Raw genomic sequence first — 144,179 nt, 5'->3', positions numbered from 1 at the left:
GTAAAGATATGTGTAAAGATAATGCAACTAAGATTTAACTAAACAATGTTATGTCAAATTTGTTGCACATTTGTTAAAGAAATTTGCTGATTTATATATGAAAAGGAAGCTTCACTGTAAGATATATATCACATAATGGCCTCTTTTTCTTTTTTTTCTTTTAAGCAAGAGAATGAAAATATTTTGACCAGATTATATTTTTCTTAACCACCAAATTTAACAAAATCTTTACAAAATAGCTTGGAAGAAAACTGGTTAAAATACTATGTCATTAGAGTTGACCTTTCATTTGCCCTGCCAAACAGCATGAAAAGTAGAATTTCATGAAATGATATTCCATAAAAATAGGTTGTCTTGTTTAATAAATCCATACTGACTAAAAATGTTTTGGATTATCCCATGGCCACTTAAGATTCTATTCTCTAACTCAGAAATGTTTTTATCTTCTGCATGTCATAAGCCTTAAATAAAATTTCCACTCCTAGATGTATTAATATTTCATGATGTCAAAAATACATGTAGGATCAAGAAGACAAAACAATAAAAATCCTACAACTCAAGCACTTTCAAAAGGTGGACCTTTTTTCTTTAATAGCATTCCGAGTTTGTTCCTGAAGAAGAAAGGCCCACCTTTACTAAACTACAGTTTAACTACAATCTTTACTAAAGGAGAGCAACACATCCTCTGTGCACAGAAAACATGATGAGTACAAGCATTTTATCAAAGGCTTATTCTTAATAAGGCAAAAGGTTCTGTGAAGAAGTTCTATTTGATATATGATTTTTGGAAAGGAAGATGTTAACTTTATAATTGCTACTCTCCTCTCCACAGAATAAACAGAAAGAATCCCACATTGATGAGGTGATGGAGGAGCCAGTGTTGATGAAGAAATGAAAAGGATGAGCTTCTTTTTGAAATTATATCATCAAAAAGAGAAAATACCCATAGAACATAATACTAATTTCTTCTCATGCATGAAACACTTTTTTGACCAATAAAGGTCACAGAGCAAGATATAATGTCTAAAAGAAATTCTGAGTGATGCTACAATATTTCATATGTGAACAGAATGGAAGTCTGCTCAACCAAGCCATCTTATCATAATGGTAGCTTAGCACAGGTGTGTTGAATGGCTAAAGCAATACTGTATTGGTGATGTACTTACATAAAATACTTACCAGAATAAGCAATTCAAGAAGGAATCACCTCAGATCTGTGTCCCAAAGAAAATGCAAGACCTATTTGGTTGGTACTGAGTCTTATTGTAGGGATGTCTTACACTACTCTTCCAGATAAAATGCCCCTACTCTACTTTCCATTGAAGAATGTACCCACTCAGTAGGGATGATAAAGCATCCTAGCTTTACTTTTCATAGAAGGATGCACCCATTCAGTCTCATACCAGTGAAACAGTATTGATCTGAAGGGAGAACTCTTGATACTGACCTTCCCAGCAACTAGGGACTTGGTAGAAAGGATTCTGCCATTTCTCAAACAAATTAAAAGACAAAGTGGATGAAACAAGCATATGCAGAAGTGTACAGACCAAACAAGGACTTTATATCATCTGTATAAGGTCTCACACTCATAGACTGGGAATGGGTTACTGCAAACAGGAACAGTAGGTGCCAGTCAGATGTGATGTCAAATGCGTTTTGTTTTTCCCGTAGTATATGGCCAAAAACAGTCTTGCAGAAAACCCTTTCTCAACAGCAAGCAATGAACAGATGCAGATTTACTTAATACTTTGTTATTTTCCACTAAATGCAGATTTCAGGTGAGAGAAGTATCATCTGTGAAACATGATTGGCCTCATGGTGGGTTATATCTTCTCCAGCATAACGACAAAGAGATACAAAGATGATGGAGCTGTAAAAAAGAAGAAAATAACTAACAACACACCAGTCTTTGGGAAAATTGGAGAATAATGATATGTGCAGAGGAATATTAAACTGAAATGTAATGTGAGTTATCGACACAAACCTGTCTGTGACCATCCACATTATTGCTTACAAGGTCTCATCCAAGGGATGTCAATGGCAAAAGGAAAGAGAAGTTGTAAGGTGATGAACTTGATGAGAGGTGAGATTAAAATTGTTGAAAATCATTTTCTTCTCTAAGAGAATACACAACCTTAGTGTTTATTTTCAATCCACGGAGATAAGTCATAAGGAAAAAGAAAGCAAACAGAAAGAAAAGACAATTGTCAGAATTGTAGCTATACAATATATACAGCACTTTACTGACTAAACAGGGCAAAGGAGACACTTAGGATTAGAATGATAAAACTATGTAACAAAATTTTTACTTTTTCTTGTTCCTGGGCAGAAAATGTTATTTTCCAATTGCTTATGTCTAAAGTAAATGGAAAACATCTATTTTTTACTTCAAACTTTGCTTTTCTGACCTGAGAGTATGTAACAATAACATGATGGGAGACTATATTTGGGGGCTGATAAAGTCACATATCTCAAAAAACTACTCACTTCCAAACATTTATGTTCATTTTTGTATAACTTTAGTATAAATAAATGTAAATCTTGATTCATATGTTGCTTTATTCAGACCTCAAGTAAATTTGCCTATTTTTACACAGTAAATAGGTTAATTTCTAAATTTCATTATCCAGGTCACAAAAGAAAGTTTGAAGGGAATAATGGCCATTTTCTGTACTTTTACAACATAAACAAATAAAGAAATAACACATACTATCCAGGAACAAAATTTGTGTTGCAGAGTGTAATGAGAAGATACAGCAGAGAAGGTGCATGAGAAAACATCTGATTACCTTTCTGAACAGTACAAGTATTGGTGAGAAAACAGCCATCTGGGAATAAAATTAACATATCCCTATGATAAAGTGTGGGGGAAACATCTAAGACAATAATGTTAAAGAGACATCTTCTGCAAGCAAAAAGAAAGTTGTCTTTAAAGAAAGATAGTACAGGGAATAGTTGTCTAAAAGTTCAAACAAGAGCCCAAGGAACTAAATAGAGATTCCAGTCCAGAAGATGAACTTGACAAGAATGACAACAGGCCTGGAGAAGATCTAAAAGAATTGGAGAAAGAAAAAGTGAATAGCTAGGGAAGAAATGAAAAGCCACACACACACACACACATTACTTTGTAATCCATAACTGAGAAAAGTCTGCCCATCTTACAAGGGATTGGACAAAGTCCATGAATAAAGATGAAGGCATGATAGACTATGGTAAAAAATGAATGATCCAGGCTAAATAAAGAGGACCTCCAAGCTGGAAGAAGTAACTGAGGCATTAAGAGGTGCAAGAGTCGAAATCAAGACTGACTGAGAAGACCAAAGAAAAGGGATCTGGCAAGGGATGTCATAAATAAGAGTGCCCTTGAAGGAAGAAGAAGACAAGAATTCCAAATCACAGAATTATCAGAGCTGAAGAGTTGAGTATTGGTGACCATACAAGTGGAAGACTGGTGTTCAAAAAAGTGGCTAAGGTATGGATAAGAGGATTTCAAAAGTGGTAACAATCTACTAAAAAGTCCAGGGACTGAAAAAGCTATTCTATGAGAAGATACAGGTCTAAGAGAGATTGAATATCTCCATCAAGTTCGAAAGCTCCCAACATATGACAGAATACAACTGAATGTGGTGGTGGTTATGGCCCCAGAGACAGAAAATCTAAAGTCAGAAAGCTAAGGTCCTGAATGTCTTTTTTGTAGACATGTAGATTGATATAAGAAATTGTCATAGAATTATTCAAATGAATCATAACAAGACAAACCAAACAGATGAGTAAAAAAATAATTGTAAACGTATCAAGCAACAAATTTCAAAAATATTCCCAATAACATGCAAGACTGATAAAATTATGTTGGTAGCAAGAGTTGAAGAAATACAAGAGAATACAGTGAACCTACGGAAATATTTCACTGACTGGCCAGGGTCGACTGAAGGAGATTCATATGGATAAATCCAAGAACATAAAAATTGTGAGAAGTCAAATTCCCCCAAATGAGACAGAACCTTTCTTGTAAGAAGAAAAAGGAAGTATGAGACCTCTGGGAATCAGAAGTTCAGTGTATTGAAGACACAATGGAAAATGTTGAACCTGTGCTGCAAATGAATTGAAGAAGGCTCTCAAATGAATCAAATACTTGGCAAGGGGTAAATGCAAACTTGTAGAAGTTGACAAGCAAACTGAAGTAAGAGTTCTCCTGAAAAGGAAGTGAGGTTATAGCTGAAGATGTTTATGAAGCAAGAAGGAGTTGAGCCAGTTGTCAAATATAGAAGTAGAACAAATACATCCTCTGTGCAAATACTCTCAGAAACTGAAAGAAAATTTCAGAGACCATAGTAAACCAGAAGGGAAGACCTCAAAACTGTAAAATTTAACTGTCTTGAATGAACTCGAAAAGCAAGAAGCAGATAGACGAATTGGAATAAAGAAAAGAATTTCCAAAACCTAAACTTGATAAACATTGTCCAGGAGAGAACATCAACTTCATGAGAAATAATTTCTAATTCTATGAACTGAGTCAAATAATCTGTTACAAAAATAATTGGACAATTACCAGTCATCAATCTCCTATCTCTTTGGGAATGACGAAAAAGAGCATAAACAAAAACCCCAGAAAGGGGTTGAGGATTTGTTCGATTCCATTTATAACCTGTAAATAAAACATTGCCTTCTTCAGGTGCCATAGATACAAAGAATCTAATGATGTAGAAGGACAATCAGAGGAAGAAAGAGATGACTGAATACAAACAGACATAGAAAGTCCATGAGAAAACAGTTACGTGACACAAATGTTTCCTTTTACAAAGACAGTCCATAGATGTGCAGAAAGATATGGCTGAACTACCAGAGAGGCCCGGTATGGCCAGGTGGTTAAAGCACTCAACTCGTTATTCAAGGGTTGTGGGTTTGAATCCCCGTCACACCAAATATGCTAGCCCTATCGGCCGTGGGGTCATTATAATGTGATGATCAATCCCACTATTCGTTGGTAAAAGAGTAGCCCAAGAGTTGTCTGTGGGTGGTGATGACTAGCTGCTTTCCCTCTGGTTTTACACTGCATAAGTAGGGACGGCTAGCGCAGATAGACATCGTGTAGCTTTGCGTGAAATTCAAAACAAACAAAACCAAAACTCAAATTTTCAATACAAAAAAAACAGTTAGTAAACCAATGCCACCCTTTCTCAGATCTTCACCGACGTCGGACATAAGACCAGCCTATGCATGACAGACTTCACCTGAGAGTGACGCACAGAACACAACTCAGTTACACAATAGTTCCACTAGTATGAACGCTCCCTCACCGGAGGAATGTTATGCATGAGCGCCAGTTGAAAGCCTGTAGATGATTATCAACATGACGCAGCGCGACACGGCCCCAAATAATGCCCCACGGCAGAGCAGGGTGGTTTTGCTTAATCCTGTGTGTACATTTAAGAACCAACAGGCAGTAGAGGGGACGGGAGTCCTTCGGAACGTCGGCTGACACGGCATGACATCGCTGTAACGCAGCAGCAGCGTCTGTATACCAGAAAGGAGGGTCAAAACACATTAGTGTCTGCAGGCTCAATAGAACAGCAAAGAGCCTGCGCCCCGTGCCAACCTAGAATCTAATGAAGTGACAACTTGAATGATACCCCAAGGACAGACAACAAAAGGTAGTGGACAGTAAGAGAGAAAGACACTGGGTTCGGACACATAGTATGCCGAGACCTCCCCTGCGAGGTGGCAGGGTAAAAAATAGCTGAGATACAACTTCAGGCTTGCCACCCCACAAGAAGGTGACGACATGGTGCTCGATAGCCCATGCAATACAGTTATCCAGATGAAGGACAGCACCAAGGTACCAGAACAAAGGAAGTATCCTTCTCTGCACCAACCCTGCCCTGCCAAACAAGTCAGCAGGGCAGCAGCAGTAATAGTGCACTTCCGAACCGACACGTTGCACCACCTCTTCAGGCAACCTCGGGGCACGCGAGAAAATGAACCCCAAAGCAAGTGACTGGGGAAGAGGTTCAGTCCAGTCCAAATGGGGAGTCGGCAGACGAGGCCAATTTGCCCAACCCCCGTGTCCGAGACTTGGCATAGTTGAGCTGGGCAGCACTGACCTGAGAGTAATGGTGAACAATGGCTAGTATCGAACCTAACGATGTTGAGTTCTAAAAAAACAGATTCACGTCGTCTGCATGAGAAACATATTAGACATTCGGCAACTGGAGGCCACGTATCGAGACCGAGTGATACAGATAAGAGAGCAAGCACTCGATCACCAATGCATAGAGCGAAGGGTACAACAGGCAACCATTACGGACTCCCTGCAAGATGGGAAAGGAAGACATCAGGTATCTATTAGTCAAGAGCGTGATGAAAGTGGTTGCATATAAGGGTTGCACTTACTGGACAAAAAGAGGAGGAAGGCCACACCTCTCCAGAACGAACCAAAAACATTTGTGGTGAACTCGATCAAAAGCTTTGCTCTGGTCAAAGGACACAAAGATTGCAGGGATATCCCTGTCTGTGATGTAATGGAACAGGTCCCTTGAAGCACCAGATTTTGTTCTATGCTTCTGCCCCACGTGTGAGTACAGCAAACCAAAGAAGGCATAACCATACACAAATGGGCACACAGGACTTTAGAAATAATCTTTCCATCCACGTTCAAGAGGGATGTGAGACGTCACGAGGAAAGATCTTCAGACTGTCTAGGATCCTTACCAATAAGAGTAATGAGCCCATCCAGCGTTCCCGGTGGCATAGACCCCGTGGCCAGACCAACATTCACCCAGGCTAATGGGTTTCACTGGCTGTTCGTGAAAGGAAGAGTCGAGGGGGCCAAAAACTGAGTAATGTCGTCCCACAACCCATCGTCCACGGGTAAGGCCGAATAGAAATGGCGGTAATAGCCGAGGCACGTGTCTAGAATGTCAGAGATGTCAGATGATAACTGACCATTCTCCAACACTAGACTGGAGATGTGTTTGGTCTTGGTCATTTTCCGTGCCTTGCACAGTGGAACTCTCGTAACATTTCTAGGATCAAGAGATTCCATCAGACTTGAAATGCTCGCCGAATGGAATAGTTTGGAATAATCCAAATCTATTTCCCCGTGAAGGTTGTTATTGTTCGAGAGGACCAAGTGATCCATTGGCCTGCCACAGAGCAAGGCAGCTAAGATGTCTGCTTGCCTAGCAAGGCCAGGCGGCAGGCTCGCGAATGCCACATGCCACCTCAACAAGGAGCCACAGGTTTCCTTGAGAGCCACCCACCAGGACACATCGACAGACTCGACAAAAAAGCCCCCAAACAAAGGCAGTCAATTCATCCCCAGTCTCGCCCTCGGCAAGGAGGGAGACGTTGAACCTCCACACACCAGCGTTCTGAAAAACGAGGACAAAATCCCGGAATGTGGTGAGAAGCACCCAATGGTAGGACACGTAAAACGAGACATCCCCAACCCAGTAAACTGCAGCCTTGCTAAGGCTCTGCTGAAGGCCAGGTGTTACATAGAACCTGTCAAGGCAACAAGAAATACCATGACCAGTCCAAGTGGCCACAAAAGCAAATCCATGCAGTACACGCCAGGCATTGGAAGATTCGAAATCTGACAGCACCACGTGCAAAGACTTTATACACTGATCGCCAGAAAGAGGATTGCCTACAATCTTGTAGAGGTGAGGATCCAGAGTGCAGTTGAAATCACCAACGAGGACGATATCTGTCTGTGTTATCAAGAACCTGTCTAAGCCCAAGAAGGAGGTTCCAACTCCCCAGGCCAAACAGGTGCATAGACATTAATAAGCCGAATCCTACGACCACCAGGGACAATATCAACACTCACAACCCGCTCATCAGCATCACTATGTGACGTGAGGATCATGCCAGTGAAATGCAGGTGAGAAAAGATTCCCACACCACGCACGGATTGGACAGCATGAAGAGAATGAAAAGTGGTTCTTCTGAGAGGCAAAATTGATTGCTTGCAGGAATATAGCTTCAACTGAAAAGCAGTTGAAGAGAAAAAATGTATAGAATTGCTTATAAATGATATACATCTCCTGGATGTTCAACGTGATGCAGGAATAACCCATCTACCAATCCTGAGGGGAGAATCAGTGACACTGCTACTTCAACTGTATAGAGTGGGATGTGGTGTGTGTAGCTTCTTGAGGCTACTTGCCCCCAACCCCGCTTTGCAGCTGTGGCCGCTGAAATCCGACCACCACTGCTGTACAACAGATAAGTCCAGACCAAAGTCTGGTAACATCGCAAGTCTGCAGGGCCACGTTCCTCCTCCTCCATCAGCTCTGAAAGATCTGGAATGCTGTGGAAGTCGACTAGACAGTCGAACAAGCCAGGTGACAGTAGCTCGTCCAACGTCGGGGTGGGGTCTGCAATGGCTGTGAGGGAGGAGCTCAAAAGACTCCAACACCCGAGGCGTGGGCAAGGAGTTCTTCAGAACCCTCAGCCACATCTCCTCAAGCAGGGAAAGCCTGAGCCACCTTGGAAGCACTATCTCATCAGCTGACCCACCGTGTATGGAGGAATCTGGACCCTCCTCAGAGGATCCCATCCTAACACTTACTGGGGTGGCAAGTGTGGGTGCCAAAGCAGCCCCAACCCCGTCACCACCAGACTGAGGCCTGAGCTTCCACAGAGACAGGGACACCCCAGACTCTCCCAGGCTGGCTAGAGTCCTCTCAGGGTCCAAACCAAACTAAGCGAGAAAGGTGGGCCTGAGCCTCCTCAGAGGCCTCTTTCACCCAGACAACGTCCACAGTGTCCCCCATCTCTGCAGGGCCCAAAGCCCGCTCATCTGGGACTAAAGAGGCCTGGCCCTTCAGAGGGGACTGGGATTCTCCTTCCCGATTCTCGGGGTCTGTAGGGGCAGGCGCCCCCTCAGAGGCCCCACCCTCAGCAGCTGTTAGCTTTGGGGTGGGTCGGTGGAAACCCCCACCTCTTTTCCATTCCTTGGCTCTACAAAAGTAGTTCGTTTGTTTGTTTTTGAATTTCACTCAAAGTGACCATAGTCTATGGTCTCTGAAAATTTCTTTCAGTTTCTGAGAGTATTTGCACAGAGGATGCATTTGTTCTACTTCTATATTTGATAACTGGCTCAACTCCTTCTTGCTTCATAAACATCTTCAGCTATAACCTCACTTCTTTTTCAGGAGAACTCTTACTTCAGTTTGCTAGTCAACTTCTACAAGTTTGCATTTACCCCTTGCCAAGTATTTGATTCATTTCGAATCGAGCGCCTTAACAACGTGGCTATGCCAGACCATGAAAATTTGTATTCTATTCGTTTGAATTTTTTTTTTAAATTATACTTAATATGAACCTAATATCCAACTATCTATCTGTCTAACAACAAAAAGTAAAAGATTTTAATGTGTAGAGAATGTATACAGAAAGATGAAATAAATAACATTTGCAAAGAGTAAGTACACAATTTAAGTAAAATGTGGTTTTCATGGGAAGTGATGAAAGAGAACGAGGTTATTTATTTAGGTTGAATTGTTCATTTGCAATACATGTATCCTTTATTCAACCAGAAATTTGTAGTTTAATGATCCAATATTAGAATTTTGAAATTATCACAAGATAAAAAGTTGTTTCGATTTGTTAAGAATATTGGTATAAGTGCTGCCACCTGTAGTTAGGATTTTTTTGTGTACATGTGTACTCAATGAATAAACACATATCAACAGGTGTTGGGCCCAGGAATGCTCTTATAGTGCTTAAACAGATGAAATTGTATTACTGAGTATAACTGTAGAACTGTTTTGGATGACAATTTTTGTTGGATGACACAGGATTTACATGGATACTTTATCACAGTGCTGGGTGATTCGTTTCCTTTGTCTGGAAGCCATTGTGAAATACAAAGATAAACTGTAAGTAAAATATTGATTGGCACTATTTTCTCAAGTCATATAAAGGGAGAAATAGATCTAAATCAAAGAAAGGAATATTACAGTTGTGGTTGAAATAGTTTGACAAGGGAAGATAAAATATCAGTTGATAAGTTGGGAGAAAATAATTGGGCCACATGGAAATTTCAAATGGAACATTTATTGAGATGAAAAGGCGTATGGGGCCATGCGACTGAAACAGAAGTATTGGCAGAGACAGCCAATGATCAAACAAGGGCAGATTTCAACAGGAAAAGGGAAAGAACATTTTCAACAATTGTTCTGAATATTCAAGGTGCACAACTCTATCTTGTCACCTCATGCACAACTCCTAAGGAAGCATGGAATATACTGCGTGCTCACTTTGATAGGAACACACAAGCCAATAAACTATTCCTGAAGAAGAAGTATTTTCGATGTGAGATGAAAGAAAGCATGACGGTCCAGGAACATTTGAAACAAATGAAGGAATTAACGGATCAGCTTGCTGCTGTTGGGGCGGAAATAGCAGAAGAAGATCAGATTGTTACCTTACTTGGTAGTCTGCCAGCTAGCTATGATACAATTTTAAGAGCTCTGGAAACCAAAATTGATGATATCTCATTAGAATTTGTGTAACAGGCACTGATTAATGAAGAACAAAAGAAGATAAAAACCACATCGAATGAAACATCATCAACTGCATTAGCCACTCGCAGCAACTTCAAACCACATGGAATACTAGAAACAAAGAAAAGGGATAACAGCTTCAAGTGTTACAAGTGTAGCAGAGAGGGACATATAAAACGCAATTGTCCAACACTGAAAGAAATGGTCCACAAAGCTAAGAATGTGGATATTAATGTGGCAGAAGATTATGCTGATGGAAACAATGGTATTGCTTTTGTAACAAACCAGGATAAAGGAATAAGAAATGGGGAATGATTGGTAGATTCTGGTCCGTCTAGACATATGGCACAGCATAGGAACATGTTATCAAATTATCACAAGTTTAGCGAACCTCAGCAAGTTAGGATTGGTGATGGAAGAACTGTTGAAGCTCTTAGAGTTGATAACTCTAAACTAGAAATGACATTTAAAGTCAGTAATTCAAAGCATGTCACAATGCAGAGTGTCCTTCATATACTAAAATTAGCTAACAATCTATTTTCAGTAGGAGTTGTGACTGAAAAAGGAAATATTGTGCAGTTTGGAGTTAATCGCTGTTACATCCGAGGTAAATCAGGACAACTTCATGGTATGGGTACAAGAAAGAATAATGGTCTATACCAACTGGACTGTAAGTCCAGTGTTATTGAGAATGCCTCAGTAGCCTCAAACAGCAGCATGAATGGCTTGAATATATGGCATCAACGACTAGGGCATGTCAGTGTTTCACAGTTACAGAAGCTTGTCAGGAGTGGAAATGTAAGTGGAATCAAATTCCAGAAGTCTGATGAAGCCAGTTTCTGTGAGGGATGCACTGAAGGTAAAATGCACAGGAAGCCATTTAAGTCAGTGGGAGAAATGAGATCAAAGGGAAGACTGCAACTGGTACACAGTGATGTCTGTGGTCCTATGCAAACTCCATCTATTGGAGCTTACAAGTACTTTGTTACATTTATTGATGATCACTAAAGATGCTGCAGAGTGTATTTTCTTGAAACAGAAATCAGAAGCCTTTGACAAATTCTAGGAATTTGAGAAGTTGTACTCAAATGAATCTGGAGAGTGCATAAAAACCCAGCGCACAGATGATGGCGGAGAATATACGTCAAATGAGTTCCAACAATATTTGAAGTCAAGAGGCATTCATTATGAGATGTGAGTAGCATATTGTCCAGAAAAAAAATTGTGTTGCTGAGAGAAGGAACAGAACTCTTGTGGAATCAGCAAGAGGCATGCAGTCACATGCTAAGTTACCAATAATGTACTGGGCAGAAGCTGTAGCTACCGCAGGGTATTTGTGTAACAGAGTATCCACATCGGCAATAAAAGATGGTAGTACGACAATTGAGAGATGGTATGGGAAGAAACCAGATGTAGAACACACAGAAGTGTTTGGACGTCTTGCACATGCACATGTGCCAGATGCGTCAAGACAGAAATTATACATGAAGTCTATGAGGGTACGTTTCTTGCTGGTCGTTCAGCTTTATCTTTAGCTTTAACTTCTGTTTTTTTTTTCCATTATCTGTTCACTTGATGAGATATACTGACTTGTCACAGGCTCTTGACCAAATCTGTTTCATTAAAGATAACATCTGACCGTATGAAAATCTTCCTGGATTTTTCATCATACAGTCGATATCCCTTGTTGCAGGTATCATATCCATCCGCTATGGATATGATGAGTATGCTGATATGGCAGCAGCAAATGAATCAATTTGTCACACTGCAAACTTATGCAGTATGTTAAAGCCAAGCACATTAAGTGAAGCAATGTCAGGTGACAATGCAAAGGAGTGGAAGTCAGCCACAGATCTGGAATTTGAGTCTTTACAAGAAAATGACACCTGGGATCTGGTGGAATTACCAGTTGGAAGAAACCTTATAGGTTGTAAGTGGGTATCCAAAGTTAAGTATAGAAATGCTGGAAATGTAGAGAGGTTCAAGAGTAGGCTCGTGGCCAAAGGAAAATCATGTGTGTAAACTGAAAAAATCCCTGTATGGATTAAAACATTCACCACGCTGTTGGAACAAATCATTTCATGAAGAGACGGTGGAAGTGGAATTTGTTCAGAGTTCAACAAATCCATGTGTTTACATACGGAAGGGTGAAAATCTAACAATACTTGCAATATATGTGGCTCACATCATTTTGGTTGCTGATAGTGATGATAAATAATCAATATCAAGGAAGCACCGAAGGAAAAATTCCGCATGAAAGACCTTGGAAAGCTCCATTACATCCTTGGACTCAGTGTTGTTCACGATGAAAAGAATGGCTGTGTATGGTTAAATCAAAGACAGTAATTGTAAGTTTGTGTAAAACTTAAAATTAAGTGCGAGTGTTAAGAATATTGAGATAAGTGCTGCCACCTTTAATCATAAATAACTCACAAAATATGTTGTGTAAGTTTTAATAACCCAATATTTATATATTTAAAACATGGTACACATTGTGAAATAGGGTGGCTTTGTAGGAAGAGATAATAGTTAAACAGTAAGAGTAAGGGTGCTTTGTGATACCCGCTTTCAACATTCAGCTACTGATATCCTTCCACAATGTTCCACATGATTAATTAATTAAAAATCATTTGCCACAGAAATGTCAAACAGGCTGACGTAGAAAGGCCACGTGCCAAAGTAAGTAGTGGATATAATTGAAAAACAACGGCTCTTTATATGATGGCTGTTGTAATAGAAATATCAATCCTTACATTCCTCCAAAGAAAGATTTTTAACTCTTCATTAACACGGCCCTTATTTCAAACTATCTTCCAATAAAGTTTGGTTGAGGTAGGTCCAGCAACTTGGTAGTAGTTATATAACGGACAGACAAACAGCCATACATATTGTTGTTTCATATATTTATGCATACATACACACAAATAATATCAAAAGGTGTAAATTTAAAATTGTAATTCAATTAAACCATGTTAAATTCTACTTTAAGATTTCATCTAAATATTAAAGGTCATTACATTTTCACGTCTAACTGCAGACAGCAAAACGTAGTAGAAGTTAAGATATTGTGAGTTCAAGCACTCAACACCCAACTAATAACTGATTCTCCTTAGTTGGGAGCTAGTTTGTTATTAACGTCAGGATCTTGTCTGATGGATGGAATATTCCCAACGTGTTTGGGTGCTGTGGCTTCAGACATTATCTGTCATGACTAAAAGACGACAGCGAGGGCTAACGATGGAAGAATAGGTTTGGTTTTGTATACATATACACACACTAAAGAAGGTATAATCACAAGTTAGTTACGAAAGGATAAAAACTGACATACTTGTAACAATAAATGTTTTGCCCCTATGGAGTTTTTGTGGAGAAACCAGGACCTAATGTCAGGAGTTTATATTACCTAAGCATACAAGGAAAATGTGTATCTTCTTCTCACGTAGGTTTGGTTTGAATTTAGCGCAAAACTACTTAAGGGCTATTTGTGCTAGCTTTCCCAAATTTAGCAGTGAAAGGCTAAAAGGAAGGCAGCTAGGCATCACTGCCCACTTTTTTACTAACATACTCAAAGGTCAATATTGTTTCTTGGAGATAGTATAAGACATGTGTTAAAAGCGCGAATATTTTGTGCACAAGTTGAATGTTCGAATTTATTATCTGTTAAATATATTTTCCTCTAGTAAATTGATAAAACGTAAAACTTATTGATTATACCAAATATTGTTTTTCCATTTGATTTTTGGGAATTTATTACATTTTATCTCAGTATTTCAACAAAGAGGTGAAAACCTAGAGGGTCGCAGGTTCGAATCCCAGTCACTCTAAACATGCTCGCCCTTTCAACCATGAGGGCGTTATAATGTGACGGTGAATCTCACTATTCGTTGTTAAAAGAGTAGCCCAAGAATCGGCGGTGGGTGGTGATGACTAGCTGCCCTCCCTCTAGTCTTACACTGCTAAATTAGGGACGGCAAGCAAACCAAATCATACGAACTTTAGAAACGTAACACTTTTGTCCTAAAATAATACAAAACACCTATTAATATTACTCACATTTTTTCGAAAAAACTAAAACTTAATTCAAACTAATTTTTGTTTCTTATTTCTGTTTGGACTCTTATTTTCGTTCATTGAGACACATACACAGACATATATATATCAGTATTATCGTTTTGTATAAAAGATTGTTTCTCCAGTATTTCACTTGTATGCTATATTCGATCTGTTGTTTGGTGTTAATTTCGAACGGTTTGTGTTTGTTGCTTCTTGTGATGTCGAACATTATATTCCATCAAAGTTCAAAATCACCAATTAATTTTTAATATTAGGCATTACGAAGAAATGTCAAGTTTGTACTGGTTTAAAATTAGGTATACAGCTACACAATGGATTACCTGTGCTCTGTCCATCACGAGTATCGAAATCCGGTTTGGAGCGATTATGTATTTCACATTAGCTATTTTTCATGCTATAAGTTTCCTTCTATTTTTTTGTTTTAGATTACTCAAGCATTGGTTTTTCGCATGTTCCAAGTTTTATGATTAGCTTTAATTGGTTTCAATTTGAACTTATCTTTGGAAATTAGTTTTGGGCACTTTTCCTATTAGACCATTGCTCTTTGTTTTACAGAATTTTATTTTATATTTAGTTCAAATCTTTTACAAACTATGCTTTCTGGCTTTCGTTCTTTCGACATCAAGAATTACAAAAGATTTTATAACAAAAATAAACTATATCGTCATTAAGAGACCTTACCAAATCACCTCATGTAATTAAATCAAATGTTCAACAAACTGCTTGACTTTACAGATTTTTATTCTTTTATCATGGAATATATATTTCGAGATATGAGAAAAATGTTAATATGCAACTGTTCACAGTATAGCAGTGTACCAACAAACACTTACCCATTTCAAGTACTGATCTTATGCGTATAAATTCACTAATGGATTTTGAACATTTGAAGATAAAGTTATGATGATTAAACATTTTATTTTAGAAAATGAGTTGACATTATTTTAACTTTTATGTCGTTTGAGGTTTTTATATTATTATTTATACAACGTCTGTCGCCACCAACTAGTACAGTGGTATGTCTACAGATTTACAACGCTAAAATCAGACGTTCGAATCCCTTCGTCGGGCTCAGCAGATAGCCCGATGTGGCTTTGCTATAAGAAAACACACGCAAAGTCTGTCACTGTTCTTTTAAGTATTTGTATTTCTATAATAGAGAGCGCAGTAAATTTTACGTTTTCCTATTCATTTGTTAGTTAAACGTTTTAACCAAAAACTATACCTTTGTCTGTCTGTTCATCGCGAAGAAATAGCTTCTTATAAATTAGCGCACACTGGTTTATGTTTGTAAAGATTAAACTAATTACGGTTTTATAAAAAGCGTTTTTCTTTATACTTTTAATTTTAGTGATTATACGTAAGAGAATAAAAAATAAATAGCTTTATTAAAATCTTAATATGTTCATATGAGTTAACTCACATTAAAACTAATTTAGAAAAAAACATCAAATGTATATAATGCGCTCGTCACAAACGTAGAGTTAGTGGTTTTAGTTTGGTTTGGAATTTCGCTCAAAGCTACACGAGGACTACTTGCGTTAGTCGTCCCTAATTTAAGAGTGTAAGACTAGAGGGAAGATAGCTAGTCTTCACCAACCACCCACTGCCAACTCTTTGGCTACTCTTTTACCAACCAATACTGGTATTGGCCGTAACATTATAAAGCCTCCACGGCTGAAAATGCGAGATTGTTTGGTGTGATGGGAATTCAAACCCGAGACCCTCGGATTACGAGTCGAGTGCCTTAACTATCTGGCCATACTGGACCTTTAACAAGGATGGAAAACATTTCAAAGCTCCTTGTCATATATTTGAACACATGATTAAACAGAATCACTCCTTTAATTTTTCACATGTTGAAATAATTGACAAAAAGCAATATTAAACGTAGAAAAATTGACGTTCTCTTTATTTTAACTACATTGAATATACAAGTATTAATTTATATTTATTCTTATTTTTCTTCTTTTTACTCAGTTGTTGTTTTGTATTAAATAGTTGAAGAAATTATTTACGGTTTTCTTATTCTGTCTGAAGAAAGTAAATAAGAGAAAGTTTGAAACATATGTTATTGGTTATCCGATAATAAATAAATAAAAATTATTTAGCTTTTTTAAAAGTCATTGATCAAATTATGTTTCAATAATTATACTGAAAAATATCTCAAAAGTAACAAAGTTACAGCATTGTCATGACAACAGAATTCTAATTTAACCGACAAGATTCTTTCGTGAAATACGTTTACCATAAAGCTGTTGAGAATTTAATTAAAATATGGGAAGAAGAGGAAGGTATATCAAAAAAAAGATACAAAAATGGGTCTGCTGTTTAATTCCATCTTGGTATGTAGTAATTATTTATCGATTTATTCGTTAAACTTGCGAGAATTTTTTTTTTTTATGGCCTATGGCCTAAACTGTAAATGTTCTGACTGAGCTTAGATATACTTGTATACGCCTTGGAACTATGGGCTGTGCTGAAGTTATATTCTTTACAACATAGCTCAATTATATTTTTCTTCTTAGTCTCACGCATATTATTATATGTTATTATTTATTTTGACAATTCACAGATGATTGCATAGTTTAATAATTACATGCGATACATTGCTAGAAAAAGTACTTTGATCTTTCAACGAAGTTTAAAACGATTTTATGTTGTTTTTTCAATTGACTCAACAGGTGGAAAACGAAGTTTTATAATAAATATTAAATACATATTTATTCCAAAACAAAAAAAAAGATCTTTAATACGGAGTTTCGAAATTTCCTTAAATTCTTTCATCAGCCTTAATATGTCAAAAAGAAATTAGTTCGTAATATTCGAATTATATAAAACAATATTAGCATATAGCGAGATTTCAAATTCAATCGGCAGTTTAGAAAGAACAGTTTTAAACGGTAACAATATAACGGAAAGAACGACAAAACGTGCGGCTTATACGTGTTTATTAAATAACATTGTTAATAGCAATTATCATAGAGAAAGGTTTGAATATAAGCATAAACTGTCCTCTAAAAATAATAGTGAATATTAAATAAAAATAATGAGAATCAGAAACTTAGAATTTGATGTAATTCTTTAGTGTTATGTGATCATTGGAAATGAGAGGTTTTCTTTAATAACTAGTTCATAATCTATGGTTTCGTAGTCGAGAATTATGAAACTTTAATAAAAAAAATGATGTGGTTGTTATTCTTACCACGAAATCTGGTATTAGAGTCTGGTGAATTGCTTCACTTACAACCGCTTCTTGCTTAAATTATCATATGTATGCATTTGTAAGTGACGTATAGTTTTATCAATATAGGTTGCTTTATAGCTACCACAAGCGTATTTATATACGATCTGTGCGCGTACAGGAATGTGTAAAGTGTTTTGATTTTAAACATACTTTAAATTCTTAATGTGGGCAATATGTTTTAATCATTTTTAAATTTCATATTTGAGTTTAAAACTTTGTCAATGAAAGATATGATAAGAATCAGTAGTGAAGTATAAGAAATAAAACGATAAACCATTATTTTGTCATAACTCATGAATTTTTGAAATTTCTAAGTGAAAATTGCTTTGGTTTGTTTTCAATTTCGCGCAAAGCTACAAAAGGACTATCTGCGCTCGCCGTTCTTATTTAGCAGTGTTAGACTAGAGGGAAGGCAGCTTGTCATCACCACCCACCGCCAACTCTTGGGCTACTCTTTTACAAACGAATAGTGGTACTGAACGTCAAATTATAAAGCCCACACGGCTGAAAGGGTGAGTAAGTTTGGTGTGAGGGTTATCGAACCTGCGACCCTCGGATTACGCGTCGAGTGCCTCAACCACCTGGCATGCCGGGCCTAAGCGAAGACAAAAAGTAGCCAAAACAAATATTATACAATTTGTTTAAAATATTTAGAGCAATGTTATGTTTGAAGAAGTCTGATATGATTTGTTTATAATTTCGCGCAAAGTTACATGAAGATTATCTACGCCAGCCATCACCACCCATCGCCAACTCTTGGGCTATTCTTTTACCAACGAATGGTGGGATTGATTATCATTTTATAACGCCCCCACGGCTGAAAGAAATAGCATGTTTGATGTGACGGGATTCGAACCTGCGAATTCTCAGATTGCAATTTGAGCGCCTTAACCACCTGGCCATGTCGGGCCTGTCTGATATGAAACAAATGTACTAGCCATTAACTATATTCTTAGAGTAAATAAATAGATGTTGAAAAGAGATTGTTTATTTGACCGTTTGAAAACTCTAAGTTACTGTTTTCTTCTATCTCACATGTAAAGTTTATAAATGGGTGTGGTGAATTTAGGTATTTTAAGAAAAAATCTTCTTTGTATGAAAGGGTAGAAAAGTATCATCGTCGTACCTTCTATATAATACAGGTTTTTTTTAATAAAGGGAGTAATTATCTAGCTGTTCACGTTCGTATTAAAACAGAAAAATATTTGCAATGGTCCGACCTGGAGGTGATCCCCTCGCCACTCCATCTATCTGGTCATAAATATGACCATTTGAAATGATCAGAAATCATTAGAATGAGGGTGAATTTAAAAAGGTTTTTCGAATTCTTTTAATTAAAGTTAGTTCATGCGGTTTCGAATCAAAACAAAAATAGCATTTACAGACTCAATGTTCACCCATACAAAACTATTACTACTTAATGTAAAAGTTATTTTATTGTATGTGTGTGCGATTAGCGGCTGTTCTTTACTCTAAATCGTTTTATTATCTTGGTGTAGCTTTATATTATTTTTGGTTACTTCAATTTAAAATCAGTTTTGCACACGTTGTCAGGATTACTATTTCGGTCGCAATCGACGAACTAGAAGGGTCAGGTACAACGAAGACCTGGTTCTCAAGACGGCTAGTATTGGTATTAAAACTTTTATTAAAATAAAGAGTAGAGAAAAACGTTTCGACCTTCTTAGGTCACCTTCAATGAATTACAACGTTAGAAGCCGGGTTTCGATACCCGTGATGGGAATAGAATAAACAACCCATTGTGCAGCTTTATGCTTGACTAAAAACAAACATGCAAATACCTTTGAAAAGATCATAAGACGAAACATTGAATCAAATTGCAAATATGTATTTTTAATCTATTAACAAGTTATTAAAAATGTAAACAAAGAACATTAGAAATAGTGTCTATATTATTTTTTCAAGCTAAAAATCTCTTTTTTTGGCTCCACTAAAAGTTATATTTTCTGTAGATATGGAGCTAAAATATGGATTTGTAGCTTGAGAAAATAATATAAATACTATTTCTAATGTTGTTTGTTTTACTTCGTTTAGAGTTCTTGTTTGTGGGGTTTTTAATTTATTACATGTTGTTTCATCTTATTTCTGTACTTTTTTGATTATCGCTATTTCCCCTTTTTAAATTTATACTCAGCTTTTTCTTTAATATTTTTATGTACATTTATGGAGAATGCATTTTAAGCCACGAACGTGCATATGCGTTCCGTTAAATGTTACACGTGCAGTGATACCTCGGTTCTCGAATGACTTCCTACTCGAACAATTCGGTTTTAGAACATATTGTTTGAGAAAAAAATGTCTCGGTTGTGGAGCATATACTTGGTTACTGAACCAAGATCTCGGGCCCGAACCCCTGAAATAACCCGATTGATGACCCGAACGACTCTTCGACCATTTTTGGCCCACGCCATAAGGCTAGTAGGGGTGGTTTGAAAAATTTAGGAAGAGAAGTGACATACATAGTGTGGTGAGACATGGATAGGGACTATGTAGAAGCTGAGGGTTTTATTCCCCAACAAATGTTCAACTGTGATGAGACAGGCCTCGTTTGGAAGAAAATGCCAAGGAGGACCTACATCACCAAGAAGGAGAAGTCACTGCTAGGACACAAGCCAATGAAGGACAGGCTAACTCTATTGTTATGTAGTAATGAAAGTGGGGACTTAAAACTTAAGCCTTTGCTTGTGTATCATTCTGAGAACCCGAGGGGATTTAAGAAAAATAATGTCCTGAAAAGTAAACTAAATGTCATGTGGAGGGCTAATCGTAAAGCATGGGTAACCAGGCAATTTTTTATGGAGTGGGTTCATGAAGTGTTTGCCCCAAGTGTAAAGAATTACCTCACGGAAAAACAGTTGCCATTCAAGGCTCTTCTTGAGATGGACAATGCACCTGCTCACCCACCAGGCTTTGAGGAGGGGTTGCTGGAGGAGTACAGTTTCATTACGGTGAAGCTCTTGCCCCCAAACACGACTCCTCTCATTCAGCCCGTGGACCAGCAGGTCATATCGAACTTTAAGAAACTCTACACCAAAGCACTGTTTTAGAGGTGCTTTGAAGTGACCTCTGACACAGAGTTAACCCTCAGAGAGTTTTGGAAAAATCACTTTAATATCCTCCATTGCTTGAGGATCATAGACAAAGCCCAGAGGGAAGTGTCTTTGAGGACCATGAACTCAGCCTGGAAGAAATTGTGGCCAGGCTCAGTAGCAGATAGAGACTTTGAAGGCTTTGACGCTGAGCCTGTTGTCGAGGATATTGTCTCACTAGGCAAGTATATGGGCTTGAATGTGAGTGGTGATGATGTGGAGGAGTTGGTGGAAGACCACAACACTGAGCTCATCACGGAAGAACTCCAGGACCTTCAGAAGGAGCAGTAACAGAATGCAACTGATGAAGAGTCTTCAAATGAGAAGGAGGGAAGGGAGGATGTTTCTAGTTCACTAATCAAGGAAATGTGTAGAAAATGGGGAGAGTTACAAAGTTTTGTGGAAAAATTTCACCCTGACAAAGCTGTAGCAAACCGCAGCATAAACCTTTTCAATGACAATGTCATGTCTTACTTCAGAAACATTTTAAAATGCAGGCAGAAACAAGCTTCATTAGACAAGTTTTTAGTGAGAAATAGGTCCAGTGAGTCTCAAGCAGATTGCAGCGGTGCAAAGAGACAGAAAAGAGAAAGAACCCCAGAAGGAGAGTTACCTTACGTTTTTATGGAAGGTGACTCCCCTTCCAAACAACAATAACCCTCCTACTCTCCACGTTCCTCACCACATTTTACTTACGCCATCAGCTCTCCTCAGTACAGGCAGAGTGCAGTTTAATTTTCATTTATTGTTTTCTTATTGTGTTTATAGTTAATCCGTTCCAGAAGGCTGTTCGAAAACCGAGGTACCACTGTATTTAAATAATTTACTGTTGCATTGCCTTTTTTTTACACCCAACCACACAATAAAAGTAACAAATGTACAATAAATAACAAACATTGTGATGGTCATTACATCTGTGTGTTAGAACTGAAAAGTCTTCTAAAAAAATATGGTGCGATGATGTTTCGTTGTGACAATATTTTGAAGAGTTAGGCGGAGTTTGGAGTGTAAGTCCAGTTCTGTTAGAACATGTATTGTTAGCTAACTACAGGAAACAAAATGTAAAGTTGTTACCAAAGGACCGTCGTTAAGGCAAGGATTGTATCGTCATAGATTTAATGACCGTCTTCCAGTAATATCACAGAGTTATGTAATAAAGAAAAGCATCAAATATCAAGCTTATCATAAAGGAATAATATTACTTTTAAGATAATACAATACAGATTAACAATGTAAACAGATGCAGTAACATGTTTATCTTGTTAGGTCTTTATAACACATGTGTATGTTTTCAACAGCCTGTTGTCCACAAATGTTTGCTAGAAAAATGATGCATGCAAGATAGACAAGAGCGAAACACTTAGCTTAAGTCGCCACTTTTCGACATTTAGGAGCGCCACTTAAACACAAACTATTAAAAATAGCAATGTAATAATATGGAATAATGCTATATGCAGCGGTAATAAATACGTAATACACACTCATGAAGTCATATAATTATGAAAATAAAAAGGACAAAGGATCACTTCCGTCATCTGAGTGGGAAATCTACTATGGTAACTTTCCAATTTCAAACCTAGCTGAAATATTATTGTGAAAGTCCACATAAGGACAACAAACTCGAGAAACGATGTGAAGCAGCAAAATATGGGATGTTTCATGTGGCAGTTTCCAACTAATGTGCTAGAAAATGCACGTGTTTTAGCCTCCAACTAGCGTATACAGTAGGAAAACACTCGATTTTTTAGTGGTAGAAAGAGAAGAACTTAGAAGTTTTTACAACACAATAAAATTAAAAATAATATTTTAAATTTTAAAAAATTCTATTGTTTTTGATAAATTCCTGTGAGACCTCACAGCACAGTATATGTTACTTGCAGTGGAATCTTAACGGGGATTTGTATCTTGAGAAAACAACCAACAGTAGATATCTAGCCTTGTTTACTTCCTTTTTTGCGATCACTATTTCTTTTTCTAAATTATCAACTTTTAATTATATATTGCCTTTCTGAATCCACACCAGAGGGTAAGTATACGCCTAAAGTAAGATATAACCTCATTAAGCATGCATAAAAACAGAAAACTAGTAGGAAAATAACTTTTTCAAGTAAAACAAATAAGTCTAAAACAATGCTTTAAATTATGTATTTTCAAAAAAATATTTACTGAGCCAGGTGACTTTGTATCTGAGATTTTGTGTAAACGCATTTAACACGCATTGATTACAAAGGAAGTCGCTCATAAGAACGTCTCAACTATTGTGTATTTATTATCACGTAAATCAACTTTTAAGTTAATCGTGGACATTCGCAGCGTTTCATATAGGATATCTGTCTAGGTTACGGTGAAAAAATTTGTTGTAAGTTTGTGAAAATTTGGTTGTGCTTACAATGATGAAATCATTTATTTCCCTTATTATCAACAATTTGGGTTGTCTTAATTAATGTAAAAAGAAGGTTTTAAATGTTGATTCGACAACAAATCTCATTTCATGGTAACGATAATAAGAAAAATTATCAGACGTTTCCATTCTTCAGTCATCACTGAAAATTTTAAAAATTAATAAAATTTATAATCTTATAAAATACAAGCTTCGTAGACATTTGTTAAAAGTTAATTTTACTTATAAGTTGATTTCTTATTATTGGATTGTTGTTCGAATGATAACAACGTTAATATTTTCATAGTTACTTTAATTCCGAAAAAATAAGTAACATCTTATTCAATTACTTTATAGTTGCTGCAGAGGTGAAGAAATAAAACAGAGCAACGGCATAGAGTTAAAAGAAGGTGAAATTGAGGAAGAAGAACTAGAGGAAATAATAAAATTCAAAAATTCCAAAGAAGAGTTGATGATAGTCTCTTTTCCAGTCGAGAGAACTTTGATTTGTGACTTACAGAAAGAAAATCTACTTAGGTCCTCCAACAGAAACTTGTGGTGTAAAAGTAATTCGTCACTGGATGAAACACCATTAGAATTTGAGAAAATTTCTCAAGTTCATCAAGTTCAAGGACCGCAGGATTACATAAGTCCAAATTTTTCGAATTCATCTCTGAATTATTTGTTGTCAGTCCAAGAAAAACAGGACAGTTATTTCTTCCAAAACGGTTTGTTTACAGTATCACCAACTGACGGAAACTTGAAGGACAGCGACCTAACAAACATAATGGGTAATATGATTTTAAACAGTCTTATAGTTTTTATAATACACTGTGAGCTGGACGTGACCTAAACGTTTGTGTAAGTAGATGTGGAATCGAAGGATTCAAGATTCTGCTGAACACGGTCTACACTTCCAGCTGTGGATACATTATAAAGTGGGAGAATCATTCCTTATTCGTTTCAAACACACAAACAACATGTCAGTGGCAGATGTTACTGACTACCATGTAGTGTCTTTTTATTAATTTGTTAAGTATATTCAAGGATTAATTTCAATAACTTTAGAACTTGTAAATCTCACTTTAAAAGATACGTTGTGTTTCAGTTGAGTGAATTATTTTGATGGCTTCAAGTAATGAGAGGTATTTATTTTTATATTTTCAAACCATGGAAGCTGCAAATTTATATAATCGAAGAAAACTGTATATGTATATAGTTGTTTATTTATATTTATAAAACCCAATTTACTGCACTTATTGGGGACGTTCCGCTATACGTTGTGATTAGCCTCTGTGTTTGCTAATTTTTTGATAGTTTCTTTCCAATAACATTATTAATTATAAGAATTTAACCCTAACCTGTTTCTATAGGTTTTCTGGACTGTCATCCAAATACGTATAATTCGGCATAATATCATTACTATTTCTCAATTGATTATGACTAATTCAGATTTGTAAAACACATAATATATAAAAATAAATGTAAGTAAAATAATCTAAGGAAGATATTATAGACCAGTGTTATGACTATAGTCTCTACTTTATAAATTAATTAAAACAAGTCACACGCTCATATTTCCATAAAGAGAGTAACGATAGGTAACTGAAAGCACGGTATAAACTTGTGCTTAACGTATGGAACTGTCGATATGTCGTCCAGCTACCGTTAACAAATATATATATAAAAAAAAAAAAACACTACACTTTGGGGCCTTGAGTTTATAATGAATATCACAAGCAAATCTTACTGTTCTATTACAGTAGTCTTGGAGTTAGCGTTGTCTGCTGTTGATTAGCTAGCTGGCTTCCCTAACCTTTAAATTTGAGATGATTAGCACAGAGAACTCCGGTTTGTGTAGGTTAGCACAAATGTACAAAACAAATTGACCTTGAACTTACAACCACTGGACGTAGAGACATGGAGCTGATTTGTCTGTCTCGGATATACATCACTGAACACGATGTCGGTTCAGTTTGTAAAACTCCTGTGGAGTAATAAACACTATGTGACTTAAATAACCTCTCACGAATAACAATACCAGCTGTGTTAGAAACATACATAAAGAAAGAATGAAATCATGAACAAAATAATCTGATTTCTGGTATTTTGGTATAAACGACTCTTTGCAGCCTTAATCTGTCTATTAACAGTCATTATTTAATGATTGAATGTTTCATACAACACTTGACATTTCACTTGGTTTAGTTCTTTAAAATGCATAAGACTTTCCTATTTTTAAATTCCAAAATAACTTAAAACAAATTTCAAACATTTCGGATTTTATGTGTTTTGTTTTCAGGCGGTCAAAAAGATAGATATTTCACTGTTTATTTCATCATTTGATTTCAGAAAATAATCATATAGCATTTTTTCATTGAAATGTCGTTCTTTACCTAAGTTGGAAATACAAAACTATATTCACGTAGTTGTAACAGTATATGAAGGGTGTTGTTGTTCACCCGTTGCACTTGCTTATAAAAGATTTAATTGAGGGTGTAGTGATATGTTAAGTCATTACACAAGTATCACTTGTTTTTCATTGTTCTAGCAAGTGGGTTATTCTTTGTTTTAGGATGATTACATTGTCCCTCAGATTTCTCTACATAACGAAGAAAATTAAAGCTCAATAATATTAGTGTTGTCTGCCTCTTTTTGGTATTAGGCCTAGAACACTCGAGTTGTGAGTGATACTGATACTGACGTAATCGTTTAATGGCTAGAGTATATGAACTAGTGCAACAAATGTATCTTAAATATAAATTATAATCTTCAAATCCGCTGATTACTATCTCGACTGGAAAATATTTTACAACGGTTTGTTTCTTTAGAATTAACCACAAAACTACACAATGGGCTGTCTGTGCTCTGAACAGTATAGGTATCGAAACCCGATTTCTAGTGGTGTGAGTCCGCCCATGTGCCACTGGGGGACATTTTGCAACGGACTATCCCTTATCGGTTATCCAAAAGTTAACTCTCACTTAGTTGTGAATCCAGTTGTTACAACCTGATACTATTATTATTTGTTGTTCACAAAAACATATGCTAAAGCGGATATCTGTAATTCACCTTCGCATGTGACGTCTGTGTTCTCTGTGTCTTATTTCTCATATGTATTATATATCTTGTTTTTGTTCCTTTAGTACGGATTCTGTCGAGTTAGGTAGTAAGATGCTGATCCTCGTTTGTGCCAAAAATTGTAAATGAAATCACTAGCCTATTTAATATCAGGTCATCCCTAAATTAATGTCTGATTTTATGTTGAAAAAAAGAGAAAGGATATCAAACGCTTTTAATGTTATTCAATCAATAATGTGTGTTTCATTATTATTAATTACTTCCTGCCCAGCTCTTCAATTTTGCTGATGTGATCCTTGCTGTATGGGGCTGTGCATTGTCGAAAAACAGAAATAGTGATGCACTTTTTTTATTAAATTTTCGGACATTACTTATGTGATGAATTGTGAATTACAAATGAATTACAAATATCATCTTTAACGTTTATCAATACGGAACAAGTCATAAATTACTTTGAGATGAAATTGTTTTGTTACACCTACAAGAAACTAAAAAAGAAAGAGACTGTTTAAAAACTACAGAAATCATCAAACTAAACGATCTGATTAAATCGTTATAATGACAATAAGAACATCAGCCGTATTTGATCAGGCCCATTAATTGTTCATACACTTGATATTCATTTATTCAATCCATGGCAGGAACTTCATTATGAGATTTTCCGCCATTTTCGTCCCTCTCAAAATAGTGGTGTGTGCTGTAGCTAAAGTTTTATTATTTTAACATACTAAATGATGATTGTACTAACATGGCAGATTTGAAGAGTCCTCAAGAAGTAAGAAGGCGTCAAGAAAGCTTGAATGAATAAGGGAGAACTAGAGACCCTTGTTTAACAGATCATACGGTCCCTGTGGGGCATAGACTCCTTCAGGAAGGCAGGGATCTATAAATCTAAGTAATTTTTGCTGTTGGGGAAGCGGAAACAGAAGGCGAAGGTGAGAAACATAACATTAGTTTCTAAGGAGATCAAGATACAGAGTAATGTGTCGTGCGACAAAACAATCTGCTGTTAGACAACTGTGTGTTGTTCACGGGAGAGAGTTTAGCGATATTCTACCTTCTTTACCTCTGAATATGGTGATCTAAACTGATGCATACTTCCAGTGGAAGTGTTTCATTGGACTCTCATGTCACATACCAAATTTCTATAATATCCATAAAGAAATACCCGAGATATAATATCTTCAATTTTGATTGAATTTATTCCCTTTTTTATCCGCCCACCAAAAATACTAAAACTTTATTCGATAGAGAAAGATACTTATCTTTATGTTTGTTTTTCACATATGATAGACTGAAAGATTTTTTCAAACTACAATTAAGAGTTCTTTTGACATAAGTATAAACCACTTGTACAAATTATCCAACAAAAACCGCTGAAACTGAACAAAACCTTTGCGCACAACTACACAAAAAGTCACGTGGGCTATCGTCTAACATTGTGAATACACCTTCAATTAAATGTAAAAGTGAACTGTTTTTAATTTGCTGTCATTTAGGTTAAATATGGCTCATTTAGAACAGCAAAACTATAAGATGAAAGGGCCATCTGATACATAAGGTTTCTTAAGCCAATCAAATTAAATTAACAGTTTCTAACTCACGTTTTCAATGGAATTATACGGGTGGATGGCTATTATTGATTATTTCTTACCAATTTTACGAAATTATCCAGCATAAAGAGGGTTTATTGTCACGTGAGATTCATTTAAGCAGTTAGCATAAATAATGATGCTTGAAATGGCTTTGTGGATTACATGTGTAGATGACAAGAAACTGTTAATCTAAGTTTCATAGCTTTACTATGAAGGAAGGTATTAACACTATCTTAGAGAGGAACATTAACACCACATGTTTTAACGACTCTGGTTGGTGTGGTATAATAAATGTATGTGTGTATATGTGTTTTTCTTATAGCAAAGCCACATACTGAGCCCACCGAGAGGGATCGAACCCCTGATTTTAGCGTTGTAAATCCGTAGACATACCGCTGTACTGGCAGGGGGCTATAATAAAGGTCATCTGAACCTAAACACAATATGGATTAATATCCAGTGTCATTTTCTTACATGCTCTGGTGTGTTGACGTGTATTGTTAATTACTCATGGTATTCAATTAAAAGCATCGTAGATGTGAAAAAAAAACAAATTGAGTGTACGACTTAAAGGAATGATTTAAAAACAAAAGTGGTAGTGCCCTATTGATATAGTTGAATCTTTAGTTTCTTGACGGTCGATCTTGGTGGAATTTTTCTGCTTGTTTGGGGAAACTGGTTGGTAGTGGACGAAGTGGGAAAAGATGGCAGCTGGGTGGGAGCTCTGCACGCATTTGACCAGACTTGACCTATACCTATATCCTGCCGCCTGATGACACCATTTTCTTTATATTTAATTTGTTTGTCCTTTTTCTTTGTAACGGATCTTTCGTTTCTCAACTACTGTAGAATGAAGACATGTTAGAACTGAGTTCTGTAATTTGAAATAATTTTATTATTCGAATTTTCAGTAGGATTTATCCTCAGTGCTTGCCTTGTTAAAGCGATGACGAGCCTTACACCGACAGAGGGACAGCCAATGACTCCTGATCACCTGATAACAGGATTAGAATCCATTGTTCAGAACATTACTTCGAACTGTACTTCACAAAATACACACAGTCGCCACCAGAAAACAACAAAGACGATGGTTTTTAAACAGTCGTGAAGAAAGAAGACTGCACTAGAAAATAATGTTTCTTATATTAATAATAATAATAGTAATAAGACAACACCAAACACACAAGACACAATATTTATTTCCATCACGGACAAACAACACAACATTCTTGCTTTAATCATTGAGGAAATTCTACTCTCATTCAGAATAACACAGATTGTCACTGAAACAAGAAATTGACCGTCACATTATAACGCTCCCACGGCTGAAAAGGCGAGCATGTTTGGTGCGACGAGGATGCGAACCCGCGACCCTCAGATTACGAGTCGCACGCCTTATCCCAACTAGCGATACCGCGCCACGAAATAAGGGATTCTGCTTAATTGTGTTCCACTTAGGACTATGCACACAATTTAGCCCACTGGCCAAACACTGTCTTCTATGGCAAAACCATAACACACAATCCCAAGAACATCACAAACAGTCATCGTTATCAAAAATGTCGAATTCAACATCGAAGATAACGAAATCACCGACGAGCTTAAAACAATTTGTTACAGTACCACAAAGTAAAGTAGAGTGAATCACTTCTTTTAAAACAAAAGACACTACTTGTTAAAGTAACCATTCAGAACCAAGTGGAACACGACAAATCACTAAAGACGATTTCAAACTGTTTGTAAAAAAACATTACTTCATGTAACCTGCAAAATCACAAGAAAGATAAATTGTCAAATGTTACAGCTGCCATAAATTTGGACACATCAAACCATACTCTATTGCTTCCCCTACATGTGTTAAATGTGCTGCCCAACACGAAGTAGTCTAGTCCCAAATGAATGAGACAAGGTTATTTGTGCTAATTGTACGGGTCAAAACGCCGTTAATTTTAGAGGTTTCCCCATCTTTGAATATATATAAGGGATGGAGGTTTGTATAAAACCCCTTCCATTCATGACATAATTTCAAATTATTCAAACAATAACTCTAACCTCTTCTAGAAACATCAACCATGGTCACGCCAATACTACCACAACAGAGAAACATGCAACAATGTCCCAACCCTGCTTCCTTAACGAAAACTACAGCAATAACAAAGAGAAATACGAACAAAGCCACTCACATCAACATCACCAACAAACAACAAAACAACTACACAAACACACCCATCACTACAAACAGGCCCGGTATGGCCAGGTGGTTAATGAACTCGACTTGTAATCCGAGGGTCACGGGTTCGAATACCCGTCGCACCAAACATGCTCGTTCTTTCAACCATGGGAACGTTAAAATGTGACGGTCAATCCCACTAGTCGTTGGTGAAAGATTAGCTCAAAAGTTAGCGGTTGGTGGTGATGATTAGCTGTCTTTCCTCTGGTCTTACACTACTGAATTAGGGACGGATAGCGCAGATAGCCTTCTTGTAGCTTTGCGCGAAATTCAAAACAAACACTACAAACATCAGTGATAACACATTTAAGAAACTTGCACCGTTAGTAGAGCTCTGTAGCTTTCCTTGATTTTCATAACAAACTGAACTTTTACCAAACATTTGTTAAACAGTCACTTCTACATACAAAACTCAAACCACACCACATATCATTTAGAATTAAAACACAAGAAAAAAATCCTGCAACAAGCTATTATAACATCAGAACTAGAAAATTATCAGTAGAGGAACTAAATACTGATATAAAAATCACTTAAATATTCAGTTTCCGGACATGACGAGATAAGAAACAAAATTTTTCTTTGAAACAAAATTCCTGTCATGTTTATTGTTTTTCTACTAACATTCTATTGCTTAGGAATACAGACAAAATTTCTGGCCTAAAATATTGTATGTTTTGCTGTTAATAAAATTATTACTTATATTATAAATCGTTGTTTATCTCTTAATTTTAAATTATAAAAATGTACTTTCTTACTCAAAAGATTATAAACAAGATATGGTATGTTTTGCTATTAATAAAATTATTCCTTATATTATAAATCGTTGTTTATCTCTTAATTTTATATTATCAAAATGTAGTTTCTTACTCAAGAAATTATAAACAAGATATAGTATATTTTGCTATTAATAAAATTATTCCTTATAATATAAATCGTTGTTTACCTCTTTATTATTATATTTTCAAAATGTACTTTCTTACTCAAGAAATAATCAAAAAGATATAGTATGTTTACCTATTAATAAAATTATTCCTTATATTATAAATCGTTGTTTATCTCTTAATTTTATATTTTCAAAATGTACTTTCTCACTCAAGAAATTATAAACAAGATATAGCATGTTATGCTATTAATAAAATTTTTCCTAATACTATAAATCGTTGTTTATCTCTTAATTTTATATTATCAAAATGTACTTTCTTACTCAAGAAATTATAAACAAGATATAGTATGCTTTGCTATTAATAAAATTATTCTTTATATTATAAATTGTATTTATCTCTTTATTATTATGTTATAACAATGCACTTTCTTACTCAAGAAATTATAAACAAGATATAGTACGCTTTGCTATTAATAAAATTATGCCTTATATTATAAATTGTTGTTTATCTCTCTATTATTATGTTATGAAAATGTACTTTCTGGGTCAAGAGGCCTGGCATGGCCAAGCGCGTAAGGCGTGCGACTTATAATCCGAGGGTTCAAAAATCCGTCGCGCTAAACATGCTCGCCCTCCCAGCCGTGGGGGCGTATAATGTGACGGTCAATCCCACTATTCGTTGGTAAAAGAGTAGCCCAAGAGTTGGCGGTGGGTGGTGATGACTAGCTGCCTTTCCTCTAGTCTTACACAGCTAAATTAGGGACGACTAGCACAGATAGACCTCGAGTAGCTTTGTGCGAAATTCCAAAACAAACAAACAATTCTTGCTCAAGAAATTAGAAACAATTACAAAAATAAAATAAACAAATAAAACAAGTCACAAAATTATTGAAAAAAATAGTTTAAATTATAATCACATTAACAATGTAACTACTACAAGAGAATCTTTAATTTTGATTCGTTTCTTAACTTTATCAGCATAATAAAGTGCTCTAGTGTCATACCCTAAAATAAATATATTAGTAGAACTGCGTTTTTAGCAGCATTTTTACCATTTAGTAAAATTGTAAAATTTTAGTAGCATTTAGTACCATTTTCGTACGGTACAGTTAGTAATAACGTACATGTTTTCCTGTGTAATAGTATGTGACGTTTCGACTTGTGTGGTAAACCTTCTATACTTGGTAGGCTAGGCGTTTATTTTATCACCAATTTGATTGTTCATAAAAAATAATCTTTGAACAAAAGATAAAAAAACGAAACAAGAAACAATTAAAAGATGGTGCTGAAATATGAAAAGCTATTTTTCCTTCTTGTGTTTTTAACGCATAGTTACACAATGAGTTATGGGTTCTCTGATAGCCATCGGGAATTGAAACTCATATTTTATCTTTGTAATTCCGTAAACTTACTGCCAACAGTCTTAAAATGAAAGATCGCTATCTATTAAACATCCATATTTCGAAGCGGATGATATGGGTGGGAAAGTTTAATAAAAGGTGTTACTGGCTGTAATTTAATAGGGCAACTAAGTAACACAACTCATCGTCAACTCTTGGAACAATCTAATCGAATAATCAGATTAGTCGTAACTTTATAACGTTCTCACGTTTAAAAACGCGAACCTGTTCGGTGAAGGAATTCGACTTTGCAGTCAGCGGATTGTGAGTCAAGTGCTCTAACACCTAACTCAAAGAAACTATTTCACTTGGTGTTTTGTGTGTCTCAGAAATTATGTATACTTAGAATCGAATAAATAAAGTATTTTTTTGAACCTCATTATTCGTATGTGGCACTTTCACATATTTTTAGAACTGTTGACAATTCTAAATATTAACACTTGAATAAAAGAATTATCTACCAATATCACAAAAGTTTTTGCATCTGTATTTTCCACTCAACCGTATAAATCTTTTAAAAATTCATCTTTTGTTTTGGTCAGAATATACATTTGAGTAAAAAATTTAAATAAAAAATCAACTTTCAAGATATAATTCGTACTCAATCTTTCGTAACAATCTATAACAATAGGAGTCTTTAATAATTTATAAAACTAAATAGATGACTTTCAATCAAAATTATGCCATCGCATTTCATGAATTAAACGAATACGAATTTTCACCTTATTTCTTCTCTTGCTATTTTAGCACACATTCCACCTTCTGATTATAATAAATGGAGTGTAAATGTTAGTATTTACCTCTGTAATCAAAATTCGTGAGTCATGAACTGAATAGCACGACGCAAATAAAAATATTAACACTTGGAATATTCTTTTCTGCGTTATCATTAGTTTTAATGGTATTCATTAGATCAAAATATGATGCTGACAAAATAAAGACGAACCTATTTCGAATTATGATGTTTATTGATCTTAGATTAACAGCAGCTTTTAATTATCTATACAGTTATTTATACAGAATATTTGTTAATCTACATAGTGTTATGATAAATACATTATATTATTCGTAATATAACTTATTCAGTACGCAAATGAAAGTAAAACACTATTGAAACTCTAAAAGACTAAAAGCGATTTGATAAGAATGTACAAAATCCTAATATAACTTTAAGATCTATCGTCAGTACTGTAAATTCACGTTACCACCAACCATTGTCTTCTTGTTACCTATCTTATCTTCACTACAAGGGGATACTGAAAACCAGCTTCACGACTCGAAAGATTTCATCGAACAACTAAACGTAAGACCTCAAGATATTCTTGTCAGTTGTAACCTCACAGACCAATTCACCAATGTTCCAACTTCAGACACCCTTCATATCACAGGATAACGACTAATGAATAGCTACTCTCTACCACCTAGAACTGACAGGAAGACAGATGTCATCATGGAACTAACAGTCAGCTTACATACATTACAACGAAAACTTCTACAAAAAAATGGACGAACTCGCCATGGGATCAAACTACTTTTCCAATCTTAGCAGACGTTTTTCATGAAAGGCTTTAAAGAAAAAACGCTCTCATCCACACACACACACACACACACAAACAAGTTTTTTACAGACGTTATGTTGATGCCATCTTTATTATCTGGCTCTACGATTATTAAAACTTATTTGAACGTCTTAATTTTATAAACAACAGCATTTATTTCACCGTGAAAATAGATCAACAAAATAGCGTACCATTTCTTTGCATACTCATCAATAGGCAAGAGAGAAAATCACCACAACTGTACACAAAAACCACACCAACAATGACAGTTACCTAAACTTCTAGTCCTTTCATATGACCTCGGTAAAATGTGGAATAGCGAAATGCCTAAACAAGATAGCAGAAAACATATGCGATAAGACATCAATCAATATAAATCGACGAAAGATCACAGACTGTTTTAAAAAGAACGGTTACACCTCCACTGTCATCAAACTTCCCTGAACACCTCAACAGAAAGAAGAATACTAACGGTACCTCTACTATATGCAATATTTCGGTAAAAAACTCAAGTGAGCCAAGATATTTAATATAGATGTCTTATAGATATCTTACCAACAGAATCCTAGTGATAAAAAACAAAAAACGCTATCTGTGAAGTTTCATATTTCTGCAACAAAACATACATTGAAGGAACAGCAAGATGAGTCGGTACACGAATAAAAGAACACAGTGACAGCACAAGATTCACGAAAATAAAAAATTTAGCTATTACAGAAACCACTATATCAACTGGACTCAAAATAAACTGGGCTAAAATTAGAATCATCGACAGAGACAAATTTTGGAAAACAACGAAAATTAAAGAATATATTTACATTAACAAAATAAAGCCTTCTATAAACAATGATTCCAGATTACAAGTGAGCAATCTACGGTTACAATTGGTTGAAATATCATGTAGTCTTTCTACCAATCAGAATCAGCGATAAACAAACCAATATGTCCTGCATAATCCACCAGGATACTACGAAATCCAACAACATCTTACATTATACACAGATTTTTCTTTACTACTTGTGATGGCTGCTCAGAAACATTTATTTTCTGGTACCACAATAACTTTTTATGTTAACATTCAAGAGAAGGGCGAAGATAAAAAATAATTCTAAGAGATTAAAATGGAAATCGCGTAGACTTTAATTGTCGAATGACAAATGCTAATGGGAAATATCTTGCATACTATCATTGAACACAATAATTTAGTTGTACAAACTAAACATGGAAAGACCCTAGCGATCCCAATAATTATCGGCAAAAAAGTCTCTTAAATTAAATGCAGTTGGATTGTTTATTTTGTGTGTTTGTTTTTTTGGAATTTCGCACAAAGCTCCTCGAGGGCTATCTGTGCTAGCCGTCCCTAATTTAGCAGTGTAAGACTAGAGGGAAGGCAGCTAGTCATCACCACCCACCGCCAACTCTTGGGCTACTTTTTTACCAACGTAGTCATCACCACCCTTTTACCAACGTAGTCATCACCACCCACCGCCAACTCTTGGGCTACTCTTTTACCAACGAAAAGTGTGATTGACCGTCACATTATAACGCCCCCACGGCTGGGAGGGCGAGCATGTTTGGCGCGACTCGGGCGCGAACCCGCGACCCTCAGATTACGAAGCGCACGCCTTAACGCGCTAGGCCATGTCAGGCCTATAATGCAGTTGGAAACAGCTGACTGGGAGAACTTTAAAGGAGAAATTTTGATTTATCGTTACCTAGTTCGAGATTCATTGCTCACAGCACTAATGATATACATAACAAAAGAACTACAAGTGCACAACTAAAATATATAACTCTTTAAAGATAACAATCAAAGCTTTCTAGTGTTTGATACATTGGTCTACGCTACAACTTATTAAATTATAACTTTCCCGAATAAATAATTTGGGAAATTTCTAGATTTTTAACTGACAGGTGTTACATAGCATAATTTGCATGTCGGACGAGACTCCGATTTATTATATTGCGTACGTTACGTATTATGTTTTCAAATAGCCTGAGAAAACACAATAAAGATGACACTTTAACAACAGAATAAGGTATTCTCAGAACCTTATATTTCTTTGCTGTTTGTTGGTTTGCACATGGTATAACGATGATAAAATCTAGTTATGGAAAGCATAAGAAAAATATACGTTTGTTTTTTAATTTCGCACAAAGCTATCTGAGCCGTCCCTAGTTTAGCAGTATAAGGCTAGAGAGAAGGAAGCTAGTCATTACTACTCACCGCCAACTCTTGAGTTACTCTTTTATCAATGAATAATGGAATTGACCGTTAATTTATAACGTCCCCACGGCTAAAAGGGCGAGCATATTTGGTATGACGGGGATTCGAACCCACGACCCTCATATTACGATTCGAGCGCCTCAACTACCTGGCCACACCGAGCCAATAGTACACCCCCAAATGCATATATATATAATCCATATTGTAATAAGTTTTATACTGAATTGTAAAGATTAAGAATACGTATTACTTTGAATTTAAGACACATTTTTTTTCGCATTTTTTCGAACTAAAAATTAGGTTGCGTCTTAAATTCGAGTTGTCATTTTTCACTCTTCGAAATTCTCGAAAACATCATTTTCCTCGAACAACAAAGATTTTTGAAAAATCCTGCATTAACAAACAGATTGGACTATATTTTAAGAAGAACTTAGAAAGACTGAAAATAGTGCAAAACGTCAAATTTGCCAATGTTTGCGCCTCTAGAGCTGTATTTGGATATCATCGTTCTCAGTCTTTGTCTGATTTTCTTGTTGTTCACGCTATTTTAGCGTGTTTCTTATTTTTATTGCGTTTTTATCCATAGAAGAGTGTTTTATGCCGAATTTGAAGGAAAAGTTATTTTGTGCGCCGAATAGATTGAGTATGTTTGTGTTTTCTTGTAGTAAAGCCGCATCGGACTATCTGCTAAGCCCACCAAGGTGCATCGAACCCATGATTTTAGCGTCGTAAATCCGTAGACATACCACTGTACCAGCGGGGGGCAACAGATTGAGAATCGTGCAGACGATAAAAAGTGTACAATGAACGGGGTAAACGTATGTAATTGCCGTAGTATGAAAACTAAGTTATTTTTTTGCAAGTGAAGTACAAAGTCATTTTCTGGCCCAAGAAAAGAAAGACACGTTGAAATTGATGCCGCTATTTGAACGTGTTCCAGAAAGTTATGAAATAAAGGATTGGCTGTAACGAGAGAAGTCTTAATGTTAAAAACAAAAGAACGTGCAGGAAATAGTGGTATTTCTTTCAAGACTAGTCGTGGCTGGTGTGAGAAATTTATGAAAAAAGAAGGACAACAATGAGTCAAATCTTGCAGTCAGATCTTGAAACTAAACTTATTGAATATCAGTGTTATTTGTCTACATCAATGGAATCAATATTCCCTAAACCAAATGAAACGGCAGTGTTTCTCGATATACCGCGTAACAACACTTTAAATGCCAAAGGATAAAAACAAGTGACAATCAAAACCACTAGTTATGAAAAGTTAAGAGTTAGTATCATGTTATGTGTAATTGCAGATGGAAATAAATTACCACCGTATATTATAATTAACAGAAAAAACATTGCTAAAAGAAAATAGTTCCTGCACAAAAAAGTGCATGGATGACATTAAAGTGAATATGGAAGAGTGGTTGAGGTGTGTATGGGGACGTCGGTCTGGTGCATTATTAAAGCAACGGATCATGCTTGTAATGGATGCATTTCGTAGCATCTCTCCATTAAAATCAAGAGTAGGTTGAGGAACAAAAAAAGTGATCTGGTGATAATTCGTAACGGAGTGACCAGTCAGTTACAACCTCTCGATGTGTCCATTAACAAGCCATTATGATGATTGACTGAATTAAGACAATAATGTTTTGACCACAAGTGGCAAAATAAAAAGGGCATTAGCATTAACAATAGTGGAGTGGATTTCGGAAGCTTGGAAAGAAGTGACGGACAATATTATTAGAAAACAGTTTTTAAAATGTTGTTTATCCAATGCAGAAGATGGAACTCAAAATGACATTATTTAGGACAATAGCGAATCAAGCGATGAAGATGCTTCAACTTCAGAATATAACAGAGTCAGAAGAAACATTGGAGTAGCATTCTGATTAAATAAAGAAAGCAGGAAGAAACATTATTGTGATGAAAATTTTAAATTTCATATATTTTTATTATATTTCATTTTAAATACATTTTTAACATTTTTGATTCGTTAATAAGCTATTTTAAAACATATCTACTTTTATCTGAAATCTGAATTGTTTTTCCCTGAAAATCCCTTTTTAAAAGTGAGGTGCGTCTTAAATTAGAGGGCGTTTTTTATTCGAAATAATAAGGTATATTGTAGTTGTATTTTTATACTTGTCTCTTTTACTTATTTCATTTTTTTCAATTACAACCACGTTTATCGTTCAACTTCTTACACATTATCAAACTATTTTTCAAATTTTTACTTTATATATTATGTCAAATAAATTGATTATCATGGTTTGTATCTTCTCCCGGAACAGGAGCGAGTTTACATCTGATCTCAGTGTGGTTGTTTGATTCTCGCATTGTGTGATTGGGGTGACTCACCAGTTTCGTCTGCCGACCACGTTCAACCTAACAACACGGCACGCTTCTTCAATTTTTTTTTTTTTTTTCCACTTGAGGTAGCATCCACCAAACACTTTACCATTTGCTATAATGTCATGCCCTGTCGTACAAAGTTAACTAATTTTGTGAACGTAGTGAATCAAACTGAAGATTCTAACCGCCACGTGTTATTCTTGGTAACCCCTTCGGCGTTTGAAATATTTCAAACCTAATCAAGCCATACTTAATTGGGTTATAGCTATTCACTATCATAGAATCTATATACATAAACGTCAATGTGTGTGCGTGTCTGTTTTTTACTCAATTAGCTCCAAACTTAACATAGTGATATAGCTCTAATTGTTATTTGTCTATAAACCATAAACTGGATAATCACATCCATTTCTTGTAATTAAATCTTTCACAAGTGCTAATAGCTATCTTTAGTGTTTTACACTATATTATTTATACCCAATAGAAAACTAAAGTTTTAATCCATCAAGTGATCTGGTTTGTTGTTTTCTTTATGCAGCTTTGTCTATTTTATCATTTGGTTTCAAATTTCTTCCGATGGAAATTGCTAATTACATTGGAGAGTTTAGCTTAATTTCTTTAAGGATGTTATCACATATTTAAAAAGACAGAAAATTATCATATTTATGGGACAGTGTTTTCTTTGTGCTCTTAGTTGTACTATTTAATTACATACAAACACTATGGTTGTATCAATACCTTTAGTACTTAAAAAAAAAAAGTAAACTCAAGTTCCTTGACAGATGGCAGCGTAAAAGAGAAGATCCACGTGAAAATTATATTCTTTGTTTTTCATTTATTATTTATATAAATGTGAGTAGAATGTAAAAAAATAATAACTTATGAGATAAGGTAAAGGAATGAATACACAAAATTTTTTAATAGGGTGTACTTGTGAGCAGCTCATGGATTATTTAATTTGATACGTTAACGTTAGTTGTGCATTTGTTAAATAAGTATTATTAGTGAGATACCACTCAAGGAGCAATAAAAAACAAAAGTATAAGTAAATGTATAGTGTTACTCTTACTGTATATAAGGTATTATAATGTGTTTAAAATAAAGAGTTCTGGTACCCTGTTACAACTTTATATGATTCTAGAAAGACAAAGGGTAATTTAGGTTTGTTTCTTAACTTTATATGATGGTAACAAGGTATGTTAAGTCCACCAACCCAATTTTGTGTTGTGGTAGGGAAAATAACAGAAACGACACAAAATGTTTCTGAAAACAACATATTTATTTGGAAAATTTCAGAGATTATGCAAATGAAGTTTGAAAAGTTTCAGGTGAAGAAAATAACTTTGCTTTTGGACTAATCAACCATCCTACTCCATATATTTGTGAACAAATTTTAATAAAACTACTTAATTGAAAATTCATTCTTTTTGTCTACAAAGGACTTGTATATTGTATGCCAAGTTTTGTGAAGCCATGTTAGGTACTATCAGTGTTATGATGTGTGTATATATATTCATAGCTACATGTTGGTTACAAGTTCATGTTAAATACACAAACCAGTTATGGAAGTGTTAATTTCAGTTTCTGCTTTATATCTTGTGTAACTGGTATCTCTAAAAATAAAGTTTTTTACCAGATTTTACAGAAGAAATCTGAGATATATTTTTAGTACTTTTAATAAAGTAGAAACAATACATTTTAACTTTGTTATTCTATAGAGAAATTTTGAAAGAGATAAATGAATATGAGGAAAGGTTTATCATGGCTTACAGTGACTACCTTTGTAGTTTTATTTTTTGTCGTGGATTTCAGTCGAACGCCTTAACGCACTTGGCCATGCCGGGCCCGCGTAATTGTTCACTCTACTAATATATGATCATCAGAAATGTTCACACACAATAGATATAACGCCATCTAAGACTATCTTCGAAATAATTTCCATTGAAACTAATAAATAAGTATGAATTTGAACTTAAATTTTATTTTCGGCATCATAAAACTAACAATGGAAATGGTGTTTTTCAACTTAAATTTACAAAGTGACTCAAATAAAATCCTCAGTGTCAAGATGAGTGAGGACTGTAATTAATTTATCTTTTTACTGTGCGCTTAGTATCGTAACGTTCTTCTTTAACAATAAGATAAACTATTAAGTCATTAAGACTGACACAATTACGGGGCAACAAGGTTTCAACTACCTATAAATACTTAAAAATATAGTACTGACTTTATACCGGTTGTGATTGTCAGGTGGCTTCTTGATTTGAATCTTTAAATTGTTTTGATAAAACGTGCTTAACTCTCTGTGTATTGCACTAACTGAAAAAATTAATAACTGTTGTTTTTGTTTTTTTCATGTATGTTATGTCTTTGTTCGGTACTTCTCTTTATAAAAATATGAGTACAAAGGTAAGTTTAAAATCACAAAACAGCAGGTTCGAGAGTTTGGTTAGCGAACGTTGCAGTGATGATTGTAAGCGTGGCTAACATTAAAGAGGAGATGATTCGTTAATCTAAGTTTAAAACTTCAGCCCTACTGTATAAAGAAACGCGAGGAATAAAAGACTCTATAGCCGACATCAAATGAAGAGAAAAGTTTAAAACAGAACAAAATCATAACACTTCGGAACTACTGATACAGTCATCTCTCTCAATACTGTTAAAGACTAAGCTTTTAATTCTAAAATGGCCGCCACTATATTGGTCATTTTAGAGTTAAACGGGACTCATTTGCTGCATGATACTATAGTCACATTAACATCCAAAACGTTCTCTACGTTGTCATTGATCCATGTGATGTTTTCGTCCACGTTTCTTTTATCACAATTTGGATTATCAATGCACTATAAGAGTTGATGCCTTCATATTACGACTATGATAAACAAATTATGGACTTATTTATCTGTAAAGTCTAACAGCATATTGTATCTACTGGTCTGCAATCTTAATCTCATTAAAATTCTTGTCAGTGAATTTAATGGCAGATATACAACAAATTTCAAATAACACATGGATTGTGAAGTGATTAATCTGGATGAGAGCAGTAACAGAACGTTAACTCATCTTTTGTTTATTAAAAACAATACTTAAAGTGGAATTTGTACAAAGAGGTAAAGCAGAACGTCTGAACACTCACATCACCAATGCTGCTTCTAATAATAAACTGATCTCTGAAAGTCTATGAAATTCTTTCGTTGAAGCTTCTTGACTCCAAGTGCCCGTCTGTGAGAAATGCGATATTCATAAAACCTCCCGAAAGGAACATCCGAGTTTAGGTGGGAAAAGCAGTTATACTCTTAGAAAGGTTTTGGTGACACAACATATATATTAAATGATAGCACATCTCAAAGTTCTGTATCGAATAAATTTGGAATATTACCTTATCGTACAATGTTCTATTTTCATTTATTTGTTTTTGCCATTATTGTAATTTCTATCACTTAATTTTAAAGGTAAATTATTGAATGTTTGTTGGTTATTATATATAAATAATGAATAGAATGGTTGTTCCTCTTACTTGATTTTCAGAAGAAAAATCTTAGCGTGTTCTAAATAAGAGTTTGAAGTGTTTTACCTGCTAATACCCAAATCCTCACTTCACGCGAATGTTTGTATTTCTTCTATGCTGGAGTACCATAAGTAGTAACAGAGAACTTTCCGTAGAATATTTGCGGTCCTTTATGTGACGTTTATTCTGCTCTTAAGCAGGGCATTATCTGAAGCAATGTATAAACCTAGATGTCGTGAAGGTTTAAAGAAGTTTTTATTTGCTTAACGAAATCCGAAAACAGCTTATTAGAAGACGTTCCAGTTATACTTCCATTCAAGATTAAGCTTCCCATAACTTATGAAAGAAGCTTTACGAAAGAGGGATTAGTGCCTTACATATGTCGTTTACACAAATCACCTACCCGATTACCAAACAAATACAACATATTCACTGTTCATTTTCTGTTGTGAGCCTTTGGATCAATCGTTTGATAATTTGTTGGTACTGCATGTTATTTTAGATATTTTACTACATTGTACAACCACCATATTGTATGTTTGTGTATTTTCTTATAGTGGAATAGAACCTCTTATTTATAGCGTTGTAAACCCGAAGATTTACCACTGTCTCACAGAATAAATGCATAATAACATTTTTTGAAAGATAATTTGCTAAGCCTGAAAGCTTAGTATAGCAAACCTTAATATCTCTTAGTACGGGCCTGGCATGGCCAAGCGTGTCAAGGCGTGCGACTTGTAATCTGAGGGTCGCGGGTTCGCATACCGGTCGCGCTAAACATGCTCGCCCTCCCAGCCGTGGGGGTGTATAATGTGACGGTCAATCCCACTATTCGTTGGTAAAAGAGTAGCTCAAGAGTTGGCGGTGGGTGGTGATGACTATCTGCCTTCCCTCTAGTCTTACACTGCTAAATTAGGGACGGCTAGCACAGATAGCCCTCGAGTAGCTTTGTGCGAAATTCCAAAAACAAACAAACAAACTCTTAGTACGTTTATTTCCATACGTGTGCTTAGCATTTGACTCGTTTCACTATACTAGATTTCATAATATAGTTTGAAACTTTATATATTTGGGTTTGTGTGTTTTATTATAGCAAAGCCACATCGGGCTATCTGCTGAGGCCACCGAGGTGAATCTAACCTCTGATTTTAGCGTTGTAAATCCGTAGAACCTTAGGGGAACTTATTTATTTGGTGTTTCAATAAAATGTTTAATGTTATTTGTCCGTACTTATACTTATTTGATGCAATTTAAATTCGTTAAACCATCATATATCAATGTTGTTTAATATTTGTGTTTTGGAAAATTTCTTGGCCTATCATCCAACTATGTTGTCAAAAGTTAATATTTCGAGAAAATTAAGGAAAACAAGGTGCCTTTATGTACAAGCAGATAATATCAACCAATATCAAAATTGCAAGATTCGAAAAATATAAAACATCCAACCATAACTCTAAAAGCTTAAATGTTATTATTAAGTGTCTTGATTTAAAGCAACATATAAAATCTTAAAGCCGACAAATTACTGGAAAAAGTAGTTGACTATTCTTAAAAGCCCAAATTTGTGTTTGTTTTTTAATTTCGCGCAAAGCTGCACGAGAACTCCCTGCGCTAGCTGTCTCAAATATAGCAATGTAAGACTAGAGGGTGGCTAGTCATCATCACCCACCGCCAACTCTTCGACTACTCTTTTACCAACGAATAGTCACATTATAACGCCCCCACAGCTGAATGGACAAGCATGTTTGGTGTAATGAGGATTCGAACCCGCGGATTACTAGTCGAGTGCCTTAACCGCCTGACCATGCCGGGCCTAATACTTTTATGAACAATTTTTGTCTTTTTCTTTTTGTTGTTGAGCGCCAAGATATAGAATGGATTATTTGTGCTGTGCCCACCTTAGTATCGAAATCCGAATTTTAACGTTATAAGTGTTATATAATTTACCACTGAACCTCTGGAGGGCTCTCTGAATTAGAGCAATGTGTTTAAAAAAATTTGTTATCTCTGTACATTATATTGTGTACGTAAAAGTCGTTACGTTGTTAGCCATATACATAAAAAAACTAGTTCGTACCTTGTTAAAATAAAAACGTACATCAACGCTATGTAAAAAGTAAGAGAGGCTGTATTTTAAGATAAAAGATTTTATAGTTAAGTTTCATGGTAATATTAACAATTATTGAGTGATTAATAACACGTTTTTGAATAATAAGAACTTCAGAGACATTTATATTCAATGATATTTGATATGTGTTTATTCAGCAACAGACATTTAATTCATGGACGTTCTATATTCATTTTATTGTTTTTCTAGTACGATCGAAAAAAGTGATTTCTGATGTTTACAGGATTTTTGGTATACCTGCACACCTCGTTTGGGCTAAAAGTATATCATAATTAGAGAAATAATACTAATTATCAAAAAATTGAAAAAAGAATTGATATGAAGCATTTGTAACAGTTTACAGCATCAGTGTTAAAAAGAACTAAAAACCACTTTGTAATTACCAGATTTGGGTATTTGAATTATTAAATTTAGGCCCTTAAACGCTCATTTCTTATTACCAATAAACAAGAAAAGTTATTTAATTATCGAGTTTAACTAGTTCATAAAAAATATATTTCAAGATACCCAGAAATCCATCCCTTCAAAAATAATTGTTCTTATTAAGGTTTATGTTGGAGCAGCAAAGTTATAAAACTTCTTTAACTTTTTGCCATTCTTTACATAGCCGGTGATGAAAATAAACTCTTGTGATCATGTATTAGGTCAAAGCAGCTATGACTTAAACATTCTAAACCAATAGCAACTTTTACATCAAACAGTCTAGAATATTTTCGAAGTTCGTTAATAAACATTTTACTCGGAAGCATGTTAAATGTCTATGAAAAATGGGGTCAGCACTGATGATATATAACCGTAGTGACTTCGGGAAACAACAAACACTTCCAGGTGGTTCCCAAACAATTCATATTTCAAAAGTCGCAACATAATCTCTACTTATCTGATAGCTATTTCAAGAACATTCTTGCTATGAAAGCTAGGAGAATGAACCAGCATTATCAACTTTAGCTGCAAAAGTTAAAGCCTGTGAAAGGAAACCTATTGAGTTTCTCAAAATCAGAAATTCCATTGGCACACAATGAAATGAATTTAATTCAAAAATAACTCTCAATAAATACTGCTTTATCCGTGTCTATTGAAATTCTATTAATCTCGACTATGTAGCAAAGGATGTTAACACAAAAGCAACGCTCTTTTGAAATTCTGTACTGTGCTACAAGAAGATACGTTGTAAGTCTGGAAACCTGTATTGTCAATTTTTGTTCGCTTTCGTGAACTTAATATGTGACGTTTTATGTTCAAACAATTCTTCCGTAAACATTTAGGACGATAAAACCGAATTATTATATCCATTTACACAAAACATGTGTTAAAAACACTCACAATGAAAGATGCTAGTAGAAAATATGTATTGTATACTACGAGGAATTTGAGGAACGAAAATGAATGTTCGTGTTCTGTATTTACAATTTGTAATAACTAGACTTAAAATACGGACAGGCAGACATGCAAACAGTCATGGATACATATAATAGAGCAAACAAAATTATATTTCTTGTAAAATTTAAAACACTAATATTTTTTACAATTATTCTTAATTAATAATAAAAAATGCTAAATGTAAGGGAACTACAAATTAGAAATTCCACATTACATATAAGTCACAATTTTAAGTCGTATTTTAAAGTTTACTATCTCAAATCTAACCCTTTGCCAGTATTAGCAGAGGTGAGATTCTTATTGTTTAAGACGGTACCAGTGTCGGGATTTATTTGAAATGCTTTCTTTTTCGTTTTCACCCTATATATTTTTTTATTTTTCAAAAACAGGCCCACTTCGTGTGTGATTTCTTACAGCAAAGCCACATTGGGCTATCTGCTGAGCCCACAGAGGGAAATCGAACCCCTGCTTTCAGTGTTGTAAGTCCGGAGACATGCCGCTGTACGAGCGGGGAGCAGAGTCCACTTCGTCTACTCTATATATCTATGTATGCATAAACGTGTTGACGACCTGTCGAGGAAAACAAAAATGAGTGCCTAAACCTTATAATTCATTCTTCTACCACCAGTGATATTTTACAGAATAGTACTCACTGTGAACTATTACTTTAATGTGCAGTTTTAACTGCATAAGGAAATTGCACCGTACATTGAAATCAGTGTTGACCTTCGTTCCTCCGTACATGGTTTTCAAAAGCCTGTCAAGCATATGTGGAAGACACCTTCTGAAGACCCGTTTAAGCGACTCAAACGAACCATAATGTCCATCTGGTAATTTACCCGGTATATCTGTGAATTATATAGCATAAATTACCTTTTTGTATTATGAAGAAAATGTAGCATGTTGCATTGTACGTGGGTGTGGGTACTTTTTTCTTGTTCTAGTCATACTACTTTGTTGTTATTTATTCTATATAACTGGAGTATTTTTTAATGGCATCGTGCTAAGTCTCACAGTATTCCAAGTTAATTTTGGCATTTTTTAGACCTTCTAGAGGTTTAACTGACCCTTGTACTGTAAATCCAAACCACTATAAATTTCTTCGAAAATGTTCTTTAACATTTTACAAATGTACTATCATAGCCAGGAGGAAAATAAATCGGAAGACTTTCGAAACTCGTGTTTTACACTTGTGTTTATACAACGGGTAGTTTCCGTCCATTCAACTAAGTTTCATCGTGAATACTCAGCCTAAACAATCTATCAAAGAACACAAAAATGTATTTTAAAACTACATATACCTGAATAAATAAAAAAGTTGAAAATTTCTGCATTAACGGAAATGTTAGTAAACATATGACACGCCTACATACCTCACATACAAGCTCAATAATAAATTTTATCATATTCTTATTTTTCAAAAATTTTGAAACTTTTTATGTATTTCCTTTCACTATTTATTTTACTGAATTGTCCCCCAGTGGCACAGCCGTACGTCTTCGGACTCATAACACGAGAAACCGGAGTTCGATATCCCTGGTGGGCAAAGCACAGATAGCCCATTGTGTAGCATTGTTCTTGGTTTTGGATTAAGGACATTTATTAGATAAAAAAAGATCAAATAATAATATTGCATTAATTCTGAGTTTAAACATTGGATACTAGAACCACTTGAAAATATTTCTTGTGAGTCTTTGAACAGTAGTCAGGTGACAGAAGAATAGAAGTTCACTAATGTTAATCCCCTTCTCAAAGGAAGTGATGAAAATTGTTTCAATAATTATACGTTTGTTACTCTTACGTCTATGGTAGAAAATGTTTTTGAAAGTTTGATAAAAAATGCTTTACAAAGTAATTTAACAAAATTTAAAATGTTGTTGAATAGTCAATATGGTTTCACTGAGGAAAATCTAGATGCTTTAAAACAAGATTTAGATGATTTAGTGGATTGGTCATACGTGTCAGATTGATTTTTATTATAATAAATGCAGTACAACGCCTGCATGTTATAATAAGTTTAAAGATAATTTTGCTAAGAATACCTTAACAGCGTTATTTAAGAAAATAATATTGGTGTCCTGGTTGATCATTTTATTAAGTCATTCAAGCAGTGTGTTTTGCTGGTGTTAGGGAAATAGGATTTTAGGCTACATCTACAGAAATATCTAATATAAATCTAAAATCTATAATTGCATTGAATATGTTGCTGGTGAGACCTCAACTAAAGCACTGTGCTCAATTTAGTAATTCTCATCTGAGGAAGGACACTGAATTGTTATAAACTGTTCAGGGGAGGCCTACGATGATGATACCTTGGATGGTAATTTATTATCCAAGTACAGGTGAAGATTTCTGAAATTATTTTATCTTTGAAAAAGAAGAGCTGGAGAGGATCTGATTGAGATGATTAAGTAATTAATTATATTGATAAATCATCTGTTTTATACTAAATTCTTAAAATTGTAAGAATAAAGAACGCGAATATAAATTTTGGCAAGATATGAATCATCTCCAGTTAAGGCAGTTTTATTCTTCTAATAGGATGGTTAGTCTTTGGAATAGGCTGTCTCCATGTATGGTGGAAGCCCTACATTAAAGAATTCTAAAATAGTCCTTGATAAATGTTTACTTCTTTAGGTATTTTCTAATGTTTTTGTTTGTTTTCGAAGTTTAGTTTAGTAAATTGCACAGCCCAAATGGACCAAAAGATATATTATTGTACTTACATTTTCCACAAATTATATGTTTTCATTCCCATTTTAAATATTCTTATGCTTACTTTACTTTAAAATGATTATATTAATATTTAAGAGTGGTAGTTTAAAATTCTAAACACATAACATCAAACGATGTATGTGTTTGGTACCTTCTTAGCTCTGAGATATTCAGTACAAGTGTGTTTTGTATGGAACCTACTTCCACAAAGAAAAGCTGCATTTTGTACCGCCTGTAACAGTAACATGTAAAGCGACAAATACATTTATGTATTATCTAACAAAAATATTTAAGCCTTAAGATTAGTAAAAATAATAAATACAGTGCTCATTTCTATAATTAGCATAACTTGTAACATTAGCTATTAAGCACTAAACTATAAAAGCAACAGTAAACCTCAAACTGGAAACGTTTACAATATTATTTCATATGCATCTTAAATAGTACCAAAAATCAAGCATTTCAACATAATCAAAGTTTGTAGTTTTTAATACTTATGTACAATTCATACAATTTTCATAATTTTTAGCATAATCAAAAAGGGTCTCTGTTTGGAAAATTAATACAACTCACGTGAACACAAGTTGCTTCTACTATTGCTTTTGCCACTGACTTTTGCGTTTGTGGATTGTCACAAATTAAAAGAAACCACATTTAGATCACCATAGCTGGGGTATTACTTATTGCAGGTCTCTTTCTGGATGTTCCTAGTACCCCAGATTGATCTGTTTCCCTTATTTACGATGTCTTACATAAAAGGGATTACATCCATGTTTTAGAAATTACACATTCCAGACCTGAACAGCTCTTTACATTCTGAGTGTATAAATATTTTATGGCAGAAAAGACATTACACGAGTTCTACACTACTGGCAGAAATAGTATGAGTACCTATACATTTATAGGTGTTATAATGGTGTGGCATTGTTTGACTAGTTAGATGACACCCAATCGCAGTCAGAATTATCAACATGTGATTGTACTCTGAACAGAGAAGGAAGTATCCAGTAATATTTGCATTTTATATCAATTTTATTAACTTTTCCACTTTATATTAATACACAATATTTTACCCATACTAAATAATAAATTGCTACAAATAATGCTATCTTACAGTGCTGTAAAATCCTTGTTAGGATCATTTTGTTCAATTATATTGAAATGGTCCTTTTTACATAATAAAGTTATCTACTTAATTAGACAGGTGCTTGCTTACTTTGTCATCCTGTTGTTTCGTGCATTCTTCATACTTTTCAATGCAAAATGTTTGATAATTTTTTGGACACTGACGAAAGGAACATTCATAACACGTTTTGAGGACTTTATGTTTAGCTGGTTATTTTTAAATTATTTGTTTATTTATATATTTATAGAGTCAATGATATCAAAAATAAAATTGCTGAAACGTTTCTAGTGACAAAGCATCTCTCTACTATCTTTAGTGCTTAAAGAGTCGTTAAATACTGGAAGATATCAAATGTTGACGTTTGCTTTGATTTCAGAAGCAAAACTTTGGTATAGAATGAGTTAAGTTAAGTTTGTTTTAGATATATGCTGAATGCACTGCAGAAAATCTGGTTAATTGTAACAAAATTATTACCAGTTTTCAAAACTTGCAGAGAAAACCGGAGGATTAAAACCATTTCTTGAAATGGCGACTAGTACACTCATGAAAACAAGATATTTATTTCAACTCAATATTTGAATATACATTTTCTTTAAGAGCTCACAACATGACAAACTAGAAGTACTGTTTCATACTTAAGTGATAATAACTCTAAACATCACAGTATTTCAACAATATCAAATAGCAACAGAAAAAAGAAAATTAATAGCTATTATTATGGCCTTTATCCGAAGAACATGTGATAAAATTGATCCTACTTAGCAAAATAACCACACATTAAAGGAGAATTTTCATATAAAATCTTAGCCAAAATGTTTGCATACTGTTATATATTGATATTTGTTGTTATTTACATGCAAGGAACAGCTATTGAGTAAATGGCCGAGTCGGAACACAGAAAGTAATGCACGAGTTATTAATCTGATATGTAATATATATAAGGCGTTTTCAACATTTGTTCATCAGTATACACACATATACGTACCTGTTTTGAATAAAAGTGTGTGCTTTTCGTATAATCTTTATCAAAACAAATCAGTGTTTCGTTCAGTTAGTTTTCTCTATATTTATTGAGGCCTAAACAAACAAGAAATATATACATAAAGTACGCCTTTAATAACTCTTTATATTTCCATATAGAATATGAAGACTTAAGACTGTTCAAATAAAAATAAAAACGCACTAAAAATAGAAAACTAACATCAACTTCTAAGTATACAGTAATGTAATATATTTATCAAAAATAAGTTTTACAATGGAATAGGCCCGGCATGGCCAAGCGTGTTAAGGCGTGCACTTCGTAATCTGAGGGTCGCGGGTTTGCGCCCGGGTCGCGCCAAAACATCCCGCCTTCCCAGCCGTGGGAGCGTTATAATGTTACGATCAATCCCACTTTTCGTTGGTAAAAGAGTAACCCCAGAGTTGGCGGTGGATGGTGATGACTAGCTGCCTTCCCTCTAGTCTTACACTGCTAAATTAGGGACGGCTAGCATAGATAGCCCTCGAGTAGCTTTGTGCGAAATTCCAAAACAAACAAACTATATTTATTGTAGACTCATGTATCATCAAGTATCAGAAATTATAAGATGTAAAATTATTCGACTGTCCAGAAATGGTATGAAGTAAACAGATATTGTCATATCACTAGGATACTCCCTTATACTCTACCCAGAATCTTTAAACGTCACCGAACTACAGGAAATGTAGTTCCAGGAAAGTATACTGGTAGACGCCAAAACCTATAGCTTTTTTGTTTTTGAATTTTGTACAAAGCTACTCGAGGGTTATCTGTGCTAGCCGTCCCTAATTTAGTAGTGTAAGAATAGAGAGAAGGCAGCTAGTCATCACCACCCACCACCAACTCTTGGGCCACTCTTTTATCAACGAATAGTGGGATTGATCGTAACATTATAACGCCCCCACGGCTGGGAGGGCGCCAGCATGTTTGGCGCGACAAGGATGCGAACTCGCGACCCTCAGATTACGAGTCACACGCCTTAACACGCTTGGCCATGCCACAAACCTATGGCATCAGGTGATCGTGTTTTGATCAGGTTGACACGTCAAGATCGAAATCTTGTAACATCGTACGACAGGAATGGCATGAGTACCTCTATTCCGGAATACCCAGAACAACAGTGAATTGAAGACTGACTATACAAAGTTATTTTTGCAAAAATGGCTATCTATAAACCAATATCAACTGTGTTATTTGAACGAGATGGCATGCCAAGTTTCAGTAAGGACACTGACATGTGTTATGCATTATAATTGATCTCGGATGAATTTCTGATTCATCATGTTACGTACGTTACTCATCACGATTTCAGACAGACGGAAATTTTAATTTTAATTTAAAAGTTAATTAAATGTCGATATGTATTAAATATACGATATTTGCCAACAAGATTTATACGCACAATTTTCTTTCTTAACACAAATATATTTTAATATGCAAATAACAATACAATTTATAATAGCGGTTATCACAAATAGTGATTTATGTACAAGAGTTTTACAATCTTACAAACAGTATTAAATCATCTGTCTAGTCTGGAAATGAATATTATGTCGACGGTTTACGAGGCGTAAATTACTTTTATGTTGATACACAGATACACTTTACTTGACGGGAATGCTAGCTAGCTCGATTTTACACGCGTGAATTTTTCTAACGAAAATATATAATGTTCTCGAAGAAATACTAACGTCCAAAGTCAATTCACTGAAGTTGTAAGTTTCGAAAACTTAAATATCTGTAGGTTTCCAATTAATAAGCATTTGTCACAGTTATAGCTTCCGAGGCTTATAGTATACTGCCTAATAGCAGACCGAAAATATTGTATTGTCTCCCTGTGTGTTGCGATAGCCACCTTTTATAGTCATTAGGCGATATTCTAGAAAATTCAGTTAGCAACAATACTGGCAATCACTAGTGTTAAATATGCATCTAGTTCATTGTTGATTCTTACGTTCGACAATCTTCTACAAATCTAGAGAACAGTCGGTATTTGCGCAACACACATTTAACAATACAAGTTAAATGCATTTCTAAACATATATTAAACTTAAACAAACAAAGGTATAAAATTATATTAAACTTGTTACACATGTCATCCTTTCAGTTAAGTCCTGTTTCTGACTTGTTAAAGTTGATCTTATGATTATTGTTCTTCATTCGCCTAGAGAACAGATGAGGGAAGACTGTCTTTAGTAGTTTGGATGGGGACCGCGCGCCTTATCGCTAAAGAACACTACACACATGTCGACATTGGAGAAGGAGGAAAATAGTAGAGACAACAATATCCTAGTTCCACGAAGTAGAAACCAGAAGGCGCGCTGCAAGACCGCAATAATAGACGGAAGTGACATCATAGTTCCTTGCTGGATTTAATACAATCAGTATAAACACTAATTCATTGGTTCCAATTCTAATTACATTTATTGAGCATTTATATGTAAATCGTCCTAAAAAGCGATGTCTAACAATAATTCATTAGTTCTTTATTTGATTACATTTCCTGACTTTACTTGTACATAAATCATCCAGAAGAACTTACTTATATACCATGCAGTAATTAGAACTTACTATCATTAATTTGTTTTTGTGATATTCATATAACTTGCCAAAATATTTGATTCTATCACGTTACTTTATAGTTTTATTTTACACGAGTTTCAGAAAAGTTAACCACATATATTCCACCAACGATTAGGTAATGAATATCCAGACTTAATTATGTTAAAACCATTATTTTAACGACATTCTTACTGCCCTTAGGATTTGAACCACTCTGCTGTTATTCATTATTTAAATGAAGTTACAACTTCCGATTTTATTTTAAGTTATGTATATTTATTTGTATTATATGTATTTTACAAAGGTAGGCAGTATTATTAAGGATTGTATACAGATTTCAACGTACATTTAATTGCATATGTTTGACAAAGATGTTTCTATACTTTTGTGGAACAGAATGCAGTATACAGACGTTTTTTTAATTTCCATTTGTGGCTCAGTAACACCACGAAAACATTTCTTTCTGACTCATCGTGACCTGTTCAGCTTAACCCAATAAGTTTACTTAACTTCAAAACACCTGAGCTGCAAGCTTAATATACACAACTAATACGTTTCATTATCTTTAATTTTAACATCAAGTTAATAAACTTTGAAACTAGGCTGACATAGCGGCCTAGCAATGCATCCCAGGTTCAGTTTATGATTTCATCGTCTCTACTCCTTCTTCCATCCATTCTCGAGGTCGAAACACGTGTAGCGCTCTCTAACGACAAGCAGCGTTAACTGCCCTAACAACAATCTTACCCACAAGGAATTTTCATAGTTATAGTAAATAAGATTATTTTTATTAAGACGGAATATAAATAGAATTAGTTCTGCCAAATTAAGAAATGCATATTAAGTTAAACATCTACATGTGTAATTTTTGCAATGAAACAGGCTCTATAGACTTGTTAAGAGATTTATCAGAAAAGCAGGTAATTTTACTGAACACTTATTGAAAGATCCATAATTTGGCATGGCACCGATCAGAATAATATCTTACCAAAACATATACAATGACAAAATATAACATCAAATTACAATGAATATCGCTTGTAACCATGTATCAATTTATATTAAACATTCAGCATATGGTTGTTCCTTCTCATACTCTAATAACCTTTACAAAGCGATGTGGCATACCGTAAATAAAGTTGTGAATATAATCTACCATTATTTCAAACCAATTTGTCACTCAAATGTGTTGCAACTCAGCCACAGCAGCTGGTTTTGTGTCGAGGTTAACAATTTTTATGGTAAGTTCTACCCAATAATTATCAGTAGGATTAGAAGCTGGAGACTTTGCTGTCATTGTCAATCTTGTAACACCTTCCTGATTGATATAATTCTGTACAATATGTACACTGTAGGCAATATCATAATCATCCTGGTATACAAAGTAATTGCCAAGCATAGCCCTAACATATGGCAGAAATACCGTTTCTATGTGATGTTTTAGGAGACGTTGTTGATATTTCCCTGAAGGATATGAAGTGCAGTTTTCCACCATGATGAATAGCTGTCCAAAGATATATTGGATCACCTCCTGTGTGTTCCCTGCGGAAAAGACAGTCTTCCCTCATCTGTTCTCCAGGTAAACATGAACATGGATCCTACCATCAGCTTTAACAGCTGGAAACAGGACTCATCGAAAAAGATGACGTGTCATCTGTGTCCTTACTGTAATTTAGCATGCCATCGTGTCCACGTAATACAGAAATAGCTGTGATTTTAGTTGATATCGCTTTGTAGATATCTAATCTTGCAAAATAATCTTGTTTGGTCAGTCTCCTATTCACTGTTCTTCTGGATATCGAGAATAAATGGTTTCATTCCATTCCTGTCATAACGTGGTGCAAGACTACTTTTGGCCTTGATATGCTAACCTTGTACAAATACACTCAGTAGAGTTTCCTGAAATAACGTTTCCTGTTGTCCAATCACACTTTAGGATTCTTGATACACTGGTGGGTACCCTATTGATCTGAGAATGTTTGTTTGCTTCATAGCATTTCTAGACAGTCGAAGAATTTGACACCACGAAGCGGGAATTTTCGCCAAGTACAAAAAAATGGTATAAAAAAGCACTGACCTGTTTTAAAAAGGTATCTCAAAACTACACCCTTTTATTCAAAACAACTGCATGTTTTAACTAACAAATACTGAAAGCAATCTATACAGACCAGAATAACAACTCATACAAGGTAGTCTGATCATATGCTACCTTCTCTGTTATTACTCGGGTATTTACCCAATAACTATTCCATGCATGTAGACAATTATATCAATAAAGAATAGTATGCAAACATTTTGGGTAAGACTGTATTATGTGGCACATTCCAGTTACATTTACACAGCGTATGTGAGTATATGACTGTGACTGTGTATATTATAGTTCTACCCATCTCACCACAGCCTTTGAGGATGACTTTATTAAAGCAAGTCTGCCTGATGGCTAGCTATGAAAAGTGGAACAGCTTTTAAAGGAACCAAACCAAATATGACCAGTTCTTATAAATGGAAATATAATTTAGAAAAAATAGCACAGACTTTGATGAAAGCTTGAAATAACAAGTGTAATTTTAAATCTTTTTAATGCGGTAAATGCATGAATTTAAACCAGGTTAAGATAAAGAGAGTTATTTATTTATTTATATATCCTACTGTGGCTGTGCTTATTATATGATCAGTACTGTGTCAACTACCACATTGTTGTAAACGATTGGCCTAGTAATAACATCAAATGAAATGATAACTTTCAAAGATAGAGTACTTAAGTTTGTGTTAAATTATACAAGACAAAGATTTGAAAAGTAAAGTTGTGCATAACACAATGTAACATAATTTTGTTCCTGGATAGTATGTGTTACTTCTTAATTGCTTGTGTTGTAAAAGTACAGAAAATGTCCATTATTCCGTTCAAACTTTGTTTTTGTGACCTGGATAATGAAATTTAGAAATTAACTTACTTTCTATGTAAAAACGGGCAAATTTGCACGTTTTCATTTACATAAGGTCTGAATAAAACAACATATGATCAGATTACATTAACATGTAATCAAGATTTACATGTATTTATGCTAAAGTTTTACAAAAATGTTTAGAAGTGAGTAGTTTTTGAGATTTGCGACTGTAATGTAAATCACTTTCACGTATCAGTATTCCAATATAGTCTCCCATCATGTTTTCGTTATACGCTCCCAGGTCACAAAAGCAAAGTTCGAAGAAAAAAATAGGTATTTTCCATTTACTTTAGGCATAAGCAATTTGGAAATAACACTTTCTGCCCAGGAACAAGAAAGAGTAAAAATTTTGTTACATAGTGTAATTTGTAGCTATCGTTTTCAAGGGTAGATTATGGATCAGGTGGTACTGAGACTAAATTTTTTCTATGGATCATACTATAATCATGACTAAAGACTAAGTCAAAAACTTAATTTGAAGACATGTTTTACTTTAGAAGACAAAGGTAAAATAATACCTACATATTTGCAAGACTAGTCTACAAATTAACGAACAATACTAATGTTCCTAAAATAGGAAAAGTGGTGTTTTAAACACAGACATTTCTAGTTTGACAAAAAATTATTTAGACTGTAAGCAACCACATACAGAAACTGAACAACTCATGCTCTTAAGTGTGTGTGCGCGCTCACACACATATACATGCTTATATTATGCTAGTATTCCCTGCAATAGTAGAAGACTATGTCATCTTTCTTTGTTTAAACTACTGTCTTTCTGGCTCCTTTTTGTAACAAAGACAAATATGAACTTTTTGGTAGTTAGCTATTTTAATAAGGATTTTTTATGCACAAAAGTGCTCGTGCATTTTGCGTGTTGTTGATCGAAATGTGTTCTTTCTCCTCTTCTGCACCTAGAATGATCTTTTTTCCAAGCAATTGCTTGACATGAGGCATAGATACATATTTTAGGTTATCTAAATGTTTGGGTATGATTATTTCAGTAACAGCTAGTCATCATCACGGACCGCCAAACTTTTGGCTTCTCTTTTATCAACGAAAAGTGAGATTGATCGCCTTTATAACCCCCTCACGGTAAGCATGTGACGAGGATTTGAAACCACAACCCTCAGATAGTTATTTTGAGAAGATTACCTTGGCATTCCCGGGAAATGTTGTGAAGAATAATTATAGATAACATATATAAATTCTAAAAATGATTTATTTCGGTGAATGTGGTATCATGCATCAATGTCTTTTGTGAAGAAATAAATAACGTTTGGATATACTAAGTCTCTCTGTTAACCTGAAAATGACCTAAGAAGGTAGAAATATTGTTTTGTACTTTATTTTAATTAAAGTTTAGATACCCACACCAGCCGTCTTTATAATATATTTTTAGGTGTCTATTAGCTCAAAACAATAGAGCTGACTTTAGACAACTGGGAGCTCAATCTGAATAATGAAATCAGACCCAAGACTCCTTTTATTGTAATTGACACATACCATCCATTACTGATTATTCTACCAAATAGGCCAAATATTATTTATTAGTCAATGTGTTTGCTGAATAACAGATTATACAATTTGGAGAAACTTTAGAAATCTACATAGATAATAGAGTCAACCATCAACATTCAGTTGTTTTTAAAATGGTATTGAGTGTTGGGTGTGCTAAGTATGTATAATCCATTATACATTGCATAAATTGATGGTTTAATTAAATGGATGGCGCTTTACTCGGAATATGAGGGTCTTGGGCTCAAATCCCTGTTGCACCAAACATGCTCGCTTTTTCAGCCTTGGAGACACTATAATGTGACAGTCAATCCCACTATTCGTTGGTAAAAGAGTAGTTCAGGAGTTGGTAGTAGGGATGATGACTAGTCGCCTTCCCTCTTGTCTTTCACTGCTAAATCAAGCAAAAAATAACAGTATAGGAGCGATTTAACAATTTTGATGGTCAGTGAAGACACCTGAGTTGGTTATCTAATTGTTATAAACTGGAATAAGTACTTTACTACAATTAAAATGGTCAATCATACACATACACATATATGAAAAGATGTATATCTGAATAAATATTAATGAAACTGAAATAATAACTTACTAAAGTAATTTACAAAATCACGTAAAAATGTTCTATTCACGTACTCGTATTTTTTTACATTATTATCATCATTACCTCATTCAAAGCACTTTTCAAATAATAGATGGTAATGCAGATATCTAAAAACATCAGGAAAAATGTTACAGTCGTGTCAAAGAACAGCATATTAGTATCATTCGGCTCACATATCTTTAAACATTACCCTGACACTTGGAAAAAGCCATCATAACCACGATCCCAAAGAAACAAACCAACAGAACCAATCCAGATAACTTCCGTCCCATCAGTCTGTTAAGCTGCCTCGGCAAACTGATGGAGAGAGTTATCTCCAACCGTTTTCTCCATTTTTGTGAATCAAATAACATCCTTCCAGAATCTCAAAATGCCTCCAGGAAAAACAGGCAAACAACAGATCACCTCACACGACTCACCGAATCAGTCTATAAAGCTTTTAACAACAACCAAGTAACCATTGAGGTATTCCTAGATGTCAAAAAAGCATTCGACAGCGTATGGCACAATGCCATCAAATACAAACTAAATCACCTGAAAATAAATCCCACTATAGTTAAATGGATTTCAAATTTCTTAACAGATAGAACAGCACAAGTAAAAGTCAATAAAACTATATCTAAATCATTTAATATAACCGCAGGAGTGCCCCAAGGATCAGTCCTCTCTCCACTTCTATATATTATTTTCGTCAGTGACATACCTTTCCCAACTTTAACAAACACGCAAAATTCACAATACGCAGACGACATCGCTATCTGGAGCACCTCCAAAAACCCAGTGATGGCCATGTCTCACGTACAAGAATCACTGAACAACGTTTCAACATGGAGTAACAAGTGGAGAGTAGTTTTAAATCCAACCAAAACACAAGCAATCACCTTCTACAGGAAATTAAAAAAACAAAGAAAAAATCTAGAAAAAATAAAATTATCACTCGGAAATACGACCATTAACATGAGCAAAGACATCACATTCCTTGGCATCACTTTCGACACAAAACTAACATGGAAAAAAACATGTTAACAATATACACTCATCAATTAGAAAACGGATTTCACACCTAATGACTCTAACCAGTAGACAATCGAAATGTTCACCAAACACCATTATCCAAATATACAAGGCTTACATCCGTCCACTAATAGAGTTTGGATGTCAAGTAACATACAATATGTCAAATAACACACTCCAGAAAATCCAAGTTCAACAGAACAGAATACTAAGATCTGCATTCAGTCTACCGTCATTCACGCCAGTAAATTATATACATCAAATCAGCAACTTACCAACACTGAGAAATAGACTAACGGAAATATCACACAAATATTATCTAAAAGCAGAAAACAGAAACAAACTAACGGCATCACAAATTAACTAGTGCACCAACAAAATACATTTCACCTTACAACATATTTCAAGAATCACAAATTACACAACAAAGTATCTAAAGAACTAAACTCACGTTAATAATATGTATTCTCTTTTTCAGATATCGGGCACAGGACAGGCAAAACTTTCGGCGTCTGTCCTGTGAAAGTGGGTTTTCTCGGGGCACTCCCATTTCCCCCCACAGCAAAAACTTAGGCATTGGATTTTTAGATCCCAGCCCAGGCAATTTTATTGCCAGACCCTGATTCGGGTCGTTTGAGTTCGTGTTCATATTTGCTTTGACTTCTGCCTTTCGGGACGGGACCTGGCCGTTCTCTCCGGTGCTGCCATTGCCTTGTTCTTGGATAACATTAAGAGTGACCTCCTTCACCCAAAAAAGAGTAAAAAATTATTTAATAAATAAATAATAAAAAAAAACTAAACCTAATAACCTTCCACGAAAGGGGACGAAGAGGAACCACAACGTTCCTGAACACCCCAGTTGGAGAGAGAATTCTTACAATTTCTCTCTCTCTAAACTAAACCTCTGCCACGTTAGTTTTGCGTTTTTATCTTTAAACGGGCATAAGATATATCAATGACATAGTAGTACCAAACCTATCAAATGTACTTGACCTAACTAAGCTTGTCTATCCAACAGATCTGGTACTTGAAAAAATCCGACAAATACAAATTAAGCATACTATCGATTTAAACATTCGTGTTATTCATCTGGATTTACAATAAAATAGATTTTGTTAATTTTAAAACTACAATCTTCAAGTTTCTATACACAAACCTCCCAAAGAAAATGTGATATAACGTTTAGGTATCATCACTCTCATTATGCTTAAATTCGCTATAGTTTGGAAGATTTAATAGGGTGAATCACAACACTAACTCACTGAGTAGAATTTTAAATTTTGCAAGTTACACGACATATAAAATTTTTTGGTAAATTAACCAAAATGTGAAACTGACAATTTCACCATTTTTGTACAATCTTCAATCACAATATCATGAAAAATTATTCAATATATTAACATAATTAGGGGTTAGTGGGGCTGTACTTCCAGGTTTAACCTGAAAGAAAGACGTGTCTTTATTTATTTATTTTTTGTTTCAGGAAAATGCTTAATAAAAATCACTTGACCAGGTTCAATATTCTTGAAGAGAAAGTTTGCATGTGACATGGTAGGCCTATCGTGCGATTTAGTGATGAGGTTTGTTTGACTTCCCTCAAAAACTGATTAGGTATAACCCTACTTTGACCTAGTACATTGCTATGTAATTTGTAATGTTAATGACTAGAGTCACAAGACCTAAGTTTCTAGGATATACTGAGGATATCTATATTAAGTTCCTCATCCTGAAAGATTCTGGAATTTATTCAAGGAAATAAATTCATCATCCTTACCAAGGTAAGTAACACTATTTTAAGCATTTAGGATGCATACTGTATCAATTATTTGTCTGTCCTACACGTAATTTACAAATTCTTATTTTGTAAAAAGTTTGTAATGAGTGGTAGGCCTACTCTGCTCTACTTAACAGCTGGAAATAATTTACTTATAATTTGTTAAACATCGATAATTGGAGGGTATAGAATGCAAGTAATCTAAGCAGAAATTTCGAAACTTGAGTTAACAAAGTTTAGAATTTTATTGGATATTAAACATGGTTTTACTAAGAGAAAATCTTGCCTCGCAAATCTTTTAACATTCTTTGGAAAGATTACTGCTTTTCAAATTAGGGTAAAAATTGTTTTTGGGGCTGGGAACAAATAAGTGAATTGGATAGAATAGTGGCTACGTGGGAAAAAAAAAGTTCATTTAAACTGGATTAATGTCGCAAGTGGTACCCCAGGGCTCAGTCTTAGGACCTTGCACTTTTTGTTTATATTACATTAATGACATAAATGAAGAAAGTCAATAAATTACTTAAATTTTCATCTGTAGATGATATTAAAGTTCAATGGCTGTGAAGAAGATTCTGCAGATTTCTAAAAGGACTTGGATCATTTATTAAGTTTGGTAAATAAATGGTAGATTGGTTTTCATTATAATAAACACCAGATAACGTATTTCAATTATAATTTGAATTATAAATATAACTTAGTTAGGAATAATCTTAACAACGTTAAGTCAATCAGTCTCTAAAGCCATTCAAGCAGTGTGCTTGTGGTAGGGCTAATAGAGTTTTAGGTTGTATCTGCAGAAATATTGAATACAATGCTAAGGAAGTTACAATGTCAACATGGAGATCAATGGTTAGGCCACATTTGAAATATTATGTTTGGTCTTGGGTTCCTTACCTTAGAAAAGACATTGAATTTTTTTGAAGGTTCAGAAAACGATCACTAGAATGGTTCTCGAGATGGAGGAGGTTGTCATATATATGAGGAAAGGGTGAAATCTCAAATTATTTTCTATTGAAAAAAGAATAGTGGGGTGATCTGATTGATTTGTTTATAAAGGGAACTGATAGTGTTGATGCATCACCCTTTTTCCTACTGAACTGTGAAAATAGTATGACTAAGGGACACAAATATAGATTTAGGCAGGGTAGGAGTAATTTTCAGTTAAGGCAGTTTTATTTTTCAAATAGGGTGGTTGACTCATTGAATTGGTTTCCTTTGGATGTTGTGAGTTTTAAAAAATGTGATAAGTATACAAATAATAAGAGCTGACCTAAAATTTTTTTTTTAAAATATTTGTTAATACTTTTAGTGTAGTTTAGAGGATGAAACAGCTGAGATGGGTCAACAAGTCCCATGTTGTTCCAAAATTACATATTAAGTAAGATTTAACATATCTTCTTTTGTTCTAACTTGAGGACAGACTTTGATTTTGTGTCATATATAGAGAAATGTTAGTTTGAACACAACTCTCAATAAGTTAGAAATTTATTTTATATTTCATTGGTTATAACATTTGAAATACTGTGTTCAGTCTTGGGCTGCTTTCTTTGGGAGGGATATTGAATTTTTGGAAAGAGTTTAGGGGTAGGTTACTAAGACTAGTAAGAGTCAGACAATATCTGGGATGGAAAGGTTGCTATACAAGGAGAGGTTAAGATCTTTGAATTTGTGAAGAAAAAAAAGTTAATGGGATCTGATTGAATTGTTTAAGATTGTTAAGGGAACTGAATGTTATATACATCCATTGTTTGTTTTTTTCATACTTAATGGTGAACATCATAAATTTGGAGTAAGGCCAGATTAAGGTTTAGTAAAGCCCAGGTAATATTTAGATATAATGAGATGATAATGACATTGAAAAATAAAACTTTTGTTTTTTCATCTATTCTCCTTGTTGTACAAACAATAACTTCTACTTGGGTGGCTGGTGGGTCTGCTCTCGAAATAGGGCTCTAAGCATCAGCATAGGTAGCCTATGCATTAGTCTGATACTGATTAGGAGACATAAATATATAAATTTTGGCAGGATAAGAGTCATCTTCAGCTATGAAATCTTTATTTTTGTAACAGATTAGTTGACCTTTGAAATGAGCTGCTTTCAGATGAAATGATTGTAGTAAGTCACTAAATGTCAAAGAGGTTAACCATAAGGGAAGGCTTGATAACTATCTTAATGAATTCTTGTTTTGAGTATTTTTGCATTTAATGTATGAATGCTCAAGATGCACCACCAAGTCTCTCACTGTTTTTAAATTGTATGATATGTAGCAACACAATTTAGGTTTTTAAGATTACTAAAGTAAAGATTTGAAATCCATAAATTCATATGTTATTTGAAAAAGATATTGCAGGCTATGAAATGAGAGAGTGCAAGTTTTGGATGTATGGAAATTTTAAAATGTTTTAAATTGTGTCCTAATGATCCCTTTTTGATTTTTCAGTGAAAAGATGGAGAGTTTAACATACTTTTTAACTTTTTGAGAAATAGTTATACATGTAAGTGAAACATTTTGATGTTTAAAGTCAAAATTACAGAGAAAATTCCTACATACAAGTAGGATATATCATATTTATTAAAATTAGATAATTATAAAATGGTTGCAGTTAATTTTGAATAGAAGAATGTTGTTACCAGTTTTCTTAGTTTGCATATGGGGTGAAAGTAATTAGAAGTTCTCTTCTAGAACCTTTTAAATGTTATGAACAATGCCTGTTATCTATCTTCTCCAAACCTTAATGCTCTCAAGAAGAAGAAAAAAAAGATTTGAATGTATTGTTATAAGACAACACTTCTTTCCTCAAAATCATCCTAGTATCTTTTTTAAAAAAGTTTCTGACCAGTTAACATCTTTTTTTAAGGTAAAGAAACCAAAATTGTACACAACACTCCAAATAAGATGTAATTGTGGTTTATGTTTAATGATAATTATCTATTTTGACTTGTAATTAATACGTATTGAAATGTGTCCAATTATTACTAGCTTTACTGCTAATAAATGGATCACTACATTTATGGCTTGAATGGTATATTTATTAAGAGACCAAAATTCTTTTGTTTAGTTAAGCTGTTAAGTGGGTTCCTATTTACTGTTAAATAAATATATGAATCAAATTATACTAACTGACATGTTACTTTGCACTTGCTTGTTAAAGGTAGTTTTTCAAATATCTATCCAACTTATCAAAAAATTTGTAGCACTCTGTAATACATAAACATCCTGAATATAACTAAAGTTATCAGTAAACTTTAACATACTTGTTTTGATCCTATCAATGTCATTTAATGTAAAGAAAAAATGTAGGGGCCCAAGCAATTTCACTGAGGCAAACCATTAGTAGCAAAGGTCTAGTTGACTGTACTATGTCATTGACTTTTTGCCTTGTTCTCACCCAGCTACTTACAATTGCAGTCTTTCACCAACTATCATCAGTGTGATTTTATTTTGTAGGGTGTGTGACACCTTATCTAAAGCTTTAAAATATTAACATGTTAGTGAAGCAAGATTTTTCCTTTTTAATGAATTTATATTGACTCTTGTTATATTATAATTTACTAAATGACTTAATAAAGCTTCTTTTATTGGACCTTCCAGAATGTTTTCCATTGCAGAAGCAAGATTGACTGGCCTATAACTTCCAATGCAGTTCTTATTACATGTCATTAAGGAATTAAAATTTACATGATTTGAATTTGTATTGCTAATATAAACATATGTATGTTTTTACAACATCAACAGAAAATGCAAGAGCTGAGCCACCTCATAACTTTGAATAAAAATCTTGCTTTGAACATCCTCTGGAGGATGAATCCTCATTATGACATTTTTCTTTCTTTTCATACTTAAAGAGCCTTTGTTTTTTGGGGTTTAGACATTTTTTTAAACTGATTCCTTGACCTTTCTATGGTTCTGTAAAATGTTCAATACATTTCTAGTTCTTAAATATATTTCATTTATCCATGATTTTACCTTTTTTTAAGCCTTTTAAGCCAGTTATGTTTGATCACCTTTGTTATCCTTCCATATTATTGAGAATATCACCATTGTGAACTAAAAAGTTTATTTTTTAAAACTTTACAATATTTTTCACCTATACCTTTTTAAATGGTTATTTATATTCACCAATGATAAGTCTTGTCTTGTGAGCTCATCTGGCTAGCTAAAAATTAGAAACTTAATTTTTTTTGATCACAAAGATCACACTTTGATAAAATTTAGAAACAACTAGAATGGGTGGTAAAGAAAACTTCTTATTACAAGTTTAACCTAGGAACAAACATAAAACATTAGTAAAATTTGCCATTAAATATATACAATTCCTGTAAACTTAAAAATAACTCAACTTGACACTAAACCAAAATCTTTATTAAATGAAAATTATGTACTAATTGCCCAGTGTTCACCATAAGTGAAATTGGAATAAAATTGGAAACCAGATTCACTGAACAAAAACTAAAAACTCATGTTTATTACCATTTCAACACAAACAAATCATAGTATATGTATATCTGTTAAAAACTCTAAATTTAAACAAAATCGGTCATTTTTACTTAACAAAAAGCCTCATGTTACAGGCTGGTAGTTTTGTAGAAATATGGGTTGATTTATTTCTACTATGAGAATATCTTTTGCTTTTTATAATTTAATAAATAAAGGGTGAGATTGAAGTTTTAAATTGTGGAATTTTAGAGCAGTTTAATTATATTTTATGGTTACATCTAAATATTAATGGAAATTGCCTTCTCACAGCTGGCTGCAAATAGCAAAAGGCAGTAAGAGTCGATGTTTTGCTTTCAAGCATTCAATTCCTAACCTTTTACTTATTCTTATTAGTTGCTGGTGAGTTTTACATTTGCCTCAGGTTCTTATCTGATAGGTGGAGTTCCCCCATTTGAACTTAAATCTTGTTATAATGCTGTTTTTGTTATGTTCATGTTTACATTGTATGTACACATACACACACATGCACACTGGTGTCTCTATTAAATTTATATTTTGGTCCCAGTTGTTAGTAAACCTAATTATGCAATTAGTCTTTTGCAGATGTTCTCTTGTTTCAAGTTTTACAGCCAAATGTCATCATTAGTGTTGAACAGTAAATTTAAGATTGGATCCTCCTCCCCAGTTGGCTAACTGACCTTTTGGTATTAAAAACATCCTGAATCTCTTCAAGAAGTCCCTTCCTCATTGTTTAACTCCATAAAGTCCCAATCAGTGTGTCAAACCTTAGTCTCCAAGGTGTCTTATGTGGCATTTGATAATGCATACAGCATAATCAAGGCTTTCTGCTTGCTTGAAATTGAATGACAAATACTATTTAGTGTGAAAGATGATGATAACTCATCTACATTAATGACTTGGAAGATGAACTTTTTTTAAGTTTCTACCTGAACATTACCACTGATTTTTACCACATGTTACATGGCATGAAAAAACTGGACCACAGCTGAAAGTAATTTTCAAACATCAACCACCATTCAAAAATTAATGCAAATAACTCTAACTTGAGAGAGAAGCCAGAGTCCATTCAGTAACACCAACGTGATAGAACTTGGAAATTAAGGTCATTAAGTCTTTATTGAAGATTCCTCAGGTGGAGTTGGATAATCAACATACTGGTACATCAAGACTACTTCATGGTCAAACTGTGCTTATAGATTTGGTGACAATACCAACACCTATTGAAAAGGGAAAAATTTTGCTTGGAATTAGAAAAGTGTTACCTCTAGTTTATGTAGCTCCATATGTTTGTTAGCTAACGACTGAGATTGGCAGTATGCAGTTTAGAAATAATTTGAATCTTGTCTCTGCACCAAAAAAAATTGTTCATGGTCAGCTGACTCAGTATGAGCAATGATGTGTTTCTTTTCTTTGCTGCAGCATTGGATCTTAGATTTAAATTTGACTGGTGTTTCACTAGAAATATGGTCGAGGAATCTAATTGAATACTCTTGCAGCATGAAGTCATGAAAGTTTCCTCAAAAAATAAACTTACAACCATGGAACAAAAAGAGAACTGTAAAATTCCTTTGCAAAAGAAGTAAGTTCTTTACCTTCTTTTTTATCTCCAAGAAACCAGCCATCTCATGCTTAGAGGAAAGCGAGATCAACGCCTACTTCGATAATGCTTCCATTCCTGAAGCAAACAGCACTATAGACCATTGGAAAATGCATAAAAAACTTTCCTCCACTAGGCAAATGCTACCCGAGTGTTCCAATATCCTTTTCCCCCTGTTTAGCTTTTGTTTTTTGGATTAATTGAGGTTTTTGTAGGTGAACTAGTTGCCCTATTACATTGATCACTGCCATATTAATGACAAGACATTTGAGACTGGTGCTCATAATGAAAAATATTTTTGTTCTAAAACTTTGTTATTGCATTTTGAAAAAATTAAAGTATTGAAACATTATTTCTTCAAATTTTGTTTCAACTTCTAAAAAGTTTTCCATAAAATAAAAGTATTGATACTTTATTTTCTGCTGTTTTGTCATTATTGAATATTACCTGACAAAGTATTCATGAATAAAACCCTATCACCTGAGTACTTTTGAAACTAGACCAACTAAACTTTTGAAACTAAACTTCTTTGCCTGAAGAAGAAAGGTCCATCTTTGAAAACACGTGGGTTATAGTGTTCTTATTCATTTCTCTCAAGACTTCTTGAACCTGTGTGTTTTACTAACATCATGAAAGTGTTCATGCTTATATTTCTATGTTTTTGTATTCAAATACTCAGCATTTCTACTGTATTCATAAAAATATAAAATGTTCATATTTGTATTCCATTACCAATTTCCAGTATTAGTCTCCATTCCTGGCAGGAAGGGACATTAGTTTATGTTTCTATTTGTATGTGTGGTGAATAAATTATACAGTAGAACACATATTAGACTGTATGATCTGATTATTTCCCAAGTCATTTTACCTCAAGTTCATCTGAACTGTTGTGTGAAAGAACTTGGTTGGTCATGTATTTTTTCCATCCTTTTTTGTAAACAATGGTTTCTCTCTGCCCTCCTCCTTTAATGCTCTCATCTGGGTGAAGAGTATATCCTGTCTGAGAAGACATGGTCTCATTCTCCATGGGCTTTCCTTTTCTGATGGCTTCTCGTAAGGGAGCTCGTTTAATTTTTTTTTGTTTGCACTAGCCCCTACATCACATCAGTGTGGGATTCTGTCTACTGTGCGCAGGAAGATAAGTGGATTGTATCTCAAGACTGTTGGGTATGGGTATTAAAATGCTTTATCAAAATAAAGTAGAGAGCAATGTTTCAACCTTCTTAGGTCATCCTCAGATTAACCCAGCTGTCTTGAGATGCATGTTTATTTAAACTGGGTTTCTTGTCATAATGAGAAGAGTGGGTTGTTTCAGAAGTTAAAATTTTTTTACCTTTATAATGTATTTTTAATAAATGTCTTCACACCTTCCTCACTGCAGTGAACATTAGTCTGACCATGTCTAAGAATGACGTTAATTATGACTGCAGTTAATAACAGGATTTATTGTGTGTGGAGAATGTGTTAGTGTTTTGTTGGTGAAAAGGTATTGTTGTACTATCTCAGTTTGCATCAAAATCTGTGATTTAGACATAAGGCTATTAGTGTGTTTAAAATTTTAGTGACAGATGAAAGAGAAATAATTACTGTGTGTAGAGATGCAATTTTCTTTTGCAAATGTATATTTAGGTGAAAAAAATGTTTACTCTAGTACTTAAATTTTGTGTAATTGTCTTATCTAAGCCTCATTTTTGTCATACAGTGTTTGATGCAACTCGGCAGTCACATGATATTGGTTGTACATGCTGTTAATTGATTTAGGATGTAAGAGTTGTATTAGTTATTGTAAATCTGTGACACTAGCCTATGCTGAGCTGTGGTATGTAGATCCTAGACTATTGAATTAGATAAGGAATTATTAGTTTTTGGTTATCATTTTTGTAAAGATTACCATATAGGTTTCAGTATACTGATGCTTGAGTTTAATATATAAAATGGGCTAGTGGGTGTACTTATCCCCATCATTATGGCGGCCTTTATCACTGCTATGTTTGTAAATGTTGCTTGTCCAGTGATTATAAAATGTTCTTTAAGTTATTTTTGGAGGTTAATAAATAGTTCCAGAAAATAAGTTTTTTTTTTGTTGTTGTTGTTTTTTTAATCATGTGAGTGTAATATGGCAACTAGATAAGCTAGTTGCCATATTACACTTGTAGAATTAAATTATTATACAATAAATATGTAGAAAAATGCAAATATAATAAATAAATTATACTTTTGGAGGTAATTTCCCTTGAAAAACTGTTTGTAGTTTATTCTCTTGGTAATATTTTGAGCAAGTAAAAAAACAAGTTTGTCATTTAATGACAACTGTAAGTACATTTTGAAAAGAAACCATACACAGAACAGAATTTAACATGAAATAAGGCTATGAGAATTTTACAATATAATAAAGCTGAAAAGAACTGGTGATTTAATAAAAGTATAAAAACACATTACAAAGCAAAGAAATAAACAAAATTAAAGTGGTAAGTGAAGATCATTGTAAAAATTAAACAACTATTCATCTATTCCTAAAGTATTTAACCCAATATGAAATTTTCTTTTATATACATTAAACCAACAGAGCACTTTATTATTCTATTCTTTATCATAGCTTTATCATTTGAAGAGAGGTAGTTGAATGTAGGTTTAAAACCTTGTAGGATTAAATTTAGAGCTGAACAAATGTGAAAAGAAGTATGGCTGCAGTACCTGGTTTTAGATAAAGCAGATTTGAAGAGTAGGCATCCAGGATTAAACAGTTGAGTAATGACTGGGTTAGTGCATAAATTTCATTTATGGAGGTTGTTCTACATTCTCTTAGAAAGAGACATGATATATAATAGATCTTGTAAGTTAAAGAACATGTATCTGAAACATTGACAACAAAATAAACTACAAACATTTTTCTAATTTAATTTATCTCCAAAAATTCAAGATCATCACACAGCTTACTTTATGACTCCATGCAATACCAGTTAATATTTCAAAATCCAACTTAACAAACTTCTTAGTTTGAAGTATTTCAAATTTCCATATAAATAGTAATATCCCATGAATTTTATGTCTGGTCAGATGATTTGTAGTGATTTCTTAACATCAACTTTCTGCTTTGTATTTACAGTTGTACACCTGTATACTTATTATGCATTTGTGTGCTAGCCTTCGTATTTCCAATTTTAATACTCTTCTATACTAAAATATTACTAATGCTATTGCTAACAGTATATTGCAGATGATGTGCAGCCCTATTCAGGCCCCCCTTTTTTTTCATTGATATTGAATAAATGAAAAAACAAATGCAGATTGACAGTTTTAATTCTGGGCTGAGCTTGAGATTGTAAACTAAGTTTTCTTTGTTATTATGTGTTATTTTGAAATTTCACAAAACCACATTTTATAAGTTTTTCATTAGTGGCATTCATATATATGTAATGATGTATGAACCTGTACTGAAATTGAAAAGTGGCACATCATATCTGTATTTTGAATAGGTTAACCTAAATTCAGTGATTTTGTTTAACTTTAAAATATAACTTTGCTCTTCCTTTTGCAGTGTTGGACTTGGACAGCTCAGTGGCTTGAGAGAGAGTGGATTGCAATGAGAGCAGTATCATTTGTTGATCATATTCAGTTTCACTTCAATGGAAATATTTGTAAAGATGCCATAGTCCTGGCAGATGTAGACAATGATGGGGTATAGTTTTTTTCTTACTTTATGCATATTTTTTTAATGGCATAATTAATTTTAGTATAATATGTTGTATATATCTCTTGTTAGGAATTTCATCAATATTTTTCAGGGCAAGTTTAAGAAACTTTTATTGTATTGCTTGCACAATATATAGATTTAGGACATTTAAAGTATATTACTATACAAAGCTGGGGATTATGAGATGTTATGGGGATTAGGATAAAAATACCCAATTAATAATACAGTTCCTGTAATCATGGTGAGTTTTAGTTTTTAATTGTACTAATATATGCCAGTAAAAATTCCTAGTGAATTTCTTATACAGGGTTACTTTTGTTAATTTTTGAACCAGTTGTGGTTAATTTATATATACATTAATTCCCTTACTCTTCTTAAGAAGTTCTTAAAATTTACATTAGTTTAAGTTCCAGTTTTGAATGTACATGTTACATAGGCAACAACATGATCTGTTGTAATTTAACAGACGTTTAGATCTTAATTTTTACAACTGCGTATGTACATGTATTTATGTATTTATTTTTTGGTGTAATGAATCACTGTAAATTTACTGTTAAGTCTTTCTGACTGTGTATGAAAGTAGAATGTATGGCATGATGTTCCATAGTTTGTGGAAATTAGTCGTAATAATAATAATAATAATAATAACAATTTATGCCTCATGATTTTGTTACCAATCCCATGTAAATTTTTTTCATTTAGCACAAGAAGTAATACTGTAGTACTTTTACAAAGTACCATACCTTAATCACCTATCTTTTTCTATTTTTCAGTATGAAACACATTTTTTATTAATTTCATGAGCATCCCATTGATAGAATAAATTTATTTGAAAGTGTTTAAATCATTTCTTAAATTTAAAATATAAAAATTCTTTCAATACTTCTTATCCCAAACAGTTATTAGGTTAAAACAAGATAATCATTATAAATTCTGAGCTTGTTAAGAAATATTGGGAAGTTTGAAGGCTAAATACTATTTCCTGGAAGGTTCTGAATGAGGTAAAGGGTTACATATGCCAGTTTCTTTATAATATTTTTTTTGTAGCTCCTTGAAAAGTGGGCAGGTGCAAGAGGATTGGAAGACAGTTAATGTTACTCCTCTTTTCAAGATAGGTGATAAAAAAAATTTCCCCAGTAATTATAGACCTATTAGTTTTTACATCAATGGTGAAGAAAGTTTGATACAAGATGATTTGCAAAGCAATTTAACAAAATTTAAAACTTTTGGGACAGTCAATTTCATTTCACTAGAGGAAAATCTTGCATTTCTATTCTTTCAACATTGGTTTAAGTGTTGATTTGGTGTATTTGGATTTTTAGAAGGCATTTGACAAGGTAACACATAAAAGGCTTGTTAAAATGTTAATTGACCCATTGGATAGAAAAGTAGATGTTTATTAAAAAAATAGGATTATTTGAAATGGAATTCAGCTAAATGGAATTGATGTCATGAGTGGGGTACCTTAAGGTTCAGTGTTATGAATTGCTTAAATTTGTTGATGAATCTTGCATCTTAGATTTTGCTGGTTAAGAAGAGGATGCTGCTGCTGTTTTACAAAAGGATTGTTTATTTGAGTTGAATGAATAAGTGACAGATGGCTTATCATAGATGCACAGGGTTATCATAATTTGAATCAAAATAATACATTTATTGGAAATAGCCTTAACACTGTTGTGAAAAAATATAGGTTCTTTGGTATTCTAGTTGGTCAGTCTCTTAAGCCATTTAAGCAGTGTTGTGTTGCTAGTGGTAGGACAATAGGATTTTAAGTTGCATATTTGGTTTCTAAAACAGTGGTTGACCTTTTAAATGCACTGCTCTCATATGTCATTGAAGCAATAAATTTAAGGAAACTAAAATTATAATCATTTGAATGAGAAAAGTTGGCTTTGAGGGATTTTTTTGTTTAGTGGAATGAACATTCTTAATGGATGAATAGGTCTTTTGCTGTCATTAAATATTATATCAAAGACTAAATTTGTTTCAATACATTGAAATTTAAGATACATTTCCACTGCTGATTAAGTTTATAATTCTAAAGACTTGTTAGTGTTATCACCTTGAGTTTTAAACATATTGTTTAGGGACAGCAAGGGACCTGTTGGTTCATCTCTACTGTCTCATATTCTAAGCCAAACTTAATAAATCTACTAAAAAGTAAAACAAAACAAAAAACACCTGCACTTATCATTTATGTATCTATCAAGCTTTCTTTTAAATTCACTTAAACTTACTTCCTTCACAACATTTGAAGGCAACCCATTCTATAGGCCAACCATCCTAATTGAAAAATAAAACTGACTTAGCTCAAGATGGCTTCCATCTTGCTAAAATTTATATTTATCTCCTCTAGTTCTATAGTTCTCATTATTAAGTGTGAAAAATATTAATGCATGAACATTATCAGTTCCTTTTACAATCCTAAACACTTCAATCAGATTGCCTCCAAGTTTTCTTTTGCAAAAGAGAAAAAAATTTTAAGACTCTTAATCTATTTTCATATGACAACCTCTCAATCTCCCAGGTACCATTTTAGTAATTTTCCTCTGAACCCTTTAAAAATTTAATGCCTTTCCTAAAATAAGGAGCATAAGACTGAATATAATACTTCAAATGTGGCCTAATCAGAGACCTATACAGTATTTGATATTTTTGTGGATACAACCAAAACTCCTATTTACTATACCACTAGCAACAGCACGTTGTTTGCAAGGGTTAAGAGACTGGTCGACCATTACACAAAGATTCTTTTTATTTCATGACACTATTAAAAGTGATTCCCATCCAAATTATACTCATAATTCCAATTATGGTAACCCATTTGCAATATCTAAACTTTGTTAGAGTATCCTTAATCAGACTTATCTCGCAACTGGTGTAAGACTAATAGGTTTATAACTATTGGAACTATTTCAGTTACCTCCTTTTAAAGATAGGAGTGACATTAGCTAATTTACAGTTTGTTAGTACTTATCTACCATTCAAGGACTTGCAAAAAATTGTATTGAGTGGCCCACATATCCAATCCCTGATCTCCTTTATGACCATTTAAGAGATATTGTCTGGCCCAGAAGCCTTACCATTCTTTAAACTTCCAAATTTTATTTTAACAAGCCCAGAATTTATGCAGTTATCTTGTTCAACTTTGTCTTTATATATTGATTGTTCAAGATGAGGAACACTGTTTAAGTCTTCAATAGAAAAAACTGAAGAAAAGTAATTTCATAACCTGTCCATTGCATAACCATAAGATACAAGCCTTCCACTATCATCCCTCAAAGTTCCTATCCCCCATCCCAACATATTGTTTATCTCTAATGTACTTAAACAGTCCTACTGTTAATTTTTGTTTACAGTCAAATTGTTTTCATATAACCTTTTGGATGTCTTAATTTCCTGTTTGACCAACTTTCTTTACTTTCTATAATTCAATATTCTATACTACCAGTCAATTTAAATTTCTTAAATTTGTTGCTTTTCTTTAATTTTATCTCTTATACCTTTTATGAGCCAACCTGGTTTTTACTTGCAGCTACCTTTTTGTTTTTCTGTAAGCAATATATTTGCTTTGAATATTCAGTAATTTTTCTATAAACATTTTCTACATTTGTTAAGTGTCTCCAAAAACTTAGCTCTCTGATTCACAACAGATAATTCTTGTTGCATCCTTTCAAAATTTGCTTTTTAAAATATGGAATCAAAATGTTGTTATTCCTGATTTCTATATACAGCAAAACATCAAACCTAATACAACAATGATCACTTGTACCTAAGTGCCCCTGATTTCCACCCTCTAAACCATTTATGTACTAAAAGTTAACAATAAATTTAAAATAGCATTATTTCTAGTAGATTCATTGACCAATTGGTGAAAAAATCCATCTTGAATAGTTTCCAAAAATCCTTTCCCCTCATCATTCTCTAGCATTTCCCAATGAATGTCTCAAACTAAAATCACCTATATTTATGACTTTATTAAGAGCTTAAATCTTAATCTCACTGTAAAGTTTCTCACTAATTTCACCAGTTTCATCTGGTGGCCTTTAACAAATTCCTACTAAGAGCCTTATTCCTTGGTATCCACTAATAGAATCCCAAACAGATTCACCTTTCATAATTTTCTCAACTTCTTCCCCTCTCTTTACTACTGTGTCCCTGTTAAATAACCTAGAACCATGGATTTCAAATAAATTTGTCATCAAAATCATCTACATTTAACCTTGTTTCAACTATTCCCATTATATTTTTACCACTACCCTAAAGTTAATTATCTTATTTTTAATACTACTAGCATTGTAATAGTAATAATTAAGCATATTCTTAAAACCACTTTTATTATGATTTACTATGCTAAACTTTCCTCTACATCTCAATTTTGTTTCATTCAGTTTTTTGCCCTAGTTTGAAACTTCCCTTACAGTCAAGGTAATAGCCCTTGCAAACATGCCAGACTCTTTTCTATTTAAGTGTAAACCATCCGTTCCAAAATGTTCTCTCCTTGCAGTGAACTGATCACACAAGTTGAACCAGCTAACATACTCATCCTTATGTATTAATTTCAGCCTAGAATTTAGCCATAGTGACCTACTCAAAATTTCATTTTCTCAGTTATTCTTGGCAGTATCCCTGACACAATTAATTTATGGCCTTTATTTTTAAATGCTTTTATTAACTCCTTGAACTTGTTAATTAGCACCTCTGACTTACTTTTACTTATATGGTAAGTCTGTACGTGCACAACAAAAACTACATTATTACCAATCCCCTTCATTATTTGTCATTCTCTGTTAGTCATGTCTTCCACCTGTGCCCCAGAGTAACATAATATGAATCTCTTTCACCTTATTTATCCCGCATACTATTATATTCACAAGCCATTGTCAAGGAATCACCTATAACCTCTAAGTTCATAATTCATATCCTTGTCTATTATTTTGCTTTCCCTCTCTCAGATACTTCCTCACCTACATAAGCTTAGGGCTGAAATCTATTGCTTATTATAATAGGGTCTTTACAGTTAAGCTCACTACTTTTAACTGTAATACTATCCTTTTTAACTTCCTGAATGGCATTGTTAATCTTACTTGATTCCTCCCTTACATGTAGGAGCTTGAGCTTCTCTTGAAATTCTGCTGTCGTTTACTACAGTTTATACTTTTTATTTATTTCCTTAACTTTGGTTAGGATAGTCTCCAACTTTTCTTCATTCAACAAAATGCACATATAAATTGAACATCTTTACTACTGGGTTTCTTAAAGGTGTACAGTAGTCCATAGTAGTAGTATGGTTTTGATGCTATATTTATTAAATAAAACAATGTTTAATTTGTTGTACAATCTCACTGTAAGTTAAATTATAACCAAGCCTAGAGAATATTTGTGAATACCAAGCCTAACTTAACATTTGTACTGTACATTACACTACTAAAATCTATATTAAAAGCCTATATCTACTATTTTAGTCCCAAATCTTACTAAATCTAGTTATTTTTATTCAATTCTGATTTCTAAAGATAAAAAAAATATTAAAAACAAATAACATTAAAACATCCACAATATTATCACAACTTTTTAATATTCAACATAGCAGTTTTGTTTGAATGGGTAATATTTCACCTTATTAGGAAAACTGGCTTCCTTTTAATTTTTTATGTATATGTATTTTCCTGTTCTGCACATATTTAAACTTCCACTGCTCCAATATATGTTATATTGTCAGTTATACAATATTTATTTTGCATATTGAGTATCAAAAACCAGCATAAAGGCTGTCTAATTAGCTCATGAATTAAAATTCTCATTTTCAAAACATTACCTTAGTTCAACTTGCTAATGCACTGTAATTGATGAGTTTTGGTGACAGGGAAGGAGTTTTATTAGTTTTACATGTTGATTATGTACCGTTTCTTGATTTAAAAAAAAAAAGTATAGATGTAATTTCAAATTATATAATCTTCAAATATTATATTAATGTGAAACTAAATAGTTTAATATACTTCTGTTAATAAATGTTCATGTACTTAACAGTTGCTTGTCCACAATTTCAGTATTATGAACTCGCAGTGGGAAATGTTCAAGGAGACTTGGCAATTTTCAGAGAAACTGCCAAATGGCCATGGGCTGTTGCAAATGATTTAGGAATGGTAAGGAAATAGTTTGTTTTTATAATACTGTGTTTGTATACCTAATTGTATTTAATTATCAAGTCTATAAAAATGAGAATTAAATGATGATTACAGATTTGCATCCTTGCATTATATTAAATATTTTTATGTATACTGAAAATACATTCCTGATATGGTAATGCAGTTGACTTTTAAATCAAACCTATCTTCAGTAACAAACGTTTCCTTTAAATAGTCTTTTTGTGCTAAGTCTGAGATTTTGTTAATTTTGAAATTTAATGATTCAGTTTGTTTATATTCATACTGATTTTAAGGCTCATTATTATTTTACTTTTTCATTTATTTCTTTTGTAAAATTACCTTCCAGATTATGTAAAACCTAATTTCCAGAAGCATCAAGGACTGAAAAAAAATAGAAAGGAAGTTAAAATGACTATTAAATGTTTCTCCGATACAGATACTCCAGTACATACAATTGCATTTCTACATTTATATATAAATATTCAAGTGTAACAGTTGCAAGGTTTTGTGCAACATAAATAACAAGTTTTACAATAAAGGAAATTATTATAGTTTATAGTCTAAACTGTCATTTTATATATCACTATTTTGGTATATTACAAGTAATGCAGTGTGTATAATGATAGTGCTTATAATATATGAACCACTACAAAGGAATTTCTTATTTTGTTCTTCATATATGTATATAACTACTTATTATACCTTTGGGAGCCTACATACTTGTCAAGTGAAATAATGTCTTTCAAAAAGGTTCTGTAATTGAGTGAAGATTCCTGCTGTGTACTTATCATAAGATTACCATATCTAGTAAAGATTCATTTAATTCTTTTGTCTGTGACTTTTTAATAACAAAAGAAACACTTGGTTGTGTTTGCTGTAGTTGCATGTTAAGTGATTTTAGTAGCTATTATTTATTTAATGTAATAAGCAACATTTTGTAAGAAGGTTTCGGAAGGTCTGATAAGGGATGTTTTGGAAAAGTGATTTAATAGAGTTTAAAAGTTTATTAGATAGTCAACATTGTTTCATTAAAGGAAAATCTTGCTTTTATAAATCTTTTGATATTCTTTATAAAGGTTACAATATTTACATAGATGAAGGTAAGGGAGTAGCTCCAAAACTGACTTACCTCTTCTTATGCAAAAGCTATCTTGATCATTATCTGCCCAATAAGCATTTGCTAAAGAATTTTTTGTAATCAGCACACTAGTCTTTATATCTCACCAATTTTGCATCATTTCTGAACATGTACATATCACATGACTACTCTTAACCAATAGTACTGTACAGCTCGTTACCTCTGCTATTCCTACTCAGTCTTCACATTTTCAATAGGCATGTCACAGTTTAAACACAATTTTTTTGAGCATGACTAGTTTTTTATTGTTCTTTGTTGCTGTTTCTAACAAAGTTTAATCAATAATTTCTAAATTTTGTGTTTGATTTCATTTGTATTCATGAACTTCAATTTGATCTCATTCCTGAACTCTATAGTATAGATTCAGAAGTGCCTGTGGCAGACATTGATGTTTCTATGACAGATGACAATGCATATGACATAACTTCCCAGAACATGTTGCAAATTTTATCTGTTGAGGAATTACATGCAGGAAATTACTGTCTTATATTTGGCTGGCATTTTCTTCTTTTTAAGATGACTGTTTCTGGGGAAGGGGACACTCGTTGAATTACCACTTTGGTCTCTCCTTTTTCAAGCACATTTACCTAATTGCTGGCCACAACGTCTTTCAACTGGAAGAGATGAGATCTTATCCTCTCTCGTTCCTCTAGGTTAATCTTCTCCCAAGAGATTTGTGATAAGTTATTTCAATATGTACACTTCACACCAGGTTGATATACCACTGATAGGCCCATTTCTCATACTCTTTGCATGATGTTGCCTTTTACACATAAGACTTGTGTATTTCATGTTATTTGTGCTTGGACTTTGGTAAGTCAGAAATTTAGATGTAATTTGTCATTTATGTTAGTTTAATTGTGTGTCAGATATTCATTATTACTTTGTAATTTCAGTTAATTGTTATACACGCTCATTAATTTTATGTATTTTGTTAGTTCATTATTAATAAATGTATGCATGTTTTGATTATATGTTAGTTAAATATCTTAACCTGTAACATCTAATTCATTGTTCTGTTTATGTAATGTTTTTTAATGCAGTTTTTAACTGTGTGCCTTCTTATCCCCATTTATTTCAGTGTCAGACTTAATTACATGTCCTTTGTCATCTCAGTTAATGTCATGGAAAGGTATGTTATATATTGATTATTTATGTTTTTTGGTAATTTTCATCAGTTTACACATTTGTTTTTACATGTATTGTATGGACTGGGTATGTTTACGTGGTATGTCTGTCATACATGAGTACTTTGTTTATTGAATATGTTTGGTTAGTTTGTATCTTCCATATCAGTACAACTAGCAACAAAGAATTCTTTCATCTCTTTAAACAATTTTAATCATCATTGTTGAGTATGTACCTTCTAGGTTTAGTCAGTGTAGGACTTAGTTGTGTGTCTTTGTCATCTACATTACTTTTTCTATCTGGTATATTGGATATTGCTTATTATTGTTTTCTTGGTAATCTGTCAGCACATTTATTATTTTTAGACTGTGAACTAAAAAATATTTTCATACATTTTCCATTTAATATTTGTTTGTCCTTTGTTTACTGGGTATATGATATGTAGTATGCCAACCATGAAAATTACTACTAGTAATAACTATTAATTGTTCCACCTGAATGTTTTTGATTGTTCAATAATGCTGTCCCTTCTTAATTTTTTTTTATGTTGGTTCTGAAATTTTCCCTTGTTACTTAGTGTTTTCTTTTTTTTTTCCCATAGAGATGAATTTAGCTTTAGTTTCTTTTCCTATCTTCATGATCCTAGACAGCTCTTTACATGTTTTTTTTGGGAAATACAATTTTTCCCTAAATTTTCAATTGATGAGTCTTGCATTTTTCTGGTTTCACTGGCTCCTACTTAGTCCATCCCTTTCTCAATCCAGAGACCACACTCCTCTGCTTTTACAAAAGCATAATGGGTTGGTTTTATTATAATGAGGGCGTGCATTCTGATCCCCTCTTAAATACCCCATTTGTTTCAAACGTTTTTCTCTCCAATATCAGTCAGATCTAGCCTTCCTTTTCTCTTCAGGTGAAAAGTGAGTAGTGTGCATGTCTCTCACATTTCTTATGGCTCTTTGTTCTATCTCTCTGAAGATGTTGATTTCCTTAAGTTCTCTTTGCCATGGGTAAGAATCATGTGCATTCTCTTCAGTCAGAACTTTTCCTTGGATCTTTGTTTTGGTGGTTAAACAAATTCCAGACTATAACACGAGTGCTCTTTACTCCACCTAGCCTGGATTTGCATCTGTTCCCATCCCCCTCTTTTTGGGGTCTGGGTTTCTTACCTTCTCTCTCAAGAGATTTCTAAAATCTAGTCAGTCAGGGAGTCTTTGGTGGTTTGTCAAGCCTTTTCATTTCCTTCCTTTCCATGATGATGCATTCCCACTTCTCTGCTATGGTCACCTACATCATTGAACAAGGAGGTATCATTTCCTAGTCTGTTTTTTCAGATCCTAGGTCTCTTTTTTTTTTTTCTCTGTTTCATTTCACCAAATTGTGTTCATTACTTGCCTTTTACTTTTATGCTCATTTCATCTGATGGTGGTTTGGCTTGATTTATCTTCTAACAAGATTATCATCGCAAATTGGCCCCTTGTACCACCAGTGTCACCACACTCTATTTTCATGCTATGTTATGTTATGTCTATTGTATCAACTAAGGGTCTCACTCAACATTTTGTATCCTTTTTTCCTGATTCATGAGATCTCTTACCATGACCATTACTCACTGTTATTAGCATACCTCCAACTCTGGCCTCTTTGCCTTAGTTTCTGTTATTCCCACTCTTTCTTCCCTATTCCTTAACTTGTAGTTTATCAAAAGGCCTGTCCACTTCATCAGTGTCTTGGTCTCAGGAGGCATTATCTTTTTCATTCCATTTCTTCCTGGTTTTGTCTTCCCCTGTCCTTTTCCTTTTTTTCTGTTTCTTCCCTTTGCCTATTTGGATCATAGTGTAGTGCTTTTGTGCCTTTTCCCATCATACATTAGTCTTTGTCTTAATGTTCCATCTGACTTCTTTCCCTCACGACCTAAGCCCTTCTACTGCTTGCTTGTGGTTGTCAGCATTCATATTTTTATACCACTCCTTTTATGTTGTACTCTATCCCATCCTTGGTCTTTCTTCTCTAGGACCAATACTCTCAGTGGCTATATTTTGACTTTCACACGCATTTCCTTACTTTCACTTCCCATATGTACTTCCATTTTGATCCAGATAGGTTTCTTTGTCATGTTTGTTCCTTTAGGTATTATGTGACATGTTTTGGCTGCTTTTGGGATTTGCTTTCTTGACTTCTTACTCCCAGAAATCATTCAGTTTCCAGTCTTTTGTAACCTATTAATCTCACTGGTTTGGTGTTTCAACTCATCCAGCATCTTTATTTGGACTTGTCTGTAGAAGTTAGCCAAAACATCTCTTGCAAAGGAAGGCAAAGGCAAGCAGCAATGTAGTAATGTGGCAAATGTGATGCTGAGAGATATATGCTAGATATAGTTGTTTTCTTCTTGTAGAGGTCATCTTCCTTTCCATACATCTGCTCACCTTTGCCTGGGCTAAGTCTTATTGCTTCCTTTCATCATATTTTCAGCTTCCTTAATCTTAGCATCTTTTTTACAGATTTTACATCATGGTAGGTGTTTCCTGATCAGGTATGATTTGTCTAAAACTCACACCAATTGAAATAATTATATAATGCTCTTGGTTGAGATGGGTGTTTCTGTAAGACCATTGTGCACTTGCCTGGTGGTTTATATGTATATCTAAGTAGTAGAAGTTATTAACACTGTGTATTTGGTAGACTATTACTCATGGGCTTCATTAGCAAAGCGAAAGGATATTTCTGCTCATCACTACTGATCCTCTGATTCCTTAATCAAGCTCAGTCTGCTTTTTTAAAATAGGAAAATGCAATCACCAATTGCACTGCCTCCTGTGTGACATTCCTTCAGCCTTCTCACTGCCTTTTTACCCCATTTCTTTCCTTCTAGTGGAGTGTGGGAAAACATACTACTCTCAGTTACCAGTTGCTTGAGTGGTGGACCATGAAGGCTTCTTCCTGAGTGTTTCTGTAGTTATGCTCATTTATCCATTCATTAGAAATAGAGCAAGGCTGGTTCCCTACTGGCACTACCCCAAGACATTTTCTGCCTGGGCAGACCATACTAAAAAAAAAAAAAATGAATGATCAAATAATAATTGGGGCCAGCCTACATAAGATACTCCTCATAATTCTGGGTTTAGGGTGATAATACACTTTTCCTATGGATGTGTGAATAAACGTCTCTCCTTTCCATAATTCCAGTTGCAGAAGGTTCTTTCCTGTTTCTACAGTTGAGTTTAAGAGACTTCATCTGCCTCATTATACTGACAACCATTTGACTAATGCTGTCAAAGCAATGCCAGGACCTTATAATTGCAGGTTTGTCATATTTTTGTTTCCACAGTGGTTTGGGGAGTTTGATCAGTTATGGCTGTTACTCACGCCCTCTTCATAATGCTGGTTGCTTGATATTCGGCAATCTGTTTACTTACACTTGTAGTGTTATATATTGATAACATGGTCTACATCCCATAACACTATTGTTATTACTTTTTTTTTATCTTGTCATGTGTTCTGACAGCTTGCATTTTTGTAACACTTTTACAGTCATACAAGCACTACTTTTTTTCTCCATTTTATGTTCCTTTCCTCATTCTTGAGCAAAGAATATACCCATTCTAGAAGTAGTGCAGTATGTCATAAATGTGCTTCATTTTCATCCTTAGCTCACCTATTCATTCTGGATAGTCACATTACACTTGATTTGTTATTTGTGCCCTCCATCTTTGTAATGTGGGAGAAGTTAAGTCTGTTTAGGAAGTTAATATTTTCATAGACTGGAAATGTATTTCCAATAGGTACTTGCCTCTTTTCACACACTTCCTGCCATTCATCCCCCTAAAACTGATTTTCTTATTTTAGTACCTGCCAATTCTTGCAATTGAAGATTAAGTGAGAATAGCAGAGGGAGCTTGGTGCACCATTATGGGTAGTGCATTAACTTACATTTACTTGTCTAAAAACTTCATTAGCTTTTATTTTTCATACTCATTAATAAAAGTTTGAATCTGTTTCTTAAAGTTTCTTACTTCAAGTGATGTAGAAATGCTTTAAAGCCATACAACATTTGTCATTTCACACCAAAGTATTTCCTGCTCTATTCTTTTATTTTTCTTACAAGTTTTGGTATTTAGATGTTTTACTTGCTTTTTGAAGTCTGCAGTATTTTTACTAAATTCACAACTTGATTAAGTAATCAAAACAGACTTGGACACTTTATCTGATGTTTGCTCTACAGAAATATTATGTTCTTTTGAACCTCTTTGAAGTCAAACTTATTATTCCACTGTTTGTCCTTGCAGTTATTTCCTACTACTATGTTTTTGCACCAATAAGAAAGGTGCATGTAAAATCAAACTAAAAACCTGAGATTAAATTATAATTTTTAAGATTTTCTCTGGTAAAGCTGCTGTATTAATTGGTAAAATATTTTATATAATTGATATTTTCAGAATGCTAATATCTATCAGTTTTTAAGAAGAGATTAAAAAGACTGTTACATGTGACATTTTACCCAAGTCTTCCTCAAAAATGCATAGAGCATAAGTTACAATAAATTTACTTTGAAATTTTTTTCATAGTGTTAAAATAATAGGTTGTTTTTTTTGAGTGTCAAATTTATGAGACACAATATCAGATTTATTTTCTTTAGATTTCATCTATTGCTGTTGGAGATATCATGAATGCCGAGAAGGTAATTGTAATTTTTTTCTTACTTTATCTAGTCACTGTTTGATACAGTTATATACCATCTTTGAGAAAGATAAGTGTATTTTGTTTGTCATGACACTTTTTCCTATTATTGTATCCTGACAGGTGGCTGGTATTACCTCCCAAGTATGCATATCTTCCAAAATATTCTTTAAGCTATAGGTGCTTGATGTTGAAATAAGTGTTCAGCAAGACCACTAGAGGTTTCTTTGTAATAGTAAAATTACTCAAGTACTCATTTCAGACCATACCATTCCATAGACTGTCATTGAAGAAACTGGCTTGTACTTGCTAGCTTTTAAAGGAAAGAGTTTCATGGTCACTATTGGTACTATCTTTAGTAAAAGACCTTTTTAGTAGGTATCCAAAGGAGATCCAGGCATTTCTCTAAGTTTCCCCAATGCAGATTCTCCCTCTTAAGTGAAGTATGGAACATCCTCTCCACCTACCAATTCCTAGCTGGTGCAGTGATGAACTTTGAAAAAGTTTCTCATTGATTGTATACAGCCCAGTATGGTGGTAGTGGTGGCAGCAATGTCTGTGTAATGCAGGTCACTTCTCAAACAGCTATTGTGCCCTCGTCGTGTAGCATTATGGATCTGTCAGTGCTCTCTGTCTTTCCAGCTGAATAAAGGTGATACACAAACAGTATAGTCTGATTGTGCCTTAACCACACTACACTTCTTGGCTTGCCAATCACCTGTGTACAGTTGGCCATGCTTATGACATGTGGGGCTAATTTTCATTTTCTTCTGAGCAGTCCCTGATTGGGACAGTGATAAATCTACTGACTTACAATTCTAAACTCTGGAGTTTGATTTCCTGTGGTTTTGCACTAAAATCCAACTAACAATCAACACTCTGAGCAAAGAGATGTGATCTTCCATTGGTGTGCCCCTGTGGAGCCCTTGTCATTGGGTATCACACTTTATGGACTTTCTTTTTGGGTGTTTTTTGAAATAAACTCATCTAAGTTCAATGCCTGCACCAAACCCTCAACCATTTGATTGTAGGATTCTAGCTATTCTGTGTATAGAAGTGAAGATACTGTCTTGGTAGTTAACTTCTGGTGCAGTTTTGTTTTCCTTGTCTAAGAATGAAGTTATTTTGAGTGCACGTTTTTTGGGGAAGTCACTGTACAAGATTATATTGCCATACTATTGGTGGAAGGCTATTATTCCATAATAATGTCATCATGAAATAGTGCAGCTTGTGTTAAATGTGATTTTTTAGATGGATATTAGCCCAAGGCCAGTGATGTGCAAATCTCATAGGCAGATACATGAGGTATCAAGCTAACCTATATGAAGAGGTATCTATCACAAAAGATTTTCAGATAAAGAAAAAGTTCCTTTTTCTTTTTTATTATGATCAAGTTATTTTTATAGATAAACTTAGTGCTTTCTTTGTCTGCTTAAGTAGTTATTTTCCTTTTACTATGTTATTTTATGCATTGGAGCTATCAATAGTAATGAATAATGTAGAAAATTCTGAAGAAGAATTACATTATATTTGATTTGTTGAAATCTGTTATCTAAAAAGAATAATGGGCTGAAAAAAAAAGATTTGTGTGTCTTAATTAACACGGAGAGGTTAAATTGAGTGCTATCAAAAATAAGTAACAAAAAAAAATCTTATTATTATTGTTTTTGCTTATTCTAGCTGTCCAAGTAATCTAAATATTACCATTGTATTTTTCATCATTAGTTCTGAATAATTTGTGGCTCTCCAACTTGAGTATCATTACTCATATCAATAATCAACTTATCAAAATTAGTATTTCTGATTATTACTGTTTTTGATTTTCTGTTACACAAGTCTTATTGTAACAATAATCAATGAGTACAACAATGAATCAAATAGCAAATTCCATTAGTTGCCCAGCTCTAATTGTAATATGCATAAATTTCTCCAAGTACTTTTGTGTGGTTGAATCACATAGTTATTTCACTATTTCTTATTGTTTTGCAGTATCTGTTATCTGTTTGTCATTTTCAGTATGTTTGCTTTATGTATACTTGTATAATTACATCTTTTATTCTTTTACTTTATTTTATGTGGGAAAATTGACAGTATTTTTATAGATTATACAGTTTTTTAAATGTTTTTATACTGCTTGGATGCCAAACCACAAGTAAACAAACTAAGAAGTGGTTATATGAAGGTATTCTCCAAAACATTTATGCTTTTCATGTATGTTATAAAAAGTATTTTTCTAAAGTTAGGTGGGAAAAAAATTATGAAAATCTTCCGATTATTGTTTTAAATTTTTTTTAGAACTTCCTTATATGTATAAGTGGGGAAGGATGGTGTAGTATCTTCAATGTGCCACCCAAACAAGACTTTCCTCTGGTATGCTGTTCATGTAATGCTTTCTTTTTTTTCAAGTTAATGGGAAATATATTTTAAATACACAATAAAAACATACAATAAAAAATATGTGTGTGTCTTTTATTTATTACCATATATTTTGTAGTAATTTTAATTATATGGCTTATTCACAAGTTGGCTTTAAAGCATCTAACTAATGTATGGTGAGAAATTTTCAGAGTATAGTTTTTTGCTATTTTCTTTCAGTTAACTTGCTAAATTTATGTGACTTGTGTATTTTAACTTTCTAGTTTTATATTTAAAGTATGTTTGTTTCATCTGATGTGATATTTGAAAAGGTAAAATATTAATACTACTTGTAATAAACAATACGTTAACTACAGAATTACTTTTGAAGTGTTCAAGTTATGGAATGAATGTATTTTGTTAATTTATTTATTTGGAATTTTATGCTTGAATTTATTAATTGCATAGGAAGAACAAAAAAAACAACTGCAGCCATTTCATACACAGCGGATTCCAGCCAATACAAAATCTTGTCTGTTGGCTGACATTGGTAAGAAATTTTAGTGATTATCTTCATGGTTTTTCTGGTTTGTTTTTTTTTAATCATTTATAGTTGTAAATTACTTTTTATGGTACAAATATTGTTTTTGAGTATATATAATGCTATTTGTGCTTTTTTTTTTTTTCCCCCCTTAATTTTAACATTAAAAGTGAAGATTACAGTTAGTACAATATTCCTGGCAGTTACAAAACCAGCATAAATTAAAATGCATGTTACATGCTCCTGTACTAGTACAAAACTGCTTTAATTTTTTCATAGAATATATTTATTATAAAAGTCTTTATTAAAACAGACTCTTATACAAGCATGTAAGAATGATTTTAGCAAACTGGAGGGGTTGTCATATAATAAGAGGTTAATATCTCTCAAAGTGCATTATTTTTTTTAAGAAAGGAGAGTTAGAGGGGATATGATTGAGGTATTTAAAGTTGTAAAAGGAATTGGTAATGTTGATGCACCATCTTTTTTCATACATTATGGGGAGAATGGTAGGACTAGGTGGACATATTTTTTACAGGGTAGGTTGTTTTCAGTTAAGATGGTTTTGTTTTTCTAACAGGATGTTTGGTTTTTAGACTGGGTTGCCTTTGGATGTTGTGTGCTTAAGAGAAAGCTTAATAACTATAAAGTGTGAGTGCTTGTTTTGAGGGTTTATTTTTTGAATTTACTAGTTTTAGTTTAGTTTATAGGATTGTACAATAGGTCCCTTGTTGTTCCTAAACATTGTTATTTTAATTTTAGTTCCACCTTTTGTTATAACTTTCGGGTAACAAAGTAGCTAAGTTTTAAAGGTATCTCTTTAAAAAGTTTGTCATACTTTGACCCATCCACTACCTGCATGTAGAACGTTAATCTTTTCATCATGTAATAAATCTCAAAATTGGTATATTCAGTAATGCAATATTTCTAAGCTCTGATTTGATAAAATTATATATGATCTTATTTGAAATTTCATATTCTGATGTTACTGTAAATTTAAGAGAGATGGAAAAAGAATTTTTTTTTGGAATCATTTCAATTTGACTGTTTAAAAACATTCATTCCATTTAAATAACCACGTATGATCATATATAGGAGTATGTTAAGCTAAGAACTATTTAAAATTCTCAAATTCTTTTTGTTGGGTATTAAAAAAATATCAACAAAAGTGCTTTACCAGTAGCTACTATAAATCACATAATTTAAATAGTAAAAACATTCTTAAACAGCCAAAAATTGTAAGAGAAGTATATTGTCAAGAGCTATTTTAAAAATCCATTTTATATTTAAGTTATTTAAGTAATCACCAGTTCAGCTTTTTATAATTTCTACCAATAATGGATGCTTATATAGAAAAATAAAGTAATGCCATTATTTGCAAATTTGTTTTGGTGGAAATGGACAGATTGCAACAATATCTAAAATACATTTTCAGCTGCTCAGTGTCTGTGTGCATGATTTTACTATATTTCCAAGAGAAAACTACCAGAATAGTTAAATTACTAGTGTGTTAAACCACAGGTCCTTTAATTATTTAATTAGTAGTTAGAGTACTAGACAAGATTGTGCTTCACACTTTGAAACAGTGTTGTATTATAAGAGTAACAAAAAAAATCCCACTATTCAGTTAGAGTAGCCCAAAACCTGTTTTGGGTACTGTTGATTAGCTACCTTTTTTCTAGTCTATTGTTTCAAAATTAGGAGAGATGGCTCTTGTTTATTTCTGCCCAAGTAACTGAAACAGACTTTCTTTATTTTAAATAAAGATTATTGTAAAGTTTCACTTAAATGCATGTACAAATAAAATTGTTGATTACTCCTACCCATACCTCATGAATTTTCATTGCAGAAAGAGATATGTGATACTCTTTAAAATCATTAGTGTTCTAACTTCTCATAATTATATTTTTGCAGAACCAGTTTAATTAATGCTAGTTTTCTTTGCTCATTTCTAGAAAAAGATGCATTGAATTAACATAAAATATACTTTAGATTTTTTGTTAGTATTCAAGTTTTATGTGCAGATGAAACCATACACTGTTACAAACACTAAGTACTATAAAAAAAAAATACTGAGTATTGTAAATATGTTGGAAGTTTAACATGGCATTTTATTTACTTGTTACTACATGTAATTACATAGTGAAACATTTGTCTGTTTTATATATTTATCATATTCTTTTGGATTTCATTATACGACTTTTATTAATAGTTATTTGTATATTAAATTGCAAAATCTTCACATTGAAGGTCTTCTGTTTTTATTGTATGTTCATGCACAGTTGAAAAGCTATTGAAGATCATATCAGATTACTTATTTACACTTAATTTTCTTATATTAGCAGAGATTAAATATTCTGGCAGATGTTACATGGTTCAGACTAACTCCTTTTGAAGGGCTAGAAGTCAACTCTAAATTCATAGTGATCTTTCAGTATTCTGAGACTTTTCCCCAGTTATTCTGAGATGATGGCTTTACAAATTGATCCACATCACCTATTCTGGGAGTCACATGTCATTTCTTTGTCTTTAACTACTTGATTAAATTGTCTGCTTGAGGACTTTGTGCAGACTGGTGTGTATACTTTTCCATATACTTTTCTCTCGCATTATTTACCCTCCATGGTAATTTTGACCACATCTGCTAGATTGCAAGGAGGGTGGGTACTTTTTGTCTTCTTTTCCTGAGTCTCTTACCTTTTTTGCTTTTTACTATATCTCACTCTTTGGTAAGTGTTGCCCAGGCAAGTGTGCTTTTATCAGTAAAACTCTGCAATACTAACCAATTTAATTGTACTTGTTATTGGTTGCAACAGGCTTTGTAGAAATGAGGTGTTTCTTAAGACCATCTTGGAGCTCAATGGATGGTATTACCAATTTTTCCTGAACTGCCATTCATGTGCGATCAGTAGTAGAGATAAAGTGAATCCTGTCCGTTCCTGTTCACACTGGATTGAATAAATTGGGGTTGATTTGCTTTTAGAAATTTAGAAAACTGGGTTTCACTTATTGCACTTTTTCTAGAGCACTGTTTCTCAAGGCTCCCCAGCATGTCCTCTTGGTGTGGATTCCTGTACGTAGTGAGGGGACCTTCCAGAAAACGTTCTGTTCTTTCAGTTTATTTTCTCTGGGATCTAAACATCCACCCATGTGTTTGCTGTGTGCAACAACCCATGAAGGGGAGGAGAGACTCCTGGTGGTTGAGGAGTCTAACCTTAACACACACTTTGGCTTTGAATTCCTGTAGATTGGTGGCCTTGTGGTGGAACCCTCAGGGTTGGTTGGCTGATTCACTTGGGCTAGGGTCGACCAAGTACCAATGTTGGATGCTGTGTCTGATACTGGTATTTGGGTGTAGTGCTCACAAAACCTTGGAGTTGCTGCATTGTCTTTTATGGTATTGTAGTGTATCCCCTCATAGGGCTCCATCATGGGTGGGGTTAGTGGGCACAAAAATATTCTTTCTTAATTATGGATCCCCCAAATAAAAATAAAATAGTGAAAAACAGACCATAGGCAAATGACCACATCTTGAAGACTGAACAGCAATCTTCAACTTCTTTAATACCTGTACCTCATTTTCTGACATTACATTCCTTTTCAGACAAATCTTTAGGGCAAATGTCTATCTTGTTTATTCAGAATGGACTGGGGGGTTTGCTGGCTCTCCTAAGTCAGTTAAAAAGCTATGTTTTGGGGACATTTTGGTGGAAACATACACTCCAAAACACAATGAACTCCTCTTGTATTCGAAGGCCATTTGGGATATACACATTGAGGTTATTCTCCATGCTACTTTGAATTCATCATGAGTTGTTGTTGTTGAAAGGGATTTGAAGAACATCCCCAAGTCAGAGATCATCGCTGCTTTTCCACCCAAGTAGTTTCTGCAGTGAGGCAAATCTCCACTTGCAAAGATGGAATTATGATGTTGACCAGTGTCCTGATTTTGATCTTTATATCACCACGTCCATCTGTCACCATCAAAGCAGTTTATCTAAATTGCAAAGTATGGCCATATGTTCCAAACCTTCTCAGGTGTTTCTAATGTCAGCAGTTTGATCACTCAAAGACATCATGATCTGATTCCTTGACTTGTGCTTATTGCAGTAGCAAGGACCATGATGCTTATGAGTGTGTGAAATGGACTCTTGTCATGTTAATTGTAGTGGCTCTCACCCGCCTCACTTGCATTCATGTCCTAGGTGGGTGTAGGAAAAGGGATAAAGCTTTTGAAACTAGTTCAAGATATTTTAACCCGAGACTCAAAATTTACTGTCCACCACTCCATCTCAGATGTATGCTGCTGCACTTCATTTCACTGAGATCTCTCTGTGTCTCTGACAGAGTCATTTTCAAACCACTTGAATCTTTTGCCCTCTGGGGTTAAGAGAGTTGATGAGTCAACATCTATCTTTATCCCCACCATTCCTTTCAGTGGCTCCCCAGATCCACTTTCTTTGGCTTCAGCTTCTGGTGTTTCCTTGGGTCCATCTCCTTCTTTGGCCCCAAGATGCAGAACAATTATTTGTTTTCACTCTCTGTCACTGGAATCTTCATCTACCAACAGAGACCTGCTCATTTGACCCAGGGCATGATCTGTGAAAGAGAATAAAGAGAAAAGATGTGGTCGAAAACAGAAGGGCTTTCTGCCCAATTCTCCTCTATGTTAAGTAAAAATAGCCATATTACTGCAATGAAACTGTTAAGGTGTGAGTTTCTGTTCTAATTGAGATGACATCAGGGCACTGACTGATTCTTTTCATCCTATGTATCTTTCCTTACAGGAAATGTTTTTGAAACCTGATGATACAGTCACCTTTTGGCAATTTTCTTTATACCATAATGACTGGTTGTGTGATGAATGAGTGCATGGAGGCCCCACTGGTTGACCAGCATGTGCCAGCTCTATCTTTGCCACTCGATACATCTTTGTAGGTCATAGCCATTTGTTTCCTTGGGCCATATCAAAACTCTTTTCTTCCTTCCTGTCTCATATGATCAGTTGGACCTTGATGCTCTCCCTTTTTAATCCTGGAGTACTTTTATGGATGCAATTCCCTCCTGGGGGGTGCCAAATTGATAGAAGGGATTGATCTGTAGAGCATATGCTTTCAGATCACAACTGTTTATCTTCAGTACTGGTCTATATACTTGTTTTCATGCACATCATCAGTCTTTCACTGCTATTGATCTCTGTATCTGCTCCCCTTCCACTTTTTCCTCACTATTTGTGAAGGGTTTACAGTGACCCATAAGGCAGTGATCATTTTCCTAACATTTTGAGAGACTGGCTGTGGTCGATGCCACCCAACCTGCCTCCCTAGGTGGAAGCTAGACTAAGCTAACTGGCCCTCTTTTACTGCTCTCTCAGAACTTGATCTTGCCATCATCTGGAAGCCATCAATAAATGACTGTATTGTAGGAGTACCTGATTGTATCATCCAAGCAGCTACTTAATTTATTCCAAAAACCTTGACTCGTTTTACACAGTATCCTTGTCCATGGTGGAATTCTGCCTACCACATGGCGTGGATGGTTCAAACCACATCACTTTCCAGCAGGCAGAATTTTTTTCCTAATGCTCGGTGTCCAGCTTTCTCTAAGCCTGAGAAGGATACCAAGATTCCTTCAAACTATCATCCAGTTGCTCTGATGAGCTGTCTCTGTAACACCTTAGAGAGAATGTTTAACACTCATCTTGTTTGGTTCCTTGAATCAAACAACTTCCTCTTGCCCACCTAGTATAGGTTCTGACAACAATGCTCTACAATGGACCACTTGATTCAACTTGATATGTCAATCAGGGAAGCCTTCCTCTAGTGACAACATCTTGTTTCTGTATTTTTTACATTGAGAAAGCTTATGATACTACATGGAGGTATGGCATCCTACAAGATTTCCATTCATATGGGTTGCATGGCCATTTGCCCATTTTTTATTAAATATTTTTAATGGACAGGCAGTTCCAGGTCCTTGTGGGTTTGACACATTCTCATTCTTTCCCACAGGAACCTGGAGTCCCTCAGGGCTGTGTCTTGAATATCACACTTCTCATTATAAAGATTAATGCAATCATTGGGTAACTTGCCCCTACAGTTGCAAATGGTTTCTATGTTGACAACTTTCCCATCTCGTATTAGTTGTCAAGCATGAGATGTATTGAGCAGCAGCTCAGTCATTTACTGAAGTGGACCACAGCAAATGGTTTTACCTTTTTTTCTCTCTAAAACTGTTGGATACATTTCTGCTACCAATGGAGTATTTACTCTGTCCTGGAGAAGTTGTTTCCTGTGGTCCCTGAGGCAAAGTTCTTGGGGCTTATATTTGACTGTAAGCTAACTTTTATTCAACACATCAAGCAGCTACATGTCAAGTGTACAAGGGCACTGAACATCCTCCATGTCCTTTCTCCCACGTCTTCAGGAGTGGATCAATGTTCTATGCTAAAGATCTGTTGTGCTCTCCTTTGATCAAAACTGGACTGTGGGTCTCTGGTCTATGTCTCTGCCAGGATCTCAGCCTTGAACATGTTGAGCCATGTTTACCTTCAAGGGCTTAGCCTCTGTACAGAGGCTATCCACACTTCCCCACTCCAGAATCTCATGAATCCCCTCTTCATCTTTGCTGATTGCAATTGTCTTTACTGTATGTTTCAAAACTTTAATCCTTTTCACAACATCCCACCGAGTGTTATATTTTATTTTCCTTCTTCAGTGGGCCATGCTTTTTCATAACAGATGGTTTACCATTGTTCTTTTTTGGCCTTTGTATCCCGGTGCAGTTGGATGAGTTGGGTCTGTCCTTGGATGACACTGCTGTATCCACTTGTCAGTCAATCCCACCATGGTTTTGAGTTATCTGAGGAAGGCAGATACTCCTGATTGGAAGTACCATCTTCTGTTTGCTGAACATCTTTCCATTTCCATTTATATGGATGGTTCAAAATCAGGTGACTCTGTGGGCTCTGCCATTGTTTGTTGTGGTTTGGTAGTTGCACAAAGAATTCTCTCTTAATTTTGTGTGTTCACTGCCAATTTGTATGCTATTTCTTTTGCCCTGGATTACATAGAAGCTGTGCAGTACACAAATTGTACTATTTCTACCAATTCGTCTCTCTACTGGTCATGGAATCACTTCATGCTAGTTCTCACTTTGTTCTTGTCGATATTCAAAAACAGTTGGCCTTTTTTTTTTTATCATCTACTTCTAGCCAGTTTTTCTGAATACCAGCCTACATTGGTATTTGTGGGAATAAGCTCACTGACATTGCCGCTGAGTCTGTCTGCTCTGGTGCTATTTATGCCATGCCTGTTTCATGCATGGACTGTGGTTTTGTATTTAAGTTTTGGCTCTGTGTCTGTGTGACACTTAAATCACAACAGCCCACATTTTGCTGCTGTTATGTCCATGAGCAATGGCAGTACTTTAGACATTTTTTTTTAACATTGGTTCACCCCTGACATTGATAATAGTGAGACTGTCCACCTTACTAATGTTTTTAAATTTTTAAAGGCCATTGGCTTTTGCAAGTCTGTTAAAGTTTATACAAGCTGTTTAGAGTTTATTTAATTTTACATTGATTGATTTTAACATTCTATAACAACTTTTATTTTATTTTTTGCTGGTTGTTTGGTGCAGTCGCCTAGTAGCTTTTCACCAATAAACACCAAACAATCAAAACCAGTGTGTATTCCTTCCCCCAACAAAAACAAATTCTATTAGTAAAGCTAATAGGTCCTTACCCACACTCAGTTTCCTGTCACTGAGGTGGTGAATGAGATTTTCCTTCCAGGGTGTTCAAGTGTGTTTTTTTACACTCTTCAAGAAGAGTACAAAGTTGGTGGTCCTTTTGTCTTGGTTCTTGGGTGTTTTTCCCAAGTGTTGGTAGGAGCAGCACCAACCTATGCAGGAACATACTCATAATATCAGTTCAGATTTGATGCAAAGCTATTCTGTTGGGGAGGGATATTTGGACTTTCTTTTTGATCAGAAAAGTATACTGTTTATAGAAGGAGTTTCACTATCTCCTCATAATTCCAAATAAAATTGATTGACCACAGTGTTTAATGTCCTCTCCATAATTCTAGGGGCAATTGAAATTCTTCTTGACCACTTGATTGGAGTTCTGTTCCTTTGGTTGAGTATGGCATATCTGATCCTGTCATTTCAAGTCTGTAGTCATTGTCTTTCAGACTTCTTCAGGCTTAATTCCATGGCTAAAGGTTGGGATACAATCATATGTACATCTAACATTGAAGTCCAATTGCCCTATCCATCAATATCGGACATAGGGACCAAGACCCTTTAATTCCAACCTTGAGTAGTGGAGCCTCAGCTATCTGGTTGGGGCTGGTCTATGATGGTAATCACTCCTGTACTATTTCTACTATTGGTGCAAAAACTGTGCTCTGGATGTAGTGAGGTTTGCCCTCTTGTATATCACTATCTTGGTGCGCCCTTTATCTAGCAGATGCTTTCTATATGGATAATGCCCTCACCAACCCTTTCATCTTCTCAGTGTGGATTTCTAGCTACAGTACCAGCAATAATTTGATTACCATATAATCAGTCTGTTTTCATATGTAAATAAATGGTGTATTTTACAATTTTGGAGATAAGGCTGGATAAATTGACCAGTTATTCTTTGAATAACTCAGAATTAATGAAATACTAATATTGCATGTAGTTTATAATTTTGATGTTTTGTTTTAGCTTTGTTTATAATAAATCTGTGTCAAACATTTTGAATTGCATTCTTGACATACTTAGATGTTATTATTAGGTAGATTTCATTCTTACTCTGTAGATGGTGATGGAGAAGTTGAATTGGTGATTGGTTTAACAGACCGAGTCTTGCGAACGTATCGTTGGGTTAGGCAACCCCATGTAAGTTGCAATAGTGCACTATTATATTATTTAACTTGTGTTTGTATTTGAACTTTGCCCCATAGTCTTAAAATATAAATGAAATACAATTAACTATTGTATTTTCTTAATGTATGAAAAGTACTTAAACTATGGGTGTTAAGATTTCATAATTTTTTTTCAGATTTGGCAATTGATAAATCCATATTTTATAATGTCACATTGGGAAAAAAAAACTAATTATAAAGTAAGATTTAAGAGAACTTAATGTCTAGTTAAATAGTCGATAGACTGAAATAAAATAGGGAAATAAGACAAACACCACAGCATATGTTAAAATTAATATACCTAAATTATGAAATTAAAATATATGAATACAACAAAGTAATTTAATTGTGAAATTAAAATGCATTGAAACCTTATTCTCTTTCCCCTTGAAATAGAATCCCACCAAATATCTTGTTTCACTTGTATGTGTTAGTGACTGTTATCTTTAGTTAACATTTAAAGAATTTCAAAATGTTTGGGCATATTTTATGTTTTTAGATATCTAAGTACCATACAGGCAGAAAAAATATAGTTAGCAATTTCTGATTTGTGGTTGGTATTAATAAAAATACATCCTTTTGCAGCACATTTGCTAAAACACATTTGTGCAGAAATATGTCAAATGGGTCATGAAAGAAATCTTGAAATTGAATTATGAAAACAGTTTAGTTTTAGGTATGTCAATTATAATACTTAACTACTTTCAAAATTTGAATTGCTTTATTCAAATGTTTCATTAAAAACTAATTATTTAGCAAGTCTCATTTTACATTGTTTCATTCTCTTTTGCTTTTTTTTAGGTGTTTCACACTTTTGGTAAAGTACAGCTAGTTAAAACTTTAATATGGCTCTAACTTTTTATTGTGATAATTTATGTGTAGTTATTATTTAATGCAAAACAATTACATAGTAAAATAATAATAATAATAAAATTATATTGAATAGGAGTTTCATTAAATTAAATGGTCATTTCTGTGAAAGTGGCATATTTCGTGCTGTGTAAAACCACTGTGCTACTGAATATTAAATTAAGTGCACATTTCTTCAATTCTTTTATTTTAGGAAGAGGTGTAATACTATTCCAAATGTATAACTAGTCCATTATAGGTTTCAGTTAAAAGAGTACATTTATATTTGACACATAATTTCGGTTCATTTTATCTATTTTAATATTACATTTTATAACTAAAAAATTGTAACTAGTAAACAAGAGTTACAGGAAGGCATTTAAGTATGGAAAATGTTACCATTAATGATATTGTCTAAACAAGTTTTACTCTTTGTTGCAAATAATATTGAAATTATCATGTCACTGATACAGATAAATAATATATACTTAGTGCCATCATACCAAGATGTGTGCATTCTGCCCCAATTGCCTCATTGATTTAAAAATACTTTCGAAAATATGCTTATTGCTATTTTTCCATGTATGAAACAAAAACACTTAAGATTTATTCAATAAAAATGTTTTGCTTATCTAAAGGTATACATAGTTTTTGAAATTCCAAATTTTTTATTTTGGATTAATTTCAGCATGCTCAAAACAAAACTAGTGTTTGCCAATTTTCTGAATTTTTGTGAATATAATATGACACTCATAGTCTCCTCGGAGAAAAATCAAAATAACATAAAGCAGCATTAATTTGCTTCTAACTTCAACACAAGTATAGTTTCACCAATTTTTGATAAACACTGTTTCTTAATTTTGGTTGTCATTGTATGATGTAATTATTTATCTATATCTCAGTAGTGTTTCTACTGCTTATGCCCAATATAGCGAGAAGTTCAATTGAGATTCACTTAGAAATGGAACAAAATATTAAAAACTTAGCTTGGTAATAAATTTCTAAGAGAAAACTTCAACTACAGTTACTGTCTTGAAACTTTTATATCTTGTTTTATTATTTTATACTTCATATACTTCATTTGAATGTGGTGGTATGACAAGAAAACCTCAAAGATGAGGTAAGCTTGGTTAAATTATTTTACACTTGATTGTATCAAGTTTTGTATCATTGGCAAGTCCACTCTGATAAGCTGCTTAAGTAACTACTTGAATAATCAAGGAAAATAACACACATGCACAATATATAAATATAAAATCAGTTTAAAACTTGTTACATATGTTAAGTGAAACATTGGAGTTAGTAAGTTAAACTTGCCTTGTTTATAATTTTGGTATGGTAAACCAGTGATCATAAACAGAGCAAAACTGCATGCAGTATTGTTTGAATCGAAAAAAAATTAAACTTTACAGTTTTATAAAAAAAAAACTTATTGGAAAGTTTTACAACAATGCAGGAAGGCATGAAAAATCAGTTATTTAAGGCTACAGTAAACATATGCATCTAATTTATTTTATGAAAGGTTGTCATAATGAAATCTTTTAGAATTTTCTGAGCTGAGAAATGAGACCAGTATGTTATGTAAAAATAAGGTATTTAAGTTGCAGAACATACATGATCCCAAGAAATTTCATGTATATTTTAAATCTATTTCATCACAAATATTCTAACCCAGGCAAATTTGTGAAAACCCAATTACATAACTCCTGGTTGTATTAGGATTGTTACTGATGTATAGAGAAAGAAAACTTTTTTTTTCACATCCTGATGTATTTATATTTTAATATTTTACTTTCTCTAAGTATATCTAAATGTGAAGGCTGGCTACTAAAAAACTTGATAAAATGATTTGTTCACACTTTGTCTTAAAAACTGTTATGAATTATCATAAATTTATATGTAGTTCTAAACAAGATCTTAGTGTATGTGAAGTTGCACATCTATGTGATAGGATTACATAAGTTAAATTCCAATATGATACCTTACTTCTACTTGCATAATAGGTATTCTCAACTTGTACTACCCTCTGTGTAATTTTAGCTCACCACTAACCTTGATGTTCCCACCTACCCTTGCATGTTTACATACGTATAGCTGTGCTTTAGCATGCAAATAAACATCCAACACCTGTTCAATAGGAATGTGACATGCCTTCCTACTCCAGTTGACCCTCTCTACACTGTAATTTATCACATCTCAATTAAGCATTCAAATATACAGTTGTACTTCAATTCTTTTATGCACTTTTCTTCATTTTTATAGGCAAAACACTTTATTGGGTTTTGACAACTTAATTCATTATAATTTCATTCCTCCATAGTTTTTTTTAATGTTTTTGTTTTTGTATCCACGTTATGAACTGTCACTTTATCACTACAGTGACTTCAGCCATACATCTTGCCACTGCTGTTGTAGCTTGGGAATTCACACTTTCTTGGAGGTCTTGGCTAGAGTACATCACAAATTGGAAAATTCATGTGCTTGCTAGGTCTTTAGAAATGTAACTGGATACCCTGTTCTTGGGTGAATTTGGCCAGGGCAACAAGAACTTTGACAACCTATTTCCATGTTCTTCCTTTGCAGTGAATCCCATTGGATGCTTTGTATGTACCTGATCCTTTGTCTGCCTTTTTGGAAATAATTTCCCAGATAATTTGTTTTATCTATATCCTCTGCATCTTTTCTCCTCTCTCCTTTATTCTACATCTTTGTTGTATCATTTAGTGTTCCCTCACCTCACTTGATATGAGTGTCATGCTCATCAATTTGTAGCCTAACTATGTTCAAGTGCCAGCATGCCTCATTCCCCATGTATATCTGACTCCTGTGCCTTGGCATTTACAGATTATATTTTCCATATTTGGATTCATGGACTTTGGAGTCTTTCACTCAAGCATGAAACTCCATTACTACAAACTGATTTGAGGTTTTATCCAGCCTAATTTTCACATCTTTGGTTTACACTCCCCACTGTTCTTCTTCCATTTACCTCCTTTCTAAGGCTCTTCTCCAACCTTCTGAAAGGTTTTTAGTGGATACTTTGTACCCTTATCTCATCCAAATTGGTGTGCTTATCTTTTTCTGCCTTATCCATGCATACTTGGCTCCTTTGTTGTTGGGATCTTTATGATAGGAATGCCTTCTTGTCACATGTCTTCCCACTTCTTATAAAAGGAACCTTTGTTGGCTTCCATTTTGTATCATTTGTTGTTTAGAAATCTTCCTGATACATTGGAGTCTAGGAAGGAAGTTGCATGTCAACATTCCTCCCTTACCTCTTTAATTTGTTATCTTTCCCAAACCTCTCCAGTTTCAATTCTCATGTCTCTTCCTCCTGCTACCTCTGCACAGCATGACCAAGTGTTAAGGGCACTAGACTCGTAATCTGAAGGTCACAGGTTGATGTTTTGGATGCACACCTCCAGATTTACCTTCATTTTATTTACAGCAGTTTCCCAATTATTCAATTTTTCCATTCTACCTTTTAGTCTGTTGTTGGTGCCTTACATCTTCACACACCATCACAACTAAAGTTTGTGGTTCCATTACTTCATGAACAACTTGCTTATTTTATCTCCATCACAACAAGTCTCTCTCACTTGTACATCTTTCCTTTCCTCCTACAAGTGGTTGCTCAGGTAAGATGACTAGTCAAGCTGGAGAAGTCCTGTCTAAACCTGACTTGGTATCTAATCCATTTGGGGGTATTTTTCAACACCTTCCTCAAAAGGGCCCAGTCTTCTCTTCATGTGATGTTAATGGAGCTTTTGGTTTCCAAAACCAACCCCCCTCCTTCTCTCCATACACATGTTCTGTCTTTTTTTTTGTGATTTGGTCATCCATGGAAGCCCTTTTACACTGAGGTTGTGCATACAAATATGGCCTTTAATAAGTGTTTCACAGTCAATGAGATATTTTTTCAGAATCGCTTGAGTTTGTCATTGTCCTTGGCTGGTGTTCTACATCCTGTTTGTCCAGATTTTCAAATGTTCGTGGATACATTTCTTGTGGGATTGGCTGCATTTATGGGTTCTCAGGTCCCAGGTCATTGGGCAATTGTCAAATCTTCCCTCCACATCAACCTATTAGAACTTATTGCAGTTTGTTGAGCCTTGGATCATTTTCTACTTTTGGTAAGAAGCAATTTGGTTGTGATCTATTCTAGTAATTTGACTGTTGTCTCTTGCATAAATTATCAAAGGGACACCCATTTATGTTCATATTGCTTTCAAACATTGACTTTCCTTTTGTGGGCTTAGTATATTAGCAAGTCCATCTTGTTTATCATGTCCCAGGTGCTCTGAATCATACTGGCAGACCAGTTTTCTCATCTGGACAAGATTTTACTTAGAGTCATCTCTTGGTCCTCAAGTTTTTTGTCGGTTATGCTCCTGATTTGGTAATCCTCTTCTGGATGCATTTGCCACCCATCTCAATTGCCTTTTCTTTTGTCTTCTGTTCCATATTTTTTTAGCTTTGTCAGTAGATGCTGTCATTAAATATTGGATTAAAATTTACTCTCATGCCTTTTTCTTATTCATGTTCTCTTCTTGATCCAAATAACTCCATATTGAGTCCTTCTCATAACACCATTCTTGCATGCTCAACTGTGATTTCTGTTCATGACCCTCTTTCAATCATCTCCTCCCTTATCTGTTCCACTTCGCTGATCCCTATTCTATTAACCTTAGTCCGTTATATTTGATCTTGTTGTCACCATGCTTTGGCTTCACATGTGGATTTCATCTGGTCACCTGTGAAATGATATGAACTCCACACAAATATCCTTCTTTTTGTCTGGTTAAATTCATATTTTTACCTTGAATGTTTACCAGAGAAAATTGTGCATTTTTTTACCATTGATCTCTGCAACATAGTTTCTCATCCTCCCACTCCATGGTTCCCTACCTTATAGATTTCTTAACTTGACTATTCAATAATGATTTATAAGTATTCACCACTACTGGCTACAGGGCAGCCTTATCTAATACCTTTCATTTCTCCTGCTCCTGTCGCATGTTTTCTTCTATTCTTTCTCTCCCATTTTGTTCCTTTCATTTGATTTGTACTCTGTCTGACTGGAACCTGAGTATAGTCCTTCATATCTTTACCCTTTTTTCATTGGAACATTTGGGCACTTGCTTATTGTAACACCTCTCCATAAGATATATTTTTATTCCATTTTACTTGTGGTGGTTGCAGGTTTGAATTTTTTGGTATTGATATCTCTCATATCCTTTATTGCCATACCTGTGTATTCCTTTATCAAGGTTGTGGTTATTTCTAAAAACTTCAGCATTGCATAAAGGGGACATTTCCCTTACACCTATTTCCGTTCCTTCCATCTCTCTATTTTTTATTTGTGTATCAATCCTGATCTTCACTGCCCAATATGTGCTGACTGGATCCTAAATGTGGTCCTTCATGCTTTTACCCTTCCATTTGAAACTTTGGTCACTTGCTCATTGTACTACCTGTCTTTTGCCCTTTACTTACCAGTGTCATTTTGTCTTATTGTGAGAGCAAAATCACATTTATGAATTGAAGAAAGTATAGAGAACTTATCTTTTATTGGATTTCAGATTTTATATTTGTAAATAGTAGCATAACATTCCATTATTTATACTAAATTGTAATGCTTAATTGTGTTTGAAGGAAAATTTACTTAAAAGAAATGCCAAAATATGTTTGAGACTACAAATGGGTGCCTTCTAAGGATTTTTTTTTAACCCAGGAACTTGCTATTTATGTAACACCCTTGTTCATTACATCCAGTTAAAGACTACCTTTTCTTCACTCAGCATCTGACATCACCTCCATGTGTACAATAAAATGCACGTGATACCATGTGTTCCCAACTCACTGTCTCCTTCACACTGAATTCAAGCCTTGTTCAAGATCAGCTTCCTTCTTGGCTTTTTATTATTTGCTGTATGTTATTCAGAAAGTGTTTAACCCATTTTTGTAAGAAGCAATTATAAATAAACTCTAAAACATTTTTAAGACTAACTAGTATGCATTATATCATCATCAAAGCTTATAGTATTTTATCACTTCAAATATGACCAAACCATAATTTTGCATGTGGGGCTAAAGAGAAGTACTTTGGGACTTCTTAGATAAAAAAAACAACTTAGGTTTAACTAACTAACATGGCAGTAATTTAAATTGTAAAACTTTCAGCGAATGCAAGTCAAAGGTGTCAATTTCCATGTTATAATCATTGTATGCCACATTTAACAAATTGTAGGATGATAAGGAAAGCAAATGATCAAACTTTATTCTCTGGATTTTACAATATGAATGCTTAATATAGTAACTGCCATTTTATGTAGAGGTATTAGTAGTGATCAATAGCACTTTTTTGTGTATGTCTTGGGAAACTTGCTTTTGGAAAAAAACTGCATGGGATGTATGTAACTTTTATTTTTCAATAGTTGGTTAAATCATGCTATATCATATATATTTATATTAATCATTATATTGAGAAATTAACTCAAAGTAGATATAATTTTATAAAAGAAGTTGATCCACAAATGTTAGGATTAATATCTATCGTGTGGCGAGTACATTGTCTTCACATGAAGGCTTAGTGCTTTGAACTCAAATAGCTTGTGACTTTTATACTATATGCTTTTCCTTTCAAACTAGCAGTTTTAAGTTCAATAATTTAGCATAATTTTATATTTAATTCATAATAAAAATGATTCAATATTTAGAATAACTATGTACATACTACTAGAACTATATAATAATTTTATATTTCCTTCTTCCTTGTTACTATCTCTATAGTAAGATCCACACTTCTGTTGTTATTTTATAATTAAAACAGTGTAACTGATGTATACAAAAAATATATTATTTTTGACATTTTGCAAATGGTTTAAAACATTGTGTACAAGTAGCAATAATAAAACCCATATGTTGTTTTGAACCAGACTAAACACGTTTGTCTCTAATACTAGAGAGGAAACTGTGACATTCTCACATTTGGGATGTTAATACACTGAAGAGATTAAATTTCAAATTCCAATATGAATCTGATGAGAGGAATGTGACCTGGACTAATCTTTTAAGTACTGCAAAGTGATTTTTCTTTGTAATTTATGGTGTCTGTATCTTTTGGTAATTTCTTGTAAGAGAATGTATTATGTAACTAGGGTCAGATGGTGTTGTTATACCATCTGTACTGTATACTATTACATACATTCACTAGTAGTGATAATTAATGTTTTGTCTGTATAGTGAAACCACAAACAAACAAGTGTTGAACGAGACTTGCTTGAAAGTTGAATATCATTTCTTTGAAGTACCAGAATGTTTTCATACTATCATATCTACAATAATGTGTCAAATGTGCTTGCACTAGACTAAAACGAGAGTGGTCACCAACAAGTGTGATAGTTATACAGTAAATGTACAATGTTCATGCTGCTAACTTTATGGTTTTCTTTGCACAATAAACAAAAGTGTGACTCAAGTTAAACATAAAATAAATACATTTATGAAGAAAAAAATAAAATATTTTCTATATACATATGTAAACATTCAATTATACTTTTAAAAAATCAACCTAAAATATACAATTTTTTTTTTAAACTTAGAAATATTATTTTTGGTTTTGTATATTACTTGAAACCATAAGGAGAGTACATGATTATTAAAACATTTAAGACACAGTGCTCTGCAAAAGTGTTAGGATAAAGTCAAAAATTAGATTTCAGGCTGCTTTTAAAGAACAGTGGAATGTAAATTTTGAGTAAAACATCAAAATGTTATTAATATTCATATTTACTTCAACAGAAATGCTTGGGTTCAGCAAACAGTTAATATTTTGTTTGTACCCTCTTTTTCTTTTCATAACTGCAACCAGTCTTTCAGGCATTGCTGCACCACATTTAAAGTGTTATTTAGGAATTTTGCTGTAATTGTTTCTAATGCACTACAATAAAGTTTCTATTGAAGTAACTTTAATTTTTCAAGTTTTTGTTCTATGAAATCCCAGATATGCTCAACTGAGTTAAGATTGGGGCATTGTGGGGCCATTGCATTATTTGAATAACCTCAGCAACTTTTTTCTTAGCTAGGTAATTTCTGCATAGGTTGAATGAGTTTTTTGGGTCATTATCTTCTTGGTAGTAGAATCATTTACCAATAATATCAAACCACTGTGCATATCATGACAGATCAGTATCTGATAATACTTGCACTGGTCCATTGTTCCATCTATTTTGCAAATGTTCTCAGCAGAAAAACACTCAAACCATCACACTGCCTACCCTATATTTCATGGTAGGTACTATGCATTGAGGTGTCATTCACCTCTCTTCCAACACTTGTCAACAGGAATCAGTAAAATATTACCATAGTGCTGAAATTTAAATTACATAATGGCATTGAAGAATTAGTCCCATTGAATGGAAAGAATGACAAAGTATTCTCTTGTCTTAACACTTTTTCCTAGTACTGTAGACAAAATTTCATTTTATGGATAATAAAAGGTTTTGAGAGATGTTAAAATAATGTACTAAAATATGAAATGTAAGAAGTTCAAATTTGGAACATGTATAAATATTGTAATCTTGTTTAATATTCTGGAAATTGCATTACAAAATGGTGTTCATGAAAGATGATAATGCATAAACATTAAATATATCAAAGTAACAGGGTTTTTGTTTCCTAAACTACATGTACATATGAAAGTTTTTGTGAAGTTCCAAACAATTTCCTCCAGTAGTTTTATTGTTGGAACAAAATATACAGTGGAGCGCCATTAAGCCGCAGACCAGTAAACCGCGAAATCGCTTAAGCCACTGCAGCAAGTCTTGTCCCAAAATTTTTGATGTATTAAATCTACTACCTGGCTTTTTAAAGTTTCTCACACTCTCCTTATCTTTATAACTTCAAGGGGATATTTGAAAAGGATTTGCTTTAATTTGGGAAATAAATAAAATATATTACAATAGAAATCGACCGTTAATCAACCTTATCCGCTCTCTATGTCAGCTTTATGGAGGTCACCATTGTTACCAAATCACACCTCTCCATACATTAAAGTTAATCCGTGGTAAATCCGTGAAAAGAGTGATCAATAATTAAAGTATAATTTTGATTCGATAATCCGATATTTTTATGGAATTGTATAAATATTGGCGACAAACCCAATAGAAATCACTTCAGTTTCTGAATTAATAGTGAGCATATCATATTTACATGGCGGCCCGAATGTAACATGGGAAGACGATATTTTACAGGGAAAAGCGAACCATTGCAATGCATTGGTCATTTGTGTTAAAACGGCACTTGTCAATTGTATCTGAATAGTCTATACATTAATATTATAATGATCATGCAATGGCCCGGATGAGGCTCCTCGGCGGAGCTGTTGGCGACTTCGGCTTTTCAGTCACAAAGGTTTAAGCTGCGGACCACTTAAGCCACGGTTAAGCAGGTTGACACCCCCCCCAAAAAAAAAAAAAATACCGCGGCTTAATGGTGCTCCACTGTAGTAAGACGTGGGTTGGCTATACAGTAAGTTAGTAACTAGCTTGCAAGTCCAATATCTTTGTTAACAATGTCTCGTGTAATCTCTATCACAATATTTATGTATTCCTTTGTTTGGATTTTAGTGTTTGTTTGTTGTTTTTTATATTTTTTCAAAAATGTCAGCAGCATGTAAAGGGAACATCATTGTCTCACCTATTTCTCTTTTATCTTGTATTCCCTTGCCAGTTCTGATCTTCATTGCCCAGTGTATGTTCTGCATTGCTTCCTTCCATAATGCCATTCCCACCTATTTGCAATATAAAATACCTCCTTTGTCTGTGACCTTTTTTCTAGTATCATAACCTGTTTGTTGCATCACCTTATTTGGTTTGATTAGCAATTGTTATCTGAGGATTTTAATCACATTTACCAAGTATCTTTACACCAAATCCATCATCCCATCCTCTCGCTAGCTACCCACTTCCTTCACTCATTGGAGAAGATTGTTCAAACTGGCATGTAGACCACAACTCATACTTTTATAGCCCACTGCTTGCATCATATGGCTGTCTCCTCCTCATGTAGCTATCACTTGTCCCCTGTCACCATCCTTAATACCTCATTTTATCTGTGAGAAGCTAAGTTGTTTCTTAACATTACAGTGCTCCCTTTCTCAGGGCAGGGATCTTGCACTGTGATGGGTGTAGTGTTTGTTCAGTTATACTTCAACATAAATCTGCACCATATAACTGTATGTCTACACCACTCACTGAAGAAATGGAATATTCCATAAGACTGCTCAAGATTGCCTTGAAGTATCTTTCTTCATAAATAAGGCTCAAAACAGACCAAATCAACTTGTGGACTATCATGAATGGACTAGTCTCAGTATTGCTGGGATCTCTGATGTTACTTGAATAAGCCAAAGCTAGCCTGTTTTTCAAAATAGGTGTTGTTGTTTTTTTCTATTGCACTGTCTTATGGTGTAGCATTCCTCTGGACTCCATTACACTGTTCCCTCATCTTCTGGTGGAGTGAGGGGATTCTTATCATTTCCTAGCTGCTAGGATGGTGAACCATAGAGGCTTCCTCTTACATGTGACTGCCTTCACTCAGTTGAGAGTAGGCCAGTGGTGTTCTGTTGGTGTAAATGGTAAGTACTCGCCTTCCATCTTCTGTCATGGACCTGATGAAAAACTCTCAATGCTGCCAGGTTTTGAACTGGAGTTGACTTGCTACATTTGCTTACCCACTCCTTCTGCCACCTTTGCCCAAATGTTGGGTTCTTTGGAGGCATGGTGTTGGTTGTGTATTGGATTTGCACACATGCTGTGTCTTGGTGGTTGGAATAGAAGCTTTTTCTCTTCTGATTCCTAGGCTTGAGGTGAAAATGGTTGGAACCCTTCTTCTATGACAGACCAAAAGAAAATACCTAGTGCTGTCTGATTCTGGACTTCAGTTGACCAATCAAATATGGTGTGACATGATATATTAAGATATCACACTGCATGGATTCTCTTTGGGCATTTTTTGAAGTATTTTTATCTAGGTAACTTTGCAGCATATCCTCCACTGTTTTATTGTAGGAGTCTAGTTATATCGTGAGAATAGGTAAGGAGTTGTATTGAAAGTTAACATCTTTCTACACTGAAAATGTATTTCTGATGTATACTCACCTCTGTTGCATTTTCCACCATCCTCCCTGTTCTTGATGCATCATTTTTGCCTTATCTTGTAGTGATAAAAATACTTTATAGAGGGAGTCAATTGTATTAGTAGGGTGTGTTGCAGTTCTGTGAGTAGTGGGTTGCATGATACAGCAAAACTATACCATGTGTAAACATGAGAGGGTAGGAGGAAGTTTCAAGGCTAGTGGCAAGTAAGATTTGTATATACAGAGGGTAGTGCAAGTAGATAAAAGCAATTATGTGAGAGAGGTAAGAATTTATTGGAAATATATTTTCATTGTAGGAAAATGTTAACTTTCAAAATTTTTCTGTTAGAAACATTTTAACACCCATTTCATTTAGTAGAGATTATGCATTTACAGCCAATAAGGTAAACTGAAAGGAACGTAGAATAGTTAAAGGAAACTGGCTCATACAAGTGGTTAAAAAGGGGCCATCGTTCAAGTGCTCTTGAATTTCTTTTGTTTAATAATGTGGCTACTTTGATACCTTCAAGAGCAAAATCTCCTAGTTTATGGAGATAGAGAAGAAATTCTGATTTTATGCACTATTTTGTTGTTGTTGTTTATTTTATTTTATTTTTGATTATGTAATGTTAGCAGTCTGATATATATGCAAAAACGGCTTGTTTAAGTTGAGAAAATATTTTACGTAGAAGTGGGTTTTCTTGACATCACTGATTAGCAGTCTGATGTTTATATGTTATATCCAGTGTTGTTTTTTTTCCACCCCAGAGCTCAACTTCAGATTTTAAAGGAAAATTAGTAGGACTTCATAAATGGGAATTTCCAAATCAGGTAGGCAGCTTTTACTACTGTTTTTAAAATGTGAGATATTGTGATATTTTAACAGTGAAATTCCTGAAATTGGTGTGATAATTCGTGAACAAGAAAAATAAAAAACAGTTGTTTTTTAATATTTGAAATGGCGAGTTTGATACAGTGTATTTAATATTTTTATATTGTAACTTTACATTTACAATTAAATTGTTAATAGATATTTTAAAAATCATACATTTTTGACTTTTTAATGCTATAGTAGAAAATCACTGCAGTTGAATAAGGTAAAAAAAGAAAGTTATGTCCCAAAAATTCCAAAAAAATCTAAGACATCCTCTTTGACCCAAATATATTTTGTGTTCTAATAATAATATTCATCAGTGAAACCAGAATTAGTTTTCAATTATACTTCATAAATATCAGGCTTTTTTTTAACATGTCAGAACTAGCATTAACTCTTTAAATTACGAGATTGCTTACATACCACTGAATACAAGTAGGGACAGCATATTTCACCATATTTGGTTATTTTATGCATTTGCCTGTTATAACACTCGGTGTAAAGATCTGACCCAAAATTGTGTAAAATAATTCATATACCATCTACAATACATTAGTAATCCCAGCAGTAATTTTGGGGATAAGTTTAGTATTGGTGGTATATTGCTTCAGTTTTGTGTGTTACATGTATGTTATTGGAGATCTTTGAACCATAAACAATTTGGACAACAAATATTTTGAAAAATGTTAAAAATGGAATGGATCCATATAAACCTTTGTAGTAATTTTAGGCTAAAATTGTGCAAAACAAGGTGTTATACATTCTTATCTTTTAAGTTTTAGTAGAGTATGCTACCAGTTCTTAAGCATATGTGCAATTTGTATAAGTAGCATTTTAACATCTTCACATCGAATTAATATTTTTGTTTAAATCATGTTAGAAGACTGTAGCTGTATTTTCATTCAATTTGAAAGATCATTAAAGATTATACATAAAGAGCTTAAGACATAACTCTTTTGGGTCTTTCAATCAAGTGGTTAGATATTTGTTTTCAATTATAATTCATAAATATCAGGCTTTTCTTAACATGTCAGAACTCACATTAACTCTTAAATCATGTTAGAAGACTGTAGCTGTATTTTCATTCAGGTTTCATAAGGAATATTAGTACATCCATAAAAAGAAATTCTCCAACTTTTTATTGGATGACTGACAGTGTTATAGGTCTCAAGACCACCCACCAGAAGATCTTGGTCTTGACCCTCCAAGTCTCTGTTTTACTTATTTCAAAAATGAGACCAGCTAAATTTAGAAGTTTTTACTGTGTTAAAGCAGTCATCTATGCATAATTAAGTATTAAATATCAATTACACAGCAGTTCATATGAGGCATGGTGTACCATCAAAGATATTTTACTTGTAAAACTCTGTTGGTATTACATTTTTGCAGTAATGTTTGTAGCACCTCCATTATTTTTGTGTATGGATGCCAATTTGCAGTTATAATCCATACTATAAAAACTAACTTCTACTATACATTGCATTTTGTGTAGCCTTACAACAAGTTTTTATGAACTTCATCTGGTGCACAAATGAATGTCAAACCCAAGCAATTATTCCTGATATTCAACATGTCCAGTAGATCAACTGTGATCATTTTTGGCTTCAAACATCATAAAGAATTTGCTGGTGCCAATACATGTTTGTTTTATTTAACCTTTTTAATTTTAATTATTCATTTATATTTTTTGTTTTCATTGTTTTCTCTCTCTCATAAGAGGAGACATTAAAGCAAACAAACTTTATTTACATCTTAAACACACATTTTTTAGACATTAACCTGGCAGTGTTTGCTTTAATTAGAAGAAGTGTTGATAAATGTATTTTGAGTAACACTGTTGTGGGTTAAAACTGGTCTCCTGTGTTGACTCTATAGTAGGTAGCTGTTATTCTGCCTTCAGTGCAGTATTTTGAGTAAAGCCATAACAATCAGATATTATAAAGGAACCCCCCTTGTATCTTTATCAGTTGGAACTAAGTACTTATGATGTATGCTTCAGTTAGCTTTTTCTGTATGTACACACGTACATGTCTGTACAAGACCATGGTTTGATATCATATCACAATTTGTATATGTGAAGGTGTGTTTCTAAGAGTAATACCCCTCCATGTGGATTCCCATATATGGTGAGGAGACATCCCAGAGAGGGTTCTGTTCATTCAGCTTGCCTCTTCTGAGATCTAAACATCCACTCACGTGTTTGCCATGTGTAGCAACCCATGAAGGGGAGGAGAAGATCCTGGTGGTTGAGGGGTCCAACCCTAACACACCACTTTGGCTTTGAATTCCTGTAGATGAGTAGCCTTGTGGTGGAACTCTTGGGGTCAGTCAGCTGACCCACTTGGGCTAGGGTCAACCCAGTAACAGTGTTGGACATTGTATCTGATGCTGGTGTTTGGGTATAGTGCTCACAAAACCCTGGTGTTGCTGCAGTGTCTTCATTTGGCATTGTAGTGCATCCCCTCGTAGGGCTCCATGGTGGGTGCAGTCATTGGACACTGAAACATTCTTTCTTTATTATGGATCCCCCAAATTAAAACTTAAATAGTGAAAAAAAACAGACCATTGATAAACTATTCTGAGCAGCAATCTTCAATATCTGTAACACCTGTACCTCATTTTCTCATATTACATTCTCTTTCAGACAAACGTTTTGGAAAAATGTCTCCCTATTTTTTTATTCAGAAGGGACTAGAGGGACTTGCTGGCTCTCCAGAGTCAGTTAAAAAGCTTTGCTCTGTTGACATTGGTGGAAGCATTCACATCTAAATACAGTGAACTCCCCTTACATTCATAGGCAATTGGGGATATACCCATTGAGGTTACACCCCATGCTACTTTGAATTTATCATGAAGGGTTATTGTTGAGAGGAATTTGAAGAACATCCCCAAGTCGGAGATTCTTGCAGGTATCTCCACCCAAGGAGTTTCTGCAGTGAGGTGTATCTCCACTCTCAAAGATGGAATTATGATGCCAACCAATGTCCTCATTTTAACATTTATGTCACTGCATTCACTTGCCACCATCAAGGCAGGTTATCTTAATTGCAATGTACAACTATATATTCCAAACTCCCTTGGATGTTTCCAGTGTCAGTGATTTGGTCACTCGAAGACATGATATTGTGGTTCCTTGATGTGTGCCACACACCCTCATTGCATTAATTACAACAGCTCTCACCCATCCTTCTTTTATTCTTGCACTAATTGGTTGGAAGAAAAAGTGGTGCAGCGTTTGAAGATGATTCAAAACGTTATTTACCCTAAAGCTCGAAAGTTACTGTCCACTACTTCATCTCGGACATATGCTACTCACTTCATTCCACTACTATACTGGGAGTGCAGACATCTCTCTCTGTTTATGGAAGAATCATTCTCAAACCACATGAAAAGTTTATTTATCTCTATCATTAATAAAAGTTGATGAATCAATTTCAACGCCCATCTCTGTCCCTAACATTCATTCCAGCAAACCTAAAGATCCACTTCCTTTGGTTACAGGTACATCTTCCCCCACCTCAAGATTCAAATTGATCATTTGTTTATATCCTTAGTTGCTGTAATCTTCTTCCAGTGACAGAGACCTGCCCAATCAAGCCAGGGCAGGATCCATGGAGGTCAACGGACCTATATCATATAAAGAAAAGGAGGTGGTTGAAAACAGAAGGGCTCTTCACCAAAATTGCTTGTCCATAAATAAAAATGCCTATTTTGATACCATGAACTGTGGAGGTTTACATACTAATCTGGATGACATCAAAGCACTTATTGCTTTCTACCATCCTGTATGTCTTTCCTTACAGGAAATATTTCTGAAACCTGCCAATACAGTCACCTTTTGAAAGAGACTAGCCATAGTTAATGCCACCCAATTGACATGCCACAGTTGAAGCTGAATCAAGCCAATTGACCCTCTTTCACTGCTTTCACAGAACCTGATCCTGCCATTGTCTGTAAGCCATCAATAGATGACTGCATGGCAGCAGTGACTGACTGTATTATACAGGCAACTGCTCAGTGTATTCCCAAAACCTCGACATGTATTCCACAATGTTCTTGTTCGTAGAGGAATTCTGCCTGCCACATGGCACAGAAGGCTGAAAAAAACAGGCCTGGGATACTTTTCATAAGTATCCCATGCTCTCAAAATGCATTGCTTTCCAGTAGGCCCATGCATATACTCAGCAGATAAGACGTCAGACCCGAAGGGAATCTTGGATTAAGTTCATAACCAGCATCTCTTCTACTAACAAAGTCATATGGGACAAGATTCAAAGGTCAGTGGGCAATATAATTATTTTCCCCTCTCAATCTTGTTCTCTAATGGCCAGAAAGTAGCTGATACCCGGAGCATCACCGATACTCTAGGTGAAAGCTTTTGGCAGGTATCTGGAACTTTTGTTTCTTCTTCCACCTTCTTAGCCATTAAGACTTGGGCAGAGCAATCACCTCTTTCCTTTCAAGCTTATTGTCTCTATGCCTGTAATCGTCCCTTTACACTGGTGGAACTCAAAGTGGCTCTTCATCGGTCTGGCAGTACACCAGTTGGACCTGATGATGTACACTATGAGATGCTGTGCCATCTGTCTCCTGTTTCTCTTGCTATTCTTGTGATTGTTTTTAACCATAAGTGGCAGGAGAATTGTTTTTCCTGATGCTTGTTGCCAGGCTATCATCCTACCTTTTTATAAGCCTGGGAAGGATCTCAAGATTCCTTCAAACTACTGTTTATTTTCTTTGATGAGCTGTCTCTCTGATCATAAGGAGGATGGTTAATGCTCGTCTTGTTTGATTCAAGGAATCAAACAATCTCCTTTTGCCCACCCAATGTGGGTTCTGCTGACAGGGCTCCACAATGGACCATCTGATTTGACTTGAAACATCAATCAGAGAAACCTTTACTACAACATCTAATATCAGTATTTGACTTTTAAAAGGCTTATGATACAACATAGAGGTATGGCATTTTCTGAGACTGCCACTTGTATGGGTTGCATGGTCATTTGTCCATTTCTATTAAAATTTTTTTAATGGACATGCAATTCCAAATTGGTGTGGGTTTGACACTTTCCCACAGGAGTCTGGAGTTCCTAAGGGTGTATTTTGAGTGTTGCACTTTTCAGTATTCAGTACAACTTCCTCTTACTGTTGCAAGCTGACTCTATGTCAACAACTTTCACATCTCATGTCAGTCATCAAACATGAAGTATATTGAGTGGCAGCTACTGACTGCCCTCAGTTGTTTACTGAGTGGTTTTAACTTCTCTGTCTCTAAAACTGTTCGCATGCACTTTTGCCATCAATGGGGTATTTACCCCAATTCAGAACTCTATGCCGGTGAAGTTGTGCTACTAGTGGTCTGAGACAAAATTCTTAAAGCATATCTTTGACCATAAGCTGACCTTTATACCACACATCAAGCAGCTACGAGTCAAATGTACAAGAGCTCTGAACATCCTCCATATCCCTTCTTCCACCAATTTGGGGAGTGGATAGATGTTCTATGGTAAAAATATATTGTACTCTTATTCAATTAAAACTCTGATATGGATCACTGGTCTATTGCTCTGCCAGGACCTTGGTCTTGAAGATGCTGGACCCAATTCATCATCAAGGACTTTGGCTCTGCACTGGGGCTTTCTGCACTTCCCCAGTTCAGAGCTTGTATACAGACCTCATCAATCTCCTGTGCACCTACACCATTTGCAACTGTTTTTTATTGTATTCTTTGAAACTTTAATCCTAACCACAGCATCCCACCTGGGGTTGTATTTTCCTTCCTCGGTGAGCCATGCTTTTTCAGAATAGACGATCTGTCATTGTTCATTTTGACCTTTATATTCATGCTCAGTTGAATGAATTGGATCTGTCCATCCCACCATGGCTTATTACAATCCCCATATGTGACCTTTTTTTAAGCCATCTGAGAAAAGCAGATATTCCCGATTGGAAGTACTGTCTGTTATTTGCTGAACATCTTTCGAACCATCCTTCCATTCCTATTTAAACAAACAGCTCAAAATGAGGTGACTCTGTGGGTTCTTACAAGGTTTGTTGTGATTCATTGAGTTGTGCACGGAATACCTTTTGCAGTTTCTGTGTTTACTGCTGAACTGTATGCCATTTCTCCTGCCCTGGATCACATAGAAGCTAAGCAGTATTCAAATTGCACTATTTATACTACTTGCTTAGTTCTCTACTGGCCCTGAAATTCCTTAACATTAGCTTTCACCCTTTTGTCTCTGATATTCAAAACTGACTGGTCTGTTTTTCTTTAACATCTACTTCTATCCAGTATTTCTGGATACCAGGCTACATTGGTATTCACAGGAACAGGCTTACTGACACCACAGTTAAATTTGTCTGCTGTGGCACTATCACTGCTGTGCCTGTTCCATACAAGGATTATGGTCCTATATTCAAAGCTCGGCTCAGTGGCAGTTGGCAGTTGAGTTGGAGTGAGCAACGTGAAAACAAGCTTTAACAAATAAAACCCTCAATTGGATTTTGGCTGTCTTGCTTCTGTAAGGATTGATCACAGTTTTTTAACTCATTTTCTTTTATCTGGGACTAATGCACCAATGTTTTGTCTGTGTGACACTGAAGTCTCGATAAGCCATATTTTACTGTCTTGCCATCATTTGACTCTCAATGACAGCACCATTTTAAACATGTTTTGTCCCAAGTTTTATCCATAACATAGGACGGTGTCACTGGCAATGGTGACACTGTCCATCTTGCACATTTTTTTAGTTTTTTAGAGGCCATTGACCTTTTAATGCTATTTAAGTTTTTAATTCATAAATTAGACCTTTTTTTAAATATGATTCCTTTTTAAGAATTAACGTACAAGTAGTTCGATGTGAAATTAGAAAATGGCTGTAACTTCGGGTAACTCGAAACCAGGACTGGAAAGGTGACTAATGCTGATATTTGAATTTACCTGTTAGTCATTCTTGTTGAGTTACAATAATTAAAATTATGCTGCAGAAAGTCTTTTAAAACTTGTGTTACTTTAGTTTCTCTCTTACTGCTGTAAACTAGATATAAAATATGGATTTAATGCTATTTAAGTTTTTAATTGAAAAATTAAACTGTTTTGTTTTACTTTGATTCCTTTTTATGAATTTTAATTATTTGCTCTAATTTTAACTTTTTACCAGATGTTTGGTGCAGATAGTCTAGTTGCTTTGCACCATTTAAAACACCAAACCAACCAACTAACCAAGAGTAATAAGAGATTATGTATACTCATTCTTCTATGATAACTTTTGAGTTTTGTGAAATACTTTTTTTTTCTTCTAATACTAGTTGTTTATTGTTGATCTCTGAGGAAATGTTTTTGTCAGATGATTTCCTGTTTCATTTCATCTGAGTGGCTTAGTATATTATATTTCTAATGGTACTTTTCAGGTGTAGTCCAATTAGCATCTTCATAGGTACTTGTCACTCTTGGCATATCAGTAATCTGTTCAGCATACTGCCATCTTTCATAATCAGAAACAGACTATTGTATTATAAATAGTACAAGCAAAATTACCTATCCACAGTGATGGGAAAAGTTGAAGTTTATTTATCAATTCAAATTACTTCATGAACTTTATAAAGGCTTAACTGTGTTGCACTCTTGGTTTCACTCAGAGCTAAAGCTCTGAGTTACTTATACTGCCCACCACAAAAAGTAATTGTTGATCATTTCAGTCCTACACAACAATAATGTACAGTAAATCTACATTTTTATTCTTTAAATTACATCATATTTTGAAATGTGAATGATTGCGTGATTATATTCTAAAAATTTAGTGTAGAATATCCTGCTTGCAAAAAAAATTTGGCATCAACATTATTCATGTCTATTCTCCCATTATTTCAAAAATGAATGTTGAGCCATACCTCTGTGCACATATTTTCAATCGCAGTGCAGGAAGCAGCCTTCATTAACAGAAGACAAACAAAAGCTGAAAAAAAGACCCCACAGTTGGCATTTTGTACAAGATTATAAAAGAACAAATATGAATTTAACTTGCATAAACAGACACCGAGGAATGAGAGTAAATGATTTACACTTTTATTTTACAGGTGTGTTTGATATAGAAAGGTGCTCATCTTCTACAACCATAGGATTCATTTAACTGTATTCAAAATTTTATTTCTATGCCATTTATACAAGGAACAAAATGTCTTTGTGTTTATTAGAAATGTCTGAATTTTATTATGTTTTGAAAGCTGAAACTTTATGTTAATGAATAAACAAACTTAAAAGTTGTTCTTGTTATTTTTTTTTATTAACATTAACATTGAATTTTAAAGAACTGAAAAATAAACCCTCACCACAGAATATAAGCTAATGTTTACTTACATCAGCATAAGGATTACACCACTTTTTAATTCTTAAACTTTTTTTCATGAAGTGGAGTAGATTTAAAGTAAAGGTAATTATTCTAGCTTTAATATAAATTAAAAAAATTGATTACATTTGGTTGGTTTAGCTTGTGTGAAGAGAGATCATTGTAATAAAAATTTCAAGCTAAGTAGACAAACTATCTATTTGAAATATTGATACAGCTTGGGCTTGACTTGTATAAACATTTTTTGCTATGATGAATATTTGAATAAATAACTAGTGCTGTTGTGATAAAATGTTTCATTCTGGAACACCAACTAAATCTTTACAAGTTTATAGCTTTTGAATTATACATGTACATACAGGCTGTATTTCAGGCATTTTAGTAATACAGGCTTGTGAATTTAAACTTCATAAAAGTTGTTTGAGTTCTAATAATGGATTTTTCATAATTCTGCTACACAGATTTTGAAAACAGTTTTTGTCTATCACAAGGATATTTTACAAATTGAGGGGAAAGAACTCTTATTTAGATCAAATTTACCACAAATATAACAATATGTTTGGGTCATTTACAAAATCTTTTGTTGCCATTAGTGATAAAAAAAAAAAATATATTGAAAAGAAAAAATGCATGCACAAATGCATACTAGCCAAAAATGACACAGCATTCAGCCTGTTAACTGTTTATGTACCTGTGGTGTGTTTCTTGTGAGTTCTAGAATGATTGGTAGATTCTTCTGTTGCAGTTGGTTTAGTAAAGCTATAGCCAGTGGTTAACATTTTAAGCATAGACATGTCCTGATTTCAATGAAGATGATTCACTCATGTAAAAAGTGCATATGAAAGTTTGTGAAAAATCTGTGTGGATTGGAAAAAAAAATGGATATTTTTGGATTCACTCAACAGGAATTACTGTAGAATGCCTCCCTGTGGCACAGTGGTATGTTTGCTTACTTGTACTACTAGAAACCAGGTTTTGAAACCAACAATGGGCAGAGCACAGATAGCCCATTGAGTAGATTTATGCTTAAAACAAATACTGTAGAACATGTAAACTTTTCCAGAAAGCTAAGCCATTGCAGTCCTGTGTAATGTTGTTATAATTACCAGTTACTTATCAGTTACATGTGTACATCGAGATTGCATATTTTAGCCATAAGAATGTAGTTATATCATAAAATCATATTATTTCTAATTTTTATTTTTTCAAGTAAAACAATAATAATATTACATGAGCAGTGCTTTAGTCTGCTCTAGTTTTTCTACACTATCTAAATATCTAGCTAATAGTTAAGATTTTACTTAATCTACATTGTTCTCAAAGTATCAAAGTGAACTCTAATAGTCACATAATATTGCATGTTTGTTTTTATAATCTTGTCTTTTGTTCTTGACGGCTGTTGAGGTCATTGGTACATGATATTGGGGAGATTCTTAAGTAAGTAATGTGAAAATCAGTTTAAAGTGCTTTTAAAATATGCTAACTTAACCACAGGGAAACTTAAAATAGTGTTGAATAAATATGTACTTGTAAACTGCTTGTAGAAGAATTTTGTCTTTTAGCTTGAAATTGGATAGGTAAAACATTGAATTATCTTTTAGATAGGTGGTATTTCTATAAATACTACACCAGAAGGAAGCACTTGTATCCTTGCAGCACAGCCTGGTGGTTCATATGTAAAACTAGAATGTTCAGCCTCATTGCTAGACACTGCTGATGAAAATCTAGAAAAGAGGTAATTTCTATAATTGTATATAATGGTTCTTCTTTAATTTAAGTATTTTCAAGTGATTGAATAATAAATTAATATTTAATCAAAAATGTTGTTTCTGCCTTACTCAGGTTCTAATCCTACTTGTTGATAGGTGAGGTAGGTGAAAGATAAATTTCTGTCTGCTTTGCAAAATTTTGATATTTCTGGTTTGTACAGGTTTCTGCCCTATCTAGTTTCCAGCTTAGACAGGTTTTATTGTATATTAATTGCAATATTAAAATCATATTATTTAACCATATATAAAATTATTTTTTTATTATCAGAGCATTCATTAAAATTTGCATGTATAACTTTGTAGACTGTAATATTTATTCAATAAGAATATAATAAACATTGTTTAAAATATATAAATTTTGTTTAGTTCTTTAGCATCAAAACTAACTCCTGAAAGCCATCCTCTGGCTTCCTGTCGTACACAAAATCCAAGCATTTCTTGTGAAATAATTGGTGGAGTTTGTGGCACCCGTGATGGCCAAAATGTTACATCTCTTCTAGCTATTGCAACCCTTGATGGTAAAAAAAAAGCATATTTTATTGCTTGTTTTGAATGTTTTAAAAAGGAAATGATTTTTAGCCATCCCATCTATAAACTCAAAAGATACGTAGACCTTTTGAGCATTTTGGTAATATTTGATGTGAGAAATAACAGCAGTTGGAAAATTTAATACTTTTATATTTGTTTAATTTCACAAACTTGTTTATTAACAATTTCAATAGTTGTTTCATGGTATTACATTTTGTATATGTCTGTGGTAATATACATAGTACTGTGCAAAAGTGTTAGAATAACAGGATATTTTGTCATTCTTTCCATTTTGAGACTAATTCTTCTATGCTATTACAGAATGTAAATTACAACACTATAGTAATGCTTTAATGATCCTTGTTGATCACTGAATGAGCAAGGGTGAGAATATTTATCATTCTTTAGAATTCTCATATACATTTACCAAGTGTAAAACATCAGGGATCTGTTTGAATGAACATACTGATCAAATAATTGTTATGGTACCCCATGCAGTGTCATAACTTTTTAGAAAGAAGCTAGCATATAGTACTGGTACATGCTAGAATAAATCAAGTTAATAATACTTCACAAATGATCTTTAATAAAAACAGTGTTTAGCATTATATTAAGTTTTGTTGTCATACCATGGCCCAAAAAAGCATAAAGCATTGTCAGTAGAGCATAGAGTTCACATAAAACTTTACATCTTGGTGGTTGGACTCTGCAACAAACTACTGCAGACTTGAAATGCTCTACAAACACTGACAAGTACACCCTAAATTGTGAGAATGAGACAGTTAAATTTGAAAATAGGAAAAGAAGAGGCAGAATACCTAAACTAAATGAAACTGATGTTAAACATTTTTATTTATGCAGCCTTTGAAACAGAAGGAAGGCTGCCACTGATCTCAAGTATGAGATAACTAACTATATACCAAATGACAGAAAAAATGTCCAGATCTACAGAACAAAGAAGACTCAACAAGAATAACAGTTAAAAAACCTTTACTTCAATCTGCAAATACCATCAGGAGACTGAAATTTGCTAAAAAATACAAAACCTGAACTGCTGATGATTGGAAAAAGGTGTTATGGATGGATGAGTCCAAGTTTGAAATATTTGGTTCAAAAAGGAGGTTGTATGTGCAGTAGAAGAAAGGTGAAATACACTTACCTCAATGCATAGCACCTACCAAGAAGGATGGGGGAAGCGATGTGATGAATTTGGATTTTTTTTTCACGTTTATGTACATTATAGAAATTGTTTTTTCAGTGTAGGAATTATTATGTTTAATTTTGTTGTACAGTGAAGAAATTGTTTCATATTTTCATGGTTGTCAACATATCTCTAAAGAGAGAGAGAGAGAGAGAGAGAAAAAACAAATTTCAATATTCTGTGTGTTTTTCCATTAGGTACACTGATGCTGGTAGACCAAGATGAAATTTTATGGGCATTGCAAGTTGACCACCAGTTATTTTGTCTAACTAAACTAGATGTTATTGTAAGTTCTTTCTTTTTTTTTTTGTTATTGTTAAATTTTCAATATCAAAAACCTTTTTTAACACTTTTCTCCAACTCTTGGGTGTTGAGGTTACTAATAAATCAACTTTTGAAATATAATTAACAAAATATATTTTTTGGTCAAAAATAAAACTTAAAATTCTTCTAATTTGTCTAAATATGTCTAAAGGACTTAACTGGCAGAATGCATTTCTTTTATTTATTTATTTGTTTATTTTATGTTTCTACAGTTTCTGTTTTTTCAACCATGAATCTATTGGTTGAACACACATTTATTGTGTTAACTGCTAAAGCCTTGGAAACTTTAACCAGATCTCTGCTTTGAATGGGCCTGGCATGGCCAGGTGGTTGAGGTATTCGACTCATAATCTGACAGTCATGGGTTTGAATCACCCTTTCAGCCATGGGGGAGTTATAACTTGATGGACAATCCCATTATTCATTGGTAAAAGAGTAGTCCAAGAGTTGGTGGTGGATGGTGATGACTAGCTGCCTTCCCTCTAATCTTACACTGCTAAATTAGGATGGCTAGTGCAGATAGCTTATGTGTAGCTTTGCATGAAATTAAAAACAAACAAACAATCTCTGCTTTGAAAAGAAAATAACTCCAAAGGGGAGGTGTTTTAATGCTATGTACCTTCATTTCATTCCAATGTTGGCATGCCAATATTACTGTTTGAAATTGATATGACTGGAAACAGTCAAAGGTAATGATGCAACCTTAAATAATTTTTTTAAAATAATTCACAATTAATTGGGGACTTGGAATTTTCTTATATAGTTTCTGATAATAATCATTTTTCCTGTTAATAGTATTTGCATTTTCAAAACAGTTTTACAACAGAGTTTTAGGCATTTCTCTCCTAATAAATTATAGAAATACTAAATAAAACTTTATTAACTTCATGCAGATACTACACACTGTTTATAAAACTTGTTACATATTCACTTATTTAGTTAAGTATTTGCACTTGAGAATAAAACAAAAAACAGGAGATATCAGTGATACTCTTCTGGTCCATAAAAGGTTATAAAATATTTATTATTAGCACTTCATGTAAGATGTCTGCTTAAAATTTAAAATGAACTGTGTAGGTAAGTTCAAAAGCGTTTAATTTTAGTAGTTATGTGCAGGTGTTACGTTGTACCACAATGTGGCTGACAATAATTTAAATAGCATTACACTTTATCACCCCTATAAGGATTTTCAGAAAGAAAATCATATGTTGTGTGGTATTGCTAGTGAGGTTTGTTACTCACCTTATCAGTTAGCTGAGCTAAACTTGCAAGTCTTAGTTGAAGAAATTTTTATATCAGCTGTTTATAAATCAACATGTGTTGAGTTCTGGTGGAGCATTACATTTCAGTAGCAATATGTATTTGTCTTATTATGATGTTATAACATGCACACACATTATTTCTAAAATATCTAAGTTTTTTGTTGTTGTTGTTTAATTTTAGAAATGTTTAAAATGTGTATATGATGTCTTTCATAAAATATTTAATTTTGTTCCAATACTGTATATAAGATTATATACTATCCTAGTAATAATTGTCTTCTCTGAATCATTTTTAATGTGGATATTCTTGAATGTTGTGTATACAATTTTTGCCAATCAGCAGAAAAATCAACTGAAAAGTCAAGGACACTTACCAATCCATCCAAGAAATTAAATATTTTGTAGTTTTACAATTTTTTCTTTATATAGAAAGAAGGATGTAAACAAGAATTTTCACTTTAAAGTTTTAGTTCCTCTTTATTTTGCAACGTAAATTTTAGCCAAATAAATGCTGGTTTTGTTACCAAAGGAATATGAAATGTTAACTTGACTACGAATAAAAGAAATTTTAACTAATCTGTTTGGAACATTATTAAATGTCAGTCCAAGCTATGTTGAAAAATAAAAGAGGAAGTATTGTTTGGAAACTGTGACTGCAATTCCAAACCCAAAAGCCTAATTTATAGCATTTAAGCCGTATAGTTACGGCTACTGAGGAGCTTTCAGGAAAGAATACATTTTATTGACAAATAACAGGAATTACATCATGTGATTTCTTTGGACAATGGATATAGAAAAACTTTCTTTATTAGCAAATCAGTTTTGTTTTTTTGTATATAGCTATTGAAAGATTGATTTATGGACAAAGACAAGGCAAACTTTGACAAAAGAGAAAAAAGTTTAAGTTGCTAGATTATTAAACCTTGTCAATATTCATGCAGTATAATCATAACTTTACATCTGAGTCAGCTGGTGGGACAACTGTAAGTTTAGGGACTTACAATGCTAAGATCCTGGGTTTGATTCCTCAGTGTATATCATATAAAAAGAAATAAATAACGATCTAATATATGTTTTAATATATTGCTTAAAATAAAACATTTAATATTGGTTACAGTAATGAAACCCTTTAACATAGAACACACATAGCACACTCAAAAATGCCTTTTAATATCTAAAATGAAACAAAAATAATTGTTACAATGTGTTACAACATAAAAGATTCATTTATTGATGAACTGTGAAAAACAGAGAACTTTAGTTGTGTATTCAAATATTTTCTGTTAAATTTTTTGTTTATTGCCAATACTTTTCAAGGCACATGCTAACTTTATACTTTCTTTTTAACAGTTATTAGTTCTAACTAATACATTTTTCTAAGATATGTATTGAGTAAAATAATTTACATGTAGCTTTCATTATTCAGCCACAGGCTTGGACAGTGCATTTTCATAGTTAATAGCAGTTGTACAACTCACTATTTTGTTTTTGCAACTATTAACTGCATAATTTTCTTAGATTCTGATATGTTAGGCATGAAGTCCAGCAACTACTAAAATTGTTTGCATTTTTCATTGTAACTACTGCTACAAAGACGTGTAGCTGCATAATGTTTAGGGTTTCATTATTAAACAAATAGGCAATATGTCTGGGGGTATTTCTGACTCATTGGAGTGCAGAGTGAAGTCTGCTTGTTTACACACCTCCCTTTCATTACTGGCTTCCCATTTGTTCCAACCTTCTCCTAAACCTGTTCTTGTGTGTCATCCCCTCCTTCCTTTCCTTTACTGGTTTCTGTTACATGGGTTTTCAAGGTGAACCATCAGTTTTTATTGATGACTTAGTTACCTTGATGGTCCAAATGACTCTTTGATAGGTACAGGTCAGGTGGGGGCAGACATTCGCATATTGCCACTGTGTGGGAGTCATTCACCACAGGCTCTTTGGTTCTGCTTGTTCTCTCAAAAGACTTATTCTTTTTTTCTTCTCTTTCTTTCTGTTCCCTCATCCCATATCCTTTTCTCTCCTTTGAATCCCGTTTACAAACAACACCATCTTGATCTTTTTCACAGGGGCACTGTGAAATGGCCATTTTTCCACTTGTGTTTGTCCCTTGTCATCAAGTAGACCAGGACTGATACTCCATCATTAATCATTTTGACTTGAATGACTACCTAAAATTTCTTCAATCTACCATGGAATGATACCTTTCTCTTTAATGAGCTTTTACTCATAGTGTATGGGTGGCAAAAAATAGACTTCATGGATGCTTACGTCCACATTTTCATCCCCCAAGCATCCCAGCATTTTATTTGTTTTGACCATTGGTATTGCATCTACCAGCTCTGAGCTTTTCTTTTGAGGCTGACTTCAGCTCCTTGCATTTTTTTGTTGGAAGGTCAGGGTTTCTACTCATCTTCTTCATTGCTGTTGCTTTTGTTTCCACCAATACTTGGATAACTGGCTGCTTCCAGCTACTTCACATGCTACCTCTTACTTTTGCATTCAGTTTGTTCTTTGACAGGCTGCGTGGATAGGTTGGCTGGTCAAGATGGAGAAGTCCTTTCTCTTCCCCACTCAATAATTTGTTTTTCTCGGGGGATTTTTCAATTCCTGTCTCAGCCAAGCCCAACTTTTCCTCTTTGCATGTGGTATGTCAAGCTTCTGGTTTTTACTGTTTTCTCTTTTCCTTCTCCCATTGAAGGGGAAAGATCTATCTTCTTTGGGAATGTTTCTTTGAAGGCCCTCATTCTCCTTGATCAATTCCATATGCAACCTCTTCAGTAGGCATTACAGTATCACTGGAATCTTGTTTGGGATCACTTGAATGCCCCTATCCACCTCCTCCCTTCCTTTCACATAGGCTTTGTCTAGTGGATGATGTTCCCTCCTTACTCCTAGCTGGAGGTGCACCTCTTTATGGGTGTTTTTCTTTCAGGTAGGGGTTGCATATCTGGACACAACGGATAGTTCAGAATGTTGGCCTGTAGCAGAGTCATCTTGTCACATCAGTCTTTTAGAACTATACTGTGATTCAGGCTTTGGTTCATTTCCTTCTTTTGCTACAGAACTGATAACTTATAAACCACTTAGCAAGGTGTCAGTCAGTCAAGTTTCCTTTGTTTCTACGCATTGTACCTCCTTTTGGGCCTTCAACCATCATATTCAATTCATGGCATATCCTAGACTAGATGCCCTTTATTCTGTTTCAGATTGTGTGTCATGTTCTATCAAGATTCTCCTTCAGTCCACAGGTTTTTAGGTGGCTTCCCAGATTTTGGTCTCTTATTCCTTGTAATTTGTCTTTAGCTGTTGTTGTCCTCAGTCAGGATTGAAAAAGCCATTACCTTTATGTATATCCTCCCATCTGTATTCTTTTCATGTTCTCACAGCCATAAAAGGCATTCCATGTCATGGGCACTTTTGCTGGCACAGCTGTGATTTTTCACTTCTGCACCCAATTCTACTAACAAAATCCTCTTCCTATACCCCCTCCCTCACCCTCCTCAGACAACCTCAGTTGGATGTGCTGCATCCTTCTTTTCCAATGTTTCATCTTTATGCATGACCTATATCCAATCCCTTGACAGATTGGCTAAACTTTCCTCTTCAGTTTACTTCAATTATTTTCCATTACAATTATTGTCTTTCTCTGTCAGTTTGCCAAAGTAAGTGGTATGTATACTGTAATTGGTCTTGTCATTAGGGTTTTCCTCCTTCCTCTCGTATTCTCTAACACACAACTTCCTTCGTTACCTGGATTTTCAATAAAATGCTATTGATATTCACTATTACTGGTTATTAAATGGCATTGTTTGCCACTCTATGTTTTACAAGAGTTAGCTATATCTTCATTTTCCCATTTTCTATTACCCTACCTGATTAGAACCTAATATCATTCTGTATGCCCTCCCACTTTCCCACTTCAAATCCATGTCATCCTATTTCTTACATCATCTCTCCTTAAGTACTTTTCCTCTTTCTCTTGATGTAACATCATAGGTCATATGTCATCCTCTATCTGTGTTGGTCTTTTCTGCTCAAAACTTCAGTGTCACATTAGGTCAAATTTGTCTTCAGTCCTATTCCCTCCTTCCTGTTTCTCACATTTTTCTTCATTTATATCCATACTGCCTCTTACTTCCTCTCAGGACTCTTCACTGTTATGTGGCTTAGACTACTTCCTTCTGTGGCTGCCATTCCCATCTCTTTATTCATAAGAATAATCTCTTTTCCTGTGGTATTTCTCCTATTTCACTTTTTTATTATATTCACAAGCTTATTTTCCTGCTTATTCTTCTCTCTGTCCTGATGATTGCTATATTTTTTAAGCCTCCTCCAGGTCCAACATAGCCAGGTGGTTGGAGTACTTAACTTCTAAGCTGAGGGTCACAGGTTCAAATTCGTGAGGGGTATTATAATGATGATTAGCTGCCTTCTCTCTAGTCTTACACTGTTAAATTAAGGATGACTAGCACAGATAGCCCTCATGAAGCTTTGTACAAAATTAAAAAAAAAACACACCAAGTTTCCTCCCATCAAATCTGTCATCATACCATTACACTGGTTATCCAATTTCATCATCATTTATAGGATATAATTTGAGCAACCATGTGGACCACACCCCTTACATTTATCTCACATAACCTGTATAATTATAGTCTGGTAATTTTGTGATCTACAGGTTACTGTCTACCTCCTGTTACCATCTTGAGCTCCAGTTATTTTATGACTGGGTAGGTCTTCTTTTTGTACTGTTATTTTCTGTAGGGATCTTTTTTTGCATATACAAATCCTGCTCAGTTGAGAGTGTTGCCTCACCAGGTATATATGTTTCTAAACTCCCACTCTTTGACCTTTGAGGTCAGTAACACCAACTTTTGAGATGGGATGTTCTGCAAGACTGCTTTTTCCTCATGATGTTTTGCATCATAAGTACATTCACCCCAGAGTGTACATTCATGGACAAACATGAGTAAAACACACAGGGATTGTTGCTCCTTGGTTTGGTTGTATCATTAATGGTCTGCTTTTCAAAATAAGGATTTTGGTCACCTATTGTACTGTTTGCTGTGATGCATTCCTCCAGACTCTACAGTGTATTCTCCCTCTGTCCCCACATTGTTCCATTGGAGTATTGGAGTCCTTACCATTTACCAGCTCCTTGCTACTGGACCAGGAAGCTTCCTCTTAAGCATTCTCAGTTTCATTCATTTGAAGGTAGGGCATTGGTGTTTAGCTGGTGTAGATAGTGTATAGACACTCCTCCTTCCATGGGCCTGATGTTCTATTCCAGATACCACTGGACACCCTTCTTACTGTTACCCAGATGTCAGTTTCAAGAGGGTACTGGTGTTGGTTGGAGTTGGACTAACCACATAAGTCCTTATGTATGAGTGGCCCAGGGACCTTCCTTCTGAGGACTAGGTAATCCATTGCCAATGATGTCTGGTTCTCGATTGAAATTTATTGCCACATTGCTATTTGCCATCCTACTACTGTCCAGATGTAAGTGTTGATTGTGTTGAATATGCACACTAGATGGTGTTGGTTTTGGAACAGATTGTTCGAAGGGGAATTGTAAAGAACCCTCTTTTTACCATAGGCTGGGTATTCTTATCATGGGTACTGTTGGTGTTAGTTGAGGTTGAACTCCTCTTTATGATCTATTGTGCCCTAGTCAGGGTTCCCGTCATTTAATTTATGGGGTTTATCCTCTGATTCTGCTCTTTTTAGTAACATATCATTTTCATGGACAAGGAGTATATCTGTCTCAGAAGTAGGGCAGTCTCCTATTGGTGTATCCTTCATATTTTTTATGCACACATCCCATTATTATATGAAGAAAGGTAAGATATTGTGTCAGAAATTAACATTTTCATTAAATCAAAATTTATATCCAATAGAATCTTCTCTCACACTTTCCACCCTTCTTCCCATTTCCAGTGTTTTTTATATTTATGCTGCTCAATCTCTATGAAGTTTACGCAAGCTACATGGAGAGAGTCAGCTATGCTAGGAGTTTTGTTGCATTCCTTTTGGTAGAGGTTTGGCACATGTTCATTTGCATGCTATCACACAACTGCCCCCCTTCAGGAGTATCAAGGCTATTTGCAAGTAAGCATTTATGTATGTAGAGGGCAGTACATATGAGAAGAGGTATGAATCTATTAGTTACATTTTCAGTGTAGGAAAATGTTAACTTCTGAGTTCAGGCTAATTGATATTGAAAGGTTGCAATTCATTTTTACCACCACTGGTGTTTACTGATCACTTTTGCAGCAGATCCTCTTTTTAGATATTAATGTTCAATCATGGTCTTAAACACTGATTTTTGTTTTGCAAGATAGAGTGGCAATTTTGCATTCAGTAGCCATTGTAGAGTGTGCTGAGTAGTAAAACTTATGGTTTTCCCTAAAACATCTTGTAAACAGCAAAGTTATGTAAGCACCCCTTTTGATTATTAGAAGCCTAACCTTTCATCCGTACATCTCTACATTTGTGTTTCACGTTATGTCCAGTCCATAATGAACTAAAATGGCTTCCAAAATAAAATTCTGCAACAGTCCAGGTTTGTGATCAGTTTTAACCTTTGCTCTGATAGTTTAAATTTGGTGAAGCAGTGACAGCCATTTATTGTTTTATCTTTTTTGTTGCCTAGCTGGTAGTTAATTCAAAAGAAACATGCTATCATTCACATTTTAATCACCAGCCTGCATTTAAAACAGATTTTCTGTTCTGTACATTCAAATTATCATGTAAGTATTTATCTACTCTTCTAGAAATCTTGTTTACCATCCCCCCAGTACAGGTTCAGCTGCACAGTAATACTTTGTGGTGCTTGTGACAGTGAGTTTTGAGTAGTAAATTTCACACCTTCCAATTTTATTTTTTTGAACCAAGTTATGGAAAATATCCAGATGCTGTAGCTGTAGACTACTTATTTTCTAATAGCTTGTCTGTTTTAGTCACTTCAAACTATATTGCTACAAAAATGAACTGAGATACTGATGTCTGACACTCGTATGATACTACATGAACTTGCTTATTAGGCCCTTTGCTGTGTTTTTGAAAATTGGTTGGCTTATCTGCTTATACCAATAATATTGGATGTGATAACAAATGCTGATGTCCAGTTATCAACTAGATTACCATCTCACATGAAAGTTCCTCTTGGTATTTTGAATTCCTAGTATTTATGTAAATTAACAGTTCCATTGCTAATTACATGTTGTGTTGTGCCCTTATATAATCATCTAGCTTCAAATGATTTCTGGAGATGTTGGCAGAACACCTCTTCTCTATTAAAGACTCTTACTTGTACCAAAGGTATTTGGTGGAATTTTTTTCTGAAGGAATATTTCCAATCATTTTCTGGTCAGTGTGTAACTTCAACCAGTGATGGAACTCTGCTCTGCTTATTTCTGACCTTGCTGTTTCTGAAGAACTTATGGTATTTGTTGTCATTGTAACCATGAATTAGAGGTAAATCCATAGTAGCAAACTTAAACTTGTTTCTTTTCTGATATATCTTGACAAAGAGTAGTTTCAAAGCTCACAATCAATACTTTCATGCACAAAATAATTGGTTACTAAGTACAACATTAATTCTTTCTCTTTATTCAGATGTATCTTTAAAATGAGTATTATTTTTCAATTAAAAAGTATCATCGTTCAAAAGTCACATTCCCAAATAAATAGTTTGAACATTGAACCTTTAGCATGCTTTTTTTCATTTAATGGTAAATGCATATTTCGTGGCTAAATGAAGTTTTTCTCAAAGTCATGTAAGTTATCTGGGATGACTTGATAGCATTTGAGTGTAAGCTAGTTTGTTCATATACTAGTTTTTGTTTTATTTATTTTAGAAGCCCTAATTATCATGGAAGTGTCAAAAGCACACATAAGGCATATAATGTTTAAGAGTTTAAAAATGGGAAAGGTGCAACCAAAGCTACAGGAAGCATTCAAGAAGTGTACAGTAATGACATTCTGAATGTGAGGAAGTGTCAAAGATTGTTCAGTAAGGTTAGAACTGGTGACTGCAGTTTGAATGATGCTTAGTTCCCTAGGTGCCCTGTTGATTTCAATTATGACCTGTTTCTAACAACACTTGAGGAGGATTGTGCTGTAACTGTTGAAGAATTAGCCCAGAAACTCCACTGTCTGTCAGCATTTGCAAGAACTTGGTAGTTTCAAATTTAAGAAAATGGATACCACATGAGTTGTCAACTAATATATTGTGGGAGTACAAGTAGACATCTACACATCTCTTCACTCATGAATTTCAAACTTTGTTTTTGAATCACCTAGTGACTGAAGATGAGAAATGGTACTCAATCAAAATGTTAAGTGTTGCCAACAGTGGGTTAGTGCAGGAGAACCAGCTACAACACAACCAAAAGCAAACCTCCCTAGGAAGGTTTTGCTTCATGTTTGGTGGGATAAAAGTGGTGTAATACACTTTGAGGTGTTACAACCAAACCAGACAATCACTGCTGAGAGATACTGTCAACAATTGGATCGACTGAACACTTCACTCAAAAAGAAAAGACCTGCTTTGGTGAATTGGAATGTAGTTGTTTTCCACCATGACAGTTCACATCTTCACATTGCTATGATCACTTCCAGAAAAATTGAAGAGCTTGGCTAGGAGAAACCTCCCCATCCCCTTTATTCTCCTGATCTTGCTCCTTTAGGTTACCATCTTTTCAGAAGCTTGCAACATCATCTGAATAAAAAACGTTTTACTTTTATGGATGAGTTAATAAATAGCCTTTGTACATTTTTTGTCTCAAAACCACCCAGTTTTTATAAGCATGGTATTGAAAATCTTTTGAGACATTGGCAGACTGTTATTGAAAATGATGGAGAATACAGGGTGTTTGGAAGGTCACTGTGCAGTTTTGTCTGTTAATAAATATATAAGCTCACAGTGGCTTTCTGAACACCCTGTATATCCCTGACTAAAGTTGTTATTTGAGCTTTTTTATTTCTTCTTTTAAATCTTAGTATTACAAATGACATTACACATGAGATGACCTGATGTTTTCAGTTATGCTTATTTCCCCAAACTTAATGGGTAGAGTTTCAAAAAAATATGAAGAAAACCCCATATAACTATGTCACTGAGAATGGACTTATTTATTTCCGGCTGAGGCCCAGCATGGCCAGGTAGCTAGGTCTCTCAACTTGTAATTTCTGGGTTGTGGCTTTGAATCCCCATCACACCAAACATGTTTGTCTTTTCAACTGGGGGGATGTTATAATGTGATGGTCAATCCTAGTATTCATTGGTAAAAAAAAAAAAAAGAAGAGTAGCCCAAGAGTTGTTGGTGGGTGATGATGACTAGCTGCCTTCCCTTTAGTCTTACACTGCTAAATTAAAGATAGCTAGTGCAGATAGCCATCATGTAGTTTTGTACAAAGTTTGAAGCATAAACAAATGCAGACTTTCTGGGTTTGACACAAAGAAAGACAGCCCAAAAAATACACAGAAATAATCTTTATTCAAAACTAAACACAGGCTAGTGTTTATAGTAAGTGTGTGGAACTGGAAAGAGAGATAAAAGGAATTGTAAGTCATTAAATGTTCCATTGTAGTCAAAAAATTTTAAAAGTTGAATTCTTAATTTTGAATCTTTATCAAGTTGTTCAAAATCTCTAGAAAAACATTATGGCTAGACTTCTCAAACAAAAACTAAAACTACCTTTGAGAACTTCATAATTTCTCTAAACAATGAAAATTAGCCAAATCTAAAAAACTTGTGAAGGCAACAAAAAATCTCTTAAGTTTTCAAAACTAAGAAAACAGTAAAATATGTACAGACACTCTTTCTCTTATTCTCCAAGTGTATATGCTACCCAAATGACTAAAGTCCACTCTCTGATTAATAAAAGGATTTCAAAGCTCTCAAAACACTATTTGTCATCTGTCCTGTGAAAGTGGGTTTTCTTGAGGCACTCCTGTTTCCCCCATAACAAATTCTGAGGCACTTGGATTTATAGATTCCATTTACTCATGGCCCTGATTATGGGACGTTCCACTGATTGATGTGGAGTTGGTCTGCAGCTTGCTTCTTTTCTGCTGGTGGGCTGAGGACTTCTCCACTTCATTTTGAGGCCTTTATCTTACTCTCCTTTCTCTCCCATCATTTTCATACTGCCCCACCTCACTTCATTGCCTCAAACAATGCAAAATTAAAATACAGGAAAACTCCCAACTACAGAGAAATAAACTTTCACGAGCAGGAACAAAGAGGAACAATGTTCCTGAACATCCCTGTTGGGGAGAGAATTTCTCAGATTTCTCTCTCTTTAAACTAAATCCCTGCCAAGGTTTTGTTCATTCAAAACACTATCTTGTTTACCACTAGAAATAATTAGTCACTATTTGCAACATGTCTCACATGCTATGGTAATTTTTTCTGATGAGGAACACCATAATATAGTTCATAAGGTATATAACTGGTTTGGAACTGCAGCAGTGTTGCTAATTAAGTTACTTAAAAAGCATTTGTAGGCATACAACGAGGATCATATTTCATTGTATAAATAAGTGGAAAGACATGCTATGTTATTTAATTGCATAACAGAAAGAGAATGTGCAATATTGAAGTTTAAAAAGTATTAATCAAAATATAAATATTATAAAACAAATGTTAGAATTGTGTGTGCCTTTTTTTTTTAGTTGTCCTTAATGTGGATTAAAATTCAGATATTTATAGAAAATGATTGACAAGGACAATATAAATATTGTTCATAATTGTGCAATACCTCATAAATATTTAAGATCATATTGTAACTTAAATTTTACAGTGAAATATTTATTATAAAGTTGATTCTAAAAGTTTCACATTTGGTGTTTTCCCTTTTTTGATATTGGCACTTTCAAAATGTTTTAATATTTATTAAACTTTTTTTGGCATTGAATGTACTTAAATTGTAATTATATAAGTAATGTTAACCTTTGACAAAGTTTTTTTTTTTTTTTAATACATTCATTCTGTGTCTATTATTAAAAAACAAAATGTATGAACAGTAAGAGGCAATTTTGTCCTCCAGGGCTATGCTTGTCCACCCACTCTTGAGGAAAGAAAAATTAAAACCCATTCTTTATTTTTCAGATATTCAGTGATTCCCCTCTTAAGCTCCTTTAAAGTGCTGGTCTCCACAACTGCTAACAACTTATTTCATAAGTGTATTATACATTTGCAAACTAATAGTAGAGTCTTGAATAATAGGGTGGAAATGAGGGTTTTTATTCATATTTCATGTGCATTATATTGATGTTCTGCTATTTGTAGTAACAGTGATTGTTACTGACACTACCACATTTATTTGTATAAGGTACAAAAGAGATGGAAGTGACAATTGTTTTTAAACAAGTTTATTTGGAGCATTTCTAGTTGAAATTGGATTATCACTGAAAACAAATACATTATAATGTTAATTTTATCAACCATTTAAGCAAACTGGCAAGTTAGGGACTAGTAATGTGCTAACTGCTCTTAAGTTCAATGGAAATGCTTCTGTTTTGAATAGGTCAAAACCTATATGCTGCTTTATGACCTGTTTTACAACAGGTCACAGAGTGTTATAATTAGGTGGCCTAGCCCACACTTGCTTGACTCTTGATAACTGATATGGGCAATACTCAATTGTAGATTTGCTTTGGAAATGGAGTGGCCAAGATTTATCTTAGGTAAATAATACTGGCAGATTTCCCTGCATTGTTAGCCAAAATTTAAAAATTGTACAGTCTGTAATAAGTATTGTAAGTAGTGGAAAAGCATGAGAAAATAGATAATTATATGTGCACAATTATTTGGAACTCTGTAGTACTTCATTACTAGAAGAATCAAACTGTCAACTACAATCTAAATTTTTCCAAATCTTAAGCTTCTGTCTTCTCATCCTATTATCTTCAGTATAAAATATAACAAAACTAAAAGTCTTTATCTCATTGATTCCCTGTGTAATAATATGAACTTCAATAAGATCAACTCTTTCTCCTCTTTTCAAGAGAAAAATCACACTATAACCTTTCTATCCCTAGTTATCCTAAATGTTTTCCTCTTAAGCCTTTACAGAAAATCAGTATAGGACATTTTGAAAATACATACCATAAATTTGGCTGCAAATGTCAACAGTTTAATATTCATTAAGAAATATTTAACTATTATTGAAGTTTTAAAATTGTTAGGAATTTATAGTGTAAATGCTAGTAAGCTCTGTTTTTGTTTTGTTTTCAGTGTCTGCAATATAAGTCAATTTCGTGACTAAAGTGTAATATTATAAATACAGAAATATAAGACTTGGAATTGTATTTCAATGTATTTATTTTAGAATGATGGAAAAGAAGAAATCATTGCTTGTGCCTGGGATGGACAAACATACATAGTTAATCAAGATTGTCAGTCAGTAAGATTCAATTTTGAAGAACCAGTTTGCACTTTTACAGCAGGTATGAGTATTTTGTAGAAGAATAAGATGCTTTCTTTAGATATGGGTGTGTAGAAAAGGAATGACATTTTTTCATATTTGATACACAAGTGCTAAAATGAGATTGCTGTGTACAGTTATAGCAGGTGCATTGTAAGGTTATGATTAGAATTGTTTCCCACCACAGATTTCTTTAAAAGTACTTTCTGGATGGTGTGTAAGCAGGGACATAGATTTTTTACACTTATGTGGACTGTTCAATTTACAAATTGGTGATCTCTGATTACGTGAACCTGAAAGCTGTAAACATGCAGTCACAGAGTAATCTTGTTGCCACGATACTTGCATGTATACTTAGGCCTACTGACTGATACTTTCGATCTATCGCTTAGATCGAAAAGCTTAGAAGCACGCCTATATTAAAGATGTATATTTCGGCTACAGAAAAAGTTTACATCTAGGCCTAATTATGTAATTTGATTGTTAAGAACACGAGAATCAGAAGAACAAACACACAATTTGTAGGCCTGTGATGCAATAAAACAATTCAACAGACCAAACTGTAGGGGGGGATGATTGTATGCACCATACCCCGCACCTAAGATGAAGGGGGGATGTATACCGTCCATCCCCTTCAGGATCTATGCCCCTCTGTGTAAGTACTAGTGAAACAGAAAATATGAACTGCCAAAAAGAGTATTGTTGTGAAATGTTAATCTTATTGAAACAAAAGAGAAGTACAAACCTTAATGTTATTACACATTAAATGTTGTTTATGGCATTGTTTATCCCAAAATGCACTTACCTTTGTGCCACTTTAGCATTATCTCAACGAAAGTTTCTTTTCTCAACCCATCTGAGCAATTGTGTGAATCCTACCTCACTTGCTCCAAGTTATATAACACACAGTATTGGCCATAGTGATTTTAATCTTGTTACTCTCTCTATCTATGCCAATACATCCTCTATACTTGATCCATATATAAACTCCTGTTATTTCTTCTTTACATTTTCTCATTGGCAGAAATTATGACTATGGTTTTGTGTGATTACTGCAGGTTTCTCTTCAGCATTACTACTATGTTTTCAACATATTCATGTGGTTTCTTTTAGACCTGTTTTAATGGATCTTGAGTTTATTGTTTATTTACTTTATTATACATAAAAATGGTGAGTGACTTGATTTGTTTTGTTTTCCTTTTCAGGGGACCCTCTCATCATAATTTCACTGGCTCACATGCAGTATTCTGTAATTTTCATGTTGAGTGCCTGGACCTATAATTCCGAGTTCAGTTTCTTACATTTTACGTTTCTTTAAGTTGAGGTGATGGTTTGTCCACTTTTTTATTGCTTGTTTTGTCTTCTTAATTCTTGTGGCTCAACAAGCAACATTCTGTAACTTTTGGGATGAATTCCCTTAATATCATATCACTGTAATATCAACAATATCACACTGTGATATCCAAGCTGCTACATCTAGAATTTAGCTTTGGATCCAGTGCCCTATAGTTCCAAAAATAAAATGTGGGATCATTTCTGTATAGTTGGGGCCTGGACAACTTTCGTGAGCATGTACAAGATTTCCAGACCAAATGCATCTAGTATTGCAGGGAAAACTGGTTTTGGAATAGATATCCCTCATTTGTTCTTTCTTGCATATGTTATGGTTTTGACACTATGACCACTTGAACTTTACTGCCCAAGTTCTTAGATTTCACATTATTCAGGAGAAGTACCTATTTGTTCTAGAAGTAGTGCAGATCTCACTAGTGTGCTGTGGTTTGTCTCATTTTCACACCTGGTTTTCTATGTATATGCTTTTTGTGTGTACTTAGTTTTTGCATGACCCTCCACCTTGTCAGTATTGAATTCTGAATTCTAGCTAAAGTGTGAGAAGGGGTAAGTGTGCTTTGGAAGTTTATAGTTTCTGATAATACCTACCTCTCCCTATGCTGTCCTACCCTTCCTCCTCATGATAGCTGATGTTTGGGCCTGATAGTTTACCCAGTATCAAAAAAGTGAATAATAAATAACAATGAGCTTCTGATATAGATGGATGCCTTAATGTAGGTGGAGAGTCACAAGATTAAAATTGTTATGAGAAATATAGTGGAGAATAAAGACTAGAGCAGGAAAGGTGTAATTCACACCAATGTTAAGATGAGCAGAGAAGATAAACTTTCACTGGTATGAAGCTAAAGTGCGAGTGAAATAAGATTATCAGAAATACATTTTTGATGTAGGAGAATGTAAAATTTTAACCATTGCTGTGATTTCACATTAAAATTCTATTAATGGTAATCATAGTAATTTTTTCGGTCTTTGAAGGTAAATTTAAAATATCCACTTTATAGTTTAAAGTAAGTTTTTATGCTGTTTTAATATGATTGATATATAAGTTATTAATGTAATATATGGCAATGTCAAAGCAAATTGATAAAGAAACAATTATGCTTTACTTACCATGCTTTTTTTATTATTAGGATATTACAGTATATCTTTAAACCAGACGGTTCCATGTTTTGTATATGCAACATTCAGTAACAGACTGTATCTTTATCATGGTGTTCAGTTGCCTGCTATGAGAACCACAAATTTATTTGAAGTTATGAAACAAGATCCAGAACAAGAAGCAATGTTAAACTTACTTGATATTGACAGTAAGTGATATGACATTTTGAAAATGTTTAAACATACTTGGATTGAAAAAAAAAAAATGTATTGTTTCTTGATAAATATTTCAAGCAAACTGTGTGAAAAAGTAAATGTTGTACAAAGAAATTATTGAATTATTTAGCCTGAACTAGAACAGTGTATCTGAGCTTACAACCAGACTTCATCTTCTGTTTATAATGCTCCAAATGAGAATAAACTAGTCTGAAAACTCAGTAATCTATTTTCAAATTCATGAATGTACATGAAGCTGTGTTTGTTTTTTTAAACCCACTCATGATTATCAACTCTTTTGTTCTTGATAAATGGCAGGCATACCATTTAAATATGCCAAAAATTCTCATATGTTAGAAATACAAATGTATAATTTTACTTGTACTAGTTTAATTTTATTTGGCATCATAGATACAAGAAATATTGCTTGGGACACTTTTTTGATGTCATCTCTGATAAAATCGGATAGGTCTATGTGTTTACTAAGGCAACTAGAACTAAACTGAAGTGGTGAGTGGTGAGCCCCTGTATATATATTACTATGGAAAGTTCTTGAAAATTCTAAAAGGTTCTATAAAATTCTTGTAAGTTTTACAACATTCTAGAAAGTTCTTGAAATTCTTGTAACTTCAAGAAAATTCTCTATCACCTACTCAGCACTGAATTTTCCCAGAATGTTCTGGAAAATGGGTAAATTTGAAAATTTCATTACCCAGGTCACAAAAGCAAAGTTTGAAGAGAAAAATCGGTGTTTTCCATTCACTTTAGACATAAGCAATTGGGAAATAACACTTTCTGCCCAGGAACAAGAAAAAAGTAAAACTTTTCTTACATAGTGTTATTGTTTTAAACTACATTATTAATGTTGAAATTTGTTTTTACACTAGGTCATAATGATGATGTTAGGATTAAAAATTTTAATATTATGCCTAGAAAGCTCAAACTTTTGATGTCACTTTCTAGCAAATTCAGATGAAGATTGTAAATATAGTGTTGCATCAAAGAATAAAGAAAATGGAGACTTATTTTAACCGATAGCTGTTTCCATTTTAGTCAGAGTTTGAGTTTTTATAGAAATATTTAGATTCATGTTAACTATCATGCTTATTGAATTACTTGTACAAATAAGTTTATTTTCATGCCAGTTAAAGCAGTTCCAACTTGTTCTAGCTTTTAAAAGTGTTAAAAAAGAAATCAAGTAATTTGTTATTGTCACATTTATCCTTTTGCTAGAGTATCCTTTAAATTATCTTGTGAAAATAATTCAGAGTTACAACATGATATTAAAGGATGAAATGGGAAAATATTTTTAACTTACTAAACTTATGTTTCTAAAACTAATTACTGAAGTTTTAGGTTAGTAAGTTTAAAACTAAAGAGGGACAATACATCAGATTTTTGTCAAGACTTATCTGTTATGTCTTTAGTTATTGATTAGCATTATGATTATAGATATAAAAAGACGAGCTGCTATCTGTTTTGGCATATCTGTTATAAATCAGATATGCATTGAATAAATAGGATTAATAGCTTATTTGTACAGTGTTTTTTTTTATATAAAGATATACAGAAATATTCATTGTGTTGACAGTGTTAATAATTTCATCATCTTATTAGTCAATTTTTACATAGCCAATTTCATAATAGTGGTGAGAGCCTTCATTTACTACTCTGTACATTTATTTTGAACAATTGTTTACATATTTTGACTTTGTTCTTTTATATAATGTAACGCACAACATCATGTTACTATAGTGATCAGTGTAAATAAAACTTTATGCGACAATCAATTAAAATATTTAAAATGTATATCTAACTATTTTTTTCAGGCATTGATTTTTATTTACACTGAGTATCATTTACAGCAATGTTTAATGCAGTATTGGTATTTGCATAGTGAAATTTAAGTCATTTGGGAAGTCAAATATAGATCTCCACTTGTCTCTTATTATGTTGTTGCAGGAACCAATATTTCTTCTCAGCAGGCATTGTATCATTGGTGTCTGTATGGTGAACTTACAGAGTTAATCACTGAAGTGGAGGAAGGAGGAAGCATTTCCTGATGAGATTATTCACATTATTGTGATAGAATTAGTTTTTTTTATTTGATGTTTCTCAGAGACGTGTCAAAACTGTTCTTATGTGTATTAAGATATGCTTGTGTGAATATATAACGTTTTGATTTCTATCATTTCAACTGATTTAATAAAGCAGGGCAAATTGTTTAAAATTAGGTAAATGATGTATGTATATATAATGAAAAACTCCACAATCACAAAGTACATTACTATTCTGCTTTGTGGATACACCAATTTAAATATGCCATAATCTAAGTAAGTGGCACTGCTAGAAAACAATTTTATATAGCTGCATTTAGTATAATAAAACCATGTATTCTGTGACACAACCTGAGTGGTACTTTAAATGACAGCTCATGTTGACACCAGAACATGTTTTAAATTAATATCTGATACTTATTAGCCTCATATTATTAGTTTGTTTAATTCCAAGCCTCCAAATTCTGAGGGTGAAGTATGTATGATTTTTCAAATGCTAATACTTATTATATGACAATGCTTTCATGTTCTTATTATATGTGGCTGTCTGTATGAGAGACTGTGTAAGTATTTACACAAGATTTGGGGAAGTAACAGTACATTTCTTTCATTTACAACATAGTTTAATTTCTAACTATTACTTTGAAACAAATGATAATTAGTTTCACTTGTCTTCCAAGTAGTATCTTTAATGCCAGCCATACAAATTGTGTGTTACTAACTTCTATATAAATCTCGTATATGTTCAGAAAGTGATATATCTCAATTGCTTATGCCTAAAATAAATGGAAAAGACCTGTTTTCTCTTCAAACTTTGCTTTTGTGACCTGGGAGCATATAACAAAAACATGATGGAAGACTGTATTTGGAGGCTGATACACGAAAGTTATTTACATTACAGTCGCAAATCTCGAAAAATTACTCACTTCTAACCATTTCTGTACAACTTTAGTATAAATATATGTAAATCGTGATTCATATGCAGTTTTATTCAGACCTTATGTAAATGAAAATGTGCAAATTTGCCCATTTTTACATAGAAAATAGGTTAATTTCCAGGTCACAAAAGCAAAGTTTGAAGGGAATAATGGCCATTTTCTGTACTTTTACAACATAAGCAATTAAGAAATAACATGTACTATCCAGGAACAAAATTTGTGTTACATAGTGTTATTTTTCACCCTGTTTAAACCTTGGTACTTTTTCGTCCACGATTTCTCTTTTGTTTCATTCTCAATAGTTGACTTTTTAATGCATAAGCGCACTATAAAGTCAACTATCTTCTTCCTCGGAGTACATGATTCAATAAAAGTCTTACATTCTCTGATCACATGACCTATTTAAACTAAACCCCCCAGTGTCGTCATTTTGAATAATGTTTTGGTCCTATATACGAATGAACATTTGACTTATTGAAAAGGTTAAATAAACCTCTAACTGTGAGATACCACAGGGTATGTTTGTGATAAACTAATGACGTTTTCAACCCATTGTTTAACATAATTTTTTTCAAAATTTTCATATGGTCATTCTGGTCATAACGGTTGCTCAGTTCCTTTTGCCCTACCAAGAATCTCTGTGTCTTGTGTTAAGAAATGTTATTATCAGGTTTGTAATAGTTCTTCCTGTGCACACCATAACATAATAAATAGCTCTGAAAAAGCAATTCTACAAACCATGCATGGCAAGCACTATTTATGAAAAACAGGACGAACACGCAGGCTTTTATAGAGAAATGTTCTGGAACTTGTAAATCTTGATTTTCAAGATTAACCAAAATTATAGTGTTAAGAAATATAATAGGTTATTCGTAATGTCTTATGATGTGTAAACATTAATCTTCCGTCACGGGTTTGTAATAGTTCTGCACACACCATAACAATTATTATTGTTCGAAACAACTTATGTAAATTGTTTTTCAAAAGAATGAGAAAGAGAGAGAGAATGCACGTAAACGACAGATAAATACAAAAATAACCTAAAACTGTAGCAAACCCGCCACTTCTACAAAACACCTAGATGAAGAAAGCTAGGTGTGACTTTATCCAATAAACAACAAACAAGGATATAAAATATACTAAACCACTTGAAAAACAAGTCAAAAGCTATTGAAACAATACACGGCTATCATTAAATGTGAAGAACATACGCGTTTAATGTAATAGATTTCATATTGTATATTTATTTTAATATCTGTTTCAGTTTAATGTATATTCAGAAATGTGTGCAACTTGTAGTGTTAACTATGTGTTGTGAAAGCCCCGTTTATTCTTTAAATTTGTAGGAGATTCACGAGTGTAAGAACAACAATGTGTTATATGTGTATGTAAATCGCAGTATTCTTCTCTATTGGACTTCAGAGAACATCGCCTTTAAGTTTATAAGTCGCAACAGTTTAATATGGTTGGTTTGTTACAGTTTGTATGCTGTAAACATCGGAAGCTATGACTGTGACAAACGCTTATTGATCACAACACTACAGATATTTTACCCGGAACGTTTACAGATGTCGAACGTTACAAATCACTTAACTTCAATGAATTAACTTCGAACTTTAATATTTTTACGAAGACATTAAAATAAAACTTTTTATGTGAAAAACAAACGTGAGTGATTGTTAACTCGTTAAGTGAACTGTACCGATATCAACATAAAATTAATTCGTTCGGCGATACATTCACTCACAAATTAGATAGAAGACTCAGTATTGTTTGTAGGTTTGTAAAACTTTTGTATATAAATTATTATTTGTAATAACTGTTATTATAAATTGTTGTTTGTACATCAAACTATGGGCCTGGCATGTCCAGGTGAGTTAAAGCGTTTGACTCGTAATCTGCGGGTCGTGGGTTCGAATCCCCATGGCACCAAACATGCTCTTCCTTTCAGTCATAGAGGCATTATAATGTGACAGTCGATCCCACTATTCGTTGATAAAAGAGTAGCCCAAGAGTTGGCGGGTGGTGATGACTTGCTGCTCTCACTGTAGTCTTACACTACTAAATTAGGGACGGCTAGCGCAGATAACCCTCGTGTAGCTTTGCGCGAAATTCAAAACAAACAAACCTGTTTATATGATTACATAATCACAGGGGAATATATACATGTCCAAGTACTCTTATAGGTTATATGTAATCTATGAACGGTGGCATTCATTTCTAAATTTTTTTTCTTGGTGTGATAAATTTCAAAACATGTACTCGCACTTAAAGGAGGTTTTTCTGTAACAAGTTGTTGAAGCCAAAATAATTACGGCCCAGAAAACCTTCAGTAAGAAATACTTATAAAAATATTACAAAACACACATGAATAATGCAATACTAACGCAAATAAAGCTAAAAAAAACGAGACAATAACCCAAATATAACGTACGAAAACAGAAGCCGAAAAAAACATAAAACAAGCCACATCTCCGTACAAATCTGTCACCATTTCGTTTGACTTATGTTTCTGTGGTATTATACACTTACTTTTTTGTAGATGTGACTGAATAAAGCAGTAAAAGGTAAAACAAAATAGTTCCACTGTCTATAATTTATTATAAAAAGCCACAACAGAAGGAATGATTGAGAAAAAAATATTTCATCTTTAAGGCCAAACATCATAACATGATCACCTTTTACCTGAAGTTATTTAAACATTTTGTACTGCTCTTTACAGTAATATTTCACAAATCAATGACTTCTTACTTCAGATACATAGTTTAGTAGTTTCTCGAAACTTTAGTCATTCACCGAGCCAAAGAAAACGTTATTTTTGACAATGCAGAGTAAAGTCAATCACGGCAGATAAGAACAATTACAAAACAATCGACTAAAGGTGAGTGGGGCAGTGAAAGAGTTGAGTGCGTGATAGCTAGGGAAAAAAACTGTGATGCCTCCCTTCCCTTGGTGCCCTAAGAACGTGCTTATTTTGCTTAATGGTTAATCCAGGGCTGCTTCAACGCTAAAAATAGTTTTTTGATACCCTTGATAGGCACAGCACATATGTCTAATGTGTATATTTGTGCTTAACTGGAAACGAGCAGTTGCATTTTCTTATAATAAAACTCGTGTTTTTCAGCCTACTCAGGCAGTCTTGTGATATTTGTATGTTTTATGCATCAAACTTTACAGGAAGCGAAAATAATCTACAATGATTTCCACATTTTCTCACTTGTTGTAATGGCAGTAACACTGGTACAGAGTGTCATTAAAATTAACTTGATATATAGATATATACATTCCCACTACAGCAAGGTATCCTTAATATTAAAAATGAACCCCGCAGACTTGGATTCCATACTAACTGTACTGAAGTTTCTGAATTTTAAGATCCTCCAATTTGTTTGGTGTATGCGGTACATTGAAGTTCGTGAGTTGTACGTTACCATGACATGGAGTATTGTGAGCAGGTCTCGGGCAGTGGATTAGCGGTGTCCTTTTTTTCTTTATTATTGGTCAATGTTTCAAACTGCTTCTTCTCAGAGTTTGAACAGATAAACATTTTACATCTATTTTCTGTGTTTGTCTTACTGTCAATGAGAAGTAGAAATTTGCTGAAAATAAAGCAACAAACCCACTTGTGTCATTAAACTGTTTTTGTGACATTGTAATATGATACTCTCGAGAGCGACAAAACATACGCACAAAAATATGTTGACTGAGAATCCTACTGGAACACAATGTGAAATTTATCAGCTTATGTGTCCTACAGTGTTTACAAACATAATTCCCTAGAGTAATGAGATTGCACTTTGAATATATGAGAACATTTATTACAGTATATGATTCTGATAAGATCGGTAAAGATCACAAGTGTTTGAATATTGATGGAATGTTTGAAATACAGCGGTACGAAGATATCTGCTCGTTTATTGATCGCTCGTACAGAGAACCAGACTAAAAACATTGCCTCAATTCAAAATATCGAGGTGCTTGTTATTATAGGGTTTATTTGAGTTACAAATAATAGAAAAAAAAGAGAGAGACTGAAGAGGTCTTCCTTTTATAGCACGGTGTCCGTTGTTTCGAGGTGGTACTGTAACACCTTTCATAATTTCTCAATTACTTCTTATTTCAGAACAGAATGTTGTAAGTACATAAAGTGTATGCCTCAGATTTTTCGTGATTAATGAGA

The 144,179-nt window shown here is 34.0% G+C and overlaps 4 protein-coding genes across 12 annotated transcripts; 3 read left to right on the top strand and 1 right to left on the bottom strand.

The window, feature by feature from the left end:
• The first annotated feature begins 10,856 nt into the window (after positions 1-10,856).
• LOC143234956 (uncharacterized) lies at positions 10,857-11,712 on the top strand. The gene is made up of 2 exons (XM_076472651.1): positions 10,857-11,270; positions 11,581-11,712. Exons 1-2 carry the CDS (start codon positions 10,857-10,859, stop codon positions 11,710-11,712), a joined length of 546 nt encoding a protein of 181 aa, XP_076328766.1.
• Positions 11,713-12,767: 1,055 nt separating this feature from the next.
• On the top strand, positions 12,768-29,175 carry LOC143234954 (uncharacterized). Its single transcript, XM_076472650.1, has 3 exons — positions 12,768-12,856; positions 23,683-24,116; positions 28,913-29,175. Exons 1-3 carry the CDS (start codon positions 12,768-12,770, stop codon positions 29,107-29,109), a joined length of 720 nt encoding a protein of 239 aa, XP_076328765.1. The 3' UTR covers positions 29,110-29,175.
• A 29,725-nt stretch (positions 29,176-58,900) lies between these two features.
• LOC143234950 (uncharacterized) lies at positions 58,901-68,013 on the bottom strand. The gene is made up of 3 exons (XM_076472648.1): positions 67,870-68,013; positions 59,619-59,909; positions 58,901-59,037 (listed from the first exon to the last, which is right to left on the bottom strand). Exons 1-3 carry the CDS (start codon positions 68,011-68,013, stop codon positions 58,948-58,950), a joined length of 525 nt encoding a protein of 174 aa, XP_076328763.1. The 3' UTR covers positions 58,901-58,947.
• On the top strand, positions 60,472-139,410 carry LOC143234859 (KICSTOR complex protein ITFG2-like). Of its 9 annotated transcripts, none has more exons than XR_013018836.1 (15): positions 60,472-60,945; positions 70,540-70,680; positions 76,746-76,841; positions 83,747-83,788; positions 86,083-86,157; positions 86,611-86,692; positions 95,493-95,572; positions 108,356-108,418; positions 118,411-118,544; positions 118,945-119,096; positions 120,505-120,593; positions 134,242-134,359; positions 136,821-136,997; positions 137,721-137,820; positions 138,967-139,410. XR_013018836.1 is itself a non-coding variant. In XM_076472548.1 (15 exons), exons 3-15 carry the CDS (start codon positions 70,585-70,587, stop codon positions 139,065-139,067), a joined length of 1,329 nt encoding a protein of 442 aa, XP_076328663.1. In that variant the 5' UTR covers positions 60,831-60,945; positions 63,386-63,440; positions 70,540-70,584; the 3' UTR covers positions 139,068-139,410. The 9 variants fall into 9 exon arrangements, 7 of the variants coding, with proteins under 7 accessions (XP_076328664.1, XP_076328662.1, XP_076328667.1 ...); XR_013018835.1 differs by having other exon boundaries at positions 60,521-60,945; positions 95,469-95,572; XM_076472548.1 differs by lacking the exon at positions 137,721-137,820 and adding an exon at positions 63,386-63,440 and having other exon boundaries at positions 60,831-60,945; positions 95,469-95,572.
• The last annotated feature ends 4,769 nt before the right edge of the window (positions 139,411-144,179 follow it).

This window comes from Tachypleus tridentatus, chromosome 12 (genome assembly GCF_004210375.1).
Source record: "Tachypleus tridentatus isolate NWPU-2018 chromosome 12, ASM421037v1, whole genome shotgun sequence".
Taxonomy (NCBI): Eukaryota; Metazoa; Arthropoda; class Merostomata; order Xiphosura; family Limulidae; genus Tachypleus; species Tachypleus tridentatus.
The sequence above is the reverse complement of the archived record's forward strand: the minus strand, read 5'-3'. Positions and strand labels throughout refer to the sequence as shown.

Excerpts from the sequence above, each read along its gene's own strand:
- LOC143234950 (XM_076472648.1), bottom strand. The coding sequence starts at position 68,013 with ATGTCTTCTCAGACAGGATATACTCTTCACCCAGATGAGAGCATTAAA. Across the intron at positions 59,910-67,869 it reads ACAGTTCAGATGAACTTGAG|GAGGTCACTCTTAATGTTAT; the intron begins GTAAAATGACTT and ends TTTTGGGTGAAG. Across the intron at positions 59,038-59,618 it reads AGAGAATACATATTATTAAC|AAGGTGATTGCTTGTGTTTT; the intron begins GTGAGTTTAGTT and ends AATTTCCTGTAG.
- LOC143234859 (XM_076472547.1), top strand. The coding sequence starts at position 70,585 with ATGAGAGCAGTATCATTTGTTGATCATATTCAGTTTCACTTCAATGGA. Across the intron at positions 70,681-76,745 it reads CAGATGTAGACAATGATGGG|TATTATGAACTCGCAGTGGG; the intron begins GTATAGTTTTTT and ends CCACAATTTCAG. Across the intron at positions 136,998-138,966 it reads AAACTTACTTGATATTGACA|GAACCAATATTTCTTCTCAG; the intron begins GTAAGTGATATG and ends ATGTTGTTGCAG.
- LOC143234954 (XM_076472650.1), top strand. The coding sequence starts at position 12,768 with ATGAAAGACCTTGGAAAGCTCCATTACATCCTTGGACTCAGTGTTGTT. Across the intron at positions 12,857-23,682 it reads GTATGGTTAAATCAAAGACA|TTGCTGCAGAGGTGAAGAAA; the intron begins GTAATTGTAAGT and ends ATTACTTTATAG. Across the intron at positions 24,117-28,912 it reads CGACCTAACAAACATAATGG|TAGGATTTATCCTCAGTGCT; the intron begins GTAATATGATTT and ends TCGAATTTTCAG.
- LOC143234956 (XM_076472651.1), top strand. The coding sequence starts at position 10,857 with ATGGCACAGCATAGGAACATGTTATCAAATTATCACAAGTTTAGCGAA. Across the intron at positions 11,271-11,580 it reads GGCATCAACGACTAGGGCAT|GAATTTGAGAAGTTGTACTC; the intron begins GTCAGTGTTTCA and ends GACAAATTCTAG.